A 142,260-nucleotide genomic window follows, 5' to 3' on the forward strand; every position below is an offset into this window, starting at 1 on the left:
TGGGAGCGGCCGCGGGGCCGCGGGGCCGCCGCGTCCCGGGACCCCGCCGCGCCATGCGCTCCCGGCCCGGGGGCACCGGCGCGTCCCGAGGAGGCCGGGCACGCGGCCCGCGGCAGGAGGAAGCGGCGGCGGCGGGGCTGGCGCAGGAAGGGGCCGCCCCCGCCGGCCGGCTCCGCGGTCACAGCGCTCCGGGGAGCCGCCCTCCGCAGGCGGGACGGCCGCAGGGGCCCCCGGGGCGCCGCCGGCGGGTCCCCCCCACCAGGGGCCTGTGGGCTGGCGGACGGCGCGCAGGGGCAGGCTAGCACCGCGGCCCCCCATCCCCGTGGCTCACCTTCCGGGGTTCCCTCTGCTGGGAACATCCTCCAAGGGGCCGCCAAAAGCCACGCACCGGAGACCTAAATCAGTGGACAGCCAGCAGACCCCGCGGGGTGGGAATCTCCTTTTGCGATACCACCCAGCCCCTTCTGGAGAACTTTGCAAAGTGAGCAGTGGAGACTTTGCTGACTCAGCTGGTATTTCACCATGGAAGCTTTATCCATTTCACAACTGGATGTGGGTCTTTCTGGAACTGAAAGGCTGCAAGCCAGGCTCAGGAAAGCACAGCAAGGGGCCAGTGTCCCCGGCTTCACCCCCAGACGGCAGGGGAAGGAGGTGTGGGGACACGGGGTGGGGCCAGGAATGAACATTTGCTGCAGGAAATATGTCAGACACCTGCGTGTCCTCTACCATGTAGTAAGAAAACCAAGCCAAGGAGAGAAGGTGAGAGAAAGGAGATGTGCATGCAAACATTAGGGACTCCCAATTTAGTAAGTTAAGCCCTCAATTTCAGGGCTTGCCCTTATGAGACTTATTCCTGCAAAGGAGAGGCTAAGCTTACTTATAATTGCGCCTAAGAATCACCCCCAGAGAACCTCTTTTGTTGCTCAGATATGGCCTTTCTCTCAGCCAACTCTGCAAATAAGCTCACTACCATCCCCCTACATGGGACATGACTCCCAGGGGTGTAAATCTCCCTGGCAATGAGGGACACGACTCCCAGGGATGAGCCTGGTCCTGGCATCACGGGATTGAAAATGGCTTCTTGGACCGAAAGGGGGATGAGAAATGAAACAAAATAAATGGAGTCGAGAGATCAATCTGGAGGTTATTCTTATGCATTATATAGCTATTCCTTTTTAGTTTCTAGTGTTTTAGAATAGCTAGAAGGAAATACCTGAATCTGTTGAACTGTAATCCAGTAGGCTTGATTCTTGATGATGATTGTATAACTATATAGCTTTTATCCTGTAACCATGTGATAGTGAAAACCTAGTGACTCCCTTTACCCAGTGTATGGGCAGATGCGTAACAAAATAATGACAAAAAAATATATTAATAATGGGGGTGATAAGGAGTATGGGATGGTTTGGGTGTTCGCTTTCACTTTTTTCCTTTATTTTGGAGTAATGAAAATGTTCTAAAACCAGCTGTGGCAATGAATGCACAACTATGTGATGATACTGAGCCATTGATTATATACTTTGGATGGATTATATAGTGTGTGAGTATATCTCAATAAAAATGCATTAAAAAAAAGGTGTGCAAACTACATAGCACCCAGTACCCACAGAGGGAACCAGCCCACGATAATTGCAATCCCCCTTAATAATTAGAAGGGGCTTTGCCCATGGCTCCCACAGCCACTCTGGAGAGGGTTTGCAGATTCCAGTTTTGCTGAGGAAACTGCTCCCAGCTGGGCCTGTGCCCAGGTTCTTGGTCCCACATGCACTTCTGTTTCGCAGTCAGCCAGCCCTAAAGATTTCTAACAGCCTTGTAGGTTGACATGACTCCAAACTTGACTCTCCTGATACCTTGTGCAGCGTAGGATCCTCTGAATGGACTGTGCACTTTTTAGTGCCCAGGTCACAAGAGCCTTTCTGCCCTTGGATGGGACAGACAGGGCGCTGCCAGGTGGGTTTCCGCTACCAGGAAGGCCCAGCACTGAATCGCTGCAGCGTGTCCCATGTTAGCTGTCCCCACCCAACTCAGCCCCAGGCCCTTTACCCGCACGTCCAAGGCCTCGGTGTCCAGCACCCAGGAAGCCCTGGCAGCCCCGGAGATGCCCCTTCCGTGTCCTCATGCCTCAGAGGCTCTTTGTGATGTCAAGAGTCTTAACCCGTTCCCAGGGAAGGGGCAGGGGTGAAGCAACTGCTGCGTGTTGGTGGCTTGGTAAATGTCATGGGGCTGTATATCAAGAAGAAGAGACTCTACTGCATGAAAGTTATACCTTCCCCCCACCCCTCACCCCCCCCCCCCCAAACAAAAAGCAACGCACAACCACCAAGCTGCCTTCCTTTTCCTCCCCTTTGGAAGGATCCAGCCTAATTTCCTTGAGTGGCCAAGACCTTGGGCAAACAGAAACCCACTTACAAGTCATTCTGTGCTTAGACTGCTCCCGTTTGGGGAACTGGAACTCTCACATAAAAACATTAAAAGTGTTAAAATGCTATTCCCTGCCTCCAGGAGAGCAGGGTCTGGCCACCCTTCTGGAAGGGAGATGAAATTATCTTTTGTCCTTTCTCGATGTGCTTGCAGCTTCATGGGGAAGTGAAAAAACACAGAAAGCAGAAGTTAGTGCAGGGGTTGTTTCAGGGATTGGCAATTTCTGTCTTCTCATTTGTTTAAGTTGGAAAGGGAGGGAGCAGAAGTTCCCCCTAATTCCCTGAGGGGACTCTCCTGCAGAGCATCCAGGGCTGTTTGTTCTGAGGGTCTGATCCTGGGGAACGAAGGGGCAAACAGCAGACTGCAGAGAGCTTGCGAGTGGAGCAGGGGTGTAGACTGAGAACGGTAAACAGACATGGTGACTTCTCCTGGGCATAACCACCTTGAAGGAAAGAAACAGGTGGTCTCATCAGAACCACCAAGAACCACCAGGAAGAGGGGTACTTTCCCTAGGGGTCCGGGGAGGCCTTTCTGAAGACATGATGTTCGCGAAGTCCTAAAAGATAAGGCACCGGGCATACCAGGAGCCACGCGGAGCCCACGGCCATCCAGGGTCCAGCAGATGCCCACGCTCAGATTTGGGGGAGCCGCAGAGAGGTCCAGGAACCAGAGGCAGTGAGCAAGGGGGCAGCCTGTAGGTGCCTGAGGGGAGGCAGGTGCCAGCACCTGTGTCCTGAAGACCTGAGCATTGCTAGTTTGCGTCTACAGTCCACGAGGAAAGAGGCTGACAAAGGGAGAAGCAGGAGGGGGACGTGCTCTGAATGACGTTTAAAAGAATCGTTGTGGCTTTTCTATTATTGTGTTTTTATTTTATTAACTATCAAAAATTTTTTTTAAAAATTTGAAACTAAGCAAAGGAATAGGAAAAGCAAATATCCTGAAATAACTTCATTGCTTCCAATATGACATTCTGTTGCTTTCTATTGTTAGATGCAAGTTCTGATAGATTGCAGGTGGGGGACAAGAGGAAGCAACGAATTATGCACCACGCCAAGAAAAGAAGTGGTGAAATTAACTTATATTTTAAAAAGGAATAAAAATGAAGAAGACTTGTTTCATCCAATATTTTAAAAATGAAACAAAGCTACAGTGATTGAAATAACGTGGTGCCCGTGTATTGGTAATTGTTGACACATGGCTGACACTCTGAGTGTGGAAGTGCGTTATGTGTATACCACATCTGTCCTCGCCAGCGCCCTGCCAGCCAGGCCCCTGCTGGCACTTCCCACGAGGAGCTAAGGCACAGGAAGGCCATGCCCAGTGGCAGGCTCCCGGGTGACAGGGGGGCCCAGGTAGTCCAGCCCCAAGGCCCGGCACTGACCCATCGAGGATCACGTCCCAATCCTTGGCACAAGTCCCATGCTGGCCAATGGGGCAGAACACAGGTCCCAAAATGTCCCGAACATATCTATACCTCATCTGCCATAAAGGCACCACCGGAAATCCACAGGAATTGCTCAGTAATTGGTGTTCGACATTTTTCCAAATATTTGCAAAAATATTTTCCTTAAATCTTCCTGGGACACAATTCACTAATAAAGATATACTAAGTAAAAACAAGTTGAAGAGTTACACGTAAAGAAGCAAACCGTTAAAAAGATAGAGGAAAATATGGAACAGAAAAGCATTTTCTCCAAATTGAAAGTAATGGAAGAACTCACAATGGAAAAATATCAATAGATTAGACTTCATAAAAGTTAAAAACCAAAATGTAAAAAAAAATCAGAAAGAAAATTTAAAAATAAATCACTTTCTAGAAAGATTGTGCCACTTTACCTCATGGCTGGCAGACGGGATCAATTTAAACTTGCTTGCACTACTTGAGAGCACCCATCTTTCTTTGCCAGCCTTGCCCATAAAATTTTAAAAACATTTTCTAAATTGACAAGAAAGAAGACTGCAAGCTTCTGCTGTTATGATCAGGGTTTTTAAAAGTCTGGTGACTGAACACTTATTTGGTATCTTTAGTGGTCGTTTCTATTTCCTGTTTGTGAAACGGTTGCTCATGCTCTTTATATGAAGGGATTTTAGCCTTATTGATTTGTACGGGCACTTTATAGATCAAGAAGAGTATAGCATTTTTCATAGTTGTAGAAAATGTATTTGCTCATGTTCTAGTTTGCTAATGCTGCTGGAATTTTTAGAACACCAGAAATGGATCAGCTTTTATAAAGGGGGTTTATTTGGCTATACAGTTACAGTCTTAAGGCCATAAAGTGTCCAAGGTAACACATCAGCAATCGGGTACCTTCACTGGAGGATGGCCAATGGTGTCCGGAAAACCTCTGTTAGCTGGGAAGGCACATGGCTGGCGTCTGCTCCAAAGTTCTGGTTTCAAAATGGCTTTCTCCCAGGACGTTCCTCTCTAGGCTGCAGTTCCCCAAAAATATTTGTCCTGTCTTAGCTTCTCCGGAGCAAGAGTCTGCTTTCAACTGCCGTCTTCAAAATCTCTCTCATCTGCAGCTCCTGTGCTTTCTTCAAAGTGTCCCTCTTGGCTGTAGCTCCTCTTCAAAATGTTACTCTCAGCTGCACTGAGTTCTTTCTGTTTGTCAGCTCATTTATATGGCTCCGCTGATCAAGGCCCACCCTGAATGGGTGGGGCCACGCCTCCATGGAAATATCTCATCAGAGTTATCACCTACAGTTGGGTGGGGCGCAATTCCATGCAAATAACCTAATCCAAACGTTCCAACTTAATCCCCACTAATATGTCTGCCCCACAAGATTGCATCAAAGAATATGGCTTTTTCTGGGGGACATAATACATTCAAACCAGCACAGCCCAGTTCATGGTTCACCTTTTGGTTTCTGTTGTATCTTTTTTTTTTTTCAGTAGCTGTTGTTAATGGAATATTATGTTTTCTTTTTCAAGCTGGTTGTTGTGCACACAGGAAAGCTATTGATTTTCATATCTTTGTAACCAAGTTCTTTGCTGAACTCTTTATAGCTCTAAGGGTTTTCAGATTCTCTCTTAGGTTTTTTAGGTTTGTAGTAATATCATCTGCAAAAGGGAGGGGGAGAGGGAAAGAAAGAGGAAGGGATGTTTTCTCCTCTGCTACTAATAAAACCTCTGATTGAGGTTTGAAATACTATTTTTTGGCCAGAGTTTCCAGAAAAAAATGTTGATAATAAGTTGCATAGTTTTCCCCCCTTATTCTAATGCAATGTCTCTAGAATTTCACTGCTCAGTAAGTAGGTGGTTTTTGATTTGCTACAGTTATTTCTGACTATCTTAGTAACTGCCCTTCTATTCTAGGGCAGTTTGGTTTTCGTAAAGGAAATGCTTATTGGGACGTTACCTCTGAGTGTTGTGGTGGGACCCTATTCCTATCTATCGAAAGTGGTTAATAAGAATAAGAACTAAATTTTAAACTCTACACACTAGCAACACCCTGTGGTCAGTATGAGGGCAAGGAAAATCCCCCTCAACTACCTTCTCTGTGTTGTGGACCAATGCTGTCATTGTTGATTTTCCTTTGGGTAATCCTCCTCTTTCCATTTTTAAAATCCGTTTCATTGATGTTTAATTTACACACAGAAAATTGCATCTACTTAAAGGTTCAACTGGCATATGTGCATCCTCAGCCACACCTGCTTCTCTGTCTCCATTCTGGGCCGTGGTGTCAGCCCTGATCACTCTATGGGACTCACCTGCAGAGACTTACTGGGACTTGGTCCAACTCCGTCTGAGGCCTGAGTCCCTTAGCTCAGGTGCTGTCTCCATCCAGCGCTCCACAAACAGTCCTGGGGGTCTAACCTGGAGAAGGTCCCTCCTCCGCCCGGCGGGAAGGCTGGGTCAGGTGCATCAGGTCGTACTTACTGATCCCATCCTACCTGGCCTCCACCTGAGCCCTCTCTGTGCTCTGGGAGCCTTGTATCACCCCCATCCTGGAGACCTCAGTTCACACTTTCATTCTTCAAGGAAGCCTTCCCTAACCCTGAGACTAGAGTGGGGTCCACATGCTTTCACAGCTGGTACCCCAGTTTGCAATATTTTATCTGGGAGTAGTTCCTTCAATGTGCACGTTTCCCACAGAGATTGAACTGAATTAGGGATGGCGAACGCTGGTCCGGCCCAGTGCCTGGTGCAGAGCAGGGGATTAAGAACTAAGGAGGTGATGGGAAAATGCATGGATGGATGCACAGACGGACAAGTGGATGGATGGATGGCTATGGTCTGTTCAACCACAGAACAGCCAGAGTCCAGGTGGTGGACCCCACACTGTTCCTAGTGGGGCCCTGGGCTTTGGGGACAAGTCGTCTCACCTCTGTCGAGTGGGGACAGCAAAGGGACGCGCCTGGCAGGGCTGCTGCACGAGCCTACCGGGAACGGCGTCTGCCAGAAGGTCCAGCGCTCGCCCTGGCTGCGTCCAAGCCTTGCTTTTCCAGAGCACTCACCCTGGCTCCCACTCACATAAATATTTAATCCAATCCATTTGTCTATTTTTAGTGCTTTTTATTTCAGTGCTTATATTTGGTGTCTCTTGGTTCTCCAGGGCACAGGGGGCCCAGCCCCAAGGGCTCACAGTACTTTTAGGGATCCACAAAAATGCTCACCTTTCTTTTTAAATTCAAAGGAAAAAACATGAACTTTAAGATGAAAGGAAAAGTTTTCAATATATGATATTAACAATGTCGTCTTTATGCCCACGCGGTGTTCACAGAGAAGTTTCAGTCCTGTTTATGCAGGAGGAGGGCCGCGAAGGCAAAGCACCCCGCCTTCTCAGCCTGGGCTCCCTGCACCCCAAAGCTGGCTCCTCGGCTCACATCGGCGGCGACAAAACTCCGTGGGCCCCGGGACCTTCACTGACGGCCGTCTGCAGGGGGGCTGCTGGGGAGAAAGGCCTCCCCCGGCGCCGGTACTTCCCACCGCGGGGTTCGGCCCCCTGAACATAAGGGCACCCCGCTCTGGCTCGCCCTAGAGGACCCCTCGCCTCCCGCACTCGTCCCCAGCCCTCCGCACCGCCCACCCCGATTCCCCGGGCGGGAGTGGATCCCCCGCTTCCTCTGCGGCCCGGCCTCGATCAGCCGATCCCCCACTCCCCCCAGCCTCTGGGCTGCCGCTTCTCGGGGTCTCTCCCTGTGACCCTCCGCGCCCCCTCCTCTGCTTTCCCAGGCGCCGCCGCCGCGTTTCCTCCTCCGCGCGGGTCCCCTCCGCGGACCGCGCCTTCTCCGTTCTCGGTCAGCGCTTCTTTTTCTCTTTTACTTCGTGTCTCCTCCTCCCCCTGCCCCGAAGTGGCCCCGGGCCGTCGGGGGCGGGGCGGCCAGGGTCGCAGCCACCTGCCGCCCCCAGGGCCCCCAGGTGTGCACGCGCCAGGTGGGCAAAATTACAAGTTGAATCTGGGTTAAAAGTCGACGACTCCTGCACCTTCGACGGCCTCTGCGGAAAGGGCTGAGGCGCTCCCTGGGGGGAAGGGCCCGGCGCCCCCGACGGCTCCGCGCGCCCCTCGCGCCCCAGCGGGCTGGAGTCCCGGGAGGCGCGGCGCCCTCCGCCCCGCTGGTCCTGGGCGGGACCCTCGCCCGCTGGCGACCCCAGGGAAGCCCGAGGCTGCCGCACTCGGTGGTCTGGTCTCTCCGCCCCTCAGCCTTCTCTGCGCGTGGCCGTGAACCCGCGTCCCGAGGCTCTGTCCCAGGGGCCGCTCGGCAAGGTTCCCTGGCAGAATCTCGGTCCCTCGCGGGCCTTGTCTGTGTCACTCGAGCCAGGGTCATTCCAGGAAAGCTAATGGCCGCCCCCGCCTCCAGCTCTGCTCTGCCTGGTGCAGTTCGCTGCCCCGGAGAGGACTCCCTCCAGGGTCCCACCGCAGCCAGCGGAAACACCTGCTCCGTGGGCCCCGGTTCTTTATCCCACACTAGGAACGCTAGTCAGCACTTGCAGGACCTTCCTGTGGGCTTCACCCGGCTGGGTTCCCAGGGCCACCCCGTGAGAAGATGCGCTGTTATCACGTGTGAGCAGCCACATTCCGGATTAGGCCTAGTAGACAAGCTGCAGCCTGCCCTTGAGTTCCCCCCGCCCATCGAGTGGTGCAAAGATGGCGCCCACATCCTGCTTCCGCTTTGTGATGTATGTGACAACCCTCTGTATTCACCAATCATGCTTGTGTGCGTGGCGTTAGCCCATTGGATATACGTAAGGTTTATAAGAAAGTTCCCGGGCAGAGCTCGGGGAGACAGCCCACAAGGAGCCGTACCTGACGGCCGCATCGAGGTTGTTCTCCCCCGAGGTGTCTCGTCCCGGGTGGAACCTGTGAAGATGATGATTGCCTAGTCCCATTAAAAGTTTATCTGCTTTACCACCGCGAGTCCTGAGTGATCACAAGTGCTCCGGGTAAGACATTGTCCGCACCCTCTCTCCCCTTATTTCTCTGGTCCCCATCGCCGGCCGACCGAGGACTCGAGGCGGGGCGGAGAAAGCGCCGGACAAGTGGTGGCCCGTACAGGGAACCTCATTCGCGTTCCCCTCGACCCGACGGAGACGTGCTCCCGGGATCCGTGGCTTGACTTCCGCGACTGATCACCGCGAGAAGGTAAGCACCCCCTTTTTTTCGTGCGAGGACTAGGGCCCGTGGGCGTTCAGGTAGCCCCGGGGACTCGGAAGAGCTCTCCGAGTGATTAAGAGATAGTGCCGACTGCAAGCATGGGGCAGTCTGGGAGTTCACCCCTATTGACCCCCTTAAAGACCCTTTTGAAACAGCGGGGTATCTCAGTTAAGAGAAGTTCTCTATTTTGTGGCGAAAATGCAGACCGCGGCTGAAAGGATCTTCTCAGATACAGGGGTTGCAGAAACTGTAGTTAAGCAGATGATTTTTGAGCAATGCAATAAGGAGTGCAAGGTTATCCTGGCACAAAATAGGGGAAAGAGCTTGACAGAGTGGGTTCGGCTTTGCAGGGACGCTGGCAGCCCGTTAACTAATGCAGGGCTAGCTGCTATGTTAGCCAGCTCCTTGCAAGTAACTGCAAAAGACCCCGGAGCCTTGGGGGTACAGCCAAAAAGATGCTATGGCTGTGGCCAGTCTGGGCATTTTAAGAGAGACTGCCCCAATAGAAATCAACCGCCTGCCGCTCAGCACCTCCGCGGGCCACGTGCAGCCGTTAAGCTGTGCGGCCGCTGCCACAAGGGACCTCACCGCGCAGAGGACTGTAAGTCAGTCTTCAGCGCGCAAGGAGCTCGCCTTTCTGGTCGTCCTGAACAGGATTCAAAAAACGGGCAGAGGGGGTCCACCCTTGCGGTGGGCCCCCAAACACACCAGCGGGCGATGCGGCTCCCATCCAGACCTGCGCATCTCCCGGATCAGCAGGATTGGACCTCTGTGCCACCTCCAGGCTCGTACTAACCCCAGCCATGGGAGTCCAGCTAGTGGGGACCTCCTTCAAGGGGCCCTTCCCAGCAGGAACTGTGGGACTCATAATAGGGAGAGCATCCACAGCACTAAGAGGGTTAACAGTTATACCAGGTGTTGTGGACTCAGATTTCACGGGCAATATCCAGATTATGGTACAGTCTCTGCAGGGTACTCTGGTCATTGCAGAGGGTGATAAGTTAGCACAGCTTCTGCTCTTGCCCAGCCTGCATTCAGTCTTTCCAAGCAAGCCAGGACAGAGGGGGAATAAAGGATTTGGATCCTCCGGAGAGGTTTTTGAGGGTCTTCAAATGTCCCTGAAGTCTCGACCCATGCTGACTCTTAAAGTGCAAGGCCGAGCCTTCCTAGGTCTGTTAGATACCGGAGCAGATAGGTCGATTATAAGACAGCAAGATTGGCCCCCCGCTTGGCCAACGAACCAAGCGGAAGACACTCTCAGAGGGATCGGCCAAATCTCAACGCCCATGATGAGTGCCGTTACCCTCCACTGGGCGGATGAGGAAGGACACCAAGGCAGTTTCCAGCCTTATGTGCTGGCCCTGCCTGTTTCATTATGGGGAAGAGATATTCTAGCTCAGATGGACGTGACCTTAACCACTGGCTACTCTCCAACTTCTAAACAGTTGCTGAACAAAATGGGATATGTCCCGGGCAGGGGGCTGGGGGCCTCCTTGCAAGGGCGCGTGAAGCCCATTCAGGCTGACTCAAACCCTGGCAGACAAGGCCTGGGTTTTTCCTAGGGGCCACTGAGGGTAAATACCCACCTACACCTATAAAGTTAACCTGGAAAGCTAAGGTTCCAGTCTGGGTACCTCAGTGGCCCTTGCCTCAGGAGAAACTTTCAGCATTGCACGCCTTAGTGTCAGATCAGCTGGAGAGGGGGCACATCGTTCCCTCCACGTCACCCTGGAACACCCCTATCTTCGTCATCAAGAAAAAATCAGGCACGTGGAGGCTATTACATGATTTAAGGGCCATCAATAATTGCATGGAGCCCCTAGGGCCTGTCCAGATGGGACTGCCCCTTCTCTCAACTCTGCCAGAGCGGTGGCCTGTCTTTATTATAGATATTAGAGATTGTTTCTTTTCTATCCCACTTCACCCCGAGGATACCCCAAAATTTGCTTTCACTGTGCCCTCCCTAAATCAGGAGGAGCCCTGTCGTCGTTTTGAATGGACGGTTTTGCCTCAGGGCATGGCTAATAGCCCTACCATGTGCCAGTTGTACGTGGCTGAAAAATTAGCCAGTACCCGCCAGCTTTTTCCCCAAGTAAGGATCCTCCATTACATGGATGACATCCTGTTGACCCATGGACAAGTAGACCTCCTTAGGACCACATTAGCACATTTAGTTCTAACACTCCGAGAAGCCAACTTAGAAGTGGCCCCGGAAAAAATACAGATGACCGAGCTTGTCACCTTTTTGGGAGCAAGGCTCACGCCTACCCACATCTCACCCCAGAGGGTTACACTCAGACTAGACAGGATTCATACCCTAAATGACATGCAGAGGCTTATGGGGGACATAAACTGGATCCGCCCATATTTGAAATTACCCAATGCAGATTTAATGCCCTTATTCGAGTTGCTGAAAGGGGACTCGGATCTGGCTTCACCAAGATACCTTACCCCTGCAGCGAGGCAGTCACTGTACCAAGTAGAGCAAGCGCTCAGTAGTGCTGCATTGAAAAGAGTGAACCCCAGTGAGCCCTTTGATGCCTGTCTTCTACCGACAGAATCACAGCCCACCGCAGTGCTATGGCAACGGGGACCATTACTCTGGATCCACCCCGGAGTTTCCCCTAAAAGGATTTTAGAACATTATCCCACTGCAGTCGCTGAACTGGCCCTACAGGCCATTAAACAGGCAGTACAACATTTTGGTCTGCAGCCCAAAAACCTCAGGGTGCCTTATTCTTCTCAGCAGCTTGAGGTGCTTACTGGGTGTATAGATCAATGGGCCATTCTCCGATGCACCTTTTCGGGATGTATCAACAATCAGTACCCCAAAGACCCCCTCCTACAGTTTGTCACCCGACACCCGGTGATTTTTCCCAGGGTCACGTCGCCTAGACCAATTAAAGGCGCTCTCACGTGTACACTGATGGTTCCAGCTCGGGTATAGGAGCATATTGTGTGGAAGGAGATGCTCCCAAAACTGTTCTCTTTCAGCCACTCAAACCTCAGTGGGTCGAGCTGCAGGTCGTCACCACGGTCTTGAAAGAGTTTCCAGACCCTCTGAATATTATCTCTGATTCCATCTACGTTGTTAACTCTCTGCGAATTTTGGAAGCTGTGGGCATTATAAAGGGTTCCTCCACAGTGAGCACCCTCTTTCACGAGCTTCAAACGGTGATTCTCGCGAGACGGCATCCCTTTCACATAGTTCATATTAGGGCTCATACGGGCTTACCTGGCCCCATGGCACGCGGTAACCATTTAGTAGATATGGCTACTCGGCAGCCACATGTCTTTCCTGCACTGACGCCTTGCCAACTAGCCCGAGAATTCCATCACAGGTTCCACATCAACGCGGGTACCCTGGCTAGGCGGTTTAAGATACCACGAGCAATAGCTAGAGACATAGTCCGAGCCTGTGGAAATTGTGTCACTCGAAAAGCTATCCCCTCAATAGGAGTAAACCCTAGGGGTCTCATCCCGGGAGACATTTGGCAGATGGATGTTACTCATTTTGCCGAGTTTGGTAGGGTCAAGTACTTGCATGTGTCAATTGATACCTGTTCTCAGGTGATGTTTGCCTCTGCCGAGACAGGGGAAAAGGTCCATCAGGTTATTGCGCATTGCCTTGCAGCTTGGGCAACGTGGGGCAAGCCAAAAACTTTGAAAACAGACAATGGACCGGCTTACGTCAGCAAGGCTTTCCAAAAATTTTGTGATGTTATGGAAGTTCACCTAAAACATGGCATCCCATACAACCCTCAGGGGCAGGGTATCATCGAGAGAGCGCATAGAACCATTAAAGAATTATTACAAAAGCAAAAGGGGGGAATAGGTCATGGTCTGTCCCCCAGGGCCCAATTGTCTGCCGCCCTATTTACATACAATTATTTAAATGAAAACGCATCAACCATGACGCCTGCCCTACAACATACCACCCCAGGTCCTCCGCATAGAGGCCTGGTCCGTTGGAGGGATGTTCTGTCGGGGCAATGGAAAGGTCCTGACCCAGTGCTCAGCTGGGCCAGAGGCTCTGTTTGTGTCTTTCCCCAGGAACCAGGACGCCAACCAGTGTGGGTACCGGAGAGATTGGTGAGAACCGTGCAGTCGCCTGAGAACACCAAAGAACTGCAGCCTGACGGGTCGTTAAACCCCCAACGTGACCTGTTGGATCCAGTCCTCAACTCGCGTGATGAGCGGTCAAATGATGTCGACGGTGTCGACCACTCCCCAGCAGACCGGGAAGAGGGCCAGGAATATTGACCTTTTTTCCCTCCTGGTTCTCTTGGCCTAATCTGACCAACTGGGTTCTTCTTGCTGTGGGGTTATTAGTAGGTTTGATCATTGTTAAGAGTTTGCTGGAGCGTTTGTTTCAAAGACAACAGCAATTACGTGTTACCGCCATGATGGCCATGTCCTCTGCCTGTAACCCTCCTGATGACTATAGTCCCTCTGCCCAGCACCCATCCCAACCACTCGAAGCGGGGCATTTGGGGGCAAGGTTCGCAGCTAAGTATTTGGCAAAATCCCGGATATAAATAATCGGCACCAGTGGTCCTATTTTTGTCTCAGGTAGATCTCTTGGGCAGAGTCCTAGTTGTGGCCAGACGGGACCCCTGCCATTGCACAGAGACACCTAGTGACGCCCTCGACACTGGCTACCGTTCTCCTAACCCTCTTGTCCCCCAGTTGCGAGACTGAGTACTGCAAGGAGAGCCACATGGTTTCCAGCTCATGGGCTCTCCGGTCTCTATATGAAGTGAGCATTCTGGTCGGTGCCAGAGGCCCCGCCGCAGTGTGGCCGGGACCTAGTCCAGACTCCCCAAAGCACCAAAACATACGTTGTGGGCCATCTAGGTCCACGGGAGCACATTCATCACTGGAGACACTGGGGCATCAAAATAAAAACAAAAAGGGGGAGATGTGAGCAGCCACATTCCGGATTAGGCCTAGTAGACAAGCTGCAGCCTGCCCTTGAGTTCCCCCCGCCCATCGAGTGGTGCAAAGATGGCGCCCACATCCTGCTTCCGCTTTGTGATGTATGTGACAACCCTCTGTATTCACCAATCATGCTTGTGTGCGTGGCGTTAGCCCATTGGATATACGTAAGGTTTATAAGAAAGTTCCCGGGCAGAGCTCGGGGAGACAGCCCACAAGGAGCCGCGCCTGACGGCCGCATCGAGGTTGTTCTCCCCCGAGGTGTCTCGCCCCGGGTGGAACCTGTAAAGATGATGATTGCCTAGTCCCATTAAAAGTTTATCTGCTTTACCACCGCGAGTCCTGAGTGATCACAAGTGCTCCGGGTAAGACGTTGTCCGCACCCTCTCTCCCCTTATTTCTCTGGTCCCCATCGCCGGCCGACCGAGGACTCGAGGCGGGGCGGAGAAAGCGCCGGACAATCACGCACCTTGAATAGATGGGGAAACTGAGGCAAGAGGGATAGGTGACTGACCTGGGATTTCACCTTCAAGGGCTCCCGGCACAGGGACCCTGGTGGCAGGGCTGCAGACCCCTGGCTCTCAGCCCCGGGATGCTTCGCCCCTCCCTCTTCTGGCCCGCCTGGACCAGATAGGGCAGGGTTTGCTCTTATGTCCCCTAGGTCAAGGTCATTGCTCCCTCTGCCCCAGGCTGGTTTATTTACCCGGTAAGGACTGGGCAGGGCCTGGTTAGTTTTGAATCCTTATCTTCTGCATTTCCAGAGAGAGACTGCCTGCGGGTTTCTGCTGTGATGCAAATCACACCAGCCACTTCTGTGCCAGGCTGGGGACTGCCCAGGCTGGTTCCTGGTGGCCCTGCAGCTCTGCTGTGGAGACCGGGAATGTGTCCTCAGGCTTCCCTCAGATTACCAGCTCCACCCTCGACAGCTGCTGACACCCTGAGGACCTGGGCAGCAGAAGGCTGGGGCAAGTGCCCGGGTCCCCCCAGCCTCTGGGCTCAGCGGCCTGGCCTGTCTCCACAAAGCGAGGCAGCCTGCTTGCTGCTGCGGGGACAAGGACCTTGTCCTTCTTTCTCCATCTGGCCACTGAACGTGGCAGTGATGGCCCATCTCACGTGTCCGTGTGGCTGGGCTGTGGCCTCCAGTTGTTACGTCAAACTCTGGCTTGGAAGAGGCTGTGGAGGGATTTTGTGGATGGCATTGACAGATGATCCTCCGTGATTGGGCCGGGCCTCATCTGATCCTCAGAGGCCTTAAATGCGGAAGGAAACCTGCCTCAAGAGCTGCCCTCCACGCCTGCCAGTCGCCAGCCTGCCAGCCTCCCACAGATTTCGGGCTCAAGGCTTCAGCTCCCACAGGGTTTCCAGTCTCTGGCCCGTCCTACAGATCTCAGACTTGCCACGCAGTCCCCACAGCCCTGGGAGCCGAGCCCTTGTAATAAAACCCTTTATACAGATATAGAAAGAGATTTTATACACCCACACCCACACACTGGTTCTGTTTCTTGGGAGAACCCTACTGAGACAGGGGCCTCCTCGGCAGGATGAGGCCAGGGCTTCTGGAGACCACTCCTCTCAAGGCCCAAGCCCGCAGGAAAGAGCCACCTGGCCCTGGAGATCCTGTTGTTTCTCTCAGGTTCCCGGGTCCTCAGTTCATAACGCAGTCCAAGCCTTGGCGTGATGTGGCCAAGCGCTCGGCCGGCAGGAAGCTGACGTGCAAAGACGGCAGCTTTGTAAACGTCACCGGGTACAACGTGAAGTGTGTGGAAGACAGGTCCCTCCAAAGCCACCAAGCTCTATGAAATACTTCACGAATTTCATTCTTTCAGCCATTTAATGAATATGTTTGTGTAGAAACTCTTCTTCCTCTTTAAATAATTCTTTCTCCTATACATTCCAAACCCTGTACTGCTTGTTCCCAACCGGGTCTTCCAGGACTCCCTAGAGGGCTTAATCTGTTCTCAGATCCCTCCCTGCAGAAATGATACTTTTGTTCAAGTCAGGTGTGCTACCCAAAAAATGTTTCTTTGCCTTCAAGTGAAATGATAAAGGATGCACTGGGGGTGGAGGCGTGGGGAGTGGGGAGAGGCACTTCTGCAGAGCAGGAGCTCTGGTTAGCAACTTTAGCTGAAGCATTTAGGAACACCAACAAGTGACTGCGTGACAAATGAGATTTGTTTGGAAGACCGAGTCATTGAAAGAAATAGACCCCCAGATCTATGGTCAACTGATTTCTGCTAAGGCCCCCAAATTCACTGGATTGGGACATAATAGCCTCTTCAATAAATGGGGCTGGGAGAATTGGATATCTATATCTAGAAGAATGAAAAAGAGGGCCCCTATCTCACACTCTATACAAAAATTAATTCAGCAGGGATCAAGGATCTCAATATAAGAGACTCCACTGTAGATCTCTTAGAAGATAACATAGGGAAACATCTTCAAGATCTAGTATCAGGAGGCCGCTTCTTAGACCTTACACCTAATGTACAAGCAATAAAAGAAAAAATAGACAAGAATTCCTCAGAATTAAAAGCCCCCGTCAGAGGAATTTGTCAAAAAGGTAAAGAGACAGCCAATTCAATGGGAGAAAATATTTTGGAAATACCTATCTGATAAGAGACTGATATCTTGTATACATAAAGAAATCTTACAACTCAATGATGTTAGTACAAATAGCCCAATTATCAAAAGATATGAACAGACATATCTGAAGAGGAAATACAAATGGTTGAAAAACACATGAAAAAGTGTTCTTCTTCGCTAATTATCAGGGAGATGCAAATCAAGACCAAAATGAGGTATCATCTCACACCAATAAGAATGGCTGCCATTCGGAAAGGAAGGGACACTAAACAATTGACTGAAACCACATAAAGAAAGAAAGATTTCCAGTAAAGATCACGTGGTAAATATAAATACCAATACTACTGTATTTTTGATTTGTAACTCCACTATTTACTTCCTACAGGATATAAAATACACAAAGTCTAATGACAAATCAGTGTTTTTGGACTCAATGTAAAATATGTAATTTTTGACAAGAACTATATAAAGGTGGGGGAATGGAGGAGTATAGGAACATAGTTTATGTGTTCTATTGATGTTAAGTTGGTATCAAGGAAAAACAAGATTGTTATAGATTTAAGAAGTTAAATTTAAGCCCCACGGTAAACACAAAGAAAGTATCAGAGAATATGACCATAGAGATGAAAGGTAGAGTATGGGTTATGAGAAGTGGGGGAAGGGGTACTGGGGACTTAATAAGAAATGAGTGTAGGGTTTCTGTTTGGGGTGAAGGGAAATTTCTAGTAATGGATGGTGGGAAGGTGATAGTATTGCAACATTCTAAATGTGATTAATCCCGCTGATGGAATGCTAGGGAGGGGCTGGAATGGGAAGATTTAGGCTGTATGTATGTTTCCACAAGTGAAAAAAAAAAAAAGACTGAATAGATAAGGACAATTAAATGCCAAGGATGATCCGGGATGGGATCTGAGGATGGAGGAGAGGAGGCTCAAAGGGACACAGGTGGGACATAAGAAAGGAAAAAAAAGGAAATATAGAATGTAAGCTTTGTATCAATGTTGAATTTCTTGAACTTCTTAGCTGTGCTTAATGGGATTGCATAAAAAAATGTTCTTGTTCATGGGAAGGGTATATGTGAATTATATTGTTTGTTCAAGGATGTGTGCAGCTTGCTCTCATATGTTCAGAAGACAGAGCAATAGATGATGGATGATAGGGAGTGAGGGAGGGAAAGAAAGAAACGGTGTGACAGGATGTTAAAGTTGGTGGATCGGGGTATCAGGGGAGGGGGGTCGGGGTATGCTGGAGTTCCGTGTATGGAGTTTGTATTGTTTTTGCAACTGTTCCTGTAAAACTGAATTTATTTTGAAATAAAATTAAAAAAAAAAAAAAAGAAAAAGAATGGCTGCCATTAAGCAAACACAGAACTACAGAACTACCAATGCTGGAGAGGGTGTGGAGAAATTGGAACTCTTATTCATTGCTGGTGGGACTGCATAATGGTTCACTCACTCTGGAAGACAGTTTGACGGTTCCTCAGAAAACTAAATATTGAGTTACCTTATGATCAAGCAATTTCACTTCTCAATATTTACCCAGAGGACCTGAAAGCAGTGACACGAACAGATATTTGCACACCGATGTTCATAGCAGCATTGTTCACAATTGCCAAGAGATGGAAGCAAACTAAATGTCCTACATCAGATGAGTGGATAAATTGTGGTATATACATACGATGGAATACTATGCAGCAGTGAGAAAGAATGAGGTTGTGAAGCATTCGACAACACGGCTGAACCTTGAGGACATAATAATGTTGAGTGAAATAAGTCAGACACAAATGGAGAGTTGATGTATGATACCACTAATGTGAACTCTGTAAAAAACGTAAGCCAAGTGTCTTATATTGTAGAATATAGGGGACCTAGAGACAGACAGCAACTAGTGAAGGGGAAATGATAATCTAATAAGAACAGATAAGATATTGAGGCCAATCTTAATGATATGGGGATGCTCAGGAATGACTATGGCTTGTTAATTTTCTTGGGGTATGGTAGAAGCATATGGGAAGCAATGTAGTTACTTTAGGATATTTGTTTTTCTTATTCCTTTGTTTTGTTTGAAATATTTTTTTTAATTTTTTTTTGATAAAGTTTCAAAAAATTGTCACCTCATTTTATCACAAATAGGGCTACTCAACTGGTGAGGTATGCTCAGGGGATTCCCGGAGCCCCCCTCACCGCATGTGGGCAAACTGGGGGCCGTTATGGCCAAGCTGTGGTTCCGGGTGGCCTTCAGCCTGTGTGAATGTCCCCACTGGACCGAGAGGGGAACCCCAACTCTTCAATGTCACCTCCTTCTTTGTCCCTCACCCTTGTAACTAGAACCCCAGTTCACTGGCGAACTCCAACACACGTCCTGAGCGCGGGAGGAGTGGTCGTCTCCCCGGGAGGAGTGGCCCCGCCCCGGGAGGAGTGGTCGTCTCCCCGGGAGGAGCGGTCCCGCCCCGGGAGGAGTGGTCGTCTCCCCGGGAGGAGTGGCCCCGGCCCGGGAGGAGTCAGCTCCTTGTCCACCAACCACGGGGCGGGGGCGTAGGGAACCCAGGCTAGTGGCCAGGAGGGGCGCCAAGTGGCCGGGTGTGGGGGGAGGTGGTGGCAAAAAGCAGAGGAGGGAGCCTTGGAACGGGCTGTTGAAGGACGAGCTGCGTCTGCGGGAGCAGAGGGTTGGGGGTTCTGGCTTTACTGGGAAGACATCGAAGGGGCAGGCGAGCTTCTGACCACGACCCCGTGACCCCCTCCAAGTTTCTGGACCCTAGTTCCAAGCCCGCGGGTTTGTGAAACTTTCTCCGCCCTGGCTTTTCCAGACTCAGCTCTCCTTGTCTTCTAAGGCAGCAGTTCCCGCAACCTCAGCCCCACCAGGGAGCTTGTTTGAAATGCAAATTCTCCAGTGCCCCCAACCTGCGGAATCCTAAACCCTGGCCCGGGGATTTCACCTGAGGCCCAGTCAAGGTTCCCAGGGCGGTGCTAACCTGTCCAGGGGCCCAGGGCGGGGGCTGGGTGGGTGACACTCTGCACTCCCCACCCTGCCCCCTGCCCGAAGCACATGGCCGGGAGCCACCGGGCGGGGGTCTCTACGCTTTCCTGTGCCGGTCCGCGGTGTGCGGGGGCCCGTGGCCACTCCTCCCGGGCCGGGGCCACTCCTCCCAGCCGGGGCCACTCCTCCCGGGGAGACGGCCACTCCTCCAGGGGCGGGGCCACTCCTCCCGGGCCGGGGCCACTCCTCCCGGGCCGGGGCCACTCCTCCCGGGGAGACGACCACTCCTCCCGGGCCGGGGCCACTCCTCCCGGGGAGACGACCACTCCTCCCGGGGCGGGACCGCTCCTCCCGGGGAGACGACCACTCCTCCCGGGGCGGGGCCACTCCTCCCGGGCCGGGGCCACTCCTCCCGGGGAGACGACCACTCCTCCCGGGGCGGGACCGCTCCTCCCGGGGAGACGACCACTCCTCCTGGGGCGGGACCACTCCTCCCGGGCCGGGGCCACTCCTCCCGGGGAGACGACCACTCCTCCCGGGGCGGGACCGCTCCTCCCGGGGAGACGACCACTCCTCCCGGGGCGGGACCACTCCTCCCGGGCCGGGGCCACTCCTCCCGGGGAGACGACCACTCCTCCCGGGGCGGGACCGCTCCTCCCGGGGAGACGACCACTCCTCCTGGGGCGGGACCACTCCTCCCGGGCCGGGGCCACTCCTCCCGGAGCGCGGCCTCTCCTCCCGGGCCCGCGGGGTCAGCTGACCGCGGCGAGCACACTCCAGCGACCTGCGCTTTCCGGATCTGGCGCCGACGGCGGACAGACGGCGGACAGACGGCGGACATGCGACGGCCCGCGCTCCTGCTGCTGCCGCTGCTGCTGCTGCCGGCCCCCGCCCCGGGCCGCGGCGCCGCGCCCTTCCAGCCCACCTGGGAGTCCCTGGACGCGCGCGAGCTGCCCGCCTGGTTCGACCAGGCCAAGATCGGCGTCTTCGTGCACTGGGGCGTCTTCTCCGTGCCCAGCTTCGGCAGCGAGTGGTTCTGGTGAGCGCCCGCCGGGGAGCGAGGGGTGGTCTCAGGCGCTCCGGAGTGTCCACTGCCAGGGACACCCACCGGCTGGGGCTCCCCGTCTCCCCGTCCGCGGGGTCTGACCCGGGTCCGCGCGGCGCCCGCACCTGCCCCAGGTGGAGACAGCGGCCCGTGGGTTTGTGGCCGGCTGCTCCTTTGCGCAGGCTCTTTAATGTTAAAATGTCACCATGTGCGGCTCTAGGAAGTTTTTAACAAGGGTTCTAGAATGACACTCTGCCCTGAAAAAAAACCGAATTGTTATAGACTGTCCTATGAAGGGTTCCGCACAAAAAATTACCTGTAGGTTTTGCCTCAGTGAAACTTAGGTAAAAACATGCGCATCATCTCTTTGACTTAGAACAGTTTCACATGCCTGTCCTGATTAAATGTGGTTCTTCAAGACAGAAATGTGATCAGTATATACATATATATAATATACTCCTAAGTAAAATAAAAATAGATGCTGTATCTACTATACATAGAATTTAATATGCATTGTATATGGCGCACAAAATATACAGTGTAAACTATAGTAATATCATTACATCATCTACACTGTCCCACTTTCTGCAAAGAACTAGACCCCCTGAAACCAGTAACTTCTCTTAGTAAGTTAGGTCATTTGATGTAAAAGAACTGTGTAAGCTAAAAGTATTATTCATATACTCTTATACTACCCTCACAAAACAAGTGGTCCTTTCTTCCTATACCACATTTACTCCAGTGGATGTTATAAATCTTCATCTGCAAAATGTAAGGTATGTTGAGTTATTTTTGAAATTTTTCAGATTAGCTGGGTACATGAAACAACAGACTTTCTTCCCCTAAATTGACTTTATTTCTTCAATATTCTCTACTCTTCCTCTCCTCTGCTCTGGGCCCCCCACAATGCATGCTTGCGGGTGCCCCACTTGGCCCTGAGGCCTGCTCATTTGTCTTCTTTCTGTTTTCTTTCTGCCCCTCAGACTGGAGAATTTCCAAGGACCCATCTTTAGGTTTGCAGATTCTTTGTTCTGCCTGCTGAAGCTGCTATTGAACCCCACTAGGGATTTTTCACTTGAGAAACTCCGAGTAAAAGTGGCTTCACAGTCGGAGCTTATTATCTGTCTCACCGAACAAGAGGCTGGGAGGTGGTGTCTGGCTCGCTGCTCAAATAGGACCCAGCTCATTCCGCCATCCCGGGCCTGCTGACCGTCCCCTCAGGGTCAGTCACTTCACACAACCTTGCCCCAAGGCAGGAAGGGCAGCTTCCCTTTGAGTGGGGAAGAAAGCATTCCCAGGATACCCCCAGTGGGCTTCCCCTCCAATGCCACCAGCCAGAAGGGGTCACACGTCCACGTCTTGTGCTGTCCCCCTTCTGTCCCCCAGTGTGGCCTGTCCAGCAGGAAGATCTGTCTTCTTCGGGGCATGAGCTGCTGAGGGATTTGCTCACCTACAGAAGCACGCTTAGGAAAGGAGGGCAGTGGCAAAGCAGCAGAGCGGAGACGGGCTGACATCTCTCCATGAGGACTTTTTCTGCTGGGCTCCTCTGAAATGCATGATTGTGTTTCAGATGGCGTTTTCCTTAAAAAGCCATGCTTGGGCTGCTTCTGTTACAGGAATTTCATGGTGTCTTCTCCATTTTCTCATACTGCAGCCGAAAGCGCCATTGCTCAGAATGAATGCACGAAACATGTGATCCCTGGAGAGAGCCAGTTTCCTAAAACAGCAGCATCTTATCTGTACAGGCACCTGCCCCCCACCCCGCCTTGTTCTCTGCTGGTGGATGTGATGGATGCCTTCCTTGTTGGCCGCGTGTAGCCTTCCTTCTGTAGCTTCGTCTCTCCTGTTATAGAGGACTCACTGTGGATGCACACATGCTATGTGCTGCAACTGCAAAGTGAACAAATCGGAGAGAAAGGGTGGCTGGTGGGGTCTAGAATGCCCCCGCTTATGAGCCAGGGACCCCTCTGGAGGAGATGAGGCGAGATCGGAGTGGTGGTGCCTGTGAGCTTTCTCTAACGCATGGTCCAGCTCCTGGAGGAGTGAGGAGGAGCATCCGGGGAGGGGGGTACTGAAGGGGGCCCGAGCACCCACGCCTGATGCCTGCGTCTGCCGCTCACTGCCGTCCCCTTTGCTCCCCTAGGTGGTACTGGCAAAAGCAACAGATACCGAAGTTTGTGGAGTTTATGAAAAATAATTACCCTCCTGGATTCAGATATGAAGATTTTGGACCACTATTCACAGCAAAATTTTTTGACGCAAACTGGTGGGCAGATGTTTTTCAGGCCTCTGGTGCCAAATATGTTGTCTTAACTTCCAAACATCACGAAGGTGAGTGAGGGCACCTTCGCGAAGGCTGACGGTGGTCATGAAGCCTGCGGTTGTTCCAGAAGGAACGTCCATGAATGGCCACCGGCGTCTGCCTGTAATTTAGGGAATTATAAATTAGGAACAGCTAATGCGTTCCGCCTGTTAGGTGCAGGAGAGGATCAGACCCTCCGCATAGCAGGGGGCAAATGGTCACACTTGTTTGGTGCCCGTTTAACAATATTCCCAAGACCTGATGCAGGCTCTTTGAAGTAGGGTGGGGGCTGCTGCTTGGAGCAGCTGGAGGGGAAAGGATTCTGACTCTGTCATGTTCCCGGGAAGCAGTTCCATCAGAGGTGGTGGAAGAAAATCTAGAAAGGAAGACAGCACTACGTGAAAGGATAGATGCACCCCTTAACATTCCAGGGGCTCTGGCATCAGGGAAGCCCCCAACCGCGTTACTCATTCGAGAGTTTCCTGTTTGGCCGGTTTTGTCTTTGTGTAAGAAATGTTGCCTCATTGTTTTCCCCAGGGGTGGGGCAGAGGGAATCTAATCCAGAATACTGTCATTATCTTCTGAGGCTGTTTTCTCTCTGCTCACATTCTGGTCGCTTCCTGGCTTTCTCCTGCACGTGTTTCTCCTGCAGAGGTGGACATTTATTTGCCTGTCAACATTTTGATGTCCTGATGTCTGGGAAGCTCCCCGAGCTGTATGGCACAATGTATCACATTGTGAGCTTGGTGAGAAAATGCTCGCCAGACCTGAGGAGAGGTGAGACATGTCCACACGGATACAGTTTCTAGAACCCATGTCCTCTGTTGTGTTCACAGCTTATAGAAAATGCTCCCGCCTGCTTCGCTAGGAGGGAGACCCCTGTGTGAGCTCATGGGGGTTGCTGAGCTGAAGCCCGTGTGGGTCTAGCACTGCCTGCCACACTCATCTATGGAGCACGGGTGAGCTGCTTCAAAAGCTCCTCAAAATGAATCTAAAGAACAAGTTGATCTTAGACTTGTCCTATTTTACAAGAATCGAGTGTTTCACCAAAGGTACTTTCTGTGTGTCTCTTCTGAAAGACTCCATTAGTGGGACAGTGACAATGTACTTTTGCCCCTGGGTATTTTTGAGGCTTTTGTATTATTTCTTAAGTATTTTACTCTATTTCTTATAATATTATATAGAACAACCAGCAATATGATTGCAAATTCCATTTAAAGTGTGAATTATTTCTAAGTGCCTAACAGGATACCTTATTTTTCTTATTCATTAACTTGGTAGATAATTCACTTTTAGGGACTATAAAGAATAGTGTCCACACATTAGCATCAGAGGAGGAAGAACTTACAACTGTGGAGTGTATTTGAAAGTACAGACCTTCTCGGGAGTGGTGTCTTTTTTGTATTTTTTTTTCTTGGTTAAATGAATACTCAGGCTAAGGGAGATTTTTTACACATGTTCTCAGAATTGCAGTGTGATAAAACACACAATTCTAAAATAGACTATACCTTCATCTTTGGTTTAGAAGTCAAATGGGAATCTCGCAGGGGGCACACCTCCACATCTTCCCCGTAACTCGTAGCAGGTGTTGCTGAGCATGGGAGACGTGAAAGATGTCCCCACTGGACCACTGGGATCTGTGATGGTTGATTGCTTATTTTGGGTGAGCAGTTAGCAGAGGATTTTGCAGAGAATGCCACTAGCCCTGAGGAGCTTCTGGTCTAGAAAGAAAAATGTAAGGGAGAGACGGGGCTTGTTCTAGTTTGCTAATGCTGCTGGAATGCAAAACACCAGAGATGGATTGGCTTTTATAAAAGGGGGTTTATTTGGTTACACAGTTACAGTCTTAAGGCCATAAAGTGTCCAAGGTAACACATCAGCAATCGGGTACCTTCACTGGAGGATGGCCAATGGTGTCTGGAAAACCTCTGTTAGCTGGGAAGGCATGTGGCTGGCATCTGCTCCAAAGTTCTGGTTTCAAAATGGCTTTCTCCCAGGATGTTTCTCTCTAGGCTGCAGTTCCTCAAAAATGTCACTCTTAGTTGCACTTGGGGTATTTTGTACTCTCTTAGCTTCTCTGGAGCAAGAGTCTGCTTTCAACGGCCATCTTCAAACTGTCTCTCATCTGCAGCTCCTGTGCTTTCTTCAAAGTGTCCCTCTTGGCTGTACTTGGCTTGCTGCTTCTGTCTGAGCTTATATAGTGCTCCAGTAATTTAATTCAGACCCACCCTGAATGGGCGGGCCAGCACCTCCATGGAAATTATCCAGAGTCATCACCCACAGTTGGGTGGGGCACATCTCCATGGAAACACTCAAAGAATTACAATCTAATCAACACTAATATGTCCGCCCACACAAGATTACATAAAAGATAATGGTGTTTGGGGGGACATAATACATTCAAACTGGCAAAGGGCTCTACGGATCCGGGGTGCCCTGAAAGTTACTCTAAAAACCCTTTCCACCTTGTCTGACATCTCATTTGTGTCTCTTCTAAAAGCAGGATATATATGATGAAGAAAATCGCCATGAAACAGTCATTGTGGCAGCAGTTACTCATATATCACCTGCTGGGATATGCACGTGCCTTGGCCTGGTGTGCTGTGACTTTGTCACAGCAGGCTGGGACCATTGGCCCAAAGCCCACCAGCACCCAACTGTAATTCTCACACCTCCAAACTGCTTAAAAATATCCCCAATAAATATATTCTAGCTATTTCTTCCCTGCTTTGCATACCCGGCAGAACTGTGCCTGACATGACATCTGCTAGCTGTCGACCCCAGAAGCTCCCCGCCAGGCTATGGGAGACACCACCCAGATATCTAGACCCCTAAGCTTCCCTTCTGAGTGGTCCCTGGCACTACAGCCTCTGGAAGGTCTGCCATGGAGAGGGGCTGCCCCTCCCAGGCAAACCTTCCAAGTGCTGCCCAAGTAAAGCTTCCTGGGCCACTGCGATCTAGCGGTCAAATCTTCATGATCTGCTCTGAAGTCCCACATTGCCAGGACTTGCACTGTGTGATTTGTTTTGGCATCTGTGTCAGTGGAAATATACTAAAAGAGAATGATATGCTTACGGAGGTGTCTGCTACGGTTTTCCAGGATTCCCCTTGTGGGGTTCACAGTACTCGTGGAACTGGAATGCTGCCGACGAGGGCCCCAAGAGGGACGTCGTCAAGGAGCTGGAGGGAGCCATTCGCAACAGAACCGACTTGCGTTTCGGGCTGTACTACTCCCTTTTTGAGTGGTTTAATCCCCTCTTCCTTGAGGATCAAGCCAGTTCGTTTCAGAAGCGACTGTTCCCAGTTTCTAAGACGTTGCCTGAGCTCCATGAGTTGGTGACTGCCTACCGGCCCGAGGTGCTGTGGGCAGACGGCGACGGAGGGGCCCCTGACAGCTACTGGAACAGCACCGGCTTCCTAGCCTGGCTGTACAACGAGAGGTGCGCACGGGGCAGGTGCCCGGGGACGCCCAGACGCGCCCACTCCAGGCATCACCTTTTAATGTCTTTGCTTCTCGAGATGTTTCCTTCCAGCCTCATTTGAGGTATAGAGGAGGAAGTTAGTATAAATAATGCTTATTAGGCACACCAAAATCTACTCAAAATAATGAAGGTAAACAAATCGGAAGTCAGAGAAAACTCAGGGGTCTGATTTTGAAAACAGCTTAAAAAGTTGCAGGATGAGGAACTTTGAAGGCTTTCATCTGTGGGTTCCCCTCGCCGTCTCCTCGCTCTCTTCTCCTTGTTCTCTGTCCTCTGTTCAGTGCCTCCGGTGTTTCTTTATATCCTCTTGCCGTGGGCTCATATTTGCTGCCCAGTCGCTGTCCCCTTGTCTGTCTTCTCCTTCGTCATCAGCGTCCTCACCTCTTCCCCTTCTTCGGTGGCTTCCGAGCCTGCGCCGGGACGCCCCATTGGAACAGGGAGTTCTGGCCGAGCTCCTCCCATGGACATCAACCATAGGGGCCAGGTTCATACTTGGAACTTGAAAGTATTTGGCATTATGTGAAGTCAGGGAGTCCCCAGCCCCCCGAAGGGAGCGTACACACACTCTGGAGGAGCCGTGATACTTAAAACAGCTGCTCAGGTCCGCCGTCGAGGGAAGGGCTGGGGGCCGTCCGCTTCAGCTGGTGAACCAAACCGTCCGTGGACCTGGAGAGCAGCAGGAGATCCCGCCACCACGAGCAGTAACCGGGAAGGTTCACGCCTTGGTGAATCCTGCAATGGCAACCATCGGTCTTTCTGAGATTTTCAGTATTAAGCACAATTATAAGAGCAGTGGGAAGGCTGCGTGAGGTATGACAGGATTCAGTCATCAGACGGAAAAATGTCCTGAGTGTGAATTCCACGATTCTGGCTCCCATTCGCGGTGTAGGGGGGGAGAGCTTGGAATAACAGCCTCTTGCTCCGATTCGTGTGAGGCCAGGCACGGGGCTAGGTCTCTCACGTGAAGTGTTTCTGCACTAATCATAGGTGAGGAAAGAGTTAAGTGCCCCTTTCTAGGTCAGGGAGTGAGAAAGTGGCGCCCCGGACCCCCGCTGGCCCCCGGCTTCAGCCCCGGGGCTCGCTGCAGCTCCCCTTCGAGGGTGGGTGGCAGTGATGGCTTTCCAGTGATGTGTCCTTTTTGTAAAAAAAAGGAAAAAATAGAACTTGTGCTTTTCCTTTCAGCCCCGTTCGGGACACGGTGGTCACCAACGACCGCTGGGGAGACGGCAGCATCTGCAAGCACGGCGGCTACTACACCTGCAGTGACCGCTACAACCCGGGGCACCTGCTGCCTCATAAATGGGAAAACTGCATGACGATAGACAGGTTCTCCTGGGGCTACAGGAGGAACGCGGGGATCCAGGAGTACCTGACGATCGAAGAGCTGGTGAAGGTATGGCCGAGTGGCTGCAGACCCGGGGCCCCTCATGGCCCCAGTGTGGGGGTGGGGGGCTGTTCCTTCCAGTGGGCAGCCCAGCGGCCTACGCGCAGGGCGTTTGTTCTAGAGCCGACTGTGTGTGAATGCATAATTTTGCAAATACAACATATTAATGCAGCATTAAGATGGAATTGTTTTAGCTAAGAGCTCTATTTCTTCTGAATTTTTTAGCAACTTGTAGAAACAGTTTCCTGTGGAGGAAATCTTTTGATAAATGTTGGGCCCACGAAAGATGGCATAATTTCTGCAATTTTTGAGGAGCGGTTAAGGCAAATGGGGACCTGGCTAAAAGTCAATGGAGAAGCCATTTACGGAACGCAGCCTTGGAGGGCCCAGAACGACACTGTCACCCCGGATGTGTGGTAAGTCATCGCTGGCGGCAAGGGCCTTCGCTCAAGGAAGGCATTCGGAAGTCCTCAGAGGCAGAGAGAAGAGGAGGAGGGAGCTGGCCGGTGCCCGCCAACAAGGAGCACTTCCCAAAGTTGGCTCGCTCCGATGGAAAGGGAAGGAAGGGGAGGAAATGCGCAGGTTTTTTGAGTGTCTGTTATTTATCAAACTGAACTAGAAGTGACTCTAGAAACCTTGTAGCGATGGACACATTGTAGTTAAAAGCGGTCGGCTCTTACAGAATTCCTAAGCCATTCAGACAAATGAAAAAATGCTGAGTGGCCAATCCAAAATAGAGACGTCAGTGCTGTTAGCTAAGTGAATTCCATCCTCTGCAGAGGTGACCTCACATCGGAGCAGCCAGCAAGAGGTGACTAAAAATCAGCCCAAATAACATCATTATTTTAATTCATTCAAAATCTTATTTTTACTTGTTTATACTATTCTAATAGCATTTAACCTGAGTGTCTTTAATGATCTCAGATGGCTGTTTTCTTTTAATTGATACGTTCTTTAAAGGCCTTGCCTCTGAACTCGGGGACGTTCCAGGTGCCAGTGAGTTCCTGGATCAGGCCCTGCAGGTGGGACAGTCTCAGCCCACGGGGGTCCGCGCCGTGTCCCCGAGTCTAGGGGCGTGACGCCTGGTCCTATTGTAACCGAGAACATACTGCCGAGACGTTGAAGAAAGTAAAGTAAGGTGATCTGGACAGAAGGAGATCATCGTGAAGGTTCAGGGTGTTGGGTTTGGGAGAAGTTGTAAAGAGAGCTTAGGGCAAATTCCCCTTCTACAAAGGGTGAGTGAAATCTGCTTTTGGAATTTGCTTTTGTGCTTATATATGAACACGAGGGTGTCTGTTGGACATTGCAGTCATCAACCCATATTGCATTAAATAAGAATAAAATCCAGAATACTGAACGTAGCGTATAAAGCGCCCCGTCTGTCCTGCCCACGTCTGCCTGTGGCCGGCCCTGCCCCTCTCCCACAGCAGCTCCTTCCCCTCTTTGCCATCCACATCCACGTTTCCCAGGTTGGCCTTGCTGTCACCATTCTCAGAACTCCCAAGGTAACTCGCAGAGAATTTAGGTTCTTATTCGGGTTCCCCGTCCCTGGCAGGCAGCCCTGGACCCCTCTCTGCCAGGACATGGCACTGTACCTTTGCTAGCCCCCCACCCCGCCACCCTCAGACCTTGCACTGCCACCCAGGGCGGCTCCCCTTCCGGGATCCTGGGTGTGAGCTCACGCCCAGCTTCGCAGGACCTGCCGCCACTGTCACTGAGCACACCCCCTTCTCTGCCCTCAGCCCCTCAGCCTGCGCCCCTTGTCCAGGTCAGATAGCACCTGCCATACCCACCTCTGTCACTCACCTGAAGAAAACCTCAACTTTGATAAAATTCAGCTTTGCTTACGCCATGCCTGCTCCAGGCACGTGACCAGAGCACACAGACACACGTGCACACACATGTACACACATGCACACAAGGGTACACATGCTGCACACATGCACACTCTGCTGCTGATCTCCTCCAGGCCCCCTCACCCCCGCTCCCGTGGTTTCCCGACTCCCCTTAGACCTGCTCTCTCCTTCATCCTAAAAAAGGCCCCTTTGACCCCCTTCCCTTTCCAGCTGCCCCCCCAGCTCTCCCTTCCTGGACAGTGACCCCTGGGGAGGAGGCCTTTGTCCTGCCATCTGCCCGGGGCACCCCCTCTTCTGCCCCTGCACCTCCCTGCTGTCTTCCTCAGCTCCCTCTGCCGACCTCCTCCCGAACCCCACTCCTGCCAGCCCCTGGCCCCGGGTCTTGGCCTGCTCCTGGGGCTCCAATCCAGGCCCGCCCTCCGTGACCATCTCCCGCACCCTCCTCCTGCCCCTCTTGTTTGCTGATGGCCCCGTGCCTGTTCCCTGCCCCGGACTGCGCCCCTAACCCCCACCCAGGAGCCCACTGCTGCCGCCTGGAAGATCTGGGGCTTTGCCCCGTGCTGGACAGCCGCCCGCTCAGCTCACTAGCCTGGGAAAGCTGCTTTCTCCCGAAACTTCCATCGAGTGTTGGGCCAGCGGGGGAGGGCCCTTTAGCCCCAGGGGGCTCTTTGTCCTTCCCTTTTAAGGAAGGCATCGGGAAAAGGTACTAAAGGGCAGTGTCTCTGTTAACGAGTCCTGGTCCCGACCCACAATAAGGAGCAGCATGGGCCCCCTTGTGTTGCTCCATCTTCGTTTTCCCTTTCGCCCAGGTACACGGCCAAGCCCAAGGAAGGGCTCGTCTACGCGCTTTTCCTGCGATGGCCGGTGTCAGGGCAGCTGTCCCTCAGCCAGCCCCGGACAACGCTGGGGACGACGGAGGTAGGAGGGCCGGGCACCGCCTGGTTCTGTGACCCACCGACTGGGATGTCCTGAGGGGACTTCATCTAACGTCCAACTTCGGGGGGCGCCTTCGAGGTGCTGCGTTTGCGCCACCTAAGAGTGACCGGAAAGGGAGTTTCATCAGCGGCAATGCTGGGCCCAAAGCTTGGACATTTGTATGCTTCCATTTCCCAAGAGGAAACATAAAATAGCCACACTGTCTCCAGGCACACCAAGGCAGAGATGATCTTCCCAGTAATTCCATGGTGTTCCCATTTTCTGCATGCATCCAAAACGATTCTTTTCATAAAGCTGGAATCCAGGTGCTGCCCTCACACCCCAGCCCCGAAGACACGGGAATACTGCTAGGTGCCAGGGCCCTACTTTTAAGTGTATAAACAACTTTGGAGAAAGTTAAAAAAGAGTAGTCTTAACTTAAGGCTGGTGAGGTCCAGCTGAGAAATTTCACAGCTCGGTCTTTTTTATTGAGATGGCGATGACCTTCCGGGAGAGGCGGGTTGACCTAGCCTTGTGGTTGGTCAGGCAGGAGGATGGAGCTGGAATCCGGCCTTCAGCTTAGTAGTCTGGGTATGACACTGGTTTTATTTTATCCATGTTCTCTTTGACATCAAAGAATACTGTTATTTCCGAGTTGGTGGGTGTTCGGGTTTGCTAATGCTGCCATTACGCAAAATACCGGAAATGGATTGGATTTTATAAAGGAGGTATAGTTGATTACAAAGTTACAGTCTTAAGGCCATAAAAGTGTCCCACCTAAGGCATCAACAATAGGGCACCTTCACAGAAGAATGGCCAATGGCATCTGGAACACCTCTGTTGTTTGGGAAGGTGCACGGCTGGCATCTTCTTCCTTTGCTCCAAGTTGTGTTTCAAAACGGCGTTCTCCAAAATGTCAGCGCCAGCTTTCAATGGCCATCTTCAAAATGTCTCTCTAAGCTGTAGCTAGCATGTGGGCCTGCGTGGCTCTTTTATATGGCTCCAGTGATTTAATTAAGACCCCCACCAAATGGATGGGGCCACACTTCCATGGAAATAATCTAATCAAAGGTATTATCCACAGTTGGGTGGGTCACATCTCCATGGAAACAACCTAATCCAAAGGTTCCAACCTAATCAAGACTAAATCCGTCTGCCCCCACAAGATTGCATTAAAGAACATGGTGTTTTGGGGGACATAGTACATCCAAACCGGCACAGTGGGTTTTGTGTTTATATTGCTTAACCTGATCAGCTAAGTTTTCTGGTTTAAAACAACCCTAGGACATGTATAAAACCACTTATCTGAATTCACTTAGTATAATCAGAATTGAGGACATACAACGACAGTAACTGAGAAAGTTGGTGCATGGCTGTGCAATGGTGGTTTCTGGATAATGTGCAGAGGGAGGGTGGCTGCGTGGGGGTGCCTTCCTCCAAGGGTTCTGGGGAGGAACTGGACAGGCTGGGGCTGAGCCAACTGGTTCCAGCTATTTTGCTCTCCCTGAGCCTCCCCTCAGCACCGCCTGGCCTTACATTTTCCCTCCAGCTTCCAGAATTGTCCTTCCCCAGGCTCCTCCACTTCCATCTCCCTCCTGAGAGTGATCTAGGAGCAGGGCAGATGTGTGACTCGGTTGAATCCAGGGCTAGGACAGCTGGGAACCACTAAATAACGAGATGTAGGGAATCTCTTGTCTTCGTGTTGTCATAGAAATGCCATCCACTCCTTCCCAGTACAGGGAGAGCACGTGAGCCCGAGTGATGCCTTCGGTGACATTCGTGTGTGCTTTACTTCCAGGTGACACTGCTGGGACACGGGCAGCCCCTCCGCTGGCTCTCCGTGGGGGGCGCCGGCCTGCAGGTGGAGCTGCCGCGGCTGACGGCCAACCAGCTGCCCTGCCGGTGGGGCTGGGCGCTCGCCCTCCGCCACGTGCTCTAAGGCGCAGGGGTCCCGGGAGAAACGCCGCGGCCCCTGGAGCACAGGAGGAACGCAGGCATCCGTGTGGGTGGGCACGCTGCCCCTGCTTCCTTCCTAAGTGACCTGTGGAGCCATTTAAAACCCCGGCAGCACTTGGCCATTCGAGTCTCTGCACAACCACCTGGTTTCCACTTGTCATTGGAGATGAGATGACAGCTCGGAACTGGTTTGTAATAAACTTGGCCTAAAATTTGTGTCCACGGCTTCCGGTGATTGCCTTTCTGTACAAAGAATTTGCCTTTTTCCTCTCTTGATTATAAAACACACATGTTCACTGTAGGTATTTTGAAACATACAAAATGCTCCAAGAAGAAAAAAGAAATCTCTGGTAAACTCACCACTCAGTCACTGTTAGGATTTTCCTGCACATTTTCCAGGTTTTTGGGGGGTTGGTGGGTGGGGTGGTGTGGGATTAGAGTTGAGGGTCTGTTTTTGCAGGCAGGCTAAATCGAGGTCCAATTTAAATTTATCAATGTGTGTACTATGGTTGCCATCAAGCAAACTGAAGTTGAAAACCTAGTTGAAAATGGGAAGTCTGTTCAGAGCTTCTCTAGGAATGATGCAAAAACAATACTGATTTGATATAAATCTAGAAAATGCCTTGTCCGTGGCCAAAGGCATCCACTGTGGCTGTTCTGCAGGGCTACGGGCTTTGTTTTGTCACCTGAATCAAATGCACACTTCTGAGGGGTTCCCAAATTGCTCCAAATAGCGTGGAATAGTACAGTTGATTGTATTTATTTCCTAAAATCACACTAAAGTTTAAAAACTTTAGAACAATTATTCTTGAGGTTCCTGCAACTATAAAACTTTTGAAACCATGCCAAAGTATTTACACGGATAAATGCTTTAATAATCCTGAATCCCAATGAACATTTTATTTGCAATCTTTACGTGGTCCCAAACACCAGACTAAGAAAAAGCAGAAAGGAAAACAACCAGTGTCACAGGATCTTAAGACAAAAGAGGGGTCATTTTTTCGGAGAAAGCATTTTCTAGAATAAAACCAGCCGATCAATTCATGCCTTGTCCATTTTTACCTTTTTAAACTGAAAGCAAAGGGCACAAGGGCTATGGTGGGCAAATTACCGCTGGCTGCAGGGCTCAGTTAACGAGTTGCTCTGGGGGTGCTGAGCCCCAGCCCCGCTTCAGCTTTCAGAGCTTCAGAGGAGAACTGACAATGGGCTTTGCCAAGAACCAGCCACTTCCTAGGAAAACCCCAAGCCTGAGGCCCAAAATGTAAATTTATTGAAGGGCCATCTGTGCTGACATGTGAAATGTACTACATGTGTCTCATAATGATGATGTAAAATCACTCCAGCGAGTTCTTAGGATTATCCTTGGAAAGGAGGATGATTACAAATTGGACATCTCATTACCTCCTTTAAGCCAATAGTTTTTATACCTGCCCCCAACCAAATAATCCTTTTCCCAGAGTTACTAACAGGTGCAAAACAGCTGTTTTTGAATTTCAGGAATTTTTGATTTGCCCTTAATGGCCAAGGTACACCAAACCAGACTGTCAGACTGGTCCAGCTGTGGACGCTTAGTTCCCCCAGGGACACAGGCACCACTTTTGTCATCGATCATTCTCTACGAGGCCGCCTGGGAGCCTGCTGGAAAGTCAGACTTGCAAAGAAACACCAATTAGGACAAAGGAGACCTGGCGGCCGCTCTGCCTTCTGCTCATGGTGTTTTCACAGTAAAAGACCTGATTGGACAGAAATCTCCATGCCTGACTTCCAAACAAATATGTGCTCACACCAAATTTAAGCGAGTGGTTTTATGCACACCTAGCCATGAGCCCATTTGGAAAGGTTGGGAACAGAAGCAGCAGGAGCAGCTGCTGTGGCCCCTTCATCTGGCCGCGCTGGGGTTCCTGGGGGGCTCATGGCTGGGCAGTGACCCCTGCAGCGCCCCCAATGCCACCGCTCGTGGTCATCCCAGCCAAACTCGGTCCCAACCACTGGTGCAAACCGAATCGTGTCCTGTGAATGGGAACTTACTGATGAATAGTCTCTGAACATGTGATTAGTGGAGAAGGGGCCGAACTGCGACAGGCGTGCCCTGATCCAGTGCGACTGGAGTCCGTACAAGGAGAGGGAATTTGGACACGGAGAGCGAGGTTGGCTGTGTGGCAGCGGCAGAGCCAGAGCTATGCCACCACCATGGGACTTCACGGGTTGCCAATCCGGCCACCACCAGATGCTGGGGACAGGCCCGGAACGGAGTCTCCCTTTAGAGGGAGCAGGGCCCTGCCGACAGCTGGAGTTTGGACTTCCAGCCCCAAGAAACGGGGGAGAATACACTTCCAGAGTTCCATGCCCCCATGGCAGCACGAGTGTACAGAGCTGCAGTCCTGACAGGCAGGCTGACTGACCGACTGGAATAAGGGATTTGTGCATCGCCTTTTTGTTTTTAAGCTATTGGTTAACAAAGTGTGGGTGAACAGTTCTAAAGACTGGGGGAAAATATGGTATAAATTAGGAATTCTGCCATCCGGTTCAAGCCACGTAAGGAACAGGCTGTGGTTTGTCCGAGATCACCAGTAAGCGCCCGTCAGTTGCTCTGTACACAAAAGGCAGAAAGGCCTGGAGCCAATGGCAAATGATTGGAAAGTAAATGAATATTTATATTTCAAGTTAAATGCCTGAGGATGGATGTGCTGCTTTTTGATGCCCTACTTTTTTTGGATTAACCAAACAACTGTGGTCCCGGGTGAGAGGGCACCTGTGCCGTTACAAGGCAGAGCTGCGATGGCTACGGCCAGTGAGCTGGAAGTGCCTGCGCATCTTACTGTGCGTCTCTTCACCTGCCAGAACCCACAGATCAGATGATTCCAGGCCCTAACTTGCAAGTGTTCAGTTTCCAATCCTTACAAAGCTTCACCTGTTCAGTCTCAAATTAAATTTTCCCAGAATTAAATTCTGGACTGATGCTACTGGAAAATGCATGCTCGATTACACACCTGTTCAACAATTTACAAATGCAGTTTTCCTTCAGCTGACATGAGAGCATCATTCTATTCTGGCTGATTTGGAGAAGCCTCTGCCCTCCTCTCTACCTTAGCGTACTGTGGGACCTCCCAGGTGTCTGCTCAACCCCACAGGCCTAAGAGAGACCCACGTAGTTCCTTTCCCACCTCCTACAGTTTAGCTCTGCCTTATGTGGGCGGAACGTGAAAGGGCTGACGTTACAGAGAGCACATCCAATACACTCAAGATACATCCATTTCTGCCCTAATTACCACTGTAAATAGCAGGACTACAGATTTACTACAAACAACGAAATGCCTTTTTCAAAAGGTAATACTATTTATTTTTAAAACAACAATTTAAAAGAAAACATCAATTATATTACCAGTTAAATTGAACCTTGAAAATTGGTGCACTTTTTCTTCCAAAATAACAGCAACAATGATATCGGACAAATAAATTAATGGTTTAAAAGTATTAACTCAACAAAACCAAATGTTACTAAAATATTTTATTGCAATAAGATTTGACTGTGCCCCAAATCAATACAAAGAAAACTCCTAAAATTATTTACATACAAATGAATAAAACTCGTTAAAAGAGCTGGGAGTAGCAGGCATCAGCACAATTTCAGCTTCTAAGTCAGTGTAATTTTCTAAGGCTCATTACAATAGCAAAGAAAAACCAGCTGACCATACTTGTCACAATTCCCTGATTTCCAGATGAAGAAAAGTCTCCATCAAGATGTATTTGAGACAAATACTTTATTCCTTTGAATAGTACCTAGAGAAGAGTCCAACCCACCCCTGCTCACTGCAGTCTCCTGAACTTTCAGATTAATTAAATAGCGTCTTTTCCAAACTTAACACATTCTAGACCCATTTCCCAAACAGCGATTTCCTCAGTATTAATGTCAAAGCACACTGCATTTCATATTATATAAAAAAGTATCTACAGTGTATCACCAGTTAAAATGAACCTTGCTTTTAGTCAGTTTGGAACTGATATCCCTGTTGTAACAATCTATTAACAATTCTGGCATTTACACTGTGTGTACATTCAGCGATGCCCACAAAAACTGGCCTGTTGACAACCAAAAAAATAAATCAAGATGTCAAATAAACCAATTTCATTATGAAATGAGGAATCTGAGTAAGAATATATTTTTATTAGGCATTCTGGTAATAAATTGTTACTCTATGGATTGTCAATTCAGTGTATTTTCTTTTTAAGTAAATGAACCTGACGGCAGTTTCTCTCGGAGGAATGTCACTTCTCCAGCTGCTGGGGGGTGCTGAAGGCCTCATACACATTGGCTGCAAAGTCCTTCACCTGCTCCATCATCAGCAGATCCTGGCAAAGGGGACAATACAGTGTCAGCTTGTAAAAAGTACAGTGAATCTGAATTCACTTCGGCAATCAAGCTATGAACTTAACTCTAAGTTTTGTGGTAGTTACGGTAAAAAATAAAACCATTTAGTGGGAAAGTTTTTCTTGTAATGAATTCTAGGGATATTTAGTGACTAGTTTCTGACACATATGATACAGACAAAAGGGCTGGAAGCCGACAGAGTGGGGCTGAGGCATACCAGCTTCTCAAGGATCTAACCCAGGACCTACGTGGAGATAATGTGCACGTGCTTTATGCATGTACACACTCAATCCCCTGCACATACTTTAAAGCAAAGGTTTCTCACCCCCAAGAGGCCTGTGAGTGTAAAGGGGGAGTGCCGCCCTAGGGCTCTCTCTCGCCAGCCTCAGACATCTCCATCCTGAGCTCAGGGTGTCCGTGGGTTAATTCCCTGACCTGAGCACGAAGCACCCACTCTCTGGGTGGTCACTGAAACACAGTTTTAAATCAGTGTTCCCGAATTTAGGGATGCCAAGGATTTCAGGGAAAATTCTGTGCTGATTTCTATGAAAATCTGAATGAAAAAATCAGACACACTTTAGCTCATTTGGAAGACAAAATTATACCCCAGTACTGCCTCGACTTCAGGGCACTGGTTTGTATTTATGCTCTTGTTGGCTCCAAGCAGCACTGCTTTACCTGTCTTGTTAAGTGAGAAAAGAACAGAGGCAGAAAATCTACTAAATGAAGGCCAATCATGTAGATAAAGGGTAGATAAAAAGCATCCAGTGTGCCTCAAAGGACTTTGTCAAAAGAGTGAAAAGACAACCAACTCAATGGGAGAAAATATTTGGAAACCAAGTATCTGATAAGGGTTTGATATCCAGAATGTATAAAGAAATCCTACAACTCAACAACAAAAAGACAACCCAATTATAAAATGGGCAAAAGACATGAATAGATAATTTTCCAAAGAGTAAACACAAATGGCTAAAAAGCACATGAAAAAGGCTCATCTTCACTAGCTATTAGGGAAATGCAAATCACAACCTACTAGAATGGCCATTATTAAATGAACAGGAAACTACCAATGCTGGAGAGGATGTGGAGAACTGGAATACTCATCCACTACTGGTGGGGATGCAGAAGAGTGCAGCCGCTGTGGACGGCTTGGCGGTTCCTCAGGAAGCTAAAGCACAGAACTGCCATATGATCTGGCTCCACTACTTAGTACATACCCAGAAGAACTGAAAGCAGGGATGTGGATGGACAGACACTTGTACACCAATGTTCACAGCAGCATTATTCCAATTGCCAAAAGATGGAAACAACCCAGTGTTCATCAGCCAATGAATGGATAAACAAAATGGGGTCTATACATACGACAGAATATTATTCAGCAGTGTGATGGTTAGGTTTATGTGTCAACTTGGCCAGGTGATGATACCCAGCTGTCTGGTCAAGAAAGCACTGGCCTAACCGTTGCTACGAGGACGTCTGTGGCTGGTTAATAAACCAACAGGCTGGTTTGCTAAATCAGCAGTCAATTGACTGCAGCTGTGGCTGATGACGTCAATGAAGGGCATGTCTTCCACAATGAGAGAATGCAGTTGGCTGGATTTAATCCAGTCAATCAGCTGAAGACTTTTAAGTGAGACAGAGAGGACCTTCACTTCTTCGGCTGACCAGCGAAGCGTTTCCTGAGGAGTTCATTGCACATCTTCATTGGAGTTGCCAGTTTGCTGCCTGCCCTACAGAATTTGGACTCGTGCATACCCACAGCTGCGTAAGACACTTTTATAAATCTTATATTCATAGATATCTCTCATTCATTCTGTTTCCCTAGAGAACCCTAACTAATACAAGCAGTAAGAAGGAATGAAGGCCTGAAACACCAACAACACGGATGAACCTTGAGGACATTGTATTGTGTGAAATAAGTCAGACATAAAAGGACAAAAGGACAAATATTGCATGATCTCCCCAAATGAACTAATTGTAATATCTAAAGTCATAGAGTTAAAATCAAGAAAACAGAAGATAGAATGAGGCTAGAGAATGGGGAGTAGATGCTTAATATGAGTAGAATTTTTCACTAGGTTGAATTTAAATGTTTGGAAATGGACAGAGGTGATGGTAGCACATTATTGTGAGTATGGTTGAAAGGGGAAGTTTAGAATCATGCATGTCACCAGAAGGAAAGCTGGAGGTTAAAACATGAGATGGTATAACACAGTAAACCCTGTGGTAGATGATGACTGTGATTAACGGTACAAATACAAAAAAGTTCTTTCATGGACTAGAACAAATGTACATCACTATTACAAGGAGTTAATAACAGAGTGATATAGGGGGAAAATGTACCTATTGCAAACAATGGACTAGAGTTAACAATAATATTTTAAACTTCTTTCATCTATAGTAAGTAACAAACGTAGCACATCAATGCTAGGGATCAATAATGGGGGGTTTGGGGAGGATAAGCAGTATGGGCTCTGTTTTCTTTTTTTTTTGGAGTAATGAAAATGTTCTAAAATTGACTGCAGTGCTGAATGCACAACTATGTGATGATACTGCAAGCCACTGATTGTATACTTTGTATGGATTGTACAGTGTGTGAATATATCTGAATAAAACTGCATTAAAAAGTGAAAAAGAAAAGAACCCAGCAAGTCAGGTGCAGAAGCAACAGGCTGGATACACGACAATGAGAAGAGGGGATGCAGAACCAATAGGGGCAAGCAAGAACCAGAACCCACGGGGTCAGAGAGGACACCATTCACACCAGAACCAGAGGGGCAGGCAGGACCCCATTCATAGCAGAACAATGAGTTAGTTATCATCAGGCATGTAGAGTAAAATGTGTTTGGCTTTTGTAGCTTGGATTCTATTTAATAGACAAATGTATTTTAGTTTTCAAGCTATGAAAAAGCTCTAAGCTTAAGGAGTTTATGTATGTATACACTGTTTTTTTGTGCCTAAAAATAAAACTTGGAGGACTGTGATACTTTTTCCCTCAGAAGTGGTGATGCATAAGCTTGAGAAACACCACCGTTGTAATGTGAAACATCCAAAAACAATACATAAACCTATGTGCATGGCTGTGTTCCAATAAAACTTTATTTACAAAAACAAGTGGAGGGCCAGATTAGGTTCACAGGCCAGTTTGCTGATCTTGCTTTACAGTAAGGACTTAAATCTGCTCAAGGTCTGCAGCCTGAGGCAGCTTCCAGGTTATGTTTTCAGAAGTCTGAGGTATAATCACAGGGTTGTCTCTATCTACAAAAGTGCCCTCGTTTTGTTTCCTGAAAGCAATGTATTTGTACATACTGCTGGAAAACTAGCTTCCTCAACTTTTTTCTGATTCTCCCATTTTCTGGCTTTCCCCAGAAATACAACCTACCTATTGTCTTCCATCCTGATGTACTCTACTGCAGGGGTCAGCAAACTATGGCCTGTCCTATAGGTTAAATCCACTGCTGCTTGTTTCTGTCAATAAAGTTTTACTGAAACAGCCACCTCTGTTTGTTTACAGGTTGTTGTTGGTGGTTTTCACGCCGCCACAGCAGAGCAGCCTCACTGTACCAGGGCAAGACGTCTGCACAGCCCATCATGAAGACATCTGGCCCTTCACAGAGAGCCACCCTGCTCCACAGCGTCCCCACAGCAGGCTCTTCTAAACGCCTTCGTGTCGAAGCGGCAGTAGCAATTCAGAAAGATTAACTTAAAGTAAATTAACATATTCCATCAAAGGCTAAGGCTTTAGCAAAGATAAACTGAGATAATTGAGCATATGACAATTTATTAAATAAAGAAGACCATGTGGCATTTTAACTCAAAGAAATTATAGTTTAAAAAACTGGTGGAGGCTGTCAATGAATGGTCTAGTATAGAAATTTAATCTCCATCCAGTCACACAAAAAACTTAACCATGCACTGCTGCTGATAGTTCTTTTACGACCCTGAACTGCTTTGCTGTCATTCTCCATTACAGGGACTTAGGCAGGTGGGACAGGAAATCCTTCCAGCACCCAGGCTCCTGCTCTCCCACTCCTGGCAGGGTTTCCCACCATCTGTAGAAACCAACAGCCGGGCCACTGTGGGCGCTCATCGAGTGCAGGTGAAGCTGGGGCTGCAATGCCAGAAGCCGCCCCTTTTCCTCACACTATTCACCGTTTCTTCCGCACCGTGACGTTCTGGCTTTTACGGGGGAGACACCACGTAAGACAGAAGAGTGAGGGGCAGCTGACCGCACTGTGGGACAGGGGCCCCAGCCTCCTCTCTGCGCCCTCCACATTCCACGGGCAGAGTCACTGCGAGCCCGCTGGCCCGAGACCCATCCCTGGATGCCACCTTCCTGCTCTCAGGGAAGACGCAGGAGTTTGCACAGGAGGGGACTGCTTTAATATCGTTTCCAAATTTGCAAATGGCTCAGAAAAAATCTACGTGGATCCAAAGTTATCCTTTTAATAACACCATTCTTACTGAGTGCATTTCAAATTCTTTCCTAAGATGGAAGTGGAATTAGAGATAGTTTGGTGAAAAATCTAAACAGCCCACTGTCTGCAGCTTACAGTGAGCAGATTAGTGATGAAATATTAATAGTAATATTTCATTAGTTGCCAAAATGCTTTACCTCGCCACAAAGTATTTTTGGTTTTCCTCAAAATTTGAGGAATTGGATTACTGATCTGCCGTACATTCAGCCTTCTTACCAGCACTGTTTCCTGCCAGGTGAATTCAGCCGAGCCCTCGGATGTATCTGGAGAGGCTCAGGCACAGGCAGGGACCCCGGGCTGAGTCCACCACACCCTCAGGGGAGAGCCCACCGCACATCACGGGTGGTTTCAAAGTGGCAGGGTGAGGGTGGGGCTGTTGTTTTTTTTTGTATAACAAGCATCACAGGAGAGAGAGATAATTTTATGCTAGACATAACCAAAAATACAATTTGTTCTTAATAATACTCTGAAGCTGTCCTCTTACCTGAACAAAATGACTGGGTGTTTCACTGCACACTGAATGGATCTGTCCATTTATGATCGGAATTATCTTTGCTAAAGGCAGGCTGACACTGGAAAGACTGAAAAATCATCACAGTCATAATGATTTTTGGAAACGACCTTCAGGCATTTAATATTTTAATTAGAAAAATAAGACAGTCATCAAGAACACTTACAGAAACGTATTAAGAAGAAAATAAAATGTATACGGAATTCTACCTCCTGGAAATAAACCACTGTAATTGACATCATGGCTAATTCCTTCCTGTGTGTGTGTGTGTGTGTGTGTGTGTGCGTGCGTGGCAAGGTTCACTGGAACTGGGGAAACTCTGCTAGCAAGAGTGTGTGTGTACTCTTTTTGCTGTATTTTTAATAACTCAAAACCGTGACCTTCCCACGCACACTGTTCTGCATTTTTATTAATAAATTACAAGTATCTTTCCGGGTTATTAAAAGTTCTTTCCAAGCTCTTGTCTGACTGTTTTTCAGTGGGAACAGGAGCCCGTTCCCCAGCTGTGAGGACTGTACACCACCAGCTCCCTGGAGTTGGGCATTTCCCCTAACACACACAACAAAGGCCCAGCTGCCTTTCAGGCTCACACCGTCCAACGCCAGGGCCCCCTTCCCTGCGTGAGCGCGCCAGCTCCGTTCGTGCCTTCCTTCTCATTAGCTGAGCATCATTTTCTGTGACTCTTTCTAGGTCTGAGAGGTAAAAGCGGCACCTTGCCGTTTTATTCTGTATTTCCACTCGCTAGCAGTTTCCCCAGCTCCAGTGAACCTCGCCAACATCTCCCTGCTGCAGGATGTTACACTTACTGGGTGCCTCTGCAGCAGCACCGACGGTGTGTGCTTTCCTGCCCGGTAACTTACTGAAGTTATGGGTGATGGCCGCGCTCTCCTTACGTTCCTCCCGGGGCCCTGGTCCTCAGAACACCGGCAAGAGCACAGCCTGGCTCTGACGCGGGACGGAGGGGACTCAGCATCTGCCTTCACCACTTGCTAGCTCTTGACCTGAAGTTATTTAATTCTCTATTTCTGTTTACTCACCTGTAAAATGAGGAAACTGCAGGTACCTACACTTCCTAGGGTTATTTTAGGAATTCATCGAGATGATGTCCTGAAAAATACTGATTATCATACTCAACTTGGAAAAAACAACTGTTGGCCACTCTTATTGTTGCTCTATATTTTTGGATTATATGTGCCAATATTTTATTTAGGGTTCTTTCATCAATATCCTTACCTCGGGTGTGTACAGTCTTCCTTTTATGTGCTCTCTATCCACTATATTTTTTATTGGGTTATTACCAGTACAAAGGAAAGCTATTGATTTTTACATATCATTAGATATATAGTAATGACCTATATAACACCTATAACATGTATATAATGTATACACATTTGAGTGTTCACTAGTTGGAGTAATTTTTCTGTTGATTCTCTTGAGGGTTCTGGATTATTAACTGTAGCATGAAAGATAATGATACTTTGCCTCTTTGCCAATAGCTAAAACTCCTCTTTTCTGAGTTACTCTGGCAGCTGGAACTTCTGCAGATGCTAAGCAATAGGGAAGATAGTGGCCAGATGGGAAAGCTTCTGGTGGTGAGTCATGGGGCCTTAAGTTGGTCACTGACGTGAACTAAAGAAACCTAGGCAGAAAATACCTCCACAGTGCCAGTGTGTGCACCGAGCAATGCCAGGGCACAAGTTGCCCCTGAGCCTGGCAGGTGCCTGGACAGGCAGCCAAGGGAGGCGAGTCCAACTCTCGGCAGCACACGGGGGCCCGGCATGAGGGTGTGGACCTCAAGAGCCACCAGCCTGCCAGAAAGGATGGCCACTGCCGGCCGCGGGGGCAGGAGAGCGCACGCCAGTCTTTCACACTGTGGTGAGGTCAAATACTTGTTTGTGTACAGTAACTACAATGACTCTTTGAGGCCACTTGGCAAATACCAATAGGCTATGAGGTCCAGATTATGGTGAAATCTAATTAACTGGAGCACCCTGATTTAGACACTGAATTGCTAAATCAAATTTGAGGGTGATATTTACATTGCTTCAGAAAATAAACTTTAAGGCTCTACACATTACAAGTACTTAATGTTAATTGCAAATTATTCTTTTCTATACAAAAAGGAAGGATCCCAGAGAACTGGGCAGATCTCTTGCCCTAGGTATTCAAGATTCAGATTAGACCTTGCATTTATATATTGTGTGTCAGTTACTGGGCCCCTAATCTTAATGGATGAGTTTCTAGTCAGTCAACATTGATTTAGTGCCCATTATTTTCTAAGTTTAATGTAAAAACTGCAAAACAGAGGTCCATAAAGAGTTTAAATCTGAATCCGAGATCAAAGGGACCCTATTGAGATGGAAGAGACAGTGAATACGCAGGTTACTTTTTGGTAACATGAATCCACGACTTACGATTAAAATGACTGACAACTGCACTAACTGAATACCCGATCCTGCACCAAGGGCTGAAAGTGAGGAAGCTCATGGAATCCGTCACATGGGAACCTGTGGAGGAGGCCTGGCTGTCATAATGACCAGGGTCTTGAATTGTCAAGTCAATCCTGGCTGGCAGTACTGGAATCTTAGGGAATATATTACAACTTAAGCACATTGTCAGTTCTGTAGAAGAGTTAAAAAAACAATAGTTGGAATTTGGCTCAGGGAGAGGTAGTTTCACAGCTCAAGTCCTTCTATAACAGTGGCAAAGTTTTGGGGAAAAAATGCAAAGGAGCCTCTACTAATGGATGAGTCATTGGCTTAACAGAGTTGAACTTGTTGAAAAAAAAAAGGTGCCCAAATTTACCCCCTAAGATTTATTTTGTTACTCAGAACAAAAACTAAACATGTTCAAAGCACGGGATTTTCTGCGTGCACATCGCCCGGTACGCGTTCCGCAGATGGGCTCACCTGTGCACGGCGGCCCCGTGCTGCAGGTCCTGTCCTGTGGGGCAGAAGAACTCGGCCACGCTGTCCAGCAGCCGGCTGAAGCCTCGGTCCAGGCAGGTGGTCAACACCGTCCTGAAATCTGGACTAAGCACAATAAAAGCACTGGCTACTTTTCAGATTCCCAATGGGAAAGGCAAACTACCTCTGACAGCCACCAACATTTCCAGTCCCAACTGAGTTTGTAAATATATCGAGGGGCCAATCTTGAAAAATTGAAACATAAAAAAATGAGCTCATTAGTTAGCACAGCACAAAGAGAATACTCACTCATTTCTGTAGACTTTCTTACATTTGCACTTTGTACATGTATTTTTAGTAATATCGGTAACAATGTGCCTTCTCTTGACGAAACTCATGAGTCATTTTAGTCACAGATGACTGATTGGCTTTACACACACTGTCATGACATTCAGTGTTCCGGTTTGCTAATGCTGCCGAATGCAAAACACCAGAGATGGATTGACTTTTATAAAAAGGGGGTTTATTTGGTTGCACAGTTACAGTCTTAAACCCAAAAAGTGTCCAAGGTAACACATCAGCAATCGGGTACCTTCACTGGAGGATGGCCAATGGTGCCCGGAAAACCTCTGTTAGCTGGGAAGGCACGTGGCTGGCGTCTGTTCCAAAGTTCTGGTTTCAAAATGGCTTTCTCCCAGGACATTCCTCTCTAGGCTGCAGTTCCTCAAAAATGTCACTCTTAGTTGCTCTTGGGGCGTTTTTCCTCTCACAGCTTCTCTGGAGCAAAAGTCTGCTTTCAATGGCTGTCTTCAAACTGTCCCATCATCTGCAGCTCCTCTCTCAGTTCCTGTGCATTCTTCAAAGTGTCCCTCTTGGCTGTAGCTCCTCTTCAAAATGTCACTCAGAGCTGCACTGAGTTCCCTCTGCCTGTCAGCTCATTTATATGGCTCCACTGATCAAGGCCCACCCAACGGGTGGGCCAGCACTCCATGGAAATTATCCAATTAGAGTAATCACCCACAGTTGGGTGGGGCCCATCTCCACAGAAACAAAGAATTACAATCTAATCAACACTAATAATATCTGCCCACCAAAGATTACATCAAAGATAATGGCGTTTGGGGGACACAATATATTCAAACTGGCACATTCCACCCCCTGGACCCCAAAAGACATTATCTTCCCATATGCAAAATACATTCATCCCACGACAATATCACAGAAACTTAAATCATTTCAGTAACAATAGTTAAGTACAAGATCCCATCAAAATCAATGATAGGCGTGGTCAGTCCTAAGGCATCATATTCCTTTAGCTGTGGATCTGTGAACTGAGAACAAGTTATGTGTTTCCAACGTACAAAGGAGGGACATTCATAGGATAAACATTCCTATTGCCATAAGGAAAACAGGGTTAACAGGACCAAAACAGTTCCTAAAACCCGCAGCACAAACTCCATTAGATTTCAAAGTCTGAGAGTCATTAACAGAACGGGGCTTGAGAGAGTGGGAGTCTAACCCTTCCTAAGGGCTTTTTCGGCAGCCCTTTCCTTTCCAAATGCGGGGATGAGTTCTCCAATGTATCGATACATTGGGGAGACCACCTTCTCGGCCCCACCCTCCTCAAACATCGGGGCAGCACCCGGATTCCCTTCCATCTCCGGGGCACATGCTCAACCCCTTCAGAACAGTGGGGTGGCAGCCAGGCTCTCCCCAGTTCCCTGGGAATGTGCTCCACCCTCTTTGGGACCTGGGGTGGCAAAACTCTTTCGGAGTATCGAGGCAGACTGCCCACCCTCGACCTCCGGGGCAAACTCACCTTTTCCATGCATGTGGGCCACTCTGCTCTCCCAGCCCAAGGCCTCTTGACTCCAGACCTCAACCTCCATGGCTCAGTCTTCGAAGAAATTTTTCCTTCAATTTGTTCCTTGTCTGTCTCCTCCAGTCCTGACTGGCAATGGCTCTGTCTATAAAGATTTCACAAAAATTCTGTTGGCTTCGCATGAAGCACATGGGGGTCAAAGCCATCAGACAATACGACTTTCCACAAATCCTTTCTGCTTAACTCCTTTTCCAATCTTGGCTTGTACTGAAATGGCAGCTGGGTTCCATGTCTGGTTGTATCTTCATGTTGGGCTGTAGCTTCTGGGATTCCACCCCTTGGAAACCTGGAATTTTCCAAACCATCGGCTTCTGGTTTCTTTGAACCCAAGAGTTCAGTTCTAAGTTTATCTCTCTCCACTCACATTTTACTATAAGCTGCAAGGAGAAGCCAGGGTACATCCTCCACAAGTAGTCTGGAGATCTCCTCAGCTAAGTATTCCATGTTGTCGCTTTCAAAGTCTTGCTTCCATCTGACACCAGGACTCAATTTTGCCAAATTCTCTGCCACTTTAAAACAAGGATTCCCTTCCTTCCAGTTCGCAACAAAACATTCATCATTTCTGTTCAAGGCCTCATGAGAAGTATCTTTAGAGTCCATATTTCCACAAACAGTCTCTTCAAAGCAGTTTAGGCCTTTTCTATCAAGCTCCTCACAATTCTTCCAGAACCTTCCCCTTATCCATTTAAAAAGCCATTCCATTTGGTATTTGCAAACTCAGCAGCAAAAGCACCCCACTTCTCTGGTACCAAAATCTGTTCTAGTTTGCTAATGCTGCTGGAATGCAAAACACCAGAAACGGATTGGCTTTTATAAAAGGCGCTTTATTTGGTTACAAAGTTACAGTCTTAAGGCCATAAAGTGTCCAAGGTAACACATCAGCAATCGGGTACATTCACTGGAGGATGGCCAACGGCATCCAGAAAACCTCTGTTAGCTGGGAAGGCACGTGGCTGGCATATGCTCCAAAGTTCTGGTTTCAAAATGGCTTTCTCCCAGGACATTCCTCTCTAGGCTGCAGTTCCTCAAAAACGTCATTAGTAGTTGCTCTTGGGGCGTTTTTCCTCTCACAGCTTCTCTGGAGCAAAAGTCTGCTTTCAACAGCCATCTTCAAACTGTCCCATCATCTGCAGCTCCTCTCTCAGTTCCTGTGCACTCTTCAAAGTGCCCCTCTTGGCTGTAGCTCCTCTTCAAAATGTCACTCAGAGCTGCACTGAGTTCCCTCTGCCTGTCAGCTCATTTATACGGCTCCACTGATCAAGGCTCACCCAACGGGCAGGCCAACACTCCATGGAAATTATCCAATTAGAGTCATCACCCACAGTTGAGTGGGGCGCATCTCCACAGGAACAAAGAATTACAATCTAATCAACACTGATAATGTCTGCCCACACAAGATTACATCAAAGATAATGGCATTTGGGGGGACACAATATATTCAAACTGGCACATCCAGTGAGGGAGAAAATATTTTCATGAAAGTACAGATGAAAAACTAGAGATGTGAGGGATGAAGGCATGCAATTAGTAAGTGAGCAGCCAGAACTTGAACTCAGGTCTTTTTGTTTATTTAAACCTTTTATTGTAGTGACATAAATACAACTCAAAATTTCCCATTCAACCACTTTCAAGTGTCTAATTTTGATCTGAAAGTTTAGGGTCTTTTTACTCAATCATGTTAGGACCCCCCAAAAAACCTCTTTGATACACGGAATAGTATCTAAGAGTCGTACGAAAGCCAGAAAATGCTCCACTCAGTTCAGCTTTCTGGGTCAGTGAGGGCACAGGTCTATCCACCATCCCTCCCTCGTGTCCTTTTTTGATAGCCTTATTGAGGCTGGACTTACATGCTGTATAATTTAGCCGTTTTAAGTATATGAGTCAATGATTCTTAGTAAATTTGTATAATTTTGTATCCATTATCATATTCTGATTTAAAATTTTCACCAACCCCCAAAATTTCCCTCACCAGCTGCCGCTCTGACCCCAAGCCCCTGCCAACTATGAATTTACTTTCTGTCTCTATAGACTTTCTGGACATTTCATAAAAAGGGAATCATACAATATATGGTCTTGGCAGTCTGGCTTACTTCACTTAGCGCAGTGCTTTTGAGGCTCACTGATGAGGCATGCATCAAAGGTCCATTCCTTTTTTATTGCTAAACAAGATTCTACTGTGTGGATATATCACATTTTAGCGATTTATCAGTTGATGGACAGCTGAACTGTTTCTGCTTTTTGGCTTTGGTGAATAAAGCAGTTATGAACATTTGTTGGGCTCTTCTGTGGAAATGTTTTCATTTCTCTTGGCTGTATCTAAGAATGGAATTGCTGGCTCAAAGGATAACTCTGTGCTCAACTCCAGATAGCATCAGAGTTCTGGACCTGTCCTGCCCGGAACCATCCTCTTCCTAAACACTGGCTTCATGGGTCTCTGCTGAAATACATCTCCTCAGAGCAGCTTCCTTTAGCACCTTAACCTACTTTATGCCTCAACAGTGAAGTTACAAATATTCACATCATATAAATTTATTAGTTTATCATCTTGCTCTATAAAACTTAAGTTCCGTGAGGGCTGCAGACCTAGTGTCTACAACAACGGCCAGTACGCCACAGATGGAGGATGCATATCTGATGAATAATTCAGTGAGATAAGTGAATAAATGATTGAACACATTAGTTCTGTCTTTGACAGGTGACGTCTCAATCCGGACTGTCTCGGGGAGAGGACCGGACCGGGTCATCCGTTTGGAATCCCTAGCACGGGAAGCAGCTAAAGCAGTGGGCGCGCAGGAAATGCTTGGGGCAGTTGGGCATGAACTGAGAACAGATACCTGGGAAACACTGAGGTTGTAAGGACAGAGAGAGGGACCCAAGAAGAAATGATCCTGAGCTGGGAGGAAAACCAGATGACACTGGCACAGAGCCACACAGGAACAGAGCTTCCAGAAAGGCCGGACAGATGGTGAAGGATCAGAGAAAGGCTAGTCAGAGGAACACTGTGGCGCTAGATTTGGCAAAAGGTCACTGATGACCTTTTCTAGAGCTTCCTGGAACAGCTATGGAAACCTGAGGAAGAAGAAGAACGGAGGCTGTGGCTGCAGAGCCAGGGGATCAGAGTGGGATGAATTCAGACCACAGATCTAGGAGGTGAGTTAACCTAAATGTTCGCTGATTTTCTTCAAGATCATGAAAAAATTATTATAAAAAGGGTATATAATTTTCTCAGAAAACAGAAATAGAGAAAATGGGCCTGAATTATTCCAAGGAAACATACTGTAACTATAATTTAAAAGGGAATTTGGTATTTTTATCGCTTAAGTTAAAGACGAAGTGGGTAAGACAGGTTATACAACTTGTACTTCACCATGATAAAACTAGTTCTGGGTTTACGTGGCCTGGCTAAGGCAGGGTGGCTAGCTGCGGGACAGCCAGCCTCGGGCCTGGCCTTCCAGGCTTCTCATGCACAGCCTGGTGTCCTTTCTATTGTAACACCCTGGGTCTCTTTGGAGTGATTTAAAATAGAAATATTTAATTAAGGGAGGATGTGGAATTTTGATCACTCTGAGGTTTTAGGAACATTATAGACTATCTTGAAAGGTGGTGTGTGTACAGCGTGCATATGTGCATGCATATGGGAGGCTGGCTGGAGCTGGCTGGCACTGTGCGGCCCGCAAGTGTGTGAACCTGTGTGTGTGTGGGGGGGCTGGCTGGAGCTGGCTGGCACTGTGCGGCCCACAAGTGTGTGAACCTGTGTGTGTGTGGGGAGAGTGCTGGCACTGTGCGGCCCGCAAGTGTGTGAACCTGTGTGTATGTGTGGGGGGGTTGGCTGGAGCTGGCTGGCACCGGTTCACATGAGCACTTCTTCCTGATCCCCAACTGGGCAGGTGGTGACTCTGAGTCGGTGGCCTGAAATCTCTTGCTGCGGGACTTTTCACACCACAGAAAGTAGCTACAATTCCAGGTTTTAATTCTTACTTTTGCAGAGCAGGTTCTTAAGCACTTACCAGTGCACACTGATACACCAGGACGACCCTGGAAAGCTTTTTTCCTTATAAATGCCTGCTACCTTCCAGCCCCTAGACCAGGAAATCCAAATCTCAGGCTGGGGGGGTGGGTCGGCAAGGCATGGGCATCTTAAGAAGGGCCCCTGCTTCTCTCCCCAACAGCTCAGGGAGGAAACAGGCAGGGAACACAGTCAAATTCCAATTTTAACAAGATACTATGTTGAACATGCTGTTCAGAAAAACAAAAACAAAAACAAAATGGCTATGAATGCCTTTCTCGCACAGAGAAATGGCCATGGACACTCTCTCACACGGAGACGCCTTCCCCCAGCAGCGTGCGGCACACGTACCTCTCCAGCATGTCCCTGGTTTCGTTGAGGAGTTTAAGTGTGGTCACATCTCTGGGGGAAAGTCCACAGGCCTGTAACGGCAAAACACCACACCTCAGGTTTCCAGTAATTAATACTAGTAATTAATACTAAGACGAGAGTAACATCATTCATAAACTAAAGGGTTCAGGAAATCGAAATCCAGGTTCTAGAATCGAAAAAATGCAAAACTAAAAAAATCTAAGGGCTTATGTGCACAAGAAGGCTATATTCAAAACAAGACTCAAAATAAAGTCATACCTTGTAAGAAGTTTGTTTTTCTGGTCCTTCCTGGACAGATTTTTAGTATAAACTAAAAGTCAAACAAGCCCAAACCAGAGTAGGCTTTCAGGCAGATGAGACCTGGCTTGCTCTCCGTCACCAGGAAACTGCACCAGGATGCGTGTCCCTCCCACCGGGCCCACCTGGGCTCTGCCTGCCCGTCCCCCAGCAGTCTCAGGTGTTCTCTCACTTCAGGTGACACTGGCCCACCATTCCCCTCTCCACCTCTTCCTTGGAATCATTTTCTTTCAGTCCCACTGTTGAATTTTTAAACTGGGGAGCTGACTTGAGTTTCAGAAAGCCTTTGTGTTCCTCCTCCCACACTGCCTTGAGCTCTCTTTTGTGTTTCCTCCTGCTGCTTCTGCGAATTTTGTCTCATCCACCTCCATCCTTCTGTAGGGCTCCCATAAACAGGCTATCACTTTTCTTGGCCTACTCCTAAATGTGGGGCCTCTCAGCACCCAGGCAGGTCTAGTTTTGGGATCCCTGGCGGAGGGGCAAGCCTGCAGCAGCAACAACCACAGGCTGTGCTCTACGGGCTCCGTGCTGGGCTCCACAGTGACTTCCCCGTTCCACGGGCTCTGTGCCAAGGCTCACAATGACGTCCCCGCTCCACAGGCTCCGTGCCAAGGCCCCACAGTGATGACCCCGCTCCATGGTCTCCATGCTGAGGCCCACAGTGATGTCCCCACTCCACGGGCCCTGTGCTGAGACCACAAGGACTTCCCTGCTCCACAGGCTCCGTGCTGGGCCTCACAGTGATGTTCCCGCTCCACGGGCTCCATGCCAAGGCCCCACAGTGATGATCCCGCTCCACTGGCTCTGTGCTGGGACCCCACGGTGACTTCCCCGCTGCACGGCTCCATGCCGAGGCCCACAGTGACGTCCCCACTCCATAGGCTCCATGCCAAGACCACAGTGATGTCCCCGCTCCATGGGCTCTGTGCTGAGGCCTGCAGTGACGTCCCCACTCCATGGGCTCCATGCTGGGACCCACAGCGACGTCCCTGCTCCATGGGCTCCGTACTGGGACCCACATGATGCCCCCACTCTAGGGTCTCCATGCTGAGGCCCACAGTGACGTCCCCGCTCCACGGGCCCCTTGCCGAGACCCACAGTGATGTCCCCGCTCCACGGGCTCCATGCCGGGACCCACAGTGATGTCCCCGTTCCACAGGCCCCATGCCGAGGCCCACAGTGACGTCCCCATTCCAGGGGCTCTGTGCTGAGGCCTACAGTGACATCCCTGCTCCATGGGCTCTGTGCTGAGGCCTACAATGATGTCCCTGCTCCACGGGCTCCGTGCTGAGGCCCCCATCAGCATCCGTGCTCCAGGCCTCTCCAGCTGCTGGAGAAGGGTGTTCTCCAGCTGTAGAAAATGGGTGCCCTCTGGCTCACAAATGAAAGACCATGGATTACTGAGAGGTGAGGCGAGTGACCTGCCTTCCCCAGCACAGTAACTGCTCTTGACCCACGCATGGTTTGTGAGCCAGTGGGCCCGCCCCCCAGGGGCCAGTCGTGAGAAGAGGCCCGGCTTCTTGACAGGGTGATGAGCATCCACAGGCCACCTCACACGGCCGCCGCTGATTCAGCTGACAAAGCAAGGGCGGGAGGTGTCCCTGCCTGACTGAACTCCCCTCCCCTTGTCCACAGCTGAAGCGGAGATTCCTTCTCTTGACCTGGAAGCCTCCTGGGACCTGCATACCCAGGGCCATGCTGGTTTGCACCTAGATGTGCCCAGCCACACTGCACTGACTTCGTCTCCTGTGTGCTGAGTGACGAACAAGGCTTCCTCAGTTTACCTCCCCAGCTTATGTCCTCCATTCTGACAGGACTCAATAAAATGTGCTCAACATTAAAACTTATCATAAATGTTTCTAACTGGAAACCAGCCACAGATGCAGCCTTTTCTAAATTGATGACGCTTTAATGAAATTATTGAAATCTATGTTTTCCAATCACTTACCTTTCAAGAGACTCAGCAATTTAAAGTTCAAGAGCTAGCAAGCATGTCTAAAACTACAGAGCACTGGGAGAGGGGCAGTGTTGTGGATTCGGCACCTGGATGGCCAGTGGGGCCTCCTCGTCCGGCATCATGTAACAGCACAGGAAGGATCCGGGGCCGTCCTCATCCACCCAGGGAGTAGAGGCTTTCTGCTCAACGAGGGCTCTGATCTCTTTTATTTTTCGCTCCAAGTCCAAAAGGGACAAGGAATGCTTAAGAGACACACTAGAAACAGAGAAAAGGAAAATGGGTAAATTGAAACTATAGGACCCAAAGTGTATACTCTTTTCTGAACACGCTGACTACTTCCTGAGATCCCGTTTTCCCCTGTCCAACCCAAAACTGCTGTGAAATCACCAGGATGGATTGGGAAATCAGTGCGACAGTGATGCACCACTGTCTCCCAGCCCAGGAGACTCACCGGAGATTTCACAAGAACCTGCCCAAGGCAGATACCACAGGCCTGAGCATGATGCCAGAGCCTCCAAGGCAGATTAAAGGAGGGCTCTTATCTCATGACCCAAACCTTTCTGATCTGCTTGGAAATCAGTCAGTAAACAGTGAAACATTACAACCTTTTTCTCAATGGCCAAAGGTCAATACTGGTGGAGAAATAGGATTCTACAACTCAATGCCCCAGGGTAGTGTCTGTCAGGCTGCAGAGGATTTCCCAGCCCCCCTGATCAAGCCACCAGCTTCCCTACCGTTCACCAGCATCAGGCAGTTAGAAAAACCAAAGAAAACCATGGCTGACCTTCCTAGAATGTTCTGCACAGCTTGCTTAATGACAGTGATCAATTCAGTCAGGCCTATAATGGGAAAACAAACATGTAAAAGTCTTGCTACTTTTTAAATGCCTCAATAACACAAATCAAAGAATTAAAATTGGTTTCAGGCCACGGACGGGAACCTCACCATCTCCAAGGAGGTGCTGGATGCTTGATAAGTACTGCTGCTGGACATCGGGGGGTGCGAGGACTGTCTGCACAGGACAGAAATAAGGTTAAATTCTCCGAGTTTTTTATTAGTAAGCGTGTATTATTTTCTGTAACTTGAACTGAGATATTTAGGACCTGAAATGATAGGAAAAAGAATATTTTTTAACATACCCAAAAGTCCAGTTTTAAAATGAGAAGTAATGATAATGCCAGAAGTTCATAATCACCAAAGTATAAAGACATTTATTTTATAGATGCTGTTATCTGGGTAAATAATATCCAGGTAAATTTTGGATCTCTCAAAAGAAAGGGACACCATCTTTTAGTCTAGTAAACTTACAGTGCCATTTTTGCCAACTGCTGCATTATCCAGGTAAATGTATCCACCAATTATGTTTAACTGAACCCGTAAAAGAACGACCAGCATACATGTACTGTACACAGCCACAACGCTTCTCGTGAAGCCTTTAGGGAGAAAAGAAAACCAAATTTGGTAATGTTACTAAAACATATAAACAAATGTGTAAAATCATAAACCATCCCTATGGTTATTTTCTATAAGATGACCTGAAAAAATATATTTGGAACTGTTTCAAGTACAAAAATGTTATCAATTCACAATATTTCCCAATTAATCTAACTCCCTACAACCGGTTGAAGGTAAATTAGGTATTACTTCTCAACTGATAAACAGTACAAAACATTGGATGAGTTATAAATGATTAACTAATCATATACCCCCTATATTAGTTCCATCCTACATCAGTTTCATGTCACAGCCAGCAAGGCCTGGGAAGCACCAGTTTTCCCGTCTCGGGGGAGCTGAGTCTGAGTTTGGAAGGACTGTACCTCCCAGAGCAGGTCAAGGCGGCGGAGGGGCCTGTGAAAGGTCTAGAGGAAGGTACGGGAAGAAGAGGGACCTGGGACAAGGCCTCCCAGCAGCTCAGGATGGAGTCAAACAGAGCAGCGTGCAGGCCCAGTTGAGAGGTCCAGCAGGCCAAGCGCAGTGCCCAGTGGGGGAGCAGCAGAAGGCACTCCCGGGGCTGGGAGAACTGCTGGGTGGCGCCGTGGATGGGGAAGCCAGCTGCCGTGAGTCAGAGAAGGTGGGAGTGAAGAAGAGACACAAGGGATGTGGAAATCTTTGGTCACGGAGGGTGAGAGGGCGCAGTGGCTGACAGCAGATGCAGGGTGCTGGGGAGCTTTGATTTGTTTCCAAACAGGCAAGGCTGAAGGGAGATCTGGTTGATAGGGACTAGCTGAATGGAAGGGAAAGGAGGAATAAGCTACAGTTCGGAGGCTCAGTGGATACGAAGGCTCCAGGATGGGCCTGGTTCATAACTGTCTTCACTAATGAATCTTTGCAATACTTTCTTTCCAGAATAGCACTGGAGATGCAGCAGCTGATAAAGGCACGTGGAGTCCTGGGCAGCTCTGCACATCCTCCTCAGCACTAATACTTATTGTGTGCTGACACTGGCCAGCGCCGCCCCCCTGCTTCATGAGAAGGCACCTCTGGAGGCTCAGTGGATACGAAGGCTCCAGGATGGGCCTGGTTCATAACTGTCTTCACTAATGAATCTTTGCAATACTTTCTTTCCAGAATAGCACTGGAGATGCAGCAGCTGATAAAGGCACGTGGAGTCCTGGGCAGCTCTGCACATCCTCCTCAGCACTAATACTTATTGTGTGCTGACACTGGCCAGCGCCGCCCCCCTGCTTCATGAGAAGGCACCTCTGGGTCCTCACAGCCTCATGAGGAAGGAAAAGGGGAGTCACCCAGGGAACCCAGTGCACACACTTCCCTGTGTAAACAGTTTACGGAAGGACTGGCACAGAGAAGAGGGAGGCTTACTTATTATCTTCAGGTCCTCCCATATTTCTAGCTTGTTTGAAGGCCTAAAGAAAAAAAATCAGAAAAGATGAAAATAATAATCTAATCTAATAGAAAAACTCATATTTTATAGATCTCTATTTAATTTTTCAAAATTAAAAACAATAGAGGATCACTGGAGAAAACCTGGAAAGAATAACAGAGCCCACACATTGAGTGAAAAATGACTGTAATTCTGGGGCCAGTGATGACACAGTTGCTCCTTGGGCCACCCTGCCAGGCCTTTTCCCTCATCTGCACAGAGCACATGTGCGTTATTAACCATAAGACACTCTCCCTTCCCTTTATTTACTGTTTTACAAGTAAGGAGGTGGGTCTTGGCACCCTTCAAAGTTCAAAGGTAACTAATGGGGTGCATCTTTGTTTTAAGGCATCACCATGAACACCTGAGTTTAAACCTGTCTCTGATGTGTTTCAAGCCATTGCAATTGTTATCTAACTCATGTTCAAACTGCCCGTCCTTGGCCACTGGGGACTACCCAGCTGGCTCCTGAACCCTTTGCCCTCACCCCAGCCATCTTCAATAGCTTCCTCGTTTCTGCTACGAAAAGTTGTCCTAGGTTCACCGTGTGCAACTCTTGTTTCAGACCGAAAGCCACTCATTCCTCCAAGGCGCCTGGCGCCTTGTGGAGGGAAAGGATACTTAGAGCCACAACCTTGATTAGGGTCCTCACTGCTACTGGGCAGGCCATTATCTCTAAGCTGGGACCAGGCACGTGCGCGCTTACGTATAGTCACGTGGACGGATACTCAGAGAGAGGATACAGTATGGGGTCACGGATCCTCCTAATTTAAAATCAGGACCACAGGCTTTTCACTCAATCCTATTGATCTCACATCAGTATTTCCTTCTGCTCACGCCAGAAGTGAGCTTTTTTTCAATCGTCTTTAATTGCATAGTATATTCTAAGAAATTAGAGTCAATTTCTGGGTGTCAGAATTTCTGACTTTGTGGTTATACTATCAACAAAACAGACATTTAGGTTAATTTGATTTCCTTTACTCTCAAATTTTAGAGATTGGTTTTTAAACACCATAGTTTTACAATTATGTAAAATATCTATATGGTTCCAATGTCAAATTTAAACAACATAGTACATTCAAAAAATTTTCTTCCTAACCCTCTTTATTAATTTTCCTCCTTCCTTCTCATTGGTGACTACTAAAATAAGTATGCTTTAATCTTCGTGGTCCTGTTTCCTATCAGCAAGTATGCACACATGAGTACCTATCTAAGCCCTCAGAAAAGCAACAGCATGCTGTGTATCCTGGAGGCCACTCTGGGGCAAGAGGCATCGGCTTCGTTCACTGCGGCATGGTGCGCCATTACATGCATGCGCTAGGGGATGTAGCTCAGCGCCTTTCAGAGCACGTATGTGGAAGAACTGGGTTTCTTCTTATTCCCAATCTGTCACAGACCCATACTTTTCTAAAATACATTGAAACCAATTTACTAGAAAAATGAAACAAGAAAACTATGATGAGATGCAAAGTACAAGCCCGTATGTTTATTACTATATTCAGACATAAATTTACATTTCTACTGGAAACTGAGTCACCATTAGACCCAGGGGTATTACCGACTTCTCATCTTTCTTTGTCCCTGCACAGACTCCAGGGTCAGTCACCCCTTTCTTAAATGGCACAGGTTCTGCAGATAGATCGAGTATATCTTCAACCAAGATACCACCTCAATCTTAAGCTAACGTTTAAGCCTTGTGGTAAAATGACATGTTCATTCTGATTCAATTGGGAATAAACCACATTTCAAAAGGTAGGTATTTTAATGCAGGTAAATCACATCTTCTTTTGAATGCCACCTAAGAAAAATTTCACCATGCTTCTTTTAGAAATTCTAAATGAAACCGGATAATAAAATGGAAGTTCTAAAATTTTCAACAAAGGAAGTGCTTAGAGCAGTGACCTGCAGAAGGTGAGCAAGGGCATTTGCCGGAAGCTGGGTTTGCTGGAGTGGTCGTTCACTCGGGTGACTTCGGTGGGAGAGCACAGAGTTACAGCCACCCAGGACATTTCCTGGTGTCAACATGCACCACTATTAGACCATAAAAGGAGATTTAAAAATACCGACCTTATTAATTTTCTAAAATTCCAATTTCAAATCTTTGTAGAAGAACAGGACAAAGTATTTTCTCTGCAAAGATTCCTCTGAAATGATCTGTCAGATGGAAATCACCATCAAGTTGAAAGACAAGCAGACTTTTTTGTTTTGTTTTGTTTTTATTGAGATTGTTCAGATACCATACAATTATCCAAAGATCCAAAGTGTACAATCACTTGCCCCTGGGTACCCTCATACAGCTGTGCATCCATCACCACACTTAACTTTTGTTCAATTTTTAGAAACTTTTCATTACTCCAGACAAGAAATAAAGTGAAAGATGAAAAAACTGAAAAAAAGAAAAGGAAACTCGAATCCTCCCCTATCCCTAACCAACCCCCCTCAATTGTTGACTCGTAGTATTGGTGTAGTACATTTGTTGCTGTTTATGAAGAAATGTTGAAATACTACTAACTGTAGTATATAGTTTGCAATAGGTATATATTTCTTCCCTATATGCCCCTCTTGTAATTGTATTGTCATACATTTGTTCTGGTTCATGGAAGCGATTTCTAGTATTTGTACAGTTGATCATGGACCATAGGATTCACTTTTATACATTCCCATCTTTTGACCTCCAACTTTCCTTCTGGTGACATATATGACTCTGAGCTTCCCCTTTCCACCTCATTCACACACCATTCGGCACTGTTAGTTATTCTCACATCTTGCTACCAACACCCCTGTTCATTTCCAAACATTTAAGTTCATCCTAATTGAACATTCTGCTCATACTAAGCAACGATTCCCCATTCTTAAGCCTCGTCCTATATCTTGGTACCTTATATTTCATGTCTATGAGTTTACATATTATAATTAGTTCCTATCAGTGAGACCCTGAAATAATTGTCCTTATGTGTCTGGCTTATTTCACTCAGTATATTGCCCTCGAGGTTTTGTCATCAACCCATTTTTTTTTTTTTTAATATGATTTTGTTCACTCACCATACATTCCATCCCAAGTAAATAATCGATGGTTCTCTGCACGGTCATACATTTATGTGTTCACCACCTTCACCACTATCTATATAAGGGCATCTACATTTCTTCCACAAGGCAGGACGGAGAGTCAAAGAAGGTAGAGAGGCAAAAGAGAGAGGAAAAAAAATGACAGCTAGGAAGCAGCAAAAGGAAAAATAACCTTAAATCAAAGTAGAATAAAGAATCAGACAATACCACCAATATCAATTGTCTAACATGCCTCCCCTATCCCCCCCTCTTATCTGCATTTACCTTACTATATCACCTTTGTTACATTAAAGGAAGCACAATACAACGATTCTATTAGTCACAGTCTCTAGTTTATGCTGATTGCATCCCTCCCCCAATGCCTCCCCATTTTTAACACCTTGTAAGGTTGACATTCGCTTGTTCTCCCTCGTAAAAGAACATATTTGTACATTTTATCACAATTGTTGAATATTCTAGATTTCACCAAGTTACACAGCCCCAGTCTTTATCTTTCCTCCTTTCTTCTGGTGTCTCACATGCCCCCCACCTTCTTCTCTCAACCATATTCATAGTTACCTTTGTTCAGTGTACTTACATTGTTGTGCTACCATCTCCCAAAACTGTGTTCCAAACCACACACTCCTGTCTTCTATCACTCTGTAGTGCTCCCTTTAATACTTCCTGTAGGGCGGGTGTCTTGTTCACAAAGTCTCTCATTGTCTGTTTGTCAGAAAATATTTTGAGCTCGCCCTCATATTTGAAGGACAGCTTTGCTGGATACAGGATTCTTGGTTGGCGGTTTTTCTCTTTCAGTATCTTAAATATATCAACCCACTTCCTTCTTGCCTCCATGGTTTCTGCTGAGAGATCCGCACATAGTCTTATTAAGCTTCCTTTGTATATAATGGATCGCTTTTCTCTTGCTGCTTTCAGGATTCTCTCTTTGTCTTTGACATTTGATAATCTGATTATTAAGTGTCTTGGCGTAGGCCTATTCATATCTTTTCTGTTTGGAGTACGCTGCGCTTCTTGGGTCTGTAATTTTATGTCTTTCATAAGAGATGGGAAATTTTCATTAATTATTTCCTCTATTATTGCTTCTTCCCCTTTTCCCTTCTCTTCTTCTGGGACACCAATGATATGTACATTATTGTACTTGGTTTCATCCTTGAGTTCCCGGAGACGTTGCTCATATTTTTTCATTCTTTTCTCCATCTGCTCCTTTGCATGTAGGCTTTCAGGTGTTTTATTCTCCAGTTCCTAAGTGTTTTCTTCTGCCTCTTGAGATCTGCTGTTGTGTTTTCATTGTGTCTTTCATCTCTTGTGTTGTGCCTTTCATTTCCATAGATTCTACTAGTTGCTTTTTTGAACTTTTGATTTCTGCCTTATAAATGCCCAGTGTTTCCTTTACAGCCTCTATCTCTTTTGCGAAATCTTCTCTAAACTTTCTGAATTGATTTAGCATTAGCTGTTTAAATTCCTGTATCTCAGTTGAAGTGTACATTTGTTCCTTTGACTGGGCCATAACTTCATTTTTCTTAGTGTAGGTTTTAATTCTCTGTTGTCTTAGCATGGTTTCCTTGGTTATCCAAATCAGGTTTTCCCAGACCAGAACAGGCTCAGGTCCCAGAGGGAAGAAATATTCAGTATCTGGTTTCCCGGAGGGTGTGTCTTAGAAAATTGCTCCACCCTGTGATGCCTCAGGTCACTGTGCTTTTCTGCCCAGAGGTGATGCCTGTTAGCCTATAATTCTTGACTGGTGTGAGGAGGTATGGCCATGTTCCCCCAGGCTCTGGGGTCTGGTCCTGAATGGAAAGGGCCCCACCCCTTTACTCTTAGAGAAGATAGACCCCCTAGGGGGAGGTCATTAGCATTTCAATGGTCTCTCTCTCTCAGCTTGTGTTGTCTCCACCCTTCCCGGAGTCACAGCCTTGGGAACTGAAAATGACTGGGGCTTTCTCCACTGAGCCAAAAAAGAAACACATAGTCCCCTTCAGACCCAGTCCAAGGCAACCCTCCAGCTCTCCAAGGTCAGTCGTCACCCAAAGCCTCTGTCTGTTTTTTGGGGCTGCGTACCTGTAGTGAGCAGTTCACACTCGCTACTTAAAACCCCAGTTGGAGCTCAGCTGAGCTATATTCGCTTGCTGGGAGAGAGCTGCTCTCTGGCACCACGAGGCTTTGCAGCTCAGGCCATGGGGGAGGGGGTCTCACAACTTGGATCTGCAGGTTTTACTTACAGATTTTATGCTGTGTTCTCGGGCATTCCTCCCAATTCAGGTTGGTGTATGAGGAGTGGATGGTCTTGTTTGTCCCCCTGCAGTTTTTCTGGATTATTTACTAGTTGTTTTGTGGTTTTTTGTAGTTGTTCCAGGGGGACTACTTAGCTTCCACTCCTCTCTATGCCGCCATCTTGCCCAACTCCAAGCAGACTGTTTAATGACACTAAAATATCTAAGACTTAAACTAATCTTTCTATTGTGTTCCATCTCTCTTGTGAACACAATTCTTCAATAAGAATGGCAAGTGCTGAAAGCAGTGAGGGCTGATTATTTTTGCTATTATGAACTGGACAAAATAAGATCACCAGGCCTTTTATTTATTTTGGGTCAGTTACTATCACAAGCTGACAGAGAGATTAACTTGCTCTGGCTGGGTGTAGGGAGGGCCTGGGAGGAGTCCCTTGCAGCCACCGGGCGGGGGAGGCCTTGCGGAGCCACACCCGGGAAGGGCTCAGGCTCCTCGTTAGCCCCGGATAGTTCAAAAGGACACCTGTTTCACAAACTGCAAATAGCAATTTCAAATCAAAAGAAAGACAAGAAAAAATACGAGAACACAGCAAATGGGGAGAGCTGTGGTCTGCCCAAAAGTCTCTGAGTTTAAGATTCTCCTCCAGGAAGCGGCAGGGGGAGGGAAGCCCCCCAGCTCCTTCCAGGGAGACCGATCCCCATCCCTCCATTCCCACGGGGGCTCCCAATTGGCCTTTCACTCTTCCCTTGGCACCACCTGGAATTTCCCTAGAAATTATGGAATTTACTTGGTCTATGTCATCCTTAGGAGACTGGTTCTTAATGGCAAAGAGCCTGAAACCCAGGAAGCACAAGGACACATGTTCTCGCAGGAAACGGGTGCCCCCGTCCTGTTCCCAAGGTCTGTTATTATGCGGTGTTCACGAATGTGCTGCTCACTCACTTCCTTTGTCTTCCTCCCCAGTAAGACTAAAGCTTCAGAAAATTAAAATGTCCCTCTTCTATCCTCTGCTTATGTACATACAGACGGTAGTAAGTATTTAGTTGACTTAGTGCAATCTGCTTGATGTTTCTTCAGCCCCTCTATAATTTATAAGCTAAAACTTAGACCTGTAAGTCGATTTCTAAGAATGATGTCTAGATGAAATCCTGGGGGAGAAAAACCCTTTACCACTGGCATTACACTGAAAAATATCCTAAGGACACAAATTCATTGTTATTTTGGGAGATAGTCTCTGAATATAGAAAAGTTTTTCAAAGAAATTTTCCAGCTTAATTAACCTCTCTGAGCACAGGCAGACTGTGAGAATTAAATGGGAGCATGCAAGTAAAGACTGTAGCACCAAGCCCGGCACAGAATAGGGACCAAGAAAGTGTACTTCCTGCCCTGGTGATTGGGATGGGGATTAACGAGTAAGGGAATAGTTTAGTAAGTCCACAATGATTAAAATTTATTTAGTGAAACAATTTTCCTTCTGCAATAGTTAATTTCATGTGTCAACCTGGCTAGGTTATGATGTACAGTTTGATCATGTAAGCAATGGCCTGATTATTATTGCAAAGGAATTTCATAGATGGATTTGTATCTACAGTCAGTTGATTGCATCTACAGATGATTGCATCTACACTCAACAAAGGAGATTCCCCTAGGCATGAGGGGAGCATCCTGATCCAATCAGTTTGAGGTCTTAGAGCCAGAACTGAGGACTTCTCTACTTTAGCCAGCCAGCTTCTCCTGGGGAATTCAACCTCACCTTCAGTGGAAATTCCAACTTGCGGCCCACCCCTCAGAATTCAGACTTGCCAATCCCCATGGTTCTTATCATAAATCTCTTAATATTTACATATATATTTATCTCCTGTTGGTTCTGTTTCTCTGGAGAGCCTCAACTGACATAACCCCAAACTTGTTCATTAAAATAAGAAAGCCACTTCCTTCTGGAAGTATTCTAAAACAAAGACAGCACGATACCAAATTACACTACTTCAACAAAGACTATACTCCATATACAAACTCATAAATGCAAAGGTGCTTTGTAAACAATAAAGGGCAGTATAAATGATTATTATTGCATGCTCAGGTTATATTTGTACTTCGTTTTGTATGTAAGCTAAAATGTAAATTCATACACCTTATTTACTTAAAGCGTGTTCACATGCTTTATCTATTATGCTGTAAACTCTTTAAGAAGCACAATATTTAACATAACTTTGTTAGCCCCCAGCATCTGGCTCGGGAACACATCTAAGTACTGAATAATTAAATTTCTGAATAATGTGAAAGCATCACAACTTCTAGTTATACGAAAAACAGGATGCTTTCAAATACTGTTGCCCGAAATGCTTGGTCCAACAATGTAGAGCATAAATAAAAGGACAAAATAAAAGATGGATCCAATGACATAACATTTAATATTTTTTCAAACTCAGCCTATTTCCTATAATATTAATAAATTACTAATAGAAAGATAAAGACTGAAAAACTTGAAAAGCTTTTCAGTTCATTTAGAAACTTTTAAGTCAGTGTATAAACAAGAACTGCTGTACCTTATAATTACCTGTTTTTCAGCAGAGCTGTGAGGCTCTCAGAGTTGAGTTGCTGCATTAAGGCTTCTTTAAGTGTTGGAAGCATGGATAGCACTGCAGGACAAACAGATAAACAAGGTTACTGGTGGACGCTTGTCCTCCCTGAGGGATGCACACCTATCAAGACAGATGCCTGCCCTCCCTGAGGGACACGACACCCATTAGGATGAACGGACACTTGCCCTCCCTGAGGCACATACGTACATGAGGACGGACGCCTGCCCTCCCTAAGGGACACACACCCCCATTAGGATGGACGGATGCCTGCCATTCCCAAGAGAAGCACACTCATTAGGACAGATGTCTGTCCTCCCTGAGGGACACACACTCATTAGGAGGACAGACGTCTGCCCTCCCTGAGGGACGCTCACCCATTAGAACTCATGCCTGCCCTCCTCATACTAGGCTGTCTTACAGCACTAGCAAGAAGCGGGAGGGAAGGTGAGACCAGAAAATTCAAATTATTATTACTGTTAATACAAAATGATTATATTAACAAGTTACATTTATCTGCTAGGTTAGGTGAAAGTTGTCTACTTACACAATGATCACAGAAATTTAAACAAGTACACACAGAAGAATGGAAAGAATCATTCCCAAATGTTAACAGTGATTGTCTTGAGAATATAGCTTATGGATAATTCTGTTTTTATCCCTTCTCTTCTGTACTCACATTTTTAAAAATATGTTTATTTCTGCTATAATAATGATCATTTTTTATCTTCAGCTATATTTTTCTTCATAATTTACTGCTAAATTTAGAAAAAGGTCTATAAATTAAAAACTATAAAGCATTTGTTACTTATTATAACCTAGATAAAAGGGCATCAGGTTAGGAAGCAAGAACTCCTGAGTTTAGGTTTTGGTTTTGCTAATGGCTATTGCTTGTCCCTAACTCCCAGGAATAACGTGAAGATAAAATGAGATCTAATACTCTAGGGAATGTACTATTAAAATAAAAGCATGCAATTTTTAGGAGTCACTTTATTCTTTGGCTGTACACATAGAGTAAGAGATGTTGGGGAAATGCATACATATAAATTTAAAATGAGCTTCTAATACTAAATAAGTAAATATAACAAAATAAAAAAAATTCATACACCACAAATATCACATTCTAAAAGGAAAGACCCTAGCATGTGATTTCTACCTCTGAACTAGGTAGAACATATTAATTACAAAACCCATATTATTTTTCTGAAAAGAAAGTGCAGGTTTTAATCCAGTCTAAATATTTATTTCAATGCGGCACCCTGTATCTTCAGCATATCTCCTCGACGTTACGCTTAAACCCTAAAGTTGTTTAGCCCGTTATCTGAAGAATCAGCTCAGAGCCCATGTAACCAGGTAGCTTGGCCTTCGGTGTACCTGGTCTACACATCTAGCCCTAATGTACTATGTTGCCTTACAAAAAAAAAGCAATGACTAGACTCCTACATTCAGAAAATGGTAGCCTGAACCAAAAGGGAATTTGTTTAAAGATTATGTGGCATAGTGACAGGTTTTGAGAGGATTCTCTGGGAATTCTCCTGTGAGGGAAGAGCGTCTCACTCCCACTTTGGCCTGTTGAACCAGAGCCCTGTCTACCCCTCTGTCATCGGCGTAAATGCTGAACAGATGCACTCCTGTGTCTGCAGGGCGTGGAGAGTGCATGACTTCCCTCAGCAAAACACTTCAGCCAACATGCGTCACAGGACGGTCCGTCACTAACCTGGGTGTGTGGCCTGGGCGAGCCACCTCTGTGCCTCGGTCTCCTCATGAGTCAACTGCGGATAAATAAAGCAGGGCTGTTGGAAGGATGGACTGAGACACACAGAGGCCTCAGAGGAGCTCCTCTGCCCCTGAGAAAGGTCCAGTGGGGTTGGCTACTGTTACTGCTGTCCTCACTTGGTGTTCCAGTTTGCCAATGCTGCCGTTATGCAAAATACCGCAAATGGATTGGCTTTTATAAAGGGAATTTATTAGGTTACAAATTTATAGTCCTAAGGCCATGAAAGCGTCCAGACTAAGGTATCAACAATAGGACTTTCCTCTCTGGAACACCTCTGTCAATTGGGAAGGCTGGTCCTTTGCTCTCGGGTGTGTTTCAAAATGGCTTTCTCCAAAATGTCTCTGGGCTTCTGTTTTAGCTCCTTTCAGCAAATGTGCATTCTTGCTTCCATCTCCCAGGGTGTTTCTCTCTAAGCATCTGGGGGTCTTCTCTTAGCTTCTCCAGGGCAAACTCTGGGCTTCATCTCTTAGCTTAGCATCTCAAAACATCCTTCTATCTACATCTCTAATCATCTCCAAGCATCAGCGTCTCTGTGGGCTCCTGAGCTCTCTTAAGTAGTCCAGTGAACTAATCAGGACCCACCCTGAAAGGTTGGGGCCACACCTCCACAGAAAGAATTCAATTAGAAGTTCCACCCTAATCAACAGACTAATCAGTCTGCCCCCACAAGGCTGCATTAAAGCATATGGCTTTTCTGGGGGACATAATATATCCAAGCTGGCACACTTGGCTTCCTTGGACCCCCTCCAGCTGGTAAGCATCTTCCTACATGGGACAGCCAGAAGGGCCTGCACTCAGGTGACTGGGGAATGTGCTGTAATGACCTCTGATGTGAACCACAGGTGCTTCTTGCTGGGGCCTGGGGGTAAGTTAGTATTTCTAGAAGTCACATCACACTGTTGGTTCATAACAAGATTATGCTCCACTGCAGTACCCAATTCTTCCTTATACCTCCTGCTTCAAAACAGGCCTGGGTATTTCTGTAGCTGTACAGTTGCCTTTATTTTTTTTTCCTTTTTAATTTTTATTGGGATTGTTCAGATACCATACAATTATCCAAAGATTCAAAGTGTACAATCAGTTGCCCCTGGTAGCCTCATACAGCTGTACACCCACCACACTTAATTTTTGTTCAATTTTTAGAACCTTTTCATTACTCCAGACAAGAATTAAAGTGAAAGATGAAAAAACTAAAAAAAGAAAAGGAAACTCTAATCCTCCCCTATCCCTAACCAACCCCCCTCAATTGTTGACTTGTAGTGTTGATATAGTACATTTGTTACTGTTTATGAAGAAATGTTGAAATACTACTAACTGTAGTATATAGTTTGCAATAGGTATATATTTCTTCCCTATATGCTCCTCTATTATTAACTTCTAATTGTATTGTCATACATTTGTTCTGGTTCACTGAAGAGATTTCTAATATTTGTACAGTTGATCATGGACATTGCCCACCATAGGATTCAGTTTTATACATTCCCATCTTTTGATCTCCAACTTTCCTTCTGCTGACATATATGACTCTGAGCTTCCCCTTTCCACCTCATTCATGCACCATTCAGCACTTAGTTATTCTCACATCTTGCTACTGACACCTCTGTTCATTTCCAAACATTTAAGTTCATCCTAGTTGAACATTCTGCTCATACTAAGCAACCGCTCCCCATTCTTAAGCCTTGTCCTATATCTTGGTACCTTATATTTCATGTCTATGAGTTTACATATTATAATCAGTTCCTATCAGTGAGACCCTGCAATATTTGTCCTTATGTGTCTGGCTTATTTCACTCAGTATATTGCCCTCGAGGTTTTGTCATCAACCCATTTTTTTTTTTTTTATATGGTTTTGTTCATACACCATACATTCCAACCTAAGTAAATAATCGATGGTTCTCTGTATGGTCATATATTTATGTGTTCACCACCTTCACCACTATCTATATAAGAGCATCTACATTTCTTCCACAAGGCAGGAGGGAGAGTCAAAGAAGGTAGGGAGGCAAAAGAAAAAGGAAAAAAAAAAAAAGAGCTAGGAAGCAGCAAAAGCAAAAATAACCTTGAATCAAAGTAGAGTCAGACAACACCACCAATGTCAAGTGTCTAACATGCCTCCCGTATCCCCCCCTCTTATCTGCATTTACCTTGGTATATCGCCTTTGTTACACTAAAGGAAGCATAATACAATGATTCTGTCATTTACAGTCTCTAGTTTACGTTGATTGCATCCCTCCCCCAATGCCTCCCCATTTTTAACACCTTGCAAGGTTGACATTTCTTTGTCCTCCCTTGTAAAAAAACATATTTGTACATTTTATCACAATTGTTGAACACTCGAGATTTCACCAAGTTACACAGTCCCAGTCTTTATCTTTCCTCCTTTCTTCTGGTGTCTCACATGCTCCCCACCTTCCTCTCTCAACCGTATTCATAGTTATCTTTGTTCAGTGTACTTACATTGTTGTGCTACCATATCCCAAAACTGTGTTCCAAACCACGCACTCCTGTCTTCTCCTATCACTCTGTAGTGCTCCCTTTAATATTTCCTGTAGGGCGGGTGTCTTGTTCACAAAGTCTCTCATTGTTTGTCAGAAAATATTTTGAGCTCTCCCTCATATTTGAAGGACAGCTTTGCTGGATATAGGATTCTTGGTTGGTGGTTTTCCTGTTTCAGTATCTTAAATATATCACACCACTTCCTTCTTGCCTCCATGGTTTCTGCTGAGAGATCCGCACATAGTCTTATTAAGCTTCCTTTGTATGTGATGGATTGCTTTTCTCTTGCTGCTTTCAGGATTCTCTTTGTCTTTGACATTTGATAATCTGATTATTAAGTGTCTTGACGTAGGCCTATTCATATCTTTTCTGTTTGGAGTACGCTGCGCTTCTTGGGTCTGTAATTTTATGTCTTTCATAAGAGATGGGAAATTTTCATTAATTATTTCCTCTATTATTGCTTCTTCCCCTTTTCCCTTCTCTTCTTCTGGGACACCAATGATACGTACATTATTGTACTTGGTTTCATCCTTGAGTTCCCGGAGACGTTGCTCATATTTTTTCATTCTTTTCTCCATCTGCTCCTTTGCATGTAGGCTTTCAGGTGTTTTATTCTCCAGTTCCTAAGTGTTTTCTTCTGCCTCTTGAGATCTGCTGCTGTGTTTTCATTGTGTCTTTCATCTCTTGTGTTGTGCCTTTCATTTCCATAGATTCTACTAGTTGCTTTTTTGAACTTTTGATTTCTGCCTTATAAATGCCCAGTGTTTCCTTTACAGCCTCTATCTCTTTTGCGAAATCTTCTCTAAACTTTCTGAATTGATTTAGCATTAGCTGTTTAAATTCCTGTATCTCAGTTGAAGTGTACATTTGTTCCTTTGACTGGGCCATAACTTCGTTTTTCTTAGTGTAGGTTTTAATTCTCTGTTGTCTTGGCATGGTTTCCTTGGTTATCCAAATCAGGTTTTCCCAGACCAGAACAGGCTCAGGTCCCAGAGGGAAGAAATATTCAGTATCTGGTTTCCCGGAGGGTGTGTCTTAGAAAATTGCTCCACCCTGTGATGCCTCAGGTCACTGTGCTTTTCTGTCCAGAGGTGATGCCTGTTAGCCTATAATTCTTGACTGGTGTGAGGAGGTATGGCCATGTTCCCCCAGGCTCTGGGGTCTGGTTCTGAATGGAAAAGGCCCCACCCCTTTCCTCTTAGAGAAGATAGACCCCCTGGGGGTCATTAGCATTTCAATGGTCTCGCTCTCTGCTTGTACTATCTCCACCCTTCTCTGAGTCACAGCCCTGGGAACTGAAAATGGCTGGAGCTTTCTCCACTGAGCCGAAAAAGAAACAGATAGTCCCCTTCAGACCTAGTCCAAGGCAACCCTCTGGCTCTCCAAGGTCAGTCGTCACCTAAAGCCTCTGTCTTTTTTTTGGGGATTCGGAACTGCAGTGAGCAGTTTCACACTCACTACTTAAAACCCCAGTTGGAGCTCAGCTGAGCTATATTCGCTTGCTGGAGAAAGTTCTCTCTGGCACCACAAGGCTTTGCAGCTCAGGCCATGGGGGAGGGGGTCTCACGACTTGGATTCGCAGGTTTTACTTACAGATTTTATGCTGCGATCTCAGGCATTTCTCCCAATTCAGGTTGGTGTATGATGAGCGGACAGTCTTGTTTGCCCCCCCCCCCCCGTTATTCTGGATTATTTACTAGTTGTTTCTGTTTTTTTTTCAGTTGTTTCAGAGGGACTATGTAGCTTCCACTCCTCTCTATGCTGTCATCTTCCCTCTCTCATCCATAATGCAGTTGCCTTTTAAAGCATTACAATTTGTTTACCCCAGCCTAGCACTTCAATGAGACAAGGCCAGTTTAGCCTCCTGAAACCTTATTTGTGGTATCAGCTATATAACCAAGCACAGGAGCATCTGTGACTTTAATAAGCATCCTTCCTAAATTGTTAGTAAAATCCCTAAGAAGATAAAGCAAGGGCAATGCCCCAAGTGTTCCATTACATAATATCTTTCAAGTTGGGACCAATTTCTCAGGTTAAGAGAACTAGCTAAATTTACCTCAAGTACTAAATTCTTCTATCATATGTATTACTCTTTTTATCCAAAAGGATAGAAATTTAATCATATTATTTGTAACCTCATTATCAGTGCAACCAGAAAAGTAATTTGGAAGGTATTTCAGTGAGCCTGTATTTTGGTTCCTAGTGATCACCTATTCTTTTCCTAATTGCCTATAATCAACTGCTTGTTCAACGAAGCTTGTAATAGTTGTGGAATGTGTCAACCATGTTGTTGGGCCCACTGCCATGTTTGCGCTACCTGAGCAAGTGCTATGCTTGGGGGACACAGACGGGGCCCGACATCATTGTTGAACAGTGACTGCGCTCGGGGGACACTGACAGAACCCATCATCATCGGACAGTGACTGCACTTGGGGGACACTGACGAGGCCCGTCATCATTGGACAGTGGCTGTGCCCAGGGGACACTGACGGGGCCCATCATCATCAATGGACAGTGACTGCGCTCAGGGGATGCTGACAGGGCCTGTCATCACCAATGGACAGTGACTGTGCTCAGGGGATGCTGATGGGGCCCATCATCATCGCTGGACAGTGACTGCGCTCAAGGGATGCTGATGGGGCCCATCATCGCCATGCGACAGTGACTGTGCTCAGGGGAAGCTGACGGGGCCCATCATCATTGTTGTACAGTGACTGCACTCGGGGGACGCTGACGGGGCCCATCATCACCAATGGACAGTGACTGTGCTCAGGGGATGCTAATGGGGCCCCTCGTTGCCGTGGGATAGTGACTGCGCTCAGGGGATGTTGACGGGGCCTGTCATTGCCGATGGACAGTGCCATGGCCCCTTGCTGTGGGATCCCTCTACTAGGCAACTTGGCCTTCAGACCTCATGGCCTGCCCTGACACCCTTTGAGCTGTGCTGCAGGCCGAGACCTTCCCTTCTGCCCTCCCTCCCTCCCCCTGGGCTTCAACAAGCATCAGAACCACACTGTGTCTTAAAGGCTCTCCTTGCCAATCCTGCTTAAAGGCTCTCCTTGCCAATCCTGCACCTGCCTCTGTGTTCTGCACAGGTGTTTACACCAGTAAATCTCTTGCACACCTAATCCCATTTTAATTTCTTTTCTCAGAGGACTCAAACTGACACAGGCCCATATCAGACTGAGATGTATTTTGACTTAGTACCTACCTTATCGATGTTTGAAATCTGAGCCATCACCAGAAACACACCTTGCATGTTCTCTAACACACTCCTTAAGGTGTCCTAGCAGCAGCACTATATGAAAGCCGAGGAGCAGTTAAAAGAATTATGTAGCTCTTCAGAGTGATTATTTGTGGGGTACTGACGCTGTGCCAAGCACTTTATCTGCATCATCTCATTGCATTCTCATAAGACATTTATGAAGTGGGTTTTATGATGTTCATCTTAGGAGAAAACTGAGATTTGGCATTGTGCCCTGACACGTGCAGAGGACACACGCCACTGGGCACGAACCTGATGGCCTGGAGGCCTGCACTCCACTCCAGGGCTCCGTCGGTGCGGCCAGCCAGACAGCGGATGGGGCTCCTACTGGCTCTACAGAACGCAGGTATTTTTCTGAATATTATAGGAGGTGAGGCAAATGGACCAATAATAAAGTCCTTTCAACTCTAAAAAGAAATTCTGTGTTTAAAATGGACCTTAATAAGTTCTTCCTAAATTAACTGTCATTAAAATAAATATTAGAGAAAGGATTATGCTTAAACAATGAAAAAGAAAAACAGGTTTGACACAGATTTGAGATCTGATTCTTCAAAGAGTTATGCCAGTTGTAATAAAACCCCTTGTTTTCAATTGTGGGCAAGCTGATTTGGTTACAGTGTTCTCCCAGCAGGCTGCAGCTCTGGAGGTTAAACTATTGCATTAGCAGTGACTTGAGCATAATGCTTGCCCTGGACTTACAGGTCCACAGCCACCCTCAGCTGTCACGTGCTGTCTCTCTGGGTGGCCTACGCGGTGGATAGGGTCAGGCCAGCCTCTGCAGCCTCGCTCCCCTCACCCTCTCCTTGTTCTCTGTGCCTGGCCACAGGGCCTTCCTGCTGTTTCTTGGGCTAAGCTTGTGCCCACCCTAGGATTCCTGGTTCCCGGACAATGGCAGCTCCCCCAAGGACCTGGGTCTGCTGGGGGCCCTGCTGTAAGGAGCACCCACCCCCAGCTGCATTTCCAGACAGCAGCCTCCACTCCCTCAAGTGAGAGGCCGAGTTTATCAAGTTTATTGTCTTTTCCTCCCACTGGAACATAAACTCCAAAGGTCAGGGAGTTGCTTTTGTGATTCAAATCCCCTTTCCCTGTGCCAGATGACGTAGTATTTGTTGAATGAATAGACAAAACAAATGCATGTATATTTTGTAATGATTTATGTTTACTATCAAAATTCACATTTACAATGATGCCTTTCAGTAGATTAATGGAAATGCTGGTTCCACGTCATTCCTTCTTTGCCTTTCCCTGTCCCGGGGGCACAAAAACAACCCAGACCACCCCTGCCTCTCTGCACAAACCGACCCCTTCCTCCCCTCCCCGCCACGGTGCCCCAACCCCTCCTGGCCCCACCTGTCATATTGCAGGTCCTTTGGTTGCTCTCGAAATGGTACTGCCGTCGCGCTTGGGCAATGTATTCCGCTGCCTCCCTTTCTTGCATTTCTCGGATTTTCTTCTGTCCATATTTCCCCAGGATATATACTCCTGCAATCAGTTTTAAAAACAAGCTAGTATAGTAATCCAGTTATTTAGAGGACTAAAAATTCCAAGCAATATTTTCAACTCACGTTATCCATTTATACAGCTTACATTAGAGAAAAGCTAAAAAAATCACAACTTAAAATTCTGAGTTAAACAACTGTGTAATACTAGCTTAAAGAGAAAGAGAGAGATTAGCATGGCAGAGGAAATGGAGGGTCAATGGGGACGGGTCTGAGGAAGCAAGCCTGGAAGACATGGCAGTGCTTGGCCCCAGGAGTCAACGGATTCTCGATGTCCCACTGCAGGGCAGGAGCTGCTAAGTAAGTGGTGGGCTGCAGACACAGTGGGATCTCAGAGGGTCAAGAGAAACCAAACAGTTAGTGATTCATAATCTAATGATGCTGTATTGTTAAAGGATAAAGTGAGATTCCCCAGGTTTTATTTTTTTAAAAGCAAAAAGGTACACAGAAAATAGACTGGTTTTGATTTTTAACATACAATGATCATTGCCAAATGGAGGGATAACAGGTGATATTTTTCTTCTACATGCTTCTTTATAATTTCCATATCTCCTTCAATGAACACACAATACTTTAAAAAATATACAATGATTTTTTAAAAAACAGAATGAAAGAAGGGCAGGTAATCACACAGACATCAATCTATCCATCCATGTGTTAGAAAAATCACCATCTGAGAAAAGGAGAGAGAATGAAACAAAACCACCTAAAAATTAGGAACTCAGATTGAAAGTGATGGAGAAGAGGTACTGGAATTTCTAAAATCTAACACTACAGGATTAACAAATAGGTGGTGTCCTGTGCTCTGTAACTTATTGTGCAACCTTTTAGCACAGATGGCGTGACATGGTCCCCACCTTCAGGGACTTCAGTTACCCCAAATGGGAATGTGAACACTCTAGAGAGCTTAGTTTGCCACACTTGAAGTTAGCCCTTCAGCTATCTTTATCTCTGATTAGCACCCAATACTTAGTCAACTAGGATAATGAAGACCTGAAATGGATGCTGAGACATGACATCCGTGGCATTCAGGATGCTGGGCTAGCAGAGGTGCTTTGGTAGTGCTCAGAGGACTGGGGAGGGAGCACCCAGTGAGCCCGCATCAGTGCTAGGGGCTTGGCCTCAAGGCTCCTGCAGGCTCATAGGATTCACAGTGAAACAAGTCAAGCAGACGGCGAGCTGAACCTGCCACCAGAGTGTTCTTGTATTTGTTTCAGGTACATCTTCTGTGCCTGGTTGTGTGGCAGCCCTGCCTGCACGGAGCTCACAGCACAGCCTGCGTTACTGCTCACGTCTACCCGCTCCCCGAGGGTCTGAGGCACTGCAGCAAGGCTCGAGGGGAGGAGCTCCCCTCACCCCCCTCCAACCATGCATGGCTCACCTTCCAAAAAGAATCAACGGCTGGCACAGACCCTAATTAACTGGATTGGGCCTGATTACCACAGGTGGGGAGGGTGCACCCCTCTAGGAACTGCAAAGCAAACACACATCCGGAAATATTTTCACTAATAAAGGCATTACAGATGAGTTGATAAGATATAATTTAAAAAAAATTATAGTTCAGTAAAAGGGTATGTGTTACAAACTGTTAGCCAGACATAAGCTATGATTGCTGTTGCTATGTTTGCATGAAAATAAACATGTATTATAATCATGTTAAAGAACAAACAAAAGCTCATGGCTACTTTTATTTTAATCCCTCCTCAATAAGCTGATGATAAAGTGACAGTCCCAGCAGGATGAAGAAACTGACTAAGGTTTCACAAAGTCACTACTTGACAGAGAAGTCTTAGTTAACGAGTTCTGAATTAAATGCTTGTATCTTACTTTGCACAACAGGTTACTGAAAATTACGTGTTAAATGATTATTTCTCAAACCATGTTGCAAAATGAAACACCCAAATGGCACCCACTGCGTAGCTAAGAAGCTTTTGGATAATGAATGAATCTGACTGGCATATGCATTTTAATGGGGGAAAAGGTATACATTTTCATCACATTTTCAAAAGTGTCTGATAAATTTTTTTAAAGGAAATATTTGTATTTGCTTGGTAAATGTATATTCTCGCAAAAGCTAAGAAAACTGAACAAGGCTAAAACCCCAGGATCCCTGTCTCTCCTGACCCAGTTCTGACCTGGGTTTGGCCACAGGTCTACTTCCTCTGCCTCTCACCCCCAGAATTCACCGGGCTGTTCTATCAGGTGGGTCCCTCCGGGGAAGCAAGGGGGAGGCAGAGGACCAGGAGCCGGGTCTAGGCACTCAGACCCCGAGCCTGAGGGGCCGCTGGATTCTGGCCTGGGGGCGCAGGTCTGCCGGCTCCGGTACCAACTAGTTAGGTGACTGTGAGCATGGCTCCTCCCCAATCTGGGTCTCAATGTCTTCACCAGTAAAATGAAAGGCTGGGGTTAGACGAGCTTTAAAGTTTCTTCTGTAGCTAGACTCTGTGATTAATGAAAAGTTTTACTAAATTCCTCAATATGATCAATAAATGCTGTTTTGACATTTCCTGTTGGAACATGCTGTAAAGCAAACAATTGTCCAGTCTCTCCATATTATAAATTTGGTTGTTTTAACACCAATCTTAGTCTTCTCTTCCTAGATGAAAATCCCTGCACTGCAACTAACTTACTAGGTTAATAATTTCAATGAGCTTGAAAATAATCTTTTAACACCATTTTCAATCTAATAGGCCACCAAAATCCTGAAGAATCAGAATAGACTCTTTATCTCAGAAAGATAGTCTAAGTCTTGCCACCCCACGTTCTCCTCTGCAATGTCTTCATTCAGACCCTGAATCTTAATGCTCTAGAACTGGTTCAGCAGCCTCCTACCCCTTCTCTTTTATCTCTGGACTCACACCCTTCTACTCTACCTTCCACACACACTGGCTTTTTCTAAAACACAAATCTGATGTCCTCAGTGCTGTGTTTAGAACCCTTCAACACCCCACCACCATAAAGACCTCGATCCCCTGTCCCACAAGCACCAGAATTACTTGGAGTACTCGTTAAAAATGTAGGCTTTACAGAAGTTCCATAAAAACTTCCCCAAATGCCTTGTCTTGTCCGAGGCTGCATCCCCAAGGCACAAAAACCTCGACTGGTACACAGGTGGAGCTCAATAAGTATCTGCTGAACGAATTAAGGAATTTATGAACAACACTCCAGAGCTAGAGAATCAGAACCTGTGATAAAGGATTCTGTGTTTTCATCATGCTTCTGCAGTGAAGATGCAGTGATGCGCAGGACCACATCCACATTCGATAGACCGGCCCAATCGCGAAAGTCCTTCACAGCCTGGCTCTAGTTGTGCCTCTAATGTCATCTTATGCCACTCCACATTTGTACCCCATGCTGAGCCATACTGAAACAGCCGAGTCATGAAAAGCAACAGGTCTCTGAGCCTCTGAACATGCTTTTCCGTGTTCCTATTGGGCCCCCTCCCTGGACAGCTCGACAACTCAGCTCCAGGGGTGCTCTCCTTGTGCTCCTATAGCACCCGGCTCTATTTTTGAACTACAGGAGTATCACTGTACCACTTTGGTCTATTTTGGTTTCTGCTTTCCAGACTCCATCATGAGTTCCTCAAGGTCACAGCTCTGTCTCATTCTTTTGGACTCCCAGACCTTAGAGTGAGAACAGGCACTAACTCTCATTTAACTGCTTGCTGAATGAGAGAATGAATGAATGGATAAACAGGCCAGCAACAGAGGGATGAAGGCATGCATCATAAATCCGTGCACTGCGCTTCTGGATAATACGCCAGTGAAGATGGATCTGGGTGCCTTCTAGTTCTGCATCACTGGCTCTCGTGCAGTAGTTCTCAAAGTGTGGCCTGGGGACCCCTGGGCCAAGACCCCTTCAGGGGAACTGTGAGGTCAAAACTACAGCTACAAGAGTACTAAAATGTTATTTGCCTCTTTTTGTTCCCATTCTCTCTAGAGCATTGAGTGGAGTATTCTGCTTGCTACATGATGTATGGTATTGCAACAGACTGAACACAGAAGCAGATATAAGAATCCAGCTTCCTTCCACTAAGCCAGATATTAAAGAGATTTGTGAAAATGTAAACCAATGCCATTCTTCTCATTAATTTTTTGGGAAAATACAGTTATTTTTCATAAAAATGCTGTTTATGTTAATATGTAACAGATTTATAACTAATATTTTTAAATGAGTTAATATTTTTAAAATTTTCCTTAATTTCTAATATAGTAATAATTAATAGATATAACTCACTTTAAAAAATAAAACTCTTTGAGGTCCTTAATAATTTTTAAGAGTATAAAGCAGAACTTAGACCGAAAAGTTTGAGAACCACTGCTCCAGTCTTCACAAACTGGTTAAGTTGTAAAAAACAGTCCAAACTGGTTTAAAGCAGTTACCCATCCAAAATGCAAGGAATAAGGAGGCCTGCAACTCAAAAGCTGCAACTCAATATTTTTATTTAGGTTTTCTGACTACTGAACAGCCAGACTTTTTTGAGCAAGCACGGTGAAATATCATCTACCTTTCAAGACTGTCAAAATGGGCCCCTTTCTGACTGATTTTTCATAACTGCATATGTTCTCTACCCATCTGATCTTCACAGCATTCTCTGCAGTTTTCTTATGGCTTTGTGTTTTACTTACTTGTTTTTCCTGCCTACCAGACCTTAAAATTCATGAAGATACAGTGGTAGAGTGGAAAAAGAATGTACTTTGGGTCTAACCCTCCTGAGTTTGGATTCCAGCTTCCCCATTACCAACTGTGACCCTGGCCAAGTTTCTTAACTGCTTAGAGCTTTAGTTCCTCCTATTTGAATGGGGATAACAATAACTACCCTATTGCCACCCCACTGCATAGCAAGAGCTTGGCTTATTGCCTGCCATACAGAGGGTACCCAATAAATTGTAGTTATTACTATTAAATATTTCTGTAATCTTATACCTCCATTTGATTATCTTCAACATCAAAGACACTTGATAAACCATTTCTTAAATTGGATTGGTGGAAATTTAACATGTGATAGGACCTTTCCCCTGAAGCAGAAAGAATATGACCAATCATGGTCATCTCTGGCTGTCATTTCTTGGCTGCTCAATCAAATACCATGCAATGAGTGGGCTTAAACAATGGGGATTCATTGGTTCATGGTTTTGAGGCCAGGAGAAATCCAAATCAACGCATCATCAAGATGGAGCTTTCTTTCCAAAGTTTGGTGTTCTGTGGCTGGCTGCTGGTGATCCTTGGTCCTTGGCTCCTCTGTCACATGGCCATGCACATGGCAGTGTCTCCTGGCCTCTCTGTTCTCTTCCAAGTTCTGCTGACTTTCAGCTTCCGGCTGCTCTCTTTTGTGGCTTTCTTTCTCTCTCTGTGACCTACCCTATAAGGCCTTCAATAATAGGATCCTGGGCTACACCTTAACTGAAACAACCTCATCAAAAGTCCTTCTTACAAGAGTTCACACCCACAGGAATGGATTAAGTTTAAGAATATGTTTTTCTGAGGTACACAGCTCCAAACCACCACAGTCCACTCTGTCATTTCAGTAACAATGCTAAGCACAAAGTTTCATCAAAATTGATTAGGGGTGTGTTCTGTCCTGGGACACAATTTCCCTCTGTCTGTGAAACTTTGAGACCTGGAGAACAAGTTTTCTGCTTCCAATAAGCAAAAGAAGGACAGGCATAGGATAAACATTCCCATTCCAGAAAGAAGAAATTGGAAGGAAAACAGGGTTCATAGGTCCCAAACAATTCCCAAATCAGGCAGGGCATATTCCATTAGATTTTAAGGTCTGAGAGTCATCCATGGAACCACGTTTTGATTTCTGGATTTGCCCCATCCTTTCTGTGCTGGTTTGGATATATTACGTCCCCCAGAAAAGCCATGTTCTTTAATGTAATCTTGTGGGGGCAGAATTATTAGTCTTGATTAGGGTGGAACCTTTTGACTGAATGTTTCCATGGAGATGTGGTCCACTTAACTGTGGGTGAGAACTCTGATTGAATTATTTGCATGGAGGTATGGGCTCCGTCCATTCAGGATTGGTCTTGATTAGTTCACTGGACTACTTAAGAGAGCTCAAGAGCTAACACAGATGCTGAAGCTTAGAGACGCTTCAAGATGCAGACCGAAGGACATTTGGAGATGCTAAGCTAAGAGATAAAGCTCAGAGTTTGTCCTGGAGCAGCCAATAGAGGACCCCCAGATGCTTAGAGAAAAATGCCCTGGGAGAAAGAAGTAAGGATGTACAGGAGCTGAGAGAAAGGAACAAAGACAGAAGTTCAGAGACATTTTGGAGAAAGTCACTTTGAAACCAGAACCCGGGAGCAAAGGATCAGCAGACACCAGCCACGTGCCTTCCCCAGCTGACAGAGGTGTTCCAAACACCATCGGCTGTTCTTCAATGAAGGTATTTTGTTGATGCCTCAATCTGGTCACTTTTACAGCCTCAGAACTATAACTTTGTAACCTAAAATAAAGCCCCTTTATAAACACCAATCCATTTCTGGTATTTTGCATAACGGCAGCATTAGCAAACTGGAACACCTTGCAAGTGCTTGAGCAGTGGCCATACTCTCCCCAAACACTGGGGTGAAGGCGCCACCATCTCTGAGCGTTGGGATGGTGGCCAATTTCTCCATGAATACCAGGACACGTCCTCTTCAAGCACTGGGATGGTGACCAGGCTCTAAACAAATGTCAGAACACAGTCCTCACTATCTCTAAGCATTGGAGTAGCAGCACTCTCCCTCAACAACAAGGTGGAAGACCCACCCCCTTCAAGCCCCAGGGCAGAAGGCCTGACCCCTCCAAATGTAGGAGTGAACCTGCCCTTTCCACACATATTATGGACCCACTCTCTTGGCTCAAAGAGATCTCTTTGGTCCAGACTTTGGCTTCCATGGTTCTGCTGCTGAAGTCATTCTTCCTCCAATCCAGTCTCTTTCAGTCCAGGCTGGCAGGGGTTCTGCTCATGCAAATTTCTCAAAAACCTTGTCAGCTTTGTGTGCAGTTCACAGGGATCCAAACCACCAGACAGAGGGACTTTCCACAGATCTTTTCTGCATAACTGCATTTCCAATCCTGACTTCCACCAAAATGGCTGACTGGGTCCATGTTCAGTTAAACTCTCACAAGAAACCCAGTCCCCTGGAACATGTTTTCCAGAATTTCAGGGAGGTCCCTGATACAGCTGCTTCTGGCCCTAGTCTCAGAGCATACTATCTGGACAGACTCAGGATTTATTAAACCATCAATTTCTGGTTTCTTTGTGCTTAAGAGTTCAGTTCTCAGCTTATCCCTTGTCTCTTGCATTTTACTAGAAGCTGCAAGGAGAAACCAGGCTGCACTTTTCACAGTTAGCTTGGAAAGCTCCCAGCTAAAAATCCACGTTCATCACTCTCAAGTTCTGCCTTTCATCCAGCATCAGAACTCAATTTCGCCAAGTTCTCTGCCACTTTAAAACAAGGATTGCCTTTCCTGCAGTTTCCAAAAATACATTCATAATTTCCTTCTAAGGCCTGATCGGAAGTACCTTCAACCTCCATATTTCTATCAACAGTCTCTTGATAGGCCTTTTCTGTCAAGTACCTCACAATTCTTCCAGCCTCTACCCATGACCCAATTCTAAAGCTGTTTCCACATTTTTTTCGGTATTTGCAACAGTACTACCCCACTCTGGGTACCAAAAACTGTTTTAGTTTCCTCATCGCTAAAGCAAATACCATGCAATGCACTGGCTTAAACAATGGGAATTTATTGGCTCACGATTTTGAGGCTAGGAGAAGTCCAAATCAAAGTTTCATCAAGGTGATGAAGACTAGCATTCTGGGGCTGGCTGCCAGTGATCCTTGGACCTGGGCTCCCCTGTCACATGGTAATGCAAATAGCAGCCTCTCCTGGCCTTTCCTTTCTCTTCCAGGTTCTGTTGACTTTCAGCTTCTGGCTGCTCCCTCTGTGGCTTTTTTCTCTTTTTGTACCTGTCCCTCTAAGGTCTTCAGTAAAAGGATTAAGACCCATTTTGGGCCACACCTTATCTGAAGTAACCTCATCCAAAGGTCTTATTTACAAGGGTTCACACCCACAGGAATGGATTAAGTTTAATAACCACCATATCTACTCTGCTCTTTCATCAAACTGACTTTATTTTTACCATTAAGCATTAATACTATTTTCTTTTTCTGTCCCTCTGAAAATTTTTCCATTCCTCTTAATCTTTAACTAACTCAACCAAATCTTTGGGAAACTTGTATCCTTGATTTTTAAGCATTTCTAAAACAGAACATGTAGTTAGTAAAAGTATTTCTCAAAAATTCAAGTTCTAAATCTTCTCTCTTTTTTATCCTAATGTCTCTAGTTTTCTCTCTTGTATAATTTACAAGGCTTTTTATTGTCTCCTTCAAATCCCTGCATATTACATCAGGGCTGTCATGTGAGGAAAAAGAGTTTCAAGTTTGTTATTTTAAGTGTTTCAAAATCTCCTCTCAGCCTGGGCTAACCAGTTATGTCAGCTAGATGGGTATTTATCCCAGCCTTCAAAATCCTGAGCAAAACTGCACAACATCCTCCAAACATTTCCTTCCTGCATAGTTTATATTCCAAAATGGCAAAAACAGAGCAAAAACATTGATTTTCTTTTGTCTAGTATGTATCTCTCCGCCTTCAGTGCTGTTTTAAAAAATTCAGATTAACTTTTGAACTACACCCAAAGGGCAGGCTGTAGCAATTGGACTAGAGTATTAGTGAAATCCTGCAAGTGAAAGCCACGCAAAATACGGGGAATGAAGTCTCTCCCAGCAAAGCCACAGAAAAGAATGAGAAAACACATGAGCCTTCAAACAAACACTTAACCGCGGCGACTTCTCCCGCAGTCCGTGAGGTGTCTCAGACAGGCTGGATACAGGGCAAGAGGCGAGAGGGCAAAGAGCACAGAGAGGCGCCCCGAGCTGGAGGCGGAGCGACCCCCTTCTCCAGCCCCAGGCCTAGGGTCGCGGGCCTCTCCCTCTTTTGGGGGACAGTGTCCTCTCCCCGCCCTTCCTCCCGGCGCCCTCGTCCGCGCGCGGACACCCACCTCCGAGCACGGTGCCCAGGAAGAGGCATTTCTTTTTGTGACGTTTCAGAAAAGCCCACACGGACCGCAGCATCTTCGGGCCCCGGATGCGGGGTCCCCAGGAGGCCGGCTCTCCGCCCCGGCCGCGACCCGGAGGAGCGCCGCGGTGCCGCCCGGCGCGCTCCCGACACCCGGCCGCGGCGCCCGTGAGCTGTCAGCGCCGCCGAGGGGCGTGGGCCCGGCGAGCAGCGGCGCCTCCGCCTCCTCCTCGCCTCCCGCTCCGCCTCCTGCCGGCCCTGCCCGGAACCGGTCCGTTCGGAACCCGCTCCCGCGCGCGCCGTCCCGGCCGCCCCTCCGGAAACCGCGGCCCGCCTGCACGTTCCGGGCGCCGGCTTCCGGGAGCCGCGTTCCGGGCTCGGGCGCCATGGCGGCGGCGTTGGAGGCGGACGCTGAGCGGTGGATGGAGGAGGCGGTGCGCATGGTGAGGGGCCCGGGCGCGCGGGGGTCCCACTTGGGGAGGGGAACCCGCACGGCCCGGCACGTGGGCCTTGTTCCGGGCGCTCCGGTGTCGCCGTCCCCGCCGTCAGGGGGGCGCCCGATCAGTCCGCACGGGGCCTGGGGAGGGTCTGCGGGGGTTGGGGTTGGGGGGCGCATCCCCTAGGGGGAAGGTCTGCGGGGGCCGGAGCGGGAGGCAGGTCCCCTAGGCTGAGGGGCTGCGGAGAACCCGGGCGTGGGGCGCACCCCTAGGGGCAGGGGCTGGGTGGGGACGGCCCGTTGGCTGCTCTGTGACTACCTTGTCAGTTCGCTCATTCATTCGTTCACACACTTGTTAACGCATTCGTTCACTCGACCATTGCTTTGCTTTTTTGTTCATTCATATTCGTTCAGTCACTCATTCCTCATTCATTCGTTCATTCACTCATTCACCTTTTTCCTTCGTAAATTCATTTGTGCATCATTTGTTCACTCATTCATTCGTTCATTCATACGTTCATCTCTTTGCCCCGTCACTCCCTTCCTTTGCTCTCTTCAAGACTGGTGATCGAGGCTCTGAACAGACTTGGGTAGGATCCAAACTTAATCCACATGTGTGGCTGCCCCCAGCTCCTCTAGAGGGTACCTCTTACCCACATGCATATACTGTATTCACATATATTATGTATACCTGCATACAGTACCTTAGTAGCTCACATATGGTGGAAAGATAGCACTTTTTTTTTTTAAACATTGCAAACATTGGTCTGTGTATCAAAGTGCGACAGAGCTTTTAGATAACTTCTGCTTTCTTCCCTTTCTTCCCTCTCCTGAAGGAGATGCCTTTCAGTTTTACATTTTGCTAATGCTGCTGTAAAAAAAAAAATATTTTTTTTGTACATGTTTTTTGATTGTGTCCTTCTTATCCTTAGTGACCTCTGGTCGACTATAGTTAATTCTGTAATTATTTACTCTTTCAGCCCACAAATGCTTATTGAGTGGACAGGCTTGGCCTTGGGGATTTAGGCTGAAACTGATCTCAGTGTATTCTTCTTATCTCTTACTGAAATAATCCCTCACAGATAAGTACTTTTCAGTTTCTTATGTAAGCCGTGATGCCTTAGGGCCTCTGTTTCTTTGTTTCTGTTGCTTATATAATATTCTCCTAAACTTGTTTTTGGTCCTTGTTTGAAAGTGACCCACAGTAAGAAATCTGTTTTATATTACAACCTGGCAAACACACACCTACCTACATGCAGGAAAAACAAGTTTTGGAAAACTGTACTTGCCTTTCCTGCATACACTTGTGGTATTTTCTATTTTATTCTACTTTTCTAAAATGCTGATCATTAGCCATTAAATTGGTTTGTTGACCCATTCTTTGAACCCACTAAGAAATTTATTTCCTCTATTAAACTCACATAATCTAGAACCTTCTATGTGATACTTTGTAAAAATTAATATTCACATATGCATTTTTTCCTTTATTAGGGAAGTTGTGGATTTACAGAACAATCATGCATAAAATACAGGATTGCCATGCACCACCCCACCACCACCTTGAGTTGGTGTGGAACATTTGTTATAATTGATGATAGCACATTTTCATAATTGTACTATTAATTAAAGCCCATGGTTTAACTTAGAGGTCACTGTGTAGTGTAGTTCCATGGTTTTTAAAAAATCTTTTATTCTTTTACCTTACAGACAATGTAACATTTCCCCTTTTAACCACATTCAGATACATATTCCAGTGCTGATAACACAGATGCATTTTTATGAAGGAATTTGTGATCAGCTTTATGCATTTGTTTGTCTTGAGCTTCTTTTATGTAACTAAAGTTGTCAAGGTGGAGACCTGGAGTTTTCATGTGATCTCACAATCTCACTCCCTCTCCTCCAAATCGTTTTTATAGCTTCCTGTGCTAGGCAGCCTCTTGAGTGAGGATGATCAACAGTAGCAGGGCAGGAGGTGAGCTGCATTTATATCCTCTGTGGGCCAGAGGTCTGGAGGAAGATGAGCCTTGAGGACTGTGACATCAGGTTTGTGGTCTCTTCAGTTATTTTCAGTTCTTCAGGGAGTGGCCTCAAAGTGTGAGCTCCACACTTAAGTTTAAGTATGGAGCTCACAAAGATGAATGTGTAGTGGTGCTGCCCCTAGAGCCTCACAGTGGCTTCAAAACCAACTCGGTTGACCCATCAAGGACTTCTGCACGTCACTCTTGTTGTCAGGCTGTTTCCTCTGCATCTTTTTCTATTCCAGGTCTTTATTTCCCTTCAAGCATCTTTTGCCCTAATATCCTGTAGCATTTCACCCACGGTCCTCTCTGCTAGCCTCTATCTAGGATTCTGGACCATACACTTAAGTCCTTCAGTAGAGCATTGCCTTTGACTGCCTTTTGTGTGACCTTGAGCAGGTCATACGTCCTCCTAGGCCTTAGCTTCCAACTTGTGTAATGAGATGTTTGGACTCCATATAATGTGTCTAAGGGTCCTCTGGCCTGGACAGGTGTGTCTCTTAATTGGCTCCTGCCCACCTGGGGAGTGTGATGACTTAGTTCACCTTCTGCACAGGTTCATGTGGGCCTCCGCTTCTCAACTGCTGTCCTGGCTTTGGTTGATATGTGTTTCTTCCAGGTCTAAACAAGGGGAAAAAGCGCATGTCATAAATCTTGTGCTTCGTTTAATTATGCACCCCTCCTCCCCAAAGAAACTTCATATCTTTAATTAGTTCAGAGGATTGTTGAAGGAGTTTAAAATTTGATTTGTGCTTCTGAGAAGCAGCCCAGCTAGTGCCAAACCTGGGGGCAGGAAGGCCGTCTGATTAATTTGTACACTGAGGAGTTTGCAAGTGAAGCTTCCTGCACTAGCTGTGCTAGGGAGGCAGTGCACGCACGGAGTAGCCAGGACTGGATTGCACAGGGCGGGCAGATTAAACGAGGAGTCTGAACCTAGGGGAGTAAGAGGGCCTGGCTCTGGTCTCAGCTCTTATGAGACCAGGTAGCAAACATGGCCACGTCACTTCCTTCCTGGGTGCCTTTCTTCATGTTTTAAAATAAAGGATTTGCACTAGAAAATCTCTGTCCCGGTCTATGGTTCTAACATAAAACATGCATGCGTTGTAAAAGAAAGGAAAGCAGTTCTTTAGAAAGTTTACAATCCAGTTCTTTAAAATGTCACCTAAAGTTGGTGAGGTTGTGCAAAATCAAAATACAACCCAACTCATCTATTCAAAGGAAAACTGGCATCATATCATTAACAGCCACCAAATGTTCATGTCATTTAACCCAGCGATATGGTTCTGTGGCATTTATTTTAAGGAAATGATTTAGAAAGATAAAAGCACTAATTGTCTTTTCAGTGTTATATGTGACAGTGAAAACCAGGGGGATTTCAAACTTCTGATAAAAGGGAAACAGTTGATCAAATTGTGGTGTATTACTGGGTCAGATAATGTGCAGTTATTAAAATCATTACAGATATTAAGTATAAACATAATGTTACATTTCGCAACTGCATGTGGTATTTAACATTAAACATATGGGCTCAGAGGTCAGGGAGGCCTGTGTTCAAGCCTAGGACCAGCACAGTGACCTTCACACATTCTTCTAACCTTTTGGCTTCATTTGTCCTCATTCCCTCTAAAGTGGGACTACACAATCTCGTAGGGATATAGAGATTAAAGAGAGAATGCTTTAAAAACACTGAATGTAGTTTGCTCAATACATAGAAGCTATTATTTTAATCAAATGGACCAAGAGGGGGACATGCAAAAATAACTAGTTGACATGGAAAAATTAGGGTGATTTTAGAGAAATTTATCCATTTATTTCTGTAGTAAAAATAGAAAAATCAAATAGAAGAGATAGAGTTAAAACATGAAACCATAGGAGAATGAGTAGTAAATAAATGTTAGTGTATATATACTCTTGGCATGGAGAGAGACCCTAAAGTATAGCACTAGAGGCAGAAAAATTTCTAGAAAGAAAAATGGACAGGTTTTAATTACATAGACTTGAACTTCTGCATGTTATAAAACACAAGATACAAAGTAACATAGCAAATGAAAAAAGGGAAGATATTTGCAACATATAAAAGGCACACTGTTGATAGCCCAAATAAATAACATTTGTAAAGTAATAAGAAGAGATGTGTACCTTAATAATAAGGTCAAAAGATATGAAAAAGATATTTCTAAAAGAAATACAAATAGCCAGCTATTAAGTGAGAAAATGTGTAACATTACTAGTAATAAGTGAAGTTCAAATTATAAAGATAAAATTTTCCCACATTAAATTGGCAATGGCTGAAAAAAGTAGCAATGCTTGGTGTTGCAGAAGGTGCATGGGGAGCTGGTTGATCAGGAGAGGCTGAAGTGGGGCAGCTTTTTAGAGGGCAGTTTGGCTATGTCCATATAAAAAGTCTTAAAATGCTATCTCTTCTTTGACCCAATAATTCCCTTTAGGGGATTTTTTCCAGAATGAAAATATTTTGATATTTTGTTTTTCTAACTATATAAAGAATTCATAGTCCTAAGAAATTCAAGCTATGAAACAGATTTAACAAATTAAGCAAAAATTACCTAAAACCCCACCATCATATATAGCACTGTTATATATATGGGAGGGTCTTTCCACAGAGCTCCCTGTTCAGATGCAGGGACATATGCAGTTCTACATATATGCAACTATATATGCTCCTTTTTTATAATGAGCACCCTTTTTTCCACCTTTTCACCTGGGAATTCAGTGCAGTAGGTTGCAGACAGGTAGGTAGAGTTGTTGGTTTAATTAGAGGAATTGGCTCACGTGACCATGGGTGCTGCAAGTCTGAAGAACGGTAAGTGGGGCTGGAAGCTCAGGTGGGATTTTCATTCTGCGGTTTTGGGCAGAATTTCTTCTCCAGGAAACCCCAGTTTGCTCTTAAGGTGTTCCACTGATTGGGATGAGCCCCCTGCTCCCATCATGGAGGATAAGGTCCTTACTTAAAGTCAACTCTTTGTAGGTACTAAGCCCATCTACAAGATGCCTCCACAGCCACAGCTAGATAGTGTTGGTTAAATAGCTGGGTGTGCATGAACCTAAATAAGTGTTAGCATGGTATTCTTATAAGGTGTGATGCTGGTGCAGAGGGTTAACCACAAAGTGGTATGGAAAAACTACCCATTGTGTATTAAAGACCATATTTAATAGGAATATCTTACCAACTCTACACTAATACTAGGGATGAATAATTAGGAGCTGATAAGAGCCCTAGGATGTATTATGTTATGATAATTGTTTAAAGTTGAGAGTGATGATGATTGTACAACTAAGTGAAGATAATGTAAGAAACTGACCATTCATCTTGGGATAGAATATAGATTAAGTGAAGTTAGGAACCCATACTTAATAAATTAAGCCCTAAACTTGAGGCTTGCTCTTGTGAAATTTAGGGTTGTAAATGGGAGACTGAGCCCTCCTGTAATTATGCCTAAGAAGCACCTTCAGGGAACCTCTTTTGTTGCTCAGATGTGGCCTTTCTCTCTCCAAGCCCAACCCAGCAAATAAATTCATTAACCTCTCCCCCACGAGGGACATGACTCCCAGGGGAATGAATCTCCCTGGTGACATGGGACATGACTCCCAGGAGTGAGCCTGGCCCTGGTAGCAAGGGATTGAAAACGCCTACTTGACCAAAAAGGGGAAAAAAGAAAGGTAACAAGCTGAAGTCACAGGAGCTGAGATATCCCAAATAGAGTCAAGAGTCTATCCTGGAGATTTCTCTTATGCAAGCTCCAGCTAGACATTCCAAATGGCCACAGTATTCCATGCTCTTACCAAAAGTAGTCCCCAAATACCTAGGTCCCTACACGAGATTCTATAAAAGATTCACTTACTGAGTTCTATCTTTCAAAAACTTAAATGCACCGGAGTGTTCCTATACCAGACAAGTCCTAAAAGCCATAGGCAACAGCCTCTTTAAGATCAACTATCAGATGCAGCCCCCTTCCCCATACTGTCGACACCCCCTTTAATATGAACAAATTAGGGTGCTCACTGCCTAGAGACCCCTGAAGATGGAGAAAGTGATTAAGTGAGAGGAAGGGGTAGCAACAAACAAGATAAGATTTAAAGGTCTATGAATACTGAAACTTTATATAATTATATATTTATTTTTGGATGCTGGGGTGTTGGAATAGCTGGAAGGAGGTGAATGACCTTGTGGAACTGAAGCCTTTAGCATCCTTTGGGATTTGCTCTATAGCTGCTCATTGAATTGTGCCATGAGGTCTTCACCTTTCTGTAGATACCTTGTATTGCATAATAGGGAAAGGACTGAGACTGTGGGACTGTAACCCATAACAGTTTTTGAAATTACCTGTATAACTGCTTGTTGAGCTGTACATCGAGAGTTGACACCTTTCTGTATGTATGTTATGTTTTACAATAATGGCAGTGGGTGAAGTTGTGAAACTGTGACCCGTGATATTCTTTGACATTTGCTCTCTGACAACTCATGAAATCGTACTTTGAAAGTTATCACTGTTACGTATATATGTAAAAGATCACAATACAAATAAATAATTAAATAAAAGAACTGATTCCATCGGGGGGAAAAATAAGCTGGGTGCGGTGGCCTTGCCAAGCTGACGGGCCGTTCAAGCCGGAAACCCAGGGCCTGCTCAGCCAGCGAGCCCTAACCCCGGAGGTCCCTGTGCTGCATCCCTGCACCCGCACCGCCAACGCTCTAAGCCACCGTCCCCGCGTCGTGACTGCGCAGGAGCCTCCTGGCTGCTCGCTTGTGCGTTTTGTCGAAAGCCTCGTTACACGCCAGATCCTGGACTGGGCCATCGTGATGCCGTCATCAGCACGACCGGTGTGGTCTCACCTCTGTTAAGCAGAATTCATCCAAGTAGTTCGTTCTCATTCCAACAAGTTCTTTGAGGCGAGGCATGAGGTATCTGAGATTGATGGCCATCCCCTGCCCTATGTTGGGGCCTAACTTGCAGCGTCCCTGATGGCCGTCTGGTCACAGCTCACTGCCACGGTGCCTGTGCCTTCGGAAGAGTCCGCCCTGCCTGGCACCTGCTGCGGCTCGGCCCTGGACGGGCTCTCCTTGTGTCCACATTTCTTCTCTTACTTTCCTCACAACTGCAGCTGACCGAGCCCCGCTGGCGACTGGCTGTGCAGTGTCTGTCTCTTTTGCTGGACTGTGAGCATGCGGGCGGCAAAGACTGAGCTGTCTCGCCCACTGCTGTGTCCCGTGCCCTAGTCCGAGCCTGGCATGACATGGCCCCACACCTGCATGTCCCCTGCAGGTGCCTGGGGTGGGGCTCTCCCTCCCTGCTCTGGTGCGCAGCCTCCCCACCCCTCCGCTGCGTCCTTTCCGGGAGCCTGCGGTGAGCTTGCTTTGATTCTCCAGGCCTTGGAGCCCTTCCCTCTTTTGAATGTGGCATAAATGGGGTCTGCTCTTCGTGTGGTCACAGCAATGGGGCAGAGCCAGCCTGAGGGCTGTTCCCGACACCGTCCTGAAGAGTTCGGCTGTGTTGCTTAGCTTCTGCCTCCTGCCATCGCCCCTGTGCTGGTTGCTGTCCCGCCACCCAGAGAGGGGAGGGCAGCCTGCTCCCACCCTGCGCCTCTCCTCACCCGTGTTGGCCACATGGAAAGTAGGTGTCAGCTGAGCACAGCTGAAGTTGCTGGGCCCTCGTCTTAGTACTGGGATAGGAAGTTATTGCTCGTGTAAGTCAAGGAGTGAGGCTGGGAGAAAGGCTTGTGCGGGAGTGAGCACGCACTTTTGCAGGACAGCCCTCGCCTTGGCCGCGTGGGTGCCCCGTGGGGGATGGAGACTTACCCTTCCTGGGAATCCAGCTTCCAGCGTGCCTGGGGCCACCACCCAGGGGCTGCTGAAGTGGAAACGGGAGAGGCCAGCCCCCAGGTTGCACCCCTGTTTTCCCTCCCAGAGGCAGGACAGCTTGTAGCAGACAAAGCCTGCTGCCTCAGAGGGGGCGGCCACCGGCCTGGGCCCCAGAGCTGCCGGGGTTCACCGGCCCTGGGGTCGGAGGGACTGGCCTGCCTGTGGCTGAGGGCACCTTTACAGGTGCTCTGGCGGGCTGGCTGCTCCCGGGCCTCTGTGGACGGGGGTGGCCATGGAAATGTCCTGAATGTATTTTTGTCGTTTATTTCTTTAATTGAGGTCTACTTTACATACAGTGAAATGCTCAGATCTTAAATGAACCGTTCAGTTTTGAATATTGCAAACATTTGTGAAACCCACAGCCTTGTGAAGATAGGGAACATTTTCCCTGTGGCAGAAAATTGCCTTGTGCCCTTCCCCATCACAGTACACCACCCCCACAGCGACCACTGTTCCAACTTGGGCCATCGTGGTTAACTTTTGCCCAAACTACAAGTTCACATGGGAGGATCCCCCAGTGTGTGCGGGTCTGCATTTGTCTTCTGCGGCCTGCCGCCTGTGAGACCACCTGCAGGCAGTGGCTGTCACCAGTGTGTTCTCACTGTCGAGCTCAGTCCACGTGTGAACACGCTGTCGCTTGTTTCTTTGTCACCTCACTGGTGGATGCCCCAGCTGCTTCTGGTGTGGCCTGTGGGAATGAAGCCCCTTCCCTCCCCTCTCCCTCCTCCCCTGCCTTCTCTGCCCCATCCTTGTTTTCTTTCTAATGCCTACATCCATCAAGCAACAACTTCCTCTTCCCCCTCCCCAAACCCCTGGTGACCTCTAATCTACTTTCTCTACAAAATTTGCCGTTTCTAGGTATTTCATTATGTGGAGTCATGCAATATATGACCTTTTGTGTCTGACTTATTTCACTCAGCCTAATATTTTCAAGATTCTCACGTGTTTCAGCATGTTTCAGAACTCCGTTCATTCTTAGGGCCAAATAATATTCCAACATACAGATACACCACGTTTTGTTTATCCCTGCTTCTGTTGCTGGACACTTGGGCTGTTTCCACCTTTGGCTATTGTGAGTGTATCTGTTTGAGTCCTTATTTTCAGTTCCTTTGGGTATATACCTAGGTGGACTTGGCTGGATCATATGGTAATTCTATATTTAACTTTTTGAAGAATTGCCATACTGTCTTCCACAGTGGCTGCACCATTTTACATCCCCACCAACAACACATGAGGCTGCTATTTTTCTACATCCTCTCCAACACTTGTTATTTTCCATTTTTGTTTTAAAGACTATAACCATCCTAGTGGGTATAAAGTGGTATCTCATTGCTTTGATTTGCATTTCCCTGATGAACATTTTTTCCCTGAACATTTTTTCATATGTTTATTGGCCATTTTTATATTCTTTTTGGAAAAATGTCTGTCATGGCCCAAGTGCTGCCAAGTGCCAAAGAAGACGCCGGGCATGTTCAGAGGCATGGACTTTTTATTCAGGGCTTACTTACAAGGAAAAAAATGGAAGTCGGTCGTGTTGCCCAGAATTCAGGAGCTTCTCTGGATGGTTTCAGGAGCTGCTCTGAATGGTGGCCAGTTCAGAGCACAAAGTGGAAATAGTCCGTACTTTCGGGATCTGAATAAGCTGCTTATAAGGGCTCCACATTCCAGTGGGTAAGACAGCATAAGGCAGGGAGGGGAGTTGATTGTAATCAACAGTGAAGAGGAGAGGATTATAGAGATAACAGTATCTCAGGGAATCTCACTGAGGAGCTAGTTTCAGGTATAGATTACAGTTAGCATCTGATATTACAAGGAGAATAGGTCAAACCTCAACTGACCTAGGTCACCCAAGCTGCTGTGTGCAATCTTCAAGGCCCTTGGTGAATGCCCTGTGTCCGGGGTTCCCACAACGTCTGTTAAGGTCTTTTGCCTTCTTTTAATTGGGTTGTTTGCCTTTTTGTTGTTGAGTTATAATAATTCTTTATATATTCTGGATATTAGCCCTTATGGAATACATGATTTGCAAGTATTTTCTCTGCCATTCTTTTACAAGGGTTTTGGAGACATATATTTTCTTTGTTTTGAATAAATACAATGGAATGGAATTTGGTCATAAGCTATATGTATGTTTAATTTTTAAAGAAACTTCCAAAATGTTTTCCAAAGTGGCTATACTGTTTGTACATAGAATGCTCCTAAACTTATATTGTTTCACTTAGAGCAGAAATTGTGGGTAATGGGACATCTACTCATCATCTTTTATGTTATTTGGGATGCTATAGGATAATTTCTGAAAATTTTAGAGAATTTTAGAGCCTGAGAAGGGGCTCTTGCAGCCTGGCAGGTAAAGAACAGTGGTCAGTAGCAGTCTTTGATCTCACCTGCTTCCTTGGAGCAGAACGGCCGGGGCCCAGGGCCGTGGCTGGGAATTCCCTGTCCCCCCTTCCTGGGGTGCAGCGGAGCCAGAAACCAGGCCCCTGGCCTAGCAGGGACAGGCCAGCCGTGTCCTCTGCACTGGAACTGACACCCGGCTCGGCTCTTTGTGCTGCGCCTGTTTCTTCACTGCAGCCTTTGCAAGTGCTGAGCATTACAGCTTGGATTTTCCTCTTTGTCTTTCAGGCCAAAGAAGCCCTAGAAAATATCGAAGTCCCTGTTGGCTGCCTCATGGTCTACAGCAATGAAATTGTAGGAAAGGGAAGAAATGAAGTGAACCAAACGAAAAATGTACGTTGGCTGCATGGGTGGCATTCTTGCAGGTGCCCTGTGGGGTCAGGCGCTGACCCCAGCAGACGGTGGCCTGGGGCTGCCGAGCCCTGGCGTGGGCAGTAGGGGCTCAGCCTCTGTTGCATCTTTGATTTTGAATGCCTGTTTTCTGAATTGAAAAGCGATACTTGCTAAGTTATGAAAATTTAGAAAATTCAGAAAATATTCTGAAGAAATAATCATCTTAAGGGAGGACTTCCTGTTTCAGAACTTTACTTTAACCCACGAGTGAAACTTCAGGATATCTTCTTTCTCCCCAAGGGGGTGATTTCGTCCGAGGGTCTGTGTGGAGAGACAAGTCTATTCCAACTTCAAGCCAGGCTAATATTTGGAAATTCCACTTGACAAAACACATCATTTTAATTGTAGAGCATTCTCTTAGTTCCTTTAAGTAATGCACTCCTCCTAGTAAATTAAAAACCACCCTCAGTACATAACTTTGGAGGTCTAAAAGGGTTGTGTAAAGGAAGTTACTTCTCTCCCAGACAGCTGAGCGAAGTCTCCTTGCTGGCTTCTCTGTGGCTGCACATGGGGTTGCACTGCGGTTGCTTGGGGATGTTTTGAGGATATCAGAATATCTGTGAGATAAGTAATAGATGTAATACTGCGCTTAGCTGATATACAGATGGTTATTTGGGAGTGCAGTTCTGAGAGGATTAAGGAGTTCTGTCTTTTAAACAATTGTCATCTCTCCCAGTTGACTTTTTTGCTGAGGTAGGATGTCTTTAACAGGAGAGCTTTGAGTGTGTTAACAGTCCGCCTCTTAGCCCCTGACGACCAGGTGTGCCAGTTTGAGTGTATTGTGTCCCCCAAATGCCATTATCTTTGTAGTCTTGTGTGGGGCAGAAGTTTTGGTGTTGGTTAGATTTGCTTGGAGTGTGCCCCACCCAGCTGTGGGAGATAATTTTGATGAGATGTTCCCATGGAGGCGTGGCCCCACCCATTCGGGGTGGGCCTTGATCGGTGGAGCTATATAAATGAGCTGACTTGGGGGGAAGAAAGAGAGTGCAGCTGTGAGTGATGTTTTGAAGAAGAGCAAGCTTGCTAGAGAGGAATGTCCTGGGAGAAAGCCATTTTGAAACCAGAACTTTGGAGCAGACGCCAGCCACATGCCTTCCCAGCTAACAGATGTTTTCCGGATGCCACTGGCCATCCTCCAGTGAAGGTATCCCATTACTGATGTGTTACTTTGGATACTTTATGGCCTTAAGACTGTAACTGTATAGCCAAATAAACCCCCTTTTTATAAAAGCCAGTCCATCTCTGGTGTTTTGCATTCCGCAGCATTAGCAAACTAAAACAGATTTTGGTACCAGAGAAGTGGGGTGCTTTTGCTGCTGTGTTTGCAAATACCAAACATGTTGGAACGGCTTTTCAAATGGATAAGGGGAAGACTCTGGAAAAATTGTGAGGAGCTTGATAGAAAAGGCCAAAACTGCTTTAAAGAGACTGTTTGTGGAAATATGGACTCTAAAGATACTTCTGATGAGGACTTGAGCAGAAATGATGAATGTGTTGTTGCAAACTGGAAGAAAGGTGATCCTTGTTTTAAAGTGGCACAAAATTTGGCAAAATTGAGTCCTGGTCTCAGATGGAAGGAAGAATCTGGAAGCAACGACCTGGAATACTTAGCTGAGGAGATCTCCAGACTACGTGTGGAGGACGTATCCTGGCTTCTCCTTGCAGCTTATAGTAAAATGCGAGCAGAGAGAGATAAACTTAGAACTGAACTCTTGGGTTCAAAGAAACCAGAAGTTGATGGCTTGGAAAATTACGGGCTTCCAGTGGGTAGAATCCCAGAAGCTACAGCCCAACCTGAGGACAAGCCAAGATTGGATAAGGAGTTAAGCAGAAAGGATTTGTGGAAACTCCTATTGTCTGATGGCTTTGACCCCTGCATGCTTCATGCAAAGCCAACAGAATTTTTGCGAGATCTTTATAGACGGAGCCATTGCCGGTCTGGACTGGAGGAGACAGACAAGGAAAAAATTAAAGGAAAAATCTCTTCAAAGACAGAGCCATGGAGGTTGAGGTCTGGAGTCAAGAGGTTTAGGGCTGGGAGAGCGGAGCAGCCCACATGCATGGAAAGGGTGTGTTTGCCCTGGAGGTCGAGGGCGGGCTTTCCGCCTCGATGCTCTGGAAGAGTTTTGCCACCTCAGGTCCCAAAGAGGGTGGAGCACATTTCCAGGGAATTGGGGAGAGCCTGGCTGCCACCACACTGTTCTGAAGGGGTTGAGCGTGTGACCCGGAGATGGAAGGGAATCCGGGAGCTGCCCCGATGTTTGAGGAGGGTGGGGCCGAGAAGGTGGTCTCCCCAATGTGTGGAAATGTTGGAGCACTCACCTAAGTGTTTGGAGAGGAACCGGCTGCCAAAAAGGCCCTTGGGAAGGGTTAGGCTCCCACTCTCTCAAGCCCCAAGGATGCAACATTGTTCTGTAAATGACTCTCGGACTTTGAAATCTAATGGACTTTGTCCTGTGGGTTTTAGGAACTGTTTTGCTCCTGTTAACCCTGTTTTCCTTACTGTTTCTCCTTATGGCAGTGGAAATGTTCATCCTATGAATGTCTCTCCTTTGTATATTGGAAGCACATAACTTGTTCTAGGTTCACAGATCCACAGCTAGAGGGGAATTGTGCCTTGGGACTGACCACGCCTAAATTGATTTTGATGGGATTTTGTACTTAACTTTTGTTACTGAAATGATTTAAGTTTTTGTGATATTGTAATGAAATGAATGTATTTTGTATTTGGAAAGATAATGTCATTTTGGGTTCCAGGGGGTGGAATGTGCCAGTTTGAGTGTATTGTGTCCCCCAAATGCCATTATCTTTGTAGTCTTGTGTGGGGCAGAAGTTTTGGTGTTGGTTAGATTTGCTTGGAGTGTGCCCCACCCAGCTGTGGGAGATAATTTTGATGAGATGTTCCCATGGAGGCGTGGCCCCACCCATTCGGGGTGGGCCTTGATCGGTGGAGCTATATAAATGAGCTGACTTGGGGGGAAGAAAGAGAGTGCAGCTGTGAGTGATGTTTTGAAGAAGAGCAAGCTTGCTAGAGAGGAATGTCCTGGGAGAAAGCCATTTTGAAACCAGAACTTTGGAGCAGACGCCAGCCACGTGCCTTCCCAGCTAACAGATGTTTTCCGGATGCCACTGGCCATCCTCCAGTGAAGGTATCCCATTACTGATGTGTTACTTTGGATACTTTATGGCCTTAAGACTGTAACTGTATAGCCAAATAAACCCCCTTTTTATAAAAGCCAGTCCATCTCTGGTGTTTTGCATTCCGCAGCATTAGCAAACTAAGACACCAGGGTTCCTCTGTACCTTTGCGCTAACCTGGATTTAATTTGGCCTCTGTATCACAGAGAAGGTTCCTCCACAAACACGGGATGGAAAGACCGACCCCAAATGAGATCTTTGTTCTGCTTTTGGTTCTGAAACCACCATCTCTTCCAGCTGTAAATCTTTAATACATCCTAACTTAGCTTCTCTATCTTCAGTTATAAAAAGAGGGAGTTGATTGAGATGATTCAGTTCAAAAATTGTTTATTGAGAACTCTGGGGAGATTTGATTCATTAATTCTCAATCAGACTTTTCAAAAACTCCCAAGTTGGGGAAACATTTTGTTTAAGCTTCCCCATTGGTTCTGGTGTACACCCAGGTCGCGAGCCCCTCCCAGATCCCTTCCAGCTCTGAGTGTATAATTCAGGGTTTCCCTGTGCACCCCCACCTGGCCAGCTTTGAGGCAGCCCATGCCTTTAGGGCTGCACTTGCCCTTCTGCCTACATCACAGGGGATGAGCTCCTTTTGGTTGCCCACTGCTTTGGGCTTGTTGAGGACAGTTTTTTACCCATGTGGAATTTAATTTGGCACCGTGCTGCCTGGCGCCTAGCAGCATGTACCAGTGTCAGTGCGTTGGTACATGCTACCAGCATGACTGTTAGAAATAATGACTGCCTGTAGTGTCTCTGATTCACATTTAGGAATTTGGTTAGGGGAGGGCACCTGGCTGGGGCCAGTTGCAGGAGTGTGTGGCCCTGGCGCATGGTGTTCAGCTTGCTGTGCGAGGCGTACACACGGGACCCCAAGCTTAGAGCCACTGGGGAGCTCACCAGGGCCACACGATCAGTCGTGCATGGCCAGAATCGGATTCAGGTGTGGTTGGTTCCCAGTGCTGGGTGAGTCCTCCCTGCTACCCTGCCTCCCGCGGGAGATCTGAGAGCCAGACCAAGTCCGTGCTTCTCTCCAAAGTCCGCCTGGATAGAAAAGCTCATCCCAAAGACGGGAAATGATGGCACTGGTAAACGGAGTGTAGCCTTTCCTGGAGTGAGGCCGGTGAGAGCCTCGAAAACACGTTTGAAGCCAGAGTTCAGGCTTATGAAAATTTCATTCTTCCCCTAAAATATTCAGAAACGATCAGCTTTTTTTTTTTTTTTCTTTTTCAGGCTTATCTTCTTTATGGCATTTTAATTGAAGGAGTTTCCCCTGAGGCACCTGAGTAGCCTGTGTCTTGGTGTGTGTAGTGTCATGTGTTGCTCTCATGGGTGCCCAAGCTGGGGAATGAGTCCCCTGTCAGCTGCCAAGAGTGCCCTGGCACCGTCCTTCACGGAGATGTTGGCAGCAACAGCAGACTCCGGGTTCTCCTCGTGGTGGGTTTGTCTGTAAAGCCGTCCTTCTCTCTCCCCAGGCGACCCGGCACGCGGAGATGGTGGCCATCGACCAGGCCCTGGGCTGGTGTCGCCGCCGGGGCCGGAGCCCTGCAGAGGTGTTTGCACGCACGGTGCTGTACGTCACCGTGGAGCCCTGCATCATGTGCGCGGCCGCCCTGCGGCTGATGAGTATCCTCCAGGGGCTGCAGCCCGAGACCCCACGGGGTGGTGGACACATGTCCACCCCAGAGTGGGAAACACGGACGCCAAGTGTGTGCCCCATGCAAAACATAGTCAAATTCCCTGTTTCTTTCTAGATCAATACACATGTAACCTATAAATAAGCTAGAGAAAGAAAAGCTTAGAACTAAACTTTAACTGCTGTGTGAGGATGAATCATGAATGAAATCAAAGTAGGTTACAGAGCAGGTGCTTAGAAGTTCTGAGGAACGTGCACCTAAGTGTTGCTTTTGGATAAAGGATGGCAGGTGATTGGAAGTTTTTCCTTCTCTATCAGCCTGTTTTTGTTTGATTGTTTTTGCCATGAGCACATCTAGTGTGTGAACATTTAAGTCAAAAGTAAATAAAAAGTAAAAAACGCACTTAAATCGTTCCTGATGTCGTCCCGTGAGGAGACGGAGAGTAGAGCTGCAGCCCTTTAGGTTGTGCCTTGCAGAATAACAGCACAGCTGCTGAGCAGAACAAGTTACTCTCTAAAGATCTTTTTTAAAAATGTATTTGAAGATTCGAACACTCTCAGTGTCATACTTGCATATTTTCCCATGTTCTTATTTTGCTAAGTAGCTTAGCCACTGTAAAAATATAGAGGTTTTTGAGAGTAAAATGTACAGTATCTAATTTATAAAATGGGAGCTTTGGTCAACCTGGAGCCATATGTTCACCTACTTTTGAAGTTAGTGTGGCCCCTGTAAGGTGATCTGGTCAGAGCTCCCAATTGACGGCCTCGCAGTCTGAGACCCGGAGAGATGAAATCGTCCCGGCTTCTCACTGGGAGAGCCAGAGCCAGCACCCACGCCTGTGTGAGCGGCATTCTCACCGCCTGAGCGGGGGCCCCGTGCCTGGTTGTGGAGTGGACAGATCGGTTCTCGCTGTCCTTTATCCTGAGGGAAACCTAACCCATGACCTTTGGATTCAAGTCCCGTGTGCTAGTTGGACAGGACCAAAGCCATAACTGCCGTCTGCGTCCCAGCCTGGCTGTGGACTGAGGCCCTGCCTCTCTGCACCTCTTCTCAGCTCCTGCTGGCCCAGAGGGGCGCACGTGTTGAAGCTGGACTGACTAGTTTGTCAGGGTGAGTTATGTTAAAACCCAGTGGCCAGTCTGTTGAGTTTTCACTCCACACGTGGCCCTGTTTTAAGCACTTCACATGGGTCGATGCTCTGAATCTCGTAGTTAGGTGGGGAGGCAGGTACCCTCAGTAATCTCCATTTCACAGACGGGGAGACCGAGGCACAGTGGTCCATTTCCCCCTGAGCTGGTCTGTCACACAGCTGTCGAGAGAGTGATACAGTGTTCAAAATTTATGGAGATCAGCAGACACCAGGGCTGGGTTCCCCCAGTTGGTGAGGCACCTTTCTGGGAGGCAGGGCCTTAAAAGTAGACGCCCCCGTGGCTTGGCCTCCACACAGGCGTAGTGTGAGGTGTTCCCCTCGCCGGGAGCGGTCTTCTCTGCGTCCCCACAGCTGGGCCTCGGAGGGCAGTGGGCACGCAGCAGTTGTCAGAGCAGGTCTCAGCCCTGCTGGGGGCTTAGTCCTCATGTACAGCACAGGCCAGATCAGGGGGTCTTTAATGAACTGGGGGGCCGGGGAGGCGAGCAGACACGGCGGACCCCCAGCCCTCCCCTCCTGCCCACAGCAGCTCAGCTCTAGTTTTTAAATTTGGGGGCACAGGTTGTATTTTGTTTAGGGGAAAATCAGGGAGTAACAGTTATTTTTAAAAGGGGAAAGTCTCTGGATGAGATTTCTGCCTCTTTCAGCTTCTAGTCCTCTTGACGATTCGGAGAGTGATTTAGGAGGAACTTGAGCGTTTAGCAACCACACACTCAGTTTTAATCCTCTTTGCATGTGTTGGATGTTGCCTTCTCAGGCTTGCGACCTTTTTCTTGTGGGTGGCCACACTGTGGGACGTTTGAGAGGCCACGGCCCAGGGTGCCCTGTCCAGGAGGCTGACCCTGGCCCTGCCCTAGTCCCCTGTCCCTCCGTGCAGCTCCTTAACTTTCCCAGACGTCCCGCTGGTCGTCTACGGCTGCCAGAACGAGCGCTTCGGCGGCTGCGGCTCGGTGCTGGACATTGCCTCTGCCGACCTGCCCCACACCGGGAGGCCCTTCAAGGTGAGGTGTGCACCGGCCCGGCCCTGTCGCCGTTGCTCTCTCCTACGTCTGGGCGGGGGAATGGTGTGAGCACCCACCATGGAAGCAGCTGGAACCTCTGGCCTGGGCGTGCCTGCTGGTGGTGGTTTCCAGGCAGGCGCTGAGCCCTGACGAGGGGCTCCTGAGGACAGGCCCAGGCCCCCGAGGTCACTGCTGACCGCTCTCCCTGACACCCTCGACTAAACTGGGGTTCTCACCCAGCGAGGTCCAGAGGGGCTTGGCCTCTGTCAGTGTCTCCAGAGGTTGGTTACAGTGGAAACATCACTTGTTTGCCTATTGCCACCTACTATTTTTGGTGTCTAGCAATCAATTGCTATATTTTCATTTATTTTTTTCCTGCCTTTTTAATGCTGAAATTTGCCCCAGACCTGAGAAACCCTGTTACTTTACTTTTTTCTTAGAAATTCCAGCTTCCCTTTAATCTTGCCACCACTCTCCAAGTTTTGGCAGTTCTGGCTATATGCATTGGGAGTTTACATTTCTTGTTTGCTTGGTTAAATTTCCTTCAGAGAGTGGCCCATGGGTCCAGGCCAGTTTTGATCGTTTTTCTCTCCCAAATGTAAGGTTACTTTAAACATATTATGCTTTAAAAAGAAGCGTTTAAAAAAAGCACTTAATAAATGGTGGATGGAGCATGCCGGTTTGCTTCTAAGGCCTCAGGTGTCCTTAGCAGAATGTTATAAGGACTGAATTTGGCTGTACCCCACCGAGAACAAGTTCTATAGAACTTTCTGTCTTGACTCTTCCCAAAAGAACATTAGCTTTCTTAACAACACCTGTATGTTTGGCAACTACGGCTTTTAAAATGGAATCAGAAAAGAAATTGTCATGGAATGGAGAGTAAATTATACCTCTAGCCTTGTTCATCAAAAAACATCTAGTAACTGATTTGATTTTTCCAGTCACTTCTATTATTAGTTCAGATTTTGCCTATGTGATTCCTTGATTTATGAGAAAGAGCTAAAGGATTTCTCCGAGTTTCTGGGCAGCACGGGGACGAGCCCCTCTCGCCTCCCTGCAGGGAGCTGTCCTGGTGGTGTGGAGAGGAGGCTCACGTGCTGTGTGTGCTGGCCAGGTTGGCCCGCCAGCGAACGCCAACGCCATAGCTTGAAGCCATGTCTCTGGGTTTGATGCCAAATGATATTTTCCGCAGTTTTCTGAGATTCTGAAGAAACGTTGGTACCGCAGGCTTTGGGATGCTGTATTTCCTTCCTTTATTTCGCTGGATTGGGGCGCGGGTGGGTTTGGGCTACTGTGTTATTGCAGAATTACAGATTCTTTGCATACCCTATTGTAAGCAGCAGTAAAGTTCATCGAGACCTCCAGAACTAGTCATTTCGAAGAAGATAATGATTAATCTACAATACCTGCTCTGTTTCTACAGTTATTTAAATGGGAATGTGTTTTATTCTTGAACCCAGAAATCTGTAGCTGTAATGGGACCCTGCAAATGCCATTGTGGTGTCTTAGAGAGAGGGAGAAGCTGCTTGCTTGTCCCCCTGCGCCCCAGTGCCCCCCACCCCTGAGAGCGGGGGTGGGCAGTGCCGGGACCCTCCCCCGACCACCTCATGCTGGAGAGCGCCGAGCTGTTCCACTGCACAGCCGAGGCCAGGGGCGCCAGACCTGGCCCTGCCTCTGCCCCGCACAGGGTGCGCTCTGGGGGCCAGCGAGGGAGGGACACCCCCGCTCCCTCCTCCCCTGGTCACCCTCATTCCCTCCTTCCCCATCACCCCCATTCCCTCCTCCCCCATCACCCCCATTCCCTCTTCCCCTCATCAGCCCCATTCCTGCCTCCCCCTGTCACCCTCCATCAGCTGGTTTCCTTCCACACAGTCAGAGCTGCTTTTCTCTCCCTGAAGTTCTCAGCCTTTTAAATAATTCTCTACTTTTAGGCAAGTGCAAGTTTCATTCTTAACCGGGGTCAGAGCAGCCCACAGCTGTGACTTCAAGCCTGACCTTATAGCACTGACCCTTAGTGGGCAACCAGTTTCTAACAGCAAAGAAATATATCACATGCCCCGTGAACTGGTACGATGAGTCAGGTGTTCAACAGGTGTCTCTGTACTCCGAGAACCCTTGGGTGGGAGCTGACTTCAGCGGCCTCCACACCTGAGGGCACCGGGGGCTGGAGCAGTGTCTCACCTGGGACCAGCAGCTGCGGCGTCTGGCAGGCAATCGACTGTGGGCTTGGGGGGGGCAGCACCCTGGTTCTTTTGGCCACCGCCTTCTTTACTGATGTTACCGATGTCACCAAAGTACAACATCATCACCTGCTGTCCACTTACCTGATGCGTGTGTGTCTAGGAGGGGGGATGCTGGGGCGGTGCAGCTCATATTTTTCAAATTTCTCCTGTCTCCAGTGCATTCCGGGGTACCGGGCCGAGGAAGCCGTGGACATGCTGAAGGCCTTCTACAGACAAGAGAACCCCAACGGTCAGTCTCCCTGGAACAGCTCGGCGTGGACGGTGTGGCCTGGCCCCACCTCATCACCTTCTCTTCCTTTCTGTCTTTCACAGCTCCAAAATCAAAAGTTCGGAGAAAGGACAGTCAGAAATCATGAATTGTTCCAGTGGAAGCTGAGGTGATCTGAGCGGGCTCCTCGGACTGAAAGCTGTTCACACCGTCGAGTCCTGTTTACGTGGTGAATCCGCCGGAAGAGGGGCTCCCTCCATCTGCTCTCTTCAGGGGACAAATGAGCACTTTTAAAAGTCTGACAATTGTAAACAACTATGAGCTTTTCCACAAGCTGAAAGAACAGGGAAGGGGGAATTGAGGGTTGGGTTTTGGAACTCAGCAGGCTGTGCGCTCCCTTCCTGCGGGGATCGAGGGGGCAGAGGGGGTCCATGTGACTGGGCCAGGGCTGCCCACCACAGACGCGCCTCAGCCAGGCCTTCCAGAGCCCCACTCTCCATGTGCTCCAGGACATCGGGGCTGCGCCTGTGTCCGTTTGTACACGCTGATTTTATGGTCCTGAGAGCAGCTTTTTACTTTTATAATGCCTTGAGAGAAAAACACACACTTTTAAGACAAGTATTTAAGTGTCATTTTTAATTGTAGCATATTACAGAAGACCTTTGTGCATTGCTGGTGTTTCAAATAAAAGGTGACAGTGCAGAGGGGACATTCCTTCTTTGGGATGGAGCACCTGCCCTGGGCCAGGCTCCATTTGTCCACGGACCCCGCCCTGGGGGACTCAGATTCCAGCACAGGTGACAGGTGACGACTGTGACAAGTTGTGCGGCACGTCGGGGTGGGGAGGGGGTGGGGGCAGGGGTGGGTGAGTCATGGCGATGGGCCTGTGGGCCGCAGAGATGAGAGGATTCACTCTGAAGCAGCAGCAGTAGGCAGTTCCAGATATCTCCGGAGTTTAACCGTGGGGACGCTGCTCCAGGAGGAGTCCCCACAGGGTGCCGAGACACCTCTGCTCAGGGACTCGAGGGGGGTCTTTTCACAAGGAGGTGCCGCCTGCCCAGGGTGCTGAGTGCAGCACACGTCCTGCCCAGCAGAGGGCACTGCCACCCTGCGAGCCTGGACCCAGGTGCAGGGCTAGGGTCAGACCCAGACCCAAACCCAAACGCAGACACAGACCCTAACCCAGACCCAGACTCCAACCCAGGGCTGCCCCAGACCCAGGCCCAGCAGTACCCCAAACCCAGATTCTCACCCAGAGCCAGATCCAGGTCCAGGCCCAGAGCCAAATCAGAACCCGGTCCAGACCCAGACTACAGCCCCACCCTGCCCGCCCCCAGCCGGGGCCCCCAGCCTGGTGGGTCTCCTTCCTGGATTCACGTCTTCACCGCAAAGCCTCTGTTGGTTCTGCCATTTGAGTGATTTCTCTGACTTGTTTTTTATGACATTACAGGCTGGGATGTAATTGTGGCGAGTGTTTTTGTATTGCTGAAAGTAGCAGCTAATCACATTTACGTGCTTCAGAGAATTTACAAGTGCTTGGTTGGGTGTGTGTGCATGTTTTTAACAGCATCTGAGAAGTTTTATGGAGAAGAGGCATGGTTTTGAATCTCCAGTAATGTTATGTACACCTTTTCAGTGTCACCTACTTTAAAAATTATCTTCTCATTAAACGTTAGTGCTGTGACTGGTTTATTCCAGTTTTCGGTTGATGTCATTCCCTTCTAGCACCTCATGCTTGTCTGCAGACTTCATTGATTTATTGACTCCGTGTGGTTTCCTTGGGGTGATGTGTTACGCAGTCACGCTGGAAGCTCTCCTCCATGAGGACCACTAGCAACTCTGGCTAGTCCCGGATGCACAGTGGGTTCCAGGTAAGCATTTGTTAAATTTAACTATTGATTGAAATGTAGGGGGAAAATGATTAACAGAATATCTAGGATAAAAAGCCGAAACCAAAATTAGGGTAGAGGTATTTTAGCCCAGAGACAGTCACAGGTAAAACAATGAAGAAAACGACAAAACTACACAGGGAGAGAAGACATGACAAGGGACGTGCACCCTGGGCTGGTGGGGTGTCGGACGGGCACGTCTCTCCGACTGCCAGGCGCGGCATGCCTCACCCAGGAGGGATGGCAGGGGCCTCTGCTGACCATGGCCCTTCTTCACAGATGGCACGCTGCGGATCGGAGGCCCGGCCCCATTGGTGGCACGCGGCCATGGTGGCCGTCACAGGCAGCCAGGTCCCAAATGCCCCCATTTCCAGGCAGTGTGAGGGGTCGCGGATGCGTGTCAAGGTGGCCAGGCCCCCTGAGCCTTTGAACATGGCTGGAAATACAGGGCGGTCTCCTTTTGGATGCTTGACCCCAGTTGATTGATTCCCATTGTGCATGGGAGACCAGCCAAGAGGCGAGTTTTATGGGTGCGGGTGCTCTCGACACTGTGGGGTGCTAAAAGGTTCAGAACCACCACCCTGCTGAGAGCAGCGAGGGGACCGGTTGCACCCAAGCTGCTGCCCAGTGCCGGCTGGTCTTGGGGTGGGCTCTGCCGAGGTGGGCAGGAGAGATGCCTGGGCAGGCTCGGCACCGACACAGCAGCCAGGGATGGGTCGCCACACTTCGGGTTTACCTGGCACACGCCTCTCTGCCGGGGCTGTTTGGAATATTATGGAGAGAAAATAGGTAGCCCAGAACTCCAGTGGAGGCAAGAACTGTTCAGTTTTCCTTTAAGCTTTTTATTTGGAAATAATTTCAAACTTAGAGAAAAGTTGCCCAAAAATGTTGTGCAAACACCCATATTCCCTTTGCCCTCTAGATGTGGGTGCGTGTTGTTAACATCTTACCCTGAGCTTTATCCCTTGGGCGCTCCCTCTTTGTCCCTCTTCCACTCTGACTCTGGCCGCTTGATAGTAAGTTCCCTACATCGTAGGAGAAGGCTCCCCGCCTGAGATGCCGCAGGAATGTGTCCCTTTCCTAGGGATAGGGGCATTCTCCGTGACCCCACAGGACAGCCATTGGCTGGAGTAGATTTCACATTGACCCAATACTTGAACCTGTCTGTGTTCCAGCCTTGTCAGTTGCCCCCCAAAAATGTCCTTGAGTGCACTGCCCACCCCCAGCCCTGCTGTGCCCAGTCTGTAGGCAGGCATTGCATTTCATTGTCATGCATCTTGAGCCTCTTTTAATCTGGAACATTTCCACAAACTTTTTTTGTCTTTGATATCATTGACTTTAAAAAGTAATACAACATGTTGGAAGCAAAGTAGGTATTTTAGGTTGTTTTTCTTAATCCTTTGTTTTGTTTGAATTGTGTTTTTTGTTTGTTCTTTGTTTAAATTTTTTGATAAAGTTAAAAAATATAAAAAAGTAATATAGTCCTCCCCCTTTCCTACATCTTTTTTTAAAAAATTTTTAATGCAATTTTATTGAGATCTCTTCACACACCATATAATCCATCCAAAGTATACAATCTGGCTTGCAGTATTCCCATATAGTTGTGCATTCATTGCCACAATCAATTTTCAAACATTTTCATTACTCCAAAATAAAGAAAAAAATTTAAAAAAAGAAATAAAAAAGGACACCCAAACCATCCCATACCCTTTAGCCCCCCTATTATTTATATATTTTTTCTTAATTTATCAAAAATAAAATTTATTATTTTTAAAAAATAAAGTTTTTAAAATAAAAATTATTTTATTACTCATCTGCCCATACACTGGTTAAAGGGAGTATCAGTCACCAGATTTTCACTATCACATGTCACACAATAAAAGTTATATATTTATAACAGTTATCTTCAAGGATCAAGTCTACTGTATGACTGTTCAATAGTTTCAGGTATTTCCTTCTAACTATTCTAATACACTAGAAACTAAAAAGGAATATCTATACAGTGCATAAAAATAACCTCCAGATTGATCTCTTGACTATTTGAGATCTCTCAGGCACCGAAACTTAAATTTTGTTGCATTTCTCTTCCCCCTTTTGGTCCAAGAAGCCTCTCTCAATCCCACAGTGCAGATCCAGGCTCATCCCCGGGAGTCCTGTCCCTCACTGCCAAGGAAATTTACGCTTCTGGGAGTCATGTTACACGTTGAGGGGGGATGATGGTGAGTTTATCTGAGAGAAAGAGGCCATATCTGAACAACAAAAGAGGTTCTCTGGAGGTGACTCTTAGGCATAATTATCAATAAGCTTAGCTTCTCTTTTGCAGGAATGATTGTGCCAAGATTGCAAGTGCCAAGACTGGGGGCTTGACTTATTAAATTGGGAGTCCCTAATGCTTGCAGGAATATCAGGAATTCCCCAGGTGAGGAAGTTTAATATTTCCACATTTTCCCCAGTCCCTCAAGGAGGCTTTGCAAATACTTTGTTGTTTTCTGCCCAAAGTATTCTGGGGTGCATTGGGGTATCATATTAACCTATACAGAGTAACAGGATCTCACTCCCCATCTAGGTTCCATGCAACCATGTTGTGTAAATAGATTGACCATACAGGTTATATTAAAAAGTGTGCTACAGAGAATATAAATTCTGTGCCAAAAAACATTTCTTAAGTAACAGTGAAAACTCAGGAATAGATGTGACTGCTACAAGAGCTTACAATCTACGACCTTTTACAACAAGCCTCGCACATTCCGCACTCCTGTCGTCGATCGCCCAATCTCTCCACATTCTATCCCTGGTTCCTAGGCTCTCAAATTCAATTCTCAGCATTTGCTCGTTACAGTAAGTTTATGTTAGTGAGGCCTTACAATATCTGCCCTTTCATTTCTGGCTTATTTCACTCAACAGATGTCCTCAAGGTTCATTCACTGAGTTGCATGCCTCACAACTTCATTCCTTTTTGCAGCTGCTGTATGTATACCCAACAACAACATACACAGTTGTTGTATGTATACACAGTTCACCCTTCTGTTCACCCCTCGATGTGCCCTTAGGCTGCCTCCATTCATTGCAGACTGCGACTGCTGCTGCCATTAGCACCAGTGGGTAAATGTCTATTCGTTACCCTGCTTTCAGTTTTTCCAAGTATATACCTAATAATGGGGTTGCAGGACCATATGGCAACCCTATATTTAGCCTCCTGCAGAACCACCACTCTGCCCTCTAGAGGGGCCACACCATTCTGCTTCCCCACCAGCAGGGAATAGGTATATTCCTCTCTCCACATCTTCTCCAGCACTTGAATCTTTCTCTTTTTTTTTTAAAACAGTTTTATTTGCACCCTGTGCAATCCATCCTAAGTGAACAATCAGTCAGTAGCTCCTGGTATAATCACATTATTAGGCTTTCACCACCACAGTCTATATGAGAGCAATTCCATTTCTTCCACAAAAAAAAAAAAAAAGAGGAAGGAAAAAAAAAGATTAAAGAAAAATAAAAATAGAAACAACAACAAGAATCCCATACCCTGCCCTTATATCTCCCTCTATTGATATTAGCTTTGGTATGGTGCCCTTGTTACAATTAATGGAAGAATATTACAATGTCATTGTTAACTATAGATCCTAGTTTTCATTGATTGTATTTTATCCTATACACAATCACATTTTCAACACCTTGCAGTGTTGACATTCACTTGTTCTCCCTCATGTAAAAACTTTCTTATATTTCTACATTTAATCATCATTCTCCACTCTAGTTTTTGCTAAGTTATGTAGTCCCAGTTTTACCCTCTGTCTTTCCTTCTGGTGTCATACATGCCTGTAGCCTTTCTTTTTCAACCAATCTCACACTCAGCTTTGTTCATTATACTTACAGTATTCTGCTACCATCACATAGTATTGTGTTATCCATTTCTGGATCTTTACAATCAACATTTCTGTCGTCCTTCAGCATCAAATGCCCAATCTCTACCCTTTTTCTACCTCCTGATAACCTGTGTTCTTAATTTGAACATTCAGAGTTTGCTCATTATAGTTATTTCATATTTAGTGAGACCATATAGTATTTGTCCTTTTGTTTCTGGCTACTTTTGCTCAACATGATGTCCTCAAGTTTCATCCACATTGTTATATGTGTCGTGACTTTATTTTGTCTTACAGCTGCATAATATTCCATCCTACTTGTATACCATGGTTTGTTTATCCACACATCCGTATTAATGGACACTTGGGCTCTTTCCATCTCTGTGTACGGTAAAACAAATCTGCTGGCTTCCAGTGGTGCTGTTTTTCGCTGGGTTTGATTTGGGGCCCTGCCTTAACAGTTGGGTTGTCCATATTTCTCAGCCAAAACAGGGCCGGATTTCCGTGCAGGGCATGTCGACCAGCTCCTGTGGTCCTAAGGAAGGGTCTTGGGCATCTTTTTGTTTCCGTTTCCTTGCACCTTCCAGTCTCTCCAGCAGGTGGTGCTGTTGGGTAATGCACGCGTCCTCGGAAGCTGCTTTGTCTCTGAGCCCAGGCAGTGTCTGGCTGGGTGGGGCTGAGCCTGTGGGCTCCTGTGCCCTGACTTCGCTGGCCAAAGTCTGGCTCAATGTGGAGCTGGGTCCCCCCACTTTACTTGGGGTGCAGGACTCCCCCAGCTGGCCCAGCCTGCAGCCGTCCCCAGGCAAGGACTGGCCTCCCGCTGCTGTTTCCCTCGGGGGTGCAGGATGGGCACCAGGACCCAGGGCTGGAAACACAGTCCCTGTCCACGTTTTCTCAGAATCTTTGTCCCTCGGTGACCTGGGCCTTGAGGTGTCCTCCCCTGTCCCCCTGGTCTTCAGGTGGTGGGGGTCGGTCTCCCTGCTGTGCCCTGATGGAGAAGCTAAGAGAGGACCCGTCTGCTGATTCCATGCCCTTCCCGCCCTGAGACCGAGTGAGGGGCAGGGGAGAGGACCACCTGGTCGGGGAAGGAAGATTCCTACCCGACATTTCTTCTCTTCAGTTCAGCATCTGCAGGGTCCTTCTCCAGTCCATATCCTTCTCCAGAGTTCTGAGCAATTCAGAATTGTCCTTCTTTTCACTGAATCTCTGGAGAGAGAGTAGCTGTTTATGTCGCCATGTTGATGATGTCACCTCCCCCCATGTGCCGGTCTGGATATATTATGACCCCAAGAAAAGCCATGTTCCTTAATGCAATCTTGTGGGGGCAGATTTATTAGTCTTTTGATTAGGTGGAAGCTTTTGATTGTTTCCATGGAGATGTGACTCACCCAGCTGTGGGTGATACTTTTGATTAGGTTATTTCCATGGAGGTGTGGCCCTGCTTGTTCAGGGTGGGTCTGGATTAGTTCACTGGAGTACGTAAGAGAAGCTGAGAGCCAACACAGACCCAGATGCTTGCTGACTCTTGACATTTGGAGATGCAGACTTAAGGACGTTTGGGGATGCTAAGCTAAGAGATGAAGCCCAGAGTTTGCCCCAGAGAAGCTAAGAGAGGACCCCAGATGCTTAGAAACACCCTGGGAGAAGGAAGCTAGGACGCACAGGAGCTGAGAGAGAGGAGTGAAGGCAGAAGCCCAGAGACATTTGGAGAAGGCCATTTTGAAATCAGAACCCAGGATCGAAGGACAAGCGGACGCCAGCCACACGCCTTCCCAGCTGACCGGAGTGTTGCAGACGCCATCGCCGTTCTTCAGGGAAGGTGTCCTCTTGTCGATGCCTCAGCAGGGACACTTTTATGGCCTCAGGACTGTAAATTTGTAACCCAATAACCCCCCTTTATAAAAGCCAGACCATTTCTGGTGTTTTGCATAATGGCAGCTCTAGTAAACTGGAACACCCCACTTTTTTTAATGTCCTGCATTTTGGATTTGTTTGACATTTTCTCATGATTAGATTTAGGTTGTGTGTCCTAGGTGATGTCAAATTCTTGAGGTGCCCACTCTGGGGGCTATGGCATCTCTCTGTCCCTCTGGGGTACCCCCCACCCCCCTCCCGGGCCACAATGTCCCACTGTCCCTCTTGGGGGGCCTGCCTCGGAGGCCACGATGTCCCTCTGTCCCTCGTTGGTGATGTTAATTTTGCACACGCTTTGGACAAGGTGTCTTCAGATTTCTTCACTGTGTAATTACCATTTTGTTTTTATTTTGTTCTGCCTTGCAACTAACTAATAAACAGACTGTGGAGAGAGGAACTGTTACATTTTTAAAAGAAAATGTATTTGACACTAACAGAAAGGAGGGGAGGAAAATCAATGAGATAAATTTTAAAACAACTGTCAGATTTTTTTATTTTGTTCTTCATCTTTTATTCTGTTTGCCCAAATTTACAAAATTCTTTTGCTAATAATATTTTAGATTGGAATGTTGTAGTAAAAATTAAAAGAAAGCCTCAGAAATAAGTTCTTTCCCTCCTGATCTTATCCTTAAAAAAGCTCATAATGATACACGTTTTACTTCTCTCTTCTTGGCAAGGCTTTGGAAACAGGTCTGCACTGTCTGTGGCTCGGCAGGTGGCCTGTAGGATCCTATGGCCATGGGATCCTTGGTGGGCTGTCAGCTGGTGATAAAATAAGAGTTCTCACGGGTTTCCACAGAGACAGCTAGACTTAAAATGTTTCAAACACTGGTACTTTCAAATTGAGGGTCAGTGAAAAAATAGCAAAAGCCACGCTTCTTTTTTTCTTAAAGTATTTTTATTTTTTTCTAAGTAGGGCAGGTTCCTGGTTGAAAATCCACAGTAAAGCCGGAGCTTGCCCTCCGGTGGCCTGGCCTCACCGTCCTGAGGGGCCGGGAAGGAGGGCCTCTGCTGCTTGTCCCCCGCTGTTTGCTGAAGGAACTGACCTCAGAGAACTGGTTCACTGATGAGGACAGCTGCCAACTATTGTTGTGCTTTGTAGATCCTGAGCTGTGTGTTGTGAGGGAAGAGGTTTATGAGTCAGACTGTCAATCGTCCCGTTGAAAGTAGGACATCTTCGATTTTCATGGTGCCGTAGTAAGAACAGCTGGCATGATTTATTTCTGCCTGATTTTTAGGTGACCAGTGGCTGAATGCCAGGTGTCCACGGCTATTGGGGATCCTTGGAGTAGCAGGCAGGGCACAAACTTGGTGAACTTGGGAGTCGGGGGCCCTTGGAAGCCGGTGCCGCCTCTCTAAGGACCACCACGAGCTAAAAGTGGCTTTTACACTTGTTAACATTTGTTTACAGTCGGTAAAATCCCAAGAATATTTACTGACCTGTGAACATTATATGAAATTTGAACTTCAGAGTCCCTCAACTAAGTTCTCTTGACGCCCAGCCATGCCCACTTGCCTCTGCGTTGTCTGTGGACGAGTGGGCAGTGTCGGGCTCCCACGGCAGCGCTGGGCTGGGACGGAGGCTGGGTGGCCACAGAGCCCCAGATGCCTGCTGCCCAGCCCTCCGGGTGGCATGGGTGCTCCATCAGTGCCAGGCGCCAGGCCGGTGACCAGCTCCCTGTGCACAGGTGAACTGCTGCTGCCCGAGAGGACTCGGAGTGTTGGTTGATTAATGCAGAAGAGAGACCCAAGACACTGAAATGTGTATTTTGGCTTAGAATATTTTATTTTCTTAAATATATTTGAAGAGCCTGGCAAGAGAAAAGATAATTTATCATTTTATTTGGGTTCAGGAATGTGATGAAATGACCCATTTTATTTATGAGCAATCATCATATTAAAAATGTTATCAGGCATTTATCATGAGGAACAGTTACTGTAAAGCCAGCACTGGACTGGACTGTTTTAATCACCAGGGCTTAAGCAGAAACCACCCCACATCCCACCCTCATTGCCGTGTGGGTTTCCTCAGCAGCAGGGCTGGTGCTAGAATAAGACGATCAAGTAAACAAACACTTATTAGGTATTTCAGGTTCTCGCCCGGCAACGGGTTCGGGACACAGTGTGTCCACGTGTGATGGGCAAACACCGTGCGTCTAAATTCTTAACTGCCTGCTCAGGAAGCCTCAGGAAGGAGGGAACGTGGGCCTTGGGGGGCCGAGGGCCGGGGCAGACGTCTGAGTCGGGGCACCCTGCTGAGGTTCCTCTCACGGAGCCCCGCTGCTTGCCGAACAGCGATCCTTTTATTCTCTCTTGTGCCCACTTTGCGATTCCTAGACTGTGTGGCTTGGGTGGGCGGCAGAGGGTCTGGGGGTGCAGCCCCTGAGGGAAGGCGCGTCGGGGGGAAGCCGACAGCCACGGGGTATTGCTACCGTCACGCCCCTTTCACATCAAGGAAACCGAGGCCGAGGGACACGAAGCACCTTGCCCGGCGTCCCAGGAACGGAGTGGTTGTGTCCATCAGGACAGGCTAGGTGAGGCCAAGGTAACAAAGAGCCCCCGAGTCTCGGTGTCCCCAAACAAAGCTTCCTTTCTCTCGGCTCCACTTCTCATCCACTGTGGGCTTGTGTGTGGGTGTCGCTGGGGAGCTGGGTGAGGGCGGACTCAGGCAGCAGGGGGGCGGCCAGTCGCCTGGTGTCTCACCTCACCCGGTGGTGCTGCTGTCTGGGGACCGCGCCCGGAAAGCACTGGCTTCTGTGACACACGTCAGCTCCGCTCATGAGACCTGGTCCCAGCAGTTCAGCAGGCCCTGCACGGTGCCATCCACCCTGCCCTGGAGGTGGAGAATCAGGGGGCTGGCGAGCAGCCCCGGGGAGGGCAGGAGACGTGGGGCTGGGGCTCAGGTCCCGGCCAGCTGGCACCAGGGGCTGCTCTTCACTAGTGTCCAGCAGCCATGGATGCGGGGCCACCCTCCGCCAGCGAGCTGGCCGGCCCTCCACGTACCCGATGCCTGGTGGCCAGGGAGTGCCAGCGGCACCAGCCCCCACCTGCGGGGAACATCCAGGTGTCCTTTCCCACACCAGGAGCAGAGTCAAGCCTTCCCTCCCATTCTGCTGTGGTTTTTGTTTTGGAGAAGGGTGCCTGAGAGCCAGCCCCGGGCAGGGGCTGTGTGTGGTCCCACGAGCGCCGGTGGGTGGGCTGTCCTGTGCCCACCCCCATCCCAGCAGACCCACGGCCGGGGGCGTCTGTGGCTCTGAATCCCACAAGCTGGGGACTGGGGAGCGAGGGTTCATGGAGGCCTGAAGGGCTTGGTCCTGCAGTTGCGAGCCCTCGGTGCCCACGGAGAGCCGTGCCCCTTGCTGCCCTCCTTGCCGCCGGCTGCAGGCTCAGGTGGAGGAAGTACCCAGGAGCACGGCGCCAAGCGGGACCACCTTGAGGGAGCCCGATCGCTGGTGATGCTGAAATAAATAGACCCTCCATTTGAGACGGTCACACCAGCCTGCCCAGAGCAAACATGAATAGAGGCCCGTTTCAGCTCGACAATTCAGCCTGAGGGGGAAAGTGGGCCCAGCTGCTTTCCTCTTGGAAAATCGAGTTTGCCATGTTGCTATCACAAGGAAATGGGCGTTGAGGTGATTAACTGGGAATTTGTTTGTGCCTCCACCTTTCCTGGGAGCAGAGCGGGTGCTGTCGTCTTCTCATGTGTTCCTTTGGCCCCTAGATATTTTTGCCAAGGGGGACATGAGAGCCCTGGGGTTGGGATGATCGAGCTTCGAGGTGCCAAGGCTGCCCTTGAGTCACGCCAGCTGAGGCCCAGGGCACGGCCACCGACGAGGGTCCCAGGCTCCCCCGCAGGCCTGGGCACCGTGTTTTCTGCCTGAAGCAGCCGTGGGGGAGGCAGGGTGGGGGGATTTGGGACTGAGATTCCTCTGTGGGAGCCACAGATGGAACTGATGACGGGAGAGTTTGAATGGCTGACTTTATCTGGTGGTGTAAGTTCCAGGAGGTGGTGGTGCCGGCTCGTCTGCTGCCCTGACGGTGCGCCCTGCGGGGAACCTGCGTGGGTGGCATCGCTGGCGGGTTCACAATGAGGAAGAGAAGAGCCAACTGCAGCTTTGGGGCAAATGTAATTAAGATCCTGACCCGTCTCGGCAGCTTGTGGGGGCCAGGCAAGGGGGTGTTCAGAAGGGTCCTGGGGAACAGAACAGCTTCCCTTCGTGCCCGGGGGCTGTGGAGGGCAAGGGCACAGACGGGGCAAGCCTCAGGAGTGGGGGCAATGTGCATTTCGCTTCTTCGCGGTCCCTTTCCCCAGGGCAGTACAACCCTGGGTTGGTAGAGAAATGGCTGTGGAAGGGAGCACGCTGGTGTCACCTCTCTGCTCTCTGCCTCCCAGAGGGGAAGGGTGCAGCTGGCCGGGAACAGGAGGGGAGCTGGGTTGTGTCCGAGGCGCCAGCAGAACCACAGTGCAGCCAGGAAGTCCCCGGGGAGCCCCCTTTCTCCACGAGGCTGGGGGGATGCCAGGGACGTGGCTGAGAAGAGCCCCTCGCATGGGGCGGGCTGTGCCATCTGAGAGCCCAGTACTGACCTCTCCCGAGGACACTGCAGGCCGCTCCGTCCCGGTGGCCTGACCAAGGCTGTTAGCCGGTGGCATCCTCCATCTGCCGCACGTGGCCTCGGTAGCGACGCAGCGGGCAGGGCGCAGCCCGTCCTGCGAGCACGGCGGGTGAGTGAGGGTACATCGGCTGCGGCCAGGCACCGCTCCGGCTTCACAGCCACGGGTTTATAGGAGCCGTAGGAGGCTGGTGTTGAGTTCCCGACTTGAGGTGAGGCTCTCAGGGCTTGTCCAGACCCCGGAGCTGGTGAGGGCAGCAGGAAGGTGAGCTCTGCAGCTCACGCTTCTTAACCCTCATGCTAAACTATTTCAAAAAGTTTACCCAAATAGGACAGGAACACAAAGGATGGCAATGTTGTCACTCCCTGCCCAGCCCCCCATTGGCACCTAACCCCTAATGCAAGGGCCTGGCCATCGCTCAACAGGTGTGCGTTTGTACGGCTGTTGGCTCCGTCTGTTTATGTTGTGTGTGTGTGTGTTTAACACAGTAAGGCTTCTGAAGAGAGGAAAACTTGTTTTACTGATGAGAACAGGTCCCTCGATACTTACAGCCTTAGTAAATACACATGGACCATTACAAATACTGGAAGTAAAATTGCATGATTTTGCAAAAATTTTCAGTGAGGCAGGTCTTGTTTAGTATCCACAAAGGAATTTCCCGTACTTTTGTGTACTCTGTCATTCTTTCCCAAGAAAAACAGGACATATCATTATTGCTGTTTTTGTTGTCATCATTAGGTACTGTGCTGAGTGACACGCACATTTTCTCATTTAAATTGCTTTGTATGTTGTGCCTGTTTGAACCTGCTATGGACCCCAGAAGAGTCACAATCTTTTAATCCAATCTTGTTGGGTGGAACCCTTTTGATTAGGTTGTTTCCATGGAGATTTGACTCACCCAACTGTGGGTGGGACCTTTTGATTAGATTATTTCCATGGAGTTGTGACCCTGCCCACTGAAGGTGGGTCTTGATAAGTTTACTAGAGTCCTTAAGAGAGCTCGGGGCCAGCACAGATGCAGACACTTGGAGATGCAGACAGAAAGATGTCTGGAGATGCTAAGCTAAGAGATGAAGCCCAGAGTTTGCCCCAGAGGAGCTAAGAGAGGACCCCCAGGTGCTTAGAGAGAAATGCCCTGGGAGAACAAGCAAGGATGCACAGGAGCTGAGAGAGAAGCTAAGAGAGACAGAAGCCCAGAGGCATTTTGGAGAAAGCCATTTTGAAACAACCTGGGAGCCAAGGAACAGCACATACCAGCCATGTGCCTTCCCAGCTGACAGAGGTGTTCCGGATGCCATCGGCCTTTCTTCAGTGAAGGTGTTCTCTTGTTGATGCCTTAGTTTGGACACTTTTATGATCTTAGAACTGTAAATTTGTAGCCTAATAAATCCCTTTACAAAAGCCAGTCCATTTCTGGTGTTTTGCATAATGGCAGCACTAGCAAAGCAGAATGTATGTGAAGATAGTACCATCATGTATTAGCTAGCTATTGCCACAATGATGCTGCAAAACAAAAAGACCCACACACCCTCAGTGGCATACCACAGTAACTATACATTGCCCACACATCTGGAGTGGTTGTCTAGACATGTCTGCCAATCTTGGCTGGGCTGGCTCATGACCTGTGGGGTTTGTCTCTCTGGAGGCCAAGCTGGGCTGGCCTTGGTTGAGGCAAATGGGGCAAGTTGGCCCCTCCACGTGTCTCTCGTTCTCCAGCAGGCTGGGCTGGGCATGGTCTATTGGTGACCACAGAGCTTCAAGGCCTGACTGCAAGCTCTGAGCCAGCCTATTTGCATTTGTCTATATCAGTCAAAACAGGTCTCATGGCTAAGCCCAATGGTGGGAAATTATGTGAAGAATCATAGCAAAAGCCCTGGGTGCAGGCGAGTGAAGAGCTGGGGCCAGTGGTGCAACCTGTCACAGAGCCCTAGAAATAGCCGAAGCAAGGGCAGGGCCAGGAGCTGCACCAGGGCTGTCTCTCCGCAGAGCCGTGGCGCTTCATCACGCGCCGTCCATGCAGGAGCGAGGAGCCGACTCGGCTTCCCAATCCTTTCCACATCTGAGAAGCCTCTTAACTGCTTTTTCAGGCACCTTCACCACTGAAGGCAAGATGCAGCTGCTGATATTGTATGTGGGCTGTGCCGTGAAGAGTAATTCACATTAACACGCTCTCTGAAAACACAGTATTATGATGAAAGCAACACGCAGACTTCTAAGTCACTGCCTGACCTATTTCACATTTTTTATCCTTTCTGGTCTCCGTCCCCTGCCTTAGTTTAACTGTGTAACGAGGATAAAAGCTCTTGTGCTCTCACTCCCTTCCCCCTCAATCGCCCCCGTGCTGCCCCCTAACCTGCCTATACCAGCAGGAGCTGTAAATGAAAATAATAACGTACAAATGGCTTTTTAAAAATGACAGTAACAGCTCTAAGACTATCCAGAAAATTGTTCCTTTTGACAATGAACAAATGTGGGTTCTAAGTTGGTAGAATAGTCAGTGTTTATATTAACCATCCCAAACGGATGAGCCCTGGACTAGTCTTGCTGGTTAGTGGCTGCCACCTGCTATTTCTTCTATTGAGCTGATTTCAGGGTCCCTGTCATGGAGACAACTGAGAAGCCTCACGTACATCTTCTGACCCTAGAAGCAAAACAGCCGAGGGCACCTCCAGACATACTGCTTGCCAAGACGTATCCCCAAGGACGAAATCCCACAGGGGCCCTTTGGGCCTTGGCCCTCTGGTCCTGACCTTGGCGAGGATGACACATCAGAGGCAACTTTTGCTTCTCAGGAAGGGGACATTTCTGCAGTGTTCTGAGGACCACGGAGGGCCTCTGGTGTGCTGTGGGGTGTCCTGTGGTCAGAACAGTGCAAGACACCTGTGAAATGTGGGGTTGGGAAGGACACTCTGAAGAAGACGGGGAGAGGTTAGGAGGGAGGTGGCGCCGAGAAGGGGATGGAATGAGGCGGAAGAACGAGGCTGGTGTGTTTTGGTTAATATAAACCTGATTAGGGAGATTGAAAAGTTCAGCTTGGACTCCTGCACACACAAGAATCTGAGAACCTACATTTGCGCCGCCCGCCCTCCTCCCGGCCCCCACCACCTGCTCAGCCCGCACCTGCCCTCCCCCAGTCCTGTCCATCGCGAGGACGGCGCCTCACCCATCCCCGGTGCGGGCCCAGGGTCGGGGCCGTCCCTCCTCCCGGCACGCACTAAATAAACATGTGTTGGCCAAATGAAGCCTAACCTGCTGGTCCTTCTGTTGTTTCCTCCAGCAGACCCCAAATAGCCTTTATATTGTGGAACAAGAGCTCAGCTTGTGGATATACATAGCGTGGGAATTGAATGAAAGGTCTCCAAGGACCCACTTCTCACGTGGCAGCAGGGAAGGAGCACTGCTGCAAACTGAGGGAGCCGCCTTCTGGGAGGAGCTCTGGCTTGACTCCGTGGTGCTCCCGTATGGTCTAGGGATAGCGGAGGATGGGCTCTCCCTGCAAATACTGCAGGGGTGCCCAGGTGCTGTGATTACTGAGACAGGTTAAACGGGCGAGGGCAGCTGCAGACCCCGGGTCCAGTTATGTTTCTTTGGATGTAAGGAACAGACATTTACAGTGACCAATTTAGAGGAAACTGGAGGAAAGGCCCACGAGATGAAAGAGACGTGGGAGATCTGGGTCCAGGAAAGACAAGCTCCCGCGCCTCCCGGGTTGGGGGGAGCAGGGCGGGAAGCAGGCTCACAGGGCCTGGTGGCCGCACGGTCACCTCCATCCTTCACCTTCACTGGGTCACTCCACGGAACGTCCCCATTACCGGGAGGGAGAGTGCAGTTGGCACGACTAGGAATTCATGCTCACCCCCTGGCCAAGGAAGAGCAGCTGGGCGAGGCGGCCCGGAACGGGCAGAGCCGTCCCCTGAGCCCGGTCAGGTGCAGCTCTGAGACGCCCTGGGCCCTGGGTCCTGCGGGCATTCGGGCCACTAGGGTTCAGGGAAGGGGGTTCTGGCGGAACTTCACGGATGAGGAGGGCTTAGGCCGGACTTTCAGGATGGGAAGAGATGGCCTAGAAGAAGGGAGGAAGACATTTTGGTGGGAGGGTCACCAATGAGCAAAGGTTCAGAGTAGGAAAGAAGCAGAAACCGAGAAGACAGAGATTAACAAAAGGTTCTTGGATTCGTTTCAGGGGAGAAGTGAGGACAGACGCTGGGCTTAAAGGATGAGCCAACGACGCGGGGAAGGGAGTGTTCGGTGCAGAGCTGATGGAACGGAGAGGATTTGGGGGGTGCATAAGGAGGCCTATGCATCTTTGAAAGAAAATCATAAAAAGACAGCGGACATTGGAAGAAACTTCTAGTTATGAGATCGAGAACCACAGGGATGGGGTGCATCTTGACGAAGGAGGGAGTCCCCACTTGTTCAGAAGTTGGAGGAAAGGATGAGGTGCGGCGGGTGAGTTGGAGGTGTCAGTGCAAAGATTTAGATGATGTTTCCTCTGCCTGGGCCAGATTGTAGCTGCATGGTCGAGAGGCCACGGCACCTGAAGGAGCAGGTGTGGGTGAGAACCGAGACACTGTGGACGTTCCAAGGTGGCCTGTGTGCTCAGAATCAACACGGGCCAGCAAAGTATCGGGGGACAACCCTGCCCAGGTTGAAGTTAGTGTGAGTTCGAGCTGCTTTTCAAAATGACTGAATGGAAACTTTTTTTGTTGTTGTTAATATTCGAAAGCCAGGGTTTCCAAAAATTTGGAGCAGATTTTAAAGATAACTTATTCAGGAATTTAACCTTTGTGCCTACAGGAGTATTGGAAATATCTGGAAGGCCGCAGATGGGCATACTTTGTGTGTGGTGGTTTGTGCCCCTTATTTTTATACAGAATCACTTCCACACCCAGTCTCTTGATCTTATATTCTTTTCACAGAATAAATGTGTTACTGGAAACCCCAGACACGGTGGTGTCTGACTCGGCACTGGAATTGGATACAGCTGAGCCATTCTCAGCCTTCTCCTGTGCTTGCCCATTATTTATCCTGGAGTTATCGCAAAAACGGCTTCAGGAGAAAGCAGGAAACCTCAAGCAGTCCTTAACCTCAACTATTTGATCCATGTCATCACATTTAAGTAGTTCAGAATCTGCTCAGGAAAGACAGACCAGGGAGCTGGGCTTTCGGGCCCCCGTGGTGAGGGCTCGTCACGGAGCCAGGCCCCCAGGCCTGCGACACCCGGCGGTGGCCTTTCTTGGGCTGCTGGAGCCACGGTCTGTTGCTGAAAAATCGAAAGTAAGCCACGTGCTACTTTGTTCCCAAAGAGGCCTACGGGTCATGCTGTAAGAAAAACAATCACCTGCTGTTTATCTGTTTTGTAAGTTTAAAATTTCGTTTATTGGATTTGCTTACATTGAGATACATTGACACTCCGGAAGCAATATACAGGGCATCTCCTTTAGCACCCAGTGTGTAGTCTGTTGCGAGGGGGTCACCCAGGCATTGAGGGGTGAACCCAAGAGCCCCAGTAACGCAGTAACTGGCTGAGGCCCTGCTATGTGCACCTGCTCTTGTCACAAGTTTTCCCACCAATATTCACTATTGGATCCTCTTCTGATTGTACAAAGTAGGTGCGATGATGATGCCTGTTTTACTGAAGAGGAAACGAGGAAGATTAGGTGACTGACCTGGCTGCACCCAGCTGGTGGGTCCCAAGGCCAGGATTGGGCCACCTCCCCCTGCCTCCAGGCCTCGTCACCCGCTGGATTCCCTCTCACCTAACCAGCGTCCCAGACTCTGCCAGACGACCAGACTGGCATCTGTCTTTACTTTTTAAATTCTATTTTATTAACAGGTCATTAACTTTTTACTCTAGAATAATTTTAGATGTATAAAAATTTGTACAAATGTGAGAAAGAATCCCTGTATATCCAGCTTCCTCAAGGATTAACATTTTACTTACCAATGGAAGCATGCCCAACACCAGGAAATTAATGCCGAGGCCCCTCTAGAGTGTTCCCCACTAAAGCCTGTGATGGAAACTAGTGTCTCAGGTTGCATTTGACCATCAGGTCTCCTCGGCCTCCTCCAGGGCCAACCCCACACCACGGTGACCCCGAGAATGAGCACCCCCTAAACTTTGCACCCAGCTGCCTTTAACCTAGAACTGTTCTTCCTCAGAGTTTCTTTGATTTGGTGAATTAACACTCTAAAGAGAGCTGGCCAGTTATCCTTGTGGAACACTCCTCAGTTTGGGCTTGTCTGATGCTTCTTCATGAAGGAATCCAGGCTGTGCATTTTTGGTAAAAGTGCTGCAGAGACAGGGTAGTGTCTCTAGGAGGCTCTGACGTTACCTGTGGGCGGTGGTTGAGGGGCTGTCGGCCAGGATTCCTCTCGGTTAAAGTAACTATACCTCCTTTGTAATGAACTGTTTTTGGGGGGAGACACTCTGAGACTGTGTAGATATCCTGTTTCTCATCACACATTTGCCAACTAATTTCAGCATTGATTGGTAACTCTTGCTTCAAACAATGATCACTATGCTATTTGCCAAATGGTACCATTATTTGCCATCTCTTCTCCCACATTTGTTACTTGGAATTCTATTGCATTTATTTACTTATTTTTCAGTTACTTATTTATATCCATATGGACTCAAGAATTCTTGTTATATTCTGTGAGTTGTAATCTGTTACTATCATTATTTATTTTGTTTCTTCAGATTGCCCCATATTTGGCCAGGAGAGTCTCTGCCATTTGGCTCCTGGATTCTTTCGACACGTCCCATCACTTTTTTAAAAGCACTGCCTGACTTTCTGGCACCAGCAGAAGCTCCGGGCTCATCTTGTGCTTTTCCTGTCTGGCCCTGATTCCTCTTGGTAGAGCTTGGTCTTTAGAAACCAAGATATGGGCGTCAAGTGAGCTCACTGCAGCTGAGTGTCCTGGCCTCTCTCCGTGGGCAGAGCTGGGACTCCAGGTGCACCCTCACAATCATCGGTTCATCGTGGTACCTCCAATTCCAGTCCAACACCAGAGCTTTAGTCTGGCCCATCTTTACTTGTGGCTCCTTTCCCTGACAACGAGAAAACTGCTTCTCATACCCACCACATATTCCTGTCCCATCACCATCCATTCTGTCCTATTCTCCTTCCCGACCCCACCCCACTCCTGCCTGCAGCTGTGTGTAACCCACCTCTGTAGCCCTCCTTCCCATTCTCTTTATTCCTCTGTGAACTGTTGAGCAGATCCATGTATAATCTCTCGTTTCCTTCTTCCTTATGTGCTTTTGTGCTCTGCTCTTCTCACTTAGCGACCCCCGCACTCCCCATGTTCACAGACCTCTCCACCAGCCTGCGGCCCTCCACCGAGGCTCCTAGGTATGGTCCTGCCCTCCCGAAGTGGACATGCGTGGCCTTGAGGATTTTTGTCTTTTGGAGATACATCTTCCTCTAAAAGGGAGTTCTGCCAGCTTGCTTTCCAGCAACGATGCAAGAGAGAGCTTGCTTCCTTCTCTTCTCTCCAACAGTAAGTGTCACACCTGTTAACTCTCGCTTATCTGATAGGGGAGAAATGGTGTGGTTTTTAATTGCATTTCTGTAGTAAGAGGGATTTGAAAATCTTTTCAGACATTTAAATGTATGTATTTAAATGGACTTTCTTGTCATGTCTTTTTCTCTTTTTCTGTTGATTTTGGTTCTTTCCCCCTCTTTCAGGGTTTTCATATATTGGGGATATTAGTCCCTTGTCTGTGGTATATGTTACCGATATTTTTCCCAATGCATCATTGTCTTTTGACCTTGTTATGGTGCTTTTGCCATGTACATATTTTGATAATTTTATGTAACCAGATGTATCAATCTCTTCTTTCATTGCTTCTGGATCTTGAGTCATGGTTAGAAAGCCTTTCCCTGTTCCAAGGTTAAAGAGGATTCACCCAAGTTTTCTTAAAGTATTTGTGTGGTTTAAATGCTTACATTTGGGTTCCCTGGTCCACTGGGCTTTATTCTTGTGCATGATGTGAGACAGGGATTTTCTGTTTTCCCAATGGCTGTCTAGTTTTCCCAGCGTCATTCATTAGCAAGCCCACCTCTGCCTCGCTGATGTGGGACGCCACCTTTGCCGTGTTCTGCCTCCACATGCGCTCGGGCCTCTTTCTGGACTCTTCCTTCCCTCCCGCTGGTCGCCCGTCTCTCTGGGTGGCCAGTGCCGGCGGCTCTGCCTGGGGAGGTCGCCGTGCCGGGTGGAGCCAGGGCCCTCGCAGCTGTTCTTTTTAGAGGTTTTCCCGTCTGTTCTCGCGGGTTTATTTCCCATATCAGCACTCACAGCGCGGTGCCCCTGGGAGTCGACGTGACTCAGTTAGTGAGACCTGGTGGAGTTGCCGCCGGGCTGGAGGCACCTTGAGTCTCTGGGCGACGCAGCAGAGCCGGCCCCGAGGAAGGCTGAGGACTGGGCACCGAAGCCCCACTGGGAGGGAAGCCGTGGGGCAGGGGCAGCGCCACCCACCATGTGCCACCTGCCTGAGGCCGCAGCGGGCCAGAGCACGAAGGGCAGAGGTCAGGGGCCAGGGGTCACGGCCTTAGAGGCCGACGTGGTGAGGCCCAGGTTCTGAGTCCTCAGGTGGAGCGGACAGTGTGTCCACCATGTGAAAGAGCCCGGCGTGGCTTTAAAGGGCTTTAAGTGCATTGTGTCCCACACATGCGCCAAGTAAGTTTGTTCCACTTTACTCCTGGGAAACCTGAGTTCCTTCTGGTGGAGTGCGATCACTTGAGACTGAGAGTTTTTAACGCATTTTAAGCAGCCGCAGTCCCTCCCCTACATGGTGAAGAAGGTGCCCGCGAGCGGCCCGTGTTGGTGGATGTGGAGCTGCGCTCTGGCCGCGCCGGCCCTCGTGGAGGTGGCACAGGGTTCCCTTCTGTGAGTAGCTTTCTAGGCAGTGCTCCTGCTCCTGCAGGGTGGTGAGGCTCAGGAAACGGGGTGTCCGTGAGAGAACAAATGGGGGTGGCGTCGGGTCCGGGCAGCTGGAATTCGGGTCCCCTGGGGCCCTGTGTGGCCCGCTCCTCCCACCCCTGCCCCTGCCCCACCGGCAGCTCAGTCCTGCCCCCCACTCAGCTCACCCCATCCCTCCCAGGGTAGTGCAGGGCTCCCACAGTGCCCCCCAAAAGACCCTGGACAGGGCGCCTGTGCCACCCAGGCCCCTTTTCTGCTAAAGGGTTTTTAGTCAGTGTCTCATGAACAGGAACAAAAGTGACTGGGTGGTGGGGCCAGGCAGGGTGCCCACCCCCGCCATGCCCCTGGCTGCCAGCAGACGTCCCCACACCGTGGGGCTGAGGACATCGGAAAGGCACTTGCTCTCACTCGGGGGGCCTCAGATCCCAAGTCATGGTGTCGGCAGGCAGGCCCCCCCAAGGTCTGTGGGCAGAACCCACTGCCCACCCCTCCCCTGGCCCCTGGCGTTGGCTCCCCTGCAATCCGTGGTGTGGCCTGACCCGTCGCCACACAGCCTCCTCCTCCTGCCTGTGTCCAGACACCAGTCGTGTTGGGTTAAGGGCCACCTGCTCAGGGTGACCCCTTGTAATTCACCGCTGTGCTAAGTACCCTGCAGGCCCCTATTTCCAAACGAGGTTTCCAGCCCGAGGCCCTGGGGGGACCTTCACCACACCTTTCTGGGGGACACAGCTCAGCCTGAAACACTGCCCCTGCCCCCATGCTCAGGGTCACCCTGTCCCACATTTGCAGCAGCCCGAGGCACCCACCATTTGGTCAACTGTGATGAAGTTGGGTAGAGAAAGCCCCGGGGGTCCCTCAAAGTCAACAAACAAAACCCCAAATGGTGCCCTCTTAAGTTTCCTCTGTATCTTTTGAAATTTGAAATCCCCACCAAGGCAGTTGACTCAGATAGCCAATCAAGCCCCAAGTTGATTAAGTTGGACACAATGCAAAACAAAGCCCACCTGCCCCAGACCCACCCCTATAAGACAGACAAACCCTGGTCCAATCAGGAGTCACCATAATTTTCTTTCTATGTCTATAAAAATCCTCTGCTGTCCTAGAAACCCAAAGCTACTTCCATTCTGGCTTTCTTTCCTGCAGCAGAACCATGGTGTCCCGGATAAAATGCTGTGGGCTGCAAACCTGGCTCCACTATGTTCTTCACAACAAGAATCCATGTCAGCTGTTCCGGGGGTGGTGGTGGTGGCTCATGTCCGCTGAGCCCCTCCTTTGCTTCAGCGAAAGGGCTCCTAACACCTTGTCCCACTTACTCATCACCCCTCTGCGCTGAGTGCTCTTGTCGAGTGTCACCCTGAGGCCCTGGAGGGGCTCTCCCACACTGAAATAGGGCTCCTTTGGAGACTGCACAGCGTCCGGCTCCCAGTGGGCACCCACATGTCTCGCCAAGTTCCTAATTCAGAGCCTGGCCCCAAAGAATCACTTCCCACGTTTCTAGTCCTACGAAGCAGGGTATTTGGTGGGCAGACCCTTTTAGGATCACTGTTTTATCCCAGATGTGCCCCTTTGAGAGTCCTTGTCTGGCCCTGGGTGAGAGTCCTCTGATTTCTCTAATTCTCTTTCCTCCCTTTTCTGGGGCTTCAGCCAACCCCAAATGTAGAAAACCTGAAAACCTAACTTGGCCCTCGAGATTTTCTCAAAAGTAAGGCTGCCCCTAACGGCCATGCTCCCGAGGCCCTGCTGAACTCCCTGCAAGCCTGCCTCTTCCCCATGGAGAAGCTCATTCATTTTCTGTCACCGATTCTTCCTGGCACAAGAGGAAACTTCCAGATGTGGCCACCTGCGAAGGGCCGGTGAGTGTGTGCACACGTGCCTGGCCTCGCTGACCACCGGAGAAGCACTCAGTGAAATGAGGGGAATCATTTCAGCCCAAGTTAGAAAGAGCGTGAACATCCAAAGTCAGCACAGATGTGGGAAGACTCGTAAACACTGTGATGGGAGTAAATATTGACAAACACCTTTAGATGCCAAATTAACAGTGCCAATCAAAATCTGAAATGTGAGTATCTGCTTGCTCATGTTTGGTTGTTTTCTGTTGTTTCACAATCACTTTTTAAAGGGTTTCCTTTCTTTTCTTCTACCTTCTTTCTTCCCCCTCCTCCCCTCCTTCCCTCTCACCCCCTTCCCTCCCCCTTCCCTTCCTCCCCTCCCTCCTGCCCTCCTCCCCTCCTTCCTTTTGGAAATCTTGCTGTTTGAAAATTGTCTTCTTGCCTCTTCTCCTTGTGGCGTGTCCCCCACCTGCTCTCACTGATGTTCTTTGCTCCTTGCTTCCTTAGTTGGAGGGACAGGAAGCTTCTATAACTGGGTTGCTTTTTATTTAAGGAACTTGGCTGTAAGCTGCCCCAAATTCTTAGGGCCTAAAATAAATGGGAGATGTATCCCAAGGAAGGCATCAGCGGATCTGGCGAGAAGGCGATGCCCATCTGGGGGGCAAACAAGGGTCTTGACAGGGACATTCGGCTCCAGGATCTCCTCTCTCCAACTCAAGACGCAGGTCATCATGAGCCCACGGGACCTGGCAAGCATGACGAGGAGGTGTCCCCCTTGGGTGCAAGCAGCCCTGAGGCCATACCTGCCAGGCAGAGCTGGGACGTGGTGCCCGCTGCCCGGTGCAGGCCCCGCCTGGAGGCCTTACCCGAGTGGCCATCGGGACGGATGCTTTGGGCACCGGCCTCTGTCCGAGCGCAGACCAGCTGGCCGCCAGCCTCCTCCCTCTCCGGGCGGTGGCGTTTCCAGCAGAGGTGGCGCGTGGTGTGGGTTTCCTTGAAGACCGCGTTTCTTCAGTGAGTTTTAAGAAGTGAACAAAGTTGTATGACTGTTGACTCTGCCACATTTAACTGGAAGTTTAATTCAGAAAGACAACACGGTCGCTAACTTGAAATCGTCTTTTCACTTTACCCTTTCCTTTCCATGCTCACCCTGGTGACAACGGCTCAGGTTGGTCCTGCACATGCATGGCAGGGAGGACAGGACATTTTGGTATAATATATACATATGTGTATGTGCGTTCTTTACATATATACATATACACATAATAATCTGGAAGAGGATATATTACCAATTCTAGGTAATGAGATCATAAGTGATATATTTTAAAAAAATATTTTTATTTACCTATATTTGCTAATTTTCTTTGAAGGAATATTTATTATTTATGCAATAGAAGTGACCTGTGTGGCTGAGGTCACAGTACAGCTCAAACACACGCCTTTCCTTGACTTTCGTGCCAGCAACCCCTCCCCGTCTTTGGTTCTTGTCCTCTCCTCAGTGTCTTTTGCCATTTTCCCAAGGATAGTTTCTCCAACTGTCTTGGAGCTTATTACAGGCTGGGATTTAGATCCTGGCAAATCCACCCATTCCCAGCAAACAGCACCCATCGTGCACTATTTGGTTTCAGAATTCCAGCTGCCTGTGATGAGAGTTGAGCAAAGCCACGGGGTGCAGCAGGGTTGGTGGTGTGGGCCGTCCACACTCAGGGACGGACAACTCAACGAGCTCCTCCACAGACAAAGCCAGTTCCGCTGGGGAGTTACTGCTTTTTTGTTGTTGTTGTTAGAGCAGTTGTAGGTTCACAGAGAAATCCTGATGAAATACAGAGTTCCCACTCATGCACTCTCCAATAGGAACATCTTGCATTAGTGTGATCCATTTGTCACAGATGATGAAAGAATATTGTCCGGATTATACTGTGACTGTACTCCATGGTTTACACTGGGTTCACTGTTTGTGCTCTACAGTCCTATGTTGTTTTTTTTAAATTTTTATTCTAGTAACATAGAAACAACTTTAAAATTTCCCTTTTAACTGCATTCCAATATTTAAGCGCTGTTAGTTACATGCACAATGTGCTCCCATCACCACCGTCCATTACCAAATCTTCCATCACCCCAAACAGAAATTCTGAACAACTGAAGCATTAACTCCCCATCCCCGGCCCCTTCACGGCCCCTGGTAATCTGTGTTCTAGTTTCCGACTCTGAGTTTGCTTATTCTATGTACTTCCTATCTGTGAGATCATATAGTATTTGTCTTTTGTGTCTGGCTTATTTCACTTACCTCGTAACGTCTTCAAGGCTCAGGTGTGTCATCGCCGGTTATCACAACTTCTTTCCTTTCTATGACTGAATAATATTCCAATGTGTGCATAAAATTTTCATTTTATGGATTATTCACTCCTGCAGGAAAAGGACCAGCAGGCACTTAGGGAGAGAGCCGGGGGTTCCCCTGACTGGTTCCGGGAGGCGCCAGCAGCCCCGGGCAGCTGAGTGTCTATGGGCGGCCGTCGTCCTGGGCGCCGTCCCTGTCGCCTTCCCTCCCCAGGGGCTCGCGGCACCCTCTGCACCCGCGAGGCTGGCCCGGCACTCGGGCACCTGCCTGCCCCTCCCGTGGGCCCCGATTCTGTGGCCGCGATGCCTGGGCTTGCATGACACCCCCACGTCTGAACAGCTTCACGAGAACCCCGAGACCACATGGGGCCCCTTATTCCCCGGTGGTTAAATTGCATAGCCACATAGCAACACAAATAAAAGCATCCTTCTTGGAAGGGGATTGGGGGTGGGTGCCCCCAATGTTCTGCAGTATCCCACGGGAACCCCTTGACATACTGGGCCATTTGTCCCGTTCTGCAACCTTGGCGGTGAGCACTGAGCAAATTTTCCCTTAGGAGACAGCTTTCTTTTTAAAAAAATAGTATTTGGTTTCTGAGTTACTTTTTATTGGGAGAAACCATAAGAGCTTGTTTATTTATAAGGAGAAGAGAGGCAAAGAAAGTAAGAGAGTAACTGCATACTCTAAGAAAACAGCCATGGCAGTGCCTTAGTCTACCCAGAGTGATCTAGAACATTCTAAAAAAAAAAAAAAAAAAAAAATCCCAGTGCTGAAGTCTCAAGGAGTGACGTCTCCAGGGAAGGAGGAGGTGTGTTCAGAAGGTGTGTGCTTTAGGAGGAAAATGAAGACTCACGAATCAAGCTGCCCTCTCAGGGTGTTGCTGACTGTGTAGACGAGTCAAAGCAGCGATGGGCTTCGCCTCGCAGATGCTCGGGCCCAGCTCTTGGTGAGCTGCAGTGCAGTGTGCATGAGCAAAGACTCTTCCCAAATCCCTCCTACCATGAAAAGCTGGGAGTGTCTGGGCTGGCAGGAGGAGGCTGAAGAGAAAAGCTGTATCTGAGCGTCTGACTGGTGGGAAAGGCCCGGGGCTTCCTGAGCTGAGGGACTCTGCTTGTCCCTTTGTCCTTTCGTGTGTTTATGTCTTGTGAACAGTAAATACGAGCCACTATTTCCGTGTTACGTCATTGCCTCCCCGTCTTGCTAAGATATATCACTGCTTCTCTGTTTCTTCCAAGCATGATGAACAAAAAAGAGGCTTTTCTTGATGCTGAAATCAGGGGCACTTTGGCAGCCCTGAGATTGAGCTGAGCCAGCTGTGGGGGCTTCTGGCCCTGGGACCTGCTTCCGAGGCCGAGCCTGTTCTTGGGGGGCTGCTCTGTGCTCTCTGTGTCCCCTCCAACCAGTGCTGCCCAGGGCTCACGTGCCCGGCTCTCAGGAAGGAGCTCTTTGTTTCTTGGCAGCTACAGTGTCCACACAGCCCAGACACCCTTCCTCCAGGCGTGCGAGGATAACTACACGGAGTCGGGGCCCGGGAGAGGACCCCAGGGCCTCTGCATGGTAGTGAGGACTCTGAGCGCTCCTTCTGCGTGATGCAGCCTTTCTGGCTTTGGGTGATAGAATGTAGGATGGTAGATGGAAGAAGACAGGTACAGATGGTGAAAGAAAACTGCACCTTGGATCACGGCTGTCACTGAGCTGGGCACACACAGAGGGCTCTGGGTGGGTGTGACAGGCCACGAGGGGTGTTCTAGTTTGCTAATGCTGCCGGAATGCAAAACACAAGAGATGGATTGGCTTTTATAAAAGGGGGTTTATTTGGTTGTCTGGTGTCTGCTCCAAAGTTCTGGTTTCAAAATGGCTTTCTCCCAGGACATTCCTCTCTAGGCTGCAGTTCCTCAAAAATGTCACTCTTAGTTGCACTTGGGATATTTGTCCTCTCTCAGCTTCTCCAGAGCAAGAGTCTGCTTTCAACAGCCGTCTTCAAACTGTCTCTCATCTGCAGCTCCTGTGCTTTCTTCAAAGTGTCCCTCTTGGCTGTAGCAAGCTCCCTCCTTCTGCCAGATCTTACATAGTGCTCCAGTAATTTAATTCAGACCCACCCTGAATGGGCGGGGCCAACACCTCCATGGAAATTATCCAATCAGAGTCATCATCCACAGTTGGGTGGGGCACATCTCCATGGAAACACTCACAGAATTTCAATCTAATTAACACTGATAGGTCTGCCCACACAAGATTACATCAAAGATAATGGCATTTGGGGGACATAATACATTCAAACTGGCACATTCCCACCCCCTGGACCCCAAAATGACATTATCCTTCCATATACAAAATCCATTCATCCCACAATATCAGAGAAAGTTAAATCATTTCAGTAACAATAGTTAAGTACAAAATTCCATCAAAATCAATTATAGGCATGGTCAGTCCTAAGGCATAATTTTCCTTTAGCTGTGGGTCTGAGAACTTAGAAAAAGTTATGTGCTTTCAATATACAAAGGAAAGACATTCATAGGATAAACATTCCCATTGCCATAAGGAGAAAGAGTAAGGAAAACAGGGTTCACAGGACCAAAACAGTTCCTAAAACCTGCAGGACAAACTCCATTAGATTTCAAAGTCTGAGAGTCATTAACAAAGTGAAGTTGCATCCTTGGGGCTTGAGAGAGCGGGAGTCTAACCCTTCCTAAGGGCCTCTGTGGCAGCCCTTTCCTCTCCAAACACTTAGGTGAGTGCTCCAACATATCCACACATTGGGGAGACCACCTTCTTGGCCCCACCCTCCTCAAACATCGGGGCAGCTCCTGGATTCCTTTCCATCTCCGGGGCACATGCTCAACCCCTTCAGAACAGTGTGGTGGCAGCCAGGCTCTCCCCAATTCCCTGGGAATGTGCTCCACCCTCTTTGGCACTTGGGGTGGCAAAACTCTTCCAGAGCATCGAGGTGGAAGGCCCACCTCCATGCATGTGGGCCACTCCGCTCTCCCAGTCTGAGACTTCTTGACTCCAGACCTCAACCTCCATGGCTCTGTCTTTGAAGCAAGTTTTCCTTCAATTTGTTCCTTGTCTGTCTCCTCCAGTCCAGACCGGCAACAGCTCTGTCTATAAAGATCTCGCAAAAATTCTGTTGGCTTTGCGTGACGCACACAGGGGTCAAAGCCATCAGACCATAGGACTTTCCACAAATCCTTTCTGCTTAACTCTTTTTTCAATATTGGCTTGTACTGAAATGGTGGCTGGGTTCCACGTTTGGTTACATTCTCAAGTTGGGCTGTAGCTTCTGGGATTCCACCCCCTGGAAGCCAGTAATTTTCCAAGCCATCAGCTTCTGGTTTCTTTGAACCCAAGAGTTCAGTTCTAAGTTTATCTCTCTCCACTCGCATCTTACTATAAGCTGCAAGGAGAAGCCAGGGTGCATCCTCCACAAGTAGTCTGGAGATCTCCTCAGGTAAGTATTCCAGGTTGTCGCTTTCAAAGTCTTGCTTCCATCTGACACCAGGACTCAATTTTGCCAAATTCTCTGCCACTTTAAAACTAGGATTCCCTTCCTTCCAGTTCGCAACAAAACATTCATCATTTCTGTTCAAGTCCTCGTCAGAAGTACCTTTAGAGTCCATATTTCCACAAACAGTCTCTTCAAAGCAGTTCAGGCCTTTTCTATCAAGCGCCTCACAATTCTTCCAGAATCTTCCTTCCCCTTATCCATTGAAAAAGCCGTTCCAATATGTTTGGTATTTGCAAACTCAGCAGCAAAAGCACCCCACTTCTCTGGTACCAAAATCTGTTCTAGTTTGCTAATGCTGCCGGTATGCAAAACACCAGAGATGGATTAGCTTTTATAAAAAGGGGTTTATTTGGTTACACAGTTACAGTCTTAAGGCCATAAAGTGTCCAAGGTAACACATCAGCAATCAGGTACCTTCACTGGAGGATGGCCAATGGCATCTGGAAATCCTCTGTTAGCTGGGAAGGCACGTGGCTGGTGTCTGCTCCAAAGTTCTGGTTTCAAAATGGCTTTCTCCCAGGACGTTCCTCTCTAGGCTGCAGTTCCTCAAAAATGTCACTTTTAGTTGCACTTGGGTATTTGTCCTCTCTTAGCTTCTTCGGAGCAAGAGTCTGCTTTCAACAGCCGTCTTCAAACTGTCTCTCATCTGTAGCTCCTCTCTCAGCTCCTGTGCTTTCTTCAAAGTGTCCCTCTTGGCTGTAGCAAGCTCCCTCCTTCTGTCTGATCTTATATAGTGCTCCAGTAATTTAATTCAGACCCTCCCTGAATGGGTGGGCCAGCACCTCCATGGAAATTATCCAATCAGAGTCATCACCCACAGCTGGGTGGGGCACATCTCCATGAAACACTCACAGAATTTCAATCTAATTAACACTGATAGGTCTGCCCACACAAGATTACATCAAAGACAATGGCGTTTGGAGGACACAAGACATTCAAACTGGCACAGGGGGCTCTGGGAGGGTGTGACGGAGCCCAGGGGTCTTCAGGTGGGTTTGGCGGAAGGAAAGGCGGCTTCCTGCCCTAGTCCTGTTGCTACCTGGCAAAATTCCCCATTCACTCTGGGTTGCAAGTTGAAAGATTTAAAATAGAAAATAATATTCTTCTAGCTTAGCATTTCAAGTTTTGTGTTTTTTCTGTTTAAAGTCCTTCAAGGCAGTGGGTCATCGTAAGCACACCTGCCAGTGACCACTGCCCGAGCTAGTGCCGCCGAGAGCAGGTGCCAGGGCCTGGCTCATCTGCCCCGGCCTGGCCGGACGCGGCGGGGTGGCTGGGGGCCGGCCCCCCCTTCCTGGTTTCCGCCAGCACTCCCGGGGGGGGCCTTCTCTGCTGGGGCCAGGACCCTGCTCCGACCCCCACGGATGAAGGGGTCGTTATCAAATGCTCCTGGCCAGTTGGGCTCCGTGATACTCACTGCCTGAATTTTATAATCCTCTTCCTCCTTCTAAAACGGGGAAGTCATTCCTCATGTTCCAAGAGGACCAAGTTTAGCATTTCCTGCCCCTTTGGATTTTTCCATCTGCATGCTAAGGATTTGTCTCCTCGAAATCTTGCACAGCTTTAGTTTTTAACAAAACTGCAAGATCCATGAGCCTGAAGCAGGAGGGGTGAGAAGCAAACTTCGCTCTCAACATGTCGTCAGAATGCGCTTGCCAGTCGCAGACAAATGGCGGGCATGAAAGGACGCCGGCTCTCCGAGGCGATGACGGGCCGCGTGGCTCTTCCCAAGGGTCCCCGGGTCCCTGGGTGGGGCGGCTGGTTTGGATGGAGCAGAGATTTCCACGGAGAAACTGCCTTCGACCGTGTGCAGCGTGTAGGGCTCACTGTGTTTTCACCCTGCGCATCAGCCCACCCCCACACACGCTCGGGACATGGAGTCTCCACGTTATTAGGGTACTCACGGTCGTGTGTGTGCAGGTGCATCTCGGAAAGCACCCCGGGCTCAGCAGGCCTGGAAGCCCTTACAAACCCCGAGCACACCTGATCCCTCTCGGTGGTCTCAGCCATTCCCGATGGCAGGTGACAGGCTCCTGGGACTGCCTGCCGGGGTCCGACTCACACCTCATTTGCAGACTCCAGTGTGTACCTTCTCTCCCTAAATTCCTACCTTGTGTTAATGCTGCACGTACGAGTAGCACTCCAATCCCTTGCCATGGTGACCAGGCCCCGGCACACCCTCTGCTGTCCTCCCCTTGGCCACTCTGCCCAGCCACCCTGGCCCCCTCCTTCCTCCTGGGACATGTCACTCGCTTCCCCCCAGGCCTCTGTGCTGGCGGCTCCCTCCGGCTTTGCAAGGCCAGTGTCACCTCCTCCGGGAGGCCCTCCCTGACCACCTCCCCCTTCCCCTGCCGCTTCACTTTGCCACCTGCCTGTTTTATCTTGCAGCGCTCATCGCTCTGTCGACTGGCCTGTGGTTTGTGGTCTCCTGCATGGGATGTCACAGGGACTGTCGAAGCCTCCACCCGCTCCCGGAGGAGGGCCCGGCCCGGAGACGCACCCGGGTTCCCGCGCATGGGCTCAGAGCTGGGCGGGTGCTGGCTGCAAAGCTGAGCTCCATGCTTTGCGAGTCAGCACAATGACCACCAGTCAACGCAGGAAAGTTCTACTGAGCAACCGCCCCAACCACGTAGATCTGCGTTTCCTAGTGGAGACGGATCCCTTGCTTTTGGAGAGATGATCGGACACAATTCTCTTGTCCTTGAACCTTTCTGCACCCATTGGCTGGCGTCCACCTGGCTCCCCTGTGCCATGCTCTCTCCCTCAGTGTGGGTGGGTGGGGGGGACAGCCCGTCGCTTTGCTTCTAATGTCCAAGGCCGAACGCACCTGCCGCAGGAGGCCCCGCCTGGCTCACTCTCACCCTCTCCCGCCCCCCTTGGCACACGGGCTGCCACGTCAGGTGGCACCGCCACTCACAAATCTGCATTTACAAACAGCCTTTCCCAGAAAAGCTCCTCTCCTTCTGCTGTGTGTGCGGGTGGGGGGCAGGGGACTTCCTCCTCAGAGTTTCAGTTATCTGAGAGTAAAACATGGCCCTTTTTTCTTTTTCAAATCCTTTCTTCTGTATTAACTAACCTGAGAAGATGCCTGGATCTGCTGCATGGACCAGCTCCATCTTATCAGAAGGTCCTCTGTTGCCTGAGAAAACGGTCACAGTCGTCTTTGTCCACTGCCTACATTTTAAAGCGCCCTGTGAGAGGGAATCTATTCGGAAAGGCTCATCTTCTCCAGCAGTGGCCCCTCACTGTCCCGTGGGGCTTGGCAGCCAGACCCCGCAGTGTGCCTGACCCTGAGTCCCAGAGCGGGAGGGGCGGAGTGCAGAGGTCACGGCCAAGCCCCCGCCTGGGACAGCAGAGCCAGGCCGAGGGGACGTGGGTGAGCGCTGCCCCGGCCCCAGCCGCCTGCGGAGGAGCTCCGCCAGGACCCTGCAGACTCTCTGGCTTTTCCAAAAGCAATGCCGCGGTGTCCAGGGGTGAAGTGAGAGCACGGGAAGCAGCCACAGGCCAGAGCACCAGGGACCGTGGCGCCCCGATATCCGTGCGGCTCAGGAATCTCCGGGAGAAGCTGCTCGTGGAACCTCACCCCTCGGGGCCAACCCGGCCACCCAGCTTTTCCCCACGTCCTGAGATGGCTTCTGAACCTCAAGTTTCCACAGTTCAACCTGACCCAGTGTGAGCTGTCGTTTTGTGATAAGGCAGAGGCACAAGTTCTGCCCCATCCACAGCTGTGGGATATTGAGCTACACAAAGCGGGAAGGAGAGAGCGTGGAGGCTAAACCCTGTACGTCACACCCATTTCCCACCATCCCGGTTCTGGGGGCCTGGTCTCCTCTCCCAGTCCCACAGCTCAGCTGGAGGGCAGGTGGGGGAATGGAGGAGCCCAGCCAGAGAGGGGGACGGGGCGGCCCGGCCAGGGAGGGGATTGGGGGGCCTGGCCAGGGAGGCGGATGGGGGGTCCTGGCTAGGAGGCCTTCCTGAGGGTTTGGGGCACTGGACCGGCTCGGATGCCCCACGCTCGTCCCCTGGGCCGAGCCTGCACTGGGCTGCTGGTTCTGTGCATGTGCATGTGTGCGTGTTTGCACGTGTGCTCCTCTGTGCCAGGGGGAGTCTGAGGTCATGGAGTTATGGGGGCCATTTGCCAAAGTACATTTCATTTCAAGGATGTCCTCGCTGAAGAATTCCAGCGCAAAATGACTGGCACGTGTGTCCTTCGTCAATGCGTTGCTGAGACCCATGCCTGACCCCGGAGCTTGCCGCCATCTATGCCCCCTCCCAGGCCACTCAGGGAGGGCCCCGGTGGGCAGAGGATTACCCAGAGCTGGGAGAAGCCCTCCAGGCGCGGCCCTCCCTGCTCTGCTGACGCCGTGGCCTGGCACATCTGGCCATCGCCAGGCTTGTCGCCCCTCCACGAGGTCTGTCCTGCGTCTGGGTCCCAACCAAACAAAGGGGAGGCGTCCGCGGGCGCTGGGAAGGACCGTGCTGTGTCGCGGAAAGCTGCACACACCTCGAGCCAGGCTGCCCCGGCCTTGCTGAGTGGGGGGTCGGTGGGCGCCCCCGTGCCTTCTCTGGGCCTCCAGCGATTGGCCTGTGGGGTCCTTCTCCAGCGCCTGAGTCTTCCTGTTCACCCCCAGCCCTGTTGCCGGCCGCGCCTCTTGGTTTTCCTTTCAAGAAAAGGGGTGGGTGGAATGGGCCCTCTGTGGCTTTTGAGAAGACCTGGTATTGGAGTCACATGGAGACGGGCCCAGGGGTCCCACCCTAAGAGGGGGCCCAGGTTGCATAAGTGGGAGGGGGATAAGACGTGGCGAGGACCACCGCCCCCGAGTCTGTGCCAGGCTCCAGTCCCAGCCGCGGTGCCTCCTGCTGTGGCCGCCGTCCAGTGTGTGGGTGACGCGGCAAGCCCCCCACTGCCTCTCAGGGCCTCCGAGGGGTCCCTCTGTGTCTGGTGGTCCAGGGCTCAGGGGGAGACTCGCCATCACGGAGACCGATTCCTGAGAGCTACGGGGTGAGGAGCTGGCAGCTCGTTTGGTTTTGCTTGTATAAACGCCCTTTGGGGTTCTCGTACGTGCAGGGGTGTCTCACCTTCTCTGATCCTCCCGGTGTGTGGGTCAGACCCGGGCAGCTCCCCAAGGCCTGGGGGTGCCCTCCACGCTTTTAAAAATGCAGCTGGCCCATTGCTGAGCTCTCAGACGACTCTTGGCTCCTTTTAAAAACATGGGGGAAGTTTTCATTGCAAAAGCCCTGGCAAATTCTGGAATGACAGAAATTTCTTCCCAAAACACATCCAAAGAGTCAGTGATTGATTTCACTACAAATAATTAGAGCAAATGGCTGCACATCCTCTCAGAGGGGGCAGGTCTTTTGACCACCTCTCGATGAAACCTGAAATCAGGATGGTTCCAGTTCCCGCGTTGTCCGAGTGCAGCGGGCCCAGCACCGTAAGGCCGCGCTTGGACGCGGTCAGCCCCTGCTGTTCCCCCTTGGGGGCTCCTTTCTCCTCCATCCTTGCAAGTGCCCGCTGGCCTCCCGCGTACCGGTCCGTGGAGGGTGAGCCCGTGGCAGCAGGGGGGGTGCAGTCGGGCCCGGGAGCCAGGGCAGGGCTGGCAGGACCAGGGGCTCTGGGCCCAGGGCTCAGCCGCTGGCACCGGGGGAACCCACCCCAGTCTTACCATCCCCTGGCGTGACCCCCATGCCCACCCGCTCGGGGTCTCCACAGGAGAAGCAGCTCCAGGCGCAGGCGGGGTGAATGCAGGACAGACTTCACCATAATTCTGAATTTCCTAGGCTGTTTTGGTGCAAGCCAGCATCTTAATGCTATTTTAGTTCAGTTGTTTTGTGTGTGAAAAACATGCTCTTTTTGCCAAACCACAAGCCCCGGAATGGAGGACTCGTACAAGTGTCTGCCGGGCAGTGCCGATGGCCGTCGTATAGCCGTGAGGTGTCACCCCTGGGGAGCTGGGATGGGGGCTGCAGAGGGGTGAGCGAGGCCCTGGGGGCCCGAGGCAGGACGACCCCGGCAGCCACCAGTTCCCCCACCTCAGGGGATTCTCGGGGGAGTTTGCCGTCCGCTCCCTCCTGAGCCCCAGCAGCCTCCCCGCGTGGTCCCATTTCCTCCAGATGCCCCGGCTTTGCCGGCATGTGCTCCACAGGTGTTATGCCCCCACCTGCAGCCCCCGCTGGGCTCGCTGCCCGCCGTGAGGAGGAGGTGCCGGGGGCTCTCCGGGACAGCGTCAGGCAGGGCCTGGAGGGGTCAGGGCCAGGCCCCGTCCCGCTCGGCCCCTCCCAAGGGCACCGCCGCCTCCGCAGAAGGGTGCACAGATGAAGTTTCCATCTCTCGCACACTTGCTGCCCGGCCCGGGTGAATACTCTGGAAAGGAAGATGACCAGGACAGGGGTGGGACCCTGACACCCCCCAAGGTATGGAAACGCCGGGAGGCTGGTGGGCTGGGGAGGCCGCAGGGGCAGCCATGTCCGGGGGCTCCGCCTGAGCCACCTGCTCGCTCCAGCCACGGGGATCTCACCCCTGGGCCCCGAAAACCGCCTTCTGCTCCCCAGACTGCAGCCATGGGAGTTTTCCAAATGGCCAGCCGCTCGTGCTGTGGCTGCCGTGGCTGAGTGACCCTCTTCAGGGCTCCCCCACACCCGACGCCCCGGCTGCTCAGAGGCCGGTGTCCTCCCCACCCAGCTCGTCAGCGCCTCCCTCCCCACCCGCGCCCCTCGGTTGTGCCCCATGGGCCGCTCTGTTGCCTCCACCTGTCAGTGCCGCCCCTGCCCCTTGCCTGGCCTGGGTGTTCCCCCCGCCTGGGAGGCCCGCTGCCCCCCTTCCCTGGTGAACTCCTACACATCCCACCCTGCCCTCTGCCAGGTTGGAGGCCCCTTCTGCTTCCCCACGGCTCTCTCTTTACTCTCTGTCCCCCACTAAACACAGGGAGGGAGAAACTGCCTTCCTTGTTCCAGAGGGTACCCCCAAATCCAGCACAGGGCCCGGTGCATGGCTGCAACCCCTATTTGTTCCCGGACTGAACTTCCAGCTCTCTGATGTGCTCTTTGGCAGATTGACTTAAGCACCCCAGAAAAACATGTTCTTTGATCCATTCCTGTGGACCTTGGGGCCCTGTGGCGTGGAGGGGGGGGTCTCACTCCTCTCCCCGGGGGCCTCATAAGGCTGGAGAGAGAAGCCAGAGGGGAAGCCAGAAGCTGGAAGCCAACGGGACACAGAAGGGGACGGAGAGGCCACCACTGTGTGCATCGCCGTGTGATGGAAGAGCTGAGGACCGAGGCGTGCGGCAGCCCCCCAAAACGCCGCAGTCTCCGAGGAAAAAGCATCGTCTGGCTGACGCTGGGCTTTGGACTTGGAACCTCAAAGCTGTGAGCCGGTGAATTCCCATGCGTAAGCCGCCCCGCGGCCTGGTGTGTGCTGTAGCAGCTGGGGAACTAAAACAGGCTCCTGTAAGTAAAGCCTTAGCTTGTGCCCAAATGTACCCTCGACAGCGCAATGTTCCCCAAATAGACGCAGCGGCCGAGCGGCAGCCCAGGTGGCTGTTAGTCACCGCAGCGGGCGGCCAGCGCTGGCTTCCGACAGCCATTCCCCAGGAGGCTGGAGCTCGCCGCTGGGCAGGGCCGGGAGCTGGGGGGCCGCAGGTGCTCGTTTCCGCCCCCACCAGCAGGCGGGGGGTGGGCAGAGTGGAGAGCGGGAGGGAGAAAAGCGGGGCTGGAAGATGGGGTCCAGCTGGGCCCCCTCGTGGGTCAGGGCCACGCTGTGTGTGGGTCAGGAGACACCCCTTCCCCAAGGAAATCACACCACCTCCGCTTGGTGGCAGCCTCCAATAAGCAATTCTTCCAAATTTCTTCTGATGGACACTTCCAAGTGGAGCTGAGGAAACACCAGGACTGTAATTACGGTTATTACGGGTTGTCGTGCCCGTCGCCCGCCTCTGGGGTGATCACAGCCTCCGCGGCCACCTGATGGGCAGCTCCGAGCCACCCTCCCACCGGGGCTGCGGGACAGATGCCTGTGGGAGGGAAGGCGCTGCGCCCAGCTGGAGGGGACGGCGGGCCCACCGCCAGGTCCTGGCACCACTGTGGGGGGACGGAGCCTTTGTCCCCCACCTCTGGCTCTCCCCCCATCTCTGAGGTCGCACTGAGCTCCAGGGGTGGCGAATGGGAGAGGCCTGTGGAGGGGGTCCGGGCTGGTAAGGGCCCCTGGTCCCATTCTATGGCAGCTGGGGAGCCCCGACCCCCTGAAAGGGCCCCTGAAAGGACCCCTGAAAGGGAAACCCCACCAGGTAGACAGTTACTCGGAAGCATAATTACACTAGCTCTATAAATGTGGGTTTTTTGGTGGGGTTTTTTGGTGTCCACTTTGTCCTTCACATGTAGTGTCAAGAGCCAAGAAAGCTGGAATCGCAGAGACCCGACCCCCTCAGCTCCCCCTGCCCGCGGACGGCCGTGCGGGCTGGGCCTGGCTTCCACTGCCCCTCGGCTGGGCCCTGGACCTGCAGGGGCTCCCTCAGAGTGTCCCGCACCCCAGGCCTGTTTGTCACATCCGTGACATAAAACCCTGGAGTCACTGGGCGTCTCGGTGCCCCTGCTCACAGCCTTTGCTCCCCTCCATCATCCCGGCTGCCTTTCCCCGACTCCAACTCAAACTCTCCCGGTTCTGTAACCTATTCTCTATCCAGTGGCTTTCTGTGAACAGTGACAAGAATGCCCCTTCCTCTGTGTTGGCTGGTTCACTTGGTAACGCCACCCCCACCTGACTGGTTCCTCCCTTCCCCAACACCCTACTGCCAGCTCCTGCAGGGGTCACCCCCAAAATATTGCACGCCGGAGCCAAAGATCCTGCCCGGTGAAACGGGTTTGGCCTTCCGACCTCCAGCACGGAAGTGGCGCACGTGACGGTTGTTAGTGCCTGAGTCTGCGGCCACAGGAGGCCGACACCCACCCCGGTGCCTTGGGCTCCGCACCGCCGCCCCTCGGGCCCCCCCCAGGGCTCCTTCCTGCTCTGCTCCCCGCTGCCCCCGGGCCCCCGGAACCCCCTTTCCTCCCCCCACCTCCTTTCCTCGCTCCAGCCCCCACTCCACTTGGTGAAGTTTGGGCACCCCCAGCCAGGAGAACATCACGGACCCCCACGCCGCATCCCCCACCCCCCAGGCCCTTGCTCCGGGCTCCAAGCTCCTGTTCCCATTTCTGGTCATTTCTTTTACAATGTTTCACTGTAATATGTCTTCTCAATGACCCAAGAGCACCTTGGTCGGGGGCCACGTCAACCCACAAGTTCAGCGGGTACTCAACAAAAGTTTGCTGAATGAATGGAATAAATGAATTGAACGAACTGAATTTAAATATTTGCTGAGGTCCTATTTATTCCTTGCCTGTTTCCAGTGATTTGGGGGAAGAGCCTACTATTCACCCACACTCCAGGCCTGTTTGTCATGTCCACGACATAAAACCCTGGAGTCACCGGGTGTCTCGGTGCCCCTGCTCACAGCCTTTGCTCCCCTCCATCATCCCGGCTGCCTTTCCCCCAGATTCCAACTCGACAGACAGATTCTACTGTCTGTCATCCTCGAGGAAACTGCGATTTGCTGCCAACTGGAAGAGCCCTTGGAACCGAAGTGGATGTGTCCGGGGTCGCCTTCCTCCCCCCAGGTGTGCCGTCTGGGCTCCTGCCCAGGGCTCGAGGTTTTGTGCCTAGAGGAAGCCCTCCCCTCCGATGAACCGCTCCGGGAGGACGGGGCTGGGCTCTGCGCGCCTCTGGTGATGGGGGCCTCGGTGCCCACCTCCTGTCCCCCCCTCGCCCCCCGCCTCTGCAGCTCTTGACAGACCCCCTGTGCGCCTTTGCCCGCCCCACCCTCCCTCCTCTCCCCGCGTGGGCTCGCGTCAAACTCTCGCCCCTGAAGTTCCTCTTCTGAAACTGCCCTGGACCCCGGCCGGCCCTTTCCCAGCGCCGAGGAGAGGATGTGGGTGACTCAGCCAGCTCCTCGCTCCTCAGAGGCAGCTGACGGGCAGCTTCCTCCAGGACGGAGCCAGCGACGTGTCCGACAAAGGAGGCGGTTTTCCAGGCAGAGCAAGCGTATCTCGCGACCGTCGGTGGTGAAACCTCCACGGAGGCCTCGGAGCATCCTCCTGTGTGGGTGCCGTGGCCCGTGCTGGCGATTCCTCCTCCTGTAGCTCCCTTCCTGGGGGACTAGACTTGTGATGAGATTCGAGGCTCCCTCTGATGCTTGCAAACTGTGGGCCCGGGGATGCAGTGCTGGTGTGGGAGCTGGTGCCACCAACGTCAGGGAAGTTACAGATACACGTGAGTGCAGCGCTGGGGGACAGAGAACCTCTTTCCATAATCACAGCTTAATACTTAATAATAAAATCTCAGTTACAGAACTAATCAGAGCAGGCCCACCCTAAAAGGTGGAGAACAGAAGCGATGTGCTCTTGTGCTGTTTTATGAAACGCGGCACACACGTGTTCCACACTTGGGAGCAATGCCCACGAGTGGCCCGCAGGGGAGAGGCCATGTCCCCCTCTCCTTTCCCACCTGCCATGGGTTTGTTCTCAATGTGGAAGTTCCTCCTGGGAGACCCCCAAGGCAGCCACAGCAGAGGAAGGAAGCTCCGGGCGCTGGGCTGGCAGATGGGCTCGGGAAAACCAGCTCCACCCAGGGAAATCACAATCTACTGGGGCCAGAGAACAACGATTTTCATATAGACGTGATCTTCCTAGTTCAGGTTCCACCACAAGATAGACTT

The 142,260-nt window shown here is 48.9% G+C and overlaps 3 protein-coding genes across 8 annotated transcripts; 2 read left to right on the top strand and 1 right to left on the bottom strand.

The window, feature by feature from the left end:
* The first annotated feature begins 20,220 nt into the window (after positions 1–20,220).
* FUCA2 (alpha-L-fucosidase 2) lies at positions 20,221–32,670 on the top strand. Its single transcript, XM_037844557.1, has 7 exons — positions 20,221–20,553; positions 22,703–22,890; positions 25,962–26,301; positions 27,526–27,736; positions 27,953–28,143; positions 30,393–30,501; positions 32,297–32,670. The coding sequence occupies exons 1-7, from the start codon at positions 20,354–20,356 to the stop codon at positions 32,435–32,437; spliced, it is 1,380 nt and encodes a 459-aa protein (XP_037700485.1). The 5' UTR covers positions 20,221–20,353; the 3' UTR covers positions 32,438–32,670.
* A 3,277-nt stretch (positions 32,671–35,947) lies between these two features.
* On the bottom strand, positions 35,948–82,342 carry PEX3 (peroxisomal biogenesis factor 3). 2 transcript variants are annotated; one of them, XM_037844137.1, is made up of 12 exons: positions 82,083–82,342; positions 72,876–73,007; positions 63,966–64,047; positions 56,053–56,096; positions 54,541–54,665; positions 54,178–54,244; positions 54,017–54,071; positions 53,319–53,487; positions 50,958–51,028; positions 44,722–44,839; positions 41,786–41,882; positions 35,948–36,804 (listed from the first exon to the last, which is right to left on the bottom strand). In XM_037844137.1, the coding sequence occupies exons 1-11, from the start codon at positions 82,153–82,155 to the stop codon at positions 41,808–41,810; spliced, it is 1,011 nt and encodes a 336-aa protein (XP_037700065.1). In that variant the 5' UTR covers positions 82,156–82,342; the 3' UTR covers positions 35,948–36,804; positions 41,786–41,807. The 2 variants fall into 2 exon arrangements, with proteins under 2 accessions (XP_037700065.1, XP_037700063.1); XM_037844135.1 differs by having other exon boundaries at positions 44,722–44,844; positions 82,083–82,338.
* A 117-nt stretch (positions 82,343–82,459) lies between these two features.
* ADAT2 (adenosine deaminase tRNA specific 2) lies at positions 82,460–103,487 on the top strand. 5 transcript variants are annotated; one of them, XM_037844251.1, is made up of 6 exons: positions 82,460–82,542; positions 93,051–93,155; positions 97,883–98,033; positions 100,086–100,192; positions 102,592–102,664; positions 102,748–103,487. In XM_037844251.1, exons 1-6 carry the CDS (start codon positions 82,486–82,488, stop codon positions 102,789–102,791), a joined length of 537 nt encoding a protein of 178 aa, XP_037700179.1. In that variant the 5' UTR covers positions 82,460–82,485; the 3' UTR covers positions 102,792–103,487. The 5 variants fall into 5 exon arrangements, 3 of the variants coding, with proteins under 3 accessions (XP_037700179.1, XP_037700181.1, XP_037700182.1); XM_037844253.1 differs by having other exon boundaries at positions 82,488–82,533; XM_037844254.1 differs by lacking the exon at positions 82,460–82,542 and adding an exon at positions 84,245–84,578.
* Positions 103,488–142,260: the final 38,773 nt, after the last annotated feature.

The sequence above is a fragment of the Choloepus didactylus genome, chromosome 7 (assembly GCF_015220235.1).
Source record: "Choloepus didactylus isolate mChoDid1 chromosome 7, mChoDid1.pri, whole genome shotgun sequence".
In the NCBI taxonomy this organism is placed as follows: domain Eukaryota; kingdom Metazoa; phylum Chordata; class Mammalia; order Pilosa; family Megalonychidae; genus Choloepus; species Choloepus didactylus.

Coding starts and splice junctions, on each gene's coding strand:
- PEX3 (XM_037844135.1), bottom strand. CDS start 82,155: ATGCTGCGGTCCGTGTGGGCTTTTCTGAAACGTCACAAAAAGAAATGC. Junction 73,008..82,082: donor CCTGGGCACCGTGCTCGGAG/GTGGGTGTCCGC, acceptor AACTGATTGCAG/GAGTATATATCCTGGGGAAA. Junction 36,805..41,785: donor CACCCAGTCATTTTGTTCAG/GTAAGAGGACAG, acceptor CCCCTTTGCCAG/GATCTGCTGATGATGGAGCA.
- ADAT2 (XM_037844251.1), top strand. CDS start 82,486: ATGGCGGCGGCGTTGGAGGCGGACGCTGAGCGGTGGATGGAGGAGGCG. Junction 93,156..97,882: donor AAGTGAACCAAACGAAAAAT/GTACGTTGGCTG, acceptor CTCTCTCCCCAG/GCGACCCGGCACGCGGAGAT. Junction 102,665..102,747: donor CAGACAAGAGAACCCCAACG/GTCAGTCTCCCT, acceptor TGTCTTTCACAG/CTCCAAAATCAAAAGTTCGG.
- FUCA2 (XM_037844557.1), top strand. CDS start 20,354: ATGCGACGGCCCGCGCTCCTGCTGCTGCCGCTGCTGCTGCTGCCGGCC. Junction 27,737..27,952: donor CGATCGAAGAGCTGGTGAAG/GTATGGCCGAGT, acceptor TGAATTTTTTAG/CAACTTGTAGAAACAGTTTC. Junction 30,502..32,296: donor CAACGCTGGGGACGACGGAG/GTAGGAGGGCCG, acceptor CTTTACTTCCAG/GTGACACTGCTGGGACACGG.